The 142,007-nt window shown below is 47.7% G+C and overlaps 5 protein-coding genes across 8 annotated transcripts in view; 1 reads left to right on the top strand and 4 right to left on the bottom strand.

Moving 5' to 3' along the window:
- LOC102284103 (pregnancy-associated glycoprotein 2) overlaps positions 1-2,711 on the bottom strand; it is an 8,293-nt gene extending 5,582 nt beyond the window's left edge. Inside the window, exons 1-4 of the mRNA XM_005908374.2 lie at positions 2,659-2,711; positions 1,429-1,582; positions 758-875; positions 536-654 (exon numbers count right to left, since the gene is read on the bottom strand). Of these exons, the coding sequence (XP_005908436.1) occupies positions 536-654; positions 758-875; positions 1,429-1,582; positions 2,659-2,711 (444 nt within the window). The remainder of the gene's footprint in view (positions 1-535; positions 655-757; positions 876-1,428; positions 1,583-2,658) is intronic.
- A 40,300-nt stretch (positions 2,712-43,011) lies between these two features.
- Positions 43,012-51,597, bottom strand: LOC102280764 (pregnancy-associated glycoprotein 1-like). Its single transcript, XM_070365136.1, is given in 11 exon segments — positions 43,012-43,164; positions 44,609-44,707; positions 44,792-44,936; positions 46,450-46,566; positions 47,345-47,483; positions 47,486-47,543; positions 49,158-49,276; positions 49,368-49,442; positions 49,445-49,484; positions 50,317-50,470; positions 51,545-51,597. Coding segments are annotated over 11 exon segments (1,152 nt in total).
- Positions 51,598-74,675: 23,078 nt separating this feature from the next.
- On the top strand, positions 74,676-106,780 carry VPS37C (VPS37C subunit of ESCRT-I). Of its 4 annotated transcripts, none has more exons than XM_070365058.1 (5): positions 74,676-74,780; positions 99,076-99,173; positions 102,505-102,676; positions 103,388-103,470; positions 104,429-106,780. In XM_070365058.1, exons 2-5 carry the CDS (start codon positions 99,081-99,083, stop codon positions 105,131-105,133), a joined length of 1,053 nt encoding a protein of 350 aa, XP_070221159.1. In that variant the 5' UTR covers positions 74,676-74,780; positions 99,076-99,080; the 3' UTR covers positions 105,134-106,780. The 4 variants fall into 4 exon arrangements, with proteins under 4 accessions (XP_070221159.1, XP_070221161.1, XP_070221160.1 ...); XM_070365060.1 differs by lacking the exon at positions 74,676-74,780 and adding an exon at positions 76,198-76,336; XM_070365059.1 differs by lacking the exon at positions 74,676-74,780 and adding an exon at positions 90,188-90,371.
- Positions 80,122-81,938, bottom strand: LOC102285325 (DEP domain-containing protein 7). The gene is made up of 2 exons (XM_070365137.1): positions 81,699-81,938; positions 80,122-81,635 (listed from the first exon to the last, which is right to left on the bottom strand). The coding sequence occupies exons 1-2, from the start codon at positions 81,769-81,771 to the stop codon at positions 80,173-80,175; spliced, it is 1,536 nt and encodes a 511-aa protein (XP_070221238.1). The 5' UTR covers positions 81,772-81,938; the 3' UTR covers positions 80,122-80,172.
- Positions 106,781-112,882: 6,102 nt separating the features above from the next.
- On the bottom strand, positions 112,883-134,744 carry CD5 (CD5 molecule). The gene is made up of 11 exons (XM_070365099.1): positions 134,519-134,744; positions 123,232-123,270; positions 121,450-121,758; positions 120,942-121,004; positions 120,364-120,696; positions 117,819-118,118; positions 117,038-117,163; positions 116,280-116,333; positions 115,107-115,226; positions 114,483-114,574; positions 112,883-113,621 (listed from the first exon to the last, which is right to left on the bottom strand). The coding sequence occupies exons 1-10, from the start codon at positions 134,568-134,570 to the stop codon at positions 114,486-114,488; spliced, it is 1,485 nt and encodes a 494-aa protein (XP_070221200.1). The 5' UTR covers positions 134,571-134,744; the 3' UTR covers positions 112,883-113,621; positions 114,483-114,485.
- Positions 134,745-142,007: the final 7,263 nt, after the last annotated feature.

Raw genomic sequence — 142,007 nt, 5'->3', positions numbered from 1 at the left:
CTTTCCCTGTCTGGATACCTGAAGCTCTGTGCTGACCCAGGGACCCTGGATCAGTTTTATCCTCTTCCCGAATTCCCACACCTGCTTGAGTCCTGATTGGCCAGCCACCACTTAATAGGTGTGTGACCCTGGCAAGGCCCTTGCTCTCTGCACCTCAGTTCCTTCACCTGTGTCATGAAGCTAATCATAGTACCTGCTGCGTGTGATTGCTGCAGGGTCACATGAGTTATTACCTTGAAAGTGCCAGCATAGTCTGAGAATATAAATGTGGTGTTTTCTCCCCCACTCCCTGCTCCCAGTGAAATGAATCTTGAGCTGCTTACGGGCAAAGGAGCTGTAAGTCCACACCCCAAGCCACTGTCTGGATTAGCTATTCTGGGAGTTTGTGTGTCAGCTGAGGCGCTATCTATCCAGGGACAGGGTCCTGAGGGGCAGACATCCAGTCACTAGGGTACTGCCAGCTGGTCCGGCATCTGTTTTGTAAGCAGTGGTTGCTCCCTGGGCAGCCCCAGCTTAGCTTCTGTTTCCACATTACCCGAACAGTGTCATAGACAAGATATCCCTTTATCGATGTAGCGGTGTAGTTGGTATCGAAGATCTTGTTCGTGGCCTTGAAGGTGGAGGAGTTACAAGGGACGAAGCTATTGTGTTTATCTGCAGACACAAGAGATGAGTGTCCCCCAGGTGCCAAGGATGGAGAAGGGAGTTGGAGGGGAAACACAAGATGGGCGAGGTGGGGAGGGGAGCAGGTACTCACAGCAGCTGGAACTCTGGCAGTATATGGAGGGCACCCACAAGCTAGATGAGCCGGTGTCAAAGAGGACCTGGAACTCCTGAGGGGGTGTTCCAATGTTGATGTTGCCGATGTAGGAAAACTACAGAGGCCAAGGTGGGGTGATTAGGGAACACTTGGCTGCACTGGCCACCCTTGATTCGCAGACTGCTGCCACCCTTGAGGTGTCCCATGTCTCCTGAAATCACTCTCCAATCACGCCACACAGCCTTTGCTCAGATCACCACCTGATGTGATTCCTTTTCTTTCTGTTAGGGCTGCATGGCATACTGAATCTTACTGTCTTGACTAAGGATGGAACCCGCCACTCCTTCAATGGAAGCACAGATTCTTAACCACTGGACCAAGAGGGAAATTGTGGCGCCTTCATTTGAGAAGCTCTCCAGTCTCCTCTTCCAAACTGAGCCCCTTCTCTTACAGATGGCCCTCCTCAATCACACCAGGCCACTTCTTTTAAACTCAGACCATGACCTCTCAACAACAGGCAGGTGGCCACTTTATTTATTCCCTGCCGTGTTTCTGCCTCCTGCAGGAGCCCCAACCCCAACAACCCCACTGGCATCTCCACTTGAACCCCAGTGCAAAGCCAGAGCACCAGGGGGCGCTGTGGAGCACCATCCTCCCAACACACTCACATCCTTATAGCTCCTCAAGGGATGATGATAAATTATGTTTTGATCATTAGCAGCTTTCTGGGACAGGTTGTAAGGGTGTTCCTCAGAGAAATTTGTCAGCAAATTTCTTTCCCTTAGGGTTTCTCGCATGGTCTTCATTTGCCTAAGAGGGATTCTTTCACCGGCCATGAGGAAAAGAAAACAAAGAAGGGGCAGCAGTCAGCTGTCTGTGTTATAAAGACTGTCATACCTGATGTTGGAACAGCACTGTGTATCTTCCAAGCATTTTTATGAGTGTCACCTTATTATCAGGATGCCATGCAATGACCATGGCAAAGACCTAGGTCTGAACATAGGCTCTTTGCGTAATCTTGGGTAAGGCATATGACCACTGAAGTCTCAATTTCCCCGTTGGTAAAAAGGTGGAAGAAAAAAAAGCCCCACCAACACCATCCCCTACACAGAATGGCTTGGATATTAAGAGAGATGATGGATATAATGCACCTGAGATGCAGGAAGCCTCAGCAATGGCAGCCAGTATCATTGCTGTGGTCATCCCACTGTATCCTTCTCAAGGAAGCTCGGGGGAGGGAGGTAGAAGGGCTTCATCATCCTCTTTAAACAGGGGAGGAATTTGAAATGCAGGGAGTTGGAGACTTGGCTGAGGTCACACTGCTTGTTAGAGCTAAAAGAGCACAGAAATAGTACTACTGATCTTTCTTCTGGGCTCAAGCAGAAGAGAGGAGGCCAGGAGATGGGGAGTACATTAAGGAGGTTAAGAGAAGCCAAGAAGAATGTTTTTTAAAAGGAGAAAATCTAAGAGAGTTCTGCATGCACAGAGACATCCAAAGAGACAGATAAAATAGGGAGATAGAGTTGAAGACAGACACATTCACACAGAAATGAAGAGAGACCAGAGAGGAGACCTAGAACCACATACAGGAGAAACGTTGTTTCTTCACACCACACCTACAGTTGCACAGGATGTGCACTGAACAACTTCAAGGAATGCAGTTTTACATAGGACATGACGTGGCTGGACCCCAGGAGTTGTGTGATCCTACAGGTTTGCCTGGAGAGCCTAGGGCCTCACAGAGTCTGTGGCAAAGTACTTAGCAACAAGTGAGAGTTGACTTTAGACTGTCAGGGAGTGATTACGTTCCCTTCTAACCCTGACAGGTGGAAGAATAAGAGGACGCGAATAAACAAAAATAAAAAAGGGACGATGTCACTTATAGTCCCCTCACTTACATGACCATGCACTCTGAGAAGGCTACCAGCCCGAGGAGTCCAAGCCACTTCATGCTTCTGTCCTCCACTGAAGTGCTCAGGACAGATTGAGTTCTGAGCATGCACTGACGGTGAAGATTACCTAGCTATATATGTGCTAACCTGCTCCAATGTTCTCCTTTAAGCCACCATGAGTCTGATGAGAAATATGAACCTCTAGATAAAATCTTTGCCTCCATTGGTGACTGTGAGGAGTGGACTTGGAAAACTCTCATAATACAGAAAATTCCACTGTAATCTCTTCCTTCGTTCTTGGGTGAAAAACCAAACTGAACTGCACAATCTAAGAGTGGGGAGACTTGTCCCAACTTGCAGGTAAAACACTGCTAATAAAGTGATAAAGGTAAATGTTAAGGGCCATGTTAGACATTTGTGATCTCATGGGGTCTTCCTAGCCACCTCATGAGATGTGCATTGCTGTCCTCAGTTGGAGAGGAGAGGTCAAACGGCAGAGTCGGACAGGACTGAAACGACTTGCACAACACAACCCGGTGCGGTGACATATGAGTGGCTTTAGATAGTGTGACAGATGACACAGACCAGAGACACCATTGACACCAAACTGCATCGAAGTTCTATCAGTTCAGTTCAGTCGCTCAGTCATGTCCGACTCTTTGTGACCCTATGAATTGCAGCACACCGGGCCTCCCTGTCCATCACCAACTCCCAACTCCCAGAGTTCACTCACACCCATGTCCATCAAGTCACTGATGCCATCCAGCCATCTCATCCTCTATCGTCCCCTTCTCCTCCTGTCCCCTATCCCTCCCAGGATCAGGGTCTTTTCCAATGAATCAACTCTTCACATGAGTTGCCCAAAGTATTGGAGTTTCAGCTTTAGCATCAGTCCTTCCAATAAACACCCAGGACTGATCTCCTTTAGGATGGACTGGTTGGATCTCCTTACAGTCCAAGGAGTCTCAAGAGTCTTCTCCAGCACCACAGTTCAAAAGCATCAATTCTTCAGCGCTCAGCTTTCTTCACAGTCCAACTCTCACATTCATACATTACCACTGGAAAAACCATAGCCTTGACTGGATGGACCTTTGTTGGCAAAGTAATATCTTTGCTTTTCAATATGCTATCTAGGTTGGACGTAACTTTCCTTCCAAGGAGTAAGAGTCTTTTAATTTCATGGCTGCAATCACCATCTGCAGTGATTTTGGAGCCCAGAAAAATAAAGTCTGACACTGTTTCCACTGTTTCCCCATCTATCTGCCATGAAGTGATGGGACCAGATGCCGTGATGTTAGTTTTCTGAATGTTGAGCTTTAAGCCAACTGTTTCACTCTCCTCTTTCACTTTCATCAAGAGGCTCTTTAGTTCCTCTTCACTTTCTGCCATAAGGGTGATGTCATCTGCATATCTAAGGTTACTGACATTTCTCTCAGCAATCTTGATTCCAGCTTGTGCTTCTTTCAGCCCAGTGTTTCTCATGATGTACTCTGCGTGTAAGTTAAATAAGCAGGGTGACAATATACAGCCTTGACATACTCCTTTTCCTATTTGGAACCAGTCTATTGTTCCATGTCCAGTTCTAACTGTTGCTCCCTGACCTGCATACAGGTTTCTCAAGAGGCAGGTCAGGTGGTCTGGTATTCCCATCTCTTCCAGAATTTTCAACAGTTTACTGTGGTCCACACAGTCAAAGGCTTTGGCATAGTCAATAAAGCAGAAATAGATGTTTTTCTGGAACTCTCTTGCTTTTTCAATGATCCAGCGGATGTTGGAAGTTCTATAGCAGTATTACAAAAGAGCAGTTTCAATATTGGAAGAAATGTGATGCTCTTTGTGTCTGACTCTTTGCAATCCCATGGACTGTAGCCTGCCAGACTCCTCCGTCCATGGGATTCTCCAGGCAAGAACACTGGAGTGGGTTGCCATTATCTACTCCAGAGGACCTTCCCAACCCAGGAATCAAACCCATGGCTCCTGCATTGGCAGGAGTTCTTTACCACTAGCGCCACTTGGGAAGCTGTGATGCTGTTAGGGAAATGAAAATTGAGACAGTCTTCTTCAGGCTTCAGAACTAGGAGAGCAGGCCTCTGATCAAGTCCTGACCTTCCCTGGACTTGGCCTGGACTACATGCCTGCTGCAAGCACACCAACTGTTATCAGTGATGTCAACTAGCACCTTAGATAAGAAGAAGGAGTGAGTCTTGGAATTTCCTGAGGCCTGGCTAGCCCCCACGGTCTGGAAAATCTTGTAATTCACAAGGTGAAAGAAAAAGCATTGTAAAAAATTAAAGCCAAACTAGAGCTGCACTTTTATAGGGAAATTGATGGTGATATCAGTTTGCAGCCTTGGATTATAAGCAGAGGGCCCCAAAACTGCAATCTGTAGTCCCACCCGTGATGTCCAAGGACAACCTAGGACTCTTTCCTAATTGGGATTCCAGATTGCCTTCTTCTGGAACTTTCCAGGGCTCTTCAATTCTGGACAAGTTGTCAGCCCAAGTTGGTGAAGTACAAGCTGTTACTTCTCTCTATTGTTTCTATTTCTTTTCTTTAAGGACTGTTTGTTGAAATTGTCAAATAATTATCTTTAGAAATTGAAATTCTTTGTAAGGAGTTGTTTATTGTGTTATCAGATTCTCTGAACCTAAAATGAAATAAAACTTCCAGCAAAACATCATTTGCCCCTATGAGCCAATTCATGAAAAATGCCACTTTTTAATCAAGCTTTTATCTGGATGGGAAGATTTGCCTTACTTCTTATTTGCTACTGAATGGGGCATATCCACTGGATTGTGTGAGAATTGGGACTCTAAATTAAAGCTGGCCAAAACTTTAGAAGTTACTGAGCTTTTGTAGGTCATTCCAATTGAGACAGGGCAAGAATAAGCGGTGCTGGTCCCATAAGGTTCATGAAGCCAAATTAAGATTCATTGAAGAGAGATCAAAATTGGAGAAAGAGTCAAGCAATTGGCAAGAATTATTGTCCGTGTTACAATGTCAAAATTATATTTTAGCTGGCCAAGTCTCCACTTTTCAATTCATACCTGAAATAGCCTGGCCAAGTCTCCACTTTCCAATTTGTAGCTGAAATACCCATAGTAAAGTTTGCACAAGCTAAATATGTAAAGTGACTCTGTAAGGTAAAGTTCACCTGTCAATAGCTAAAGCAGAGATACACTGCGACCATAATAATCCCTCCAAAATTCAGAGACCTGCCTAGGGTTTAAATTTGGGGACTATAATGGGCCAAAGGACATAGAGAGATTTAACCTAAGGCTACACAGAAGATAATGGAACTTAAAACTCCCCAACGAAAAGGGAGGATCAAAAATTTATAGGGCTATTTGGTTTCTGGTGACAGCATAATTCACATTTGAACCAAATATTGAGTTCCAATCTACAAAGTAACTAGGAAACAAACTATAAAGTTCAATGGGCTGATGAGCGGTAACAGGATTCTGATGCCACTAAATGTACAATACGGCATGCTTTAGACTCATGGCCAGTACCACCCAATGACACTGAATTGCATTTGTCTATAAGTGAGCTGTATACTAATTGGAGCTAACAGCAAAAACAGAAAGGCAAAAGAATGGCTGTGGGCTTCAAGAGTAGATTTCTAGAGACCAGGAGAAATTGCACTATATTTAAAAAACAGTTATTGACTTGTCCCTGGGGCTTTGATTGATATGGAAACAAATGACTGTAGATATTACTGTAATATTGAGGCTCCAAGTGCCAATCATGCAGTAGGTACAAAGTTCACTGAAAACCCACAGGATTAAATATGTTGAGGAGTCCAGCCTAAGAAAATGAAAATGATATATTAAGGACTGTTCCAAACCTGGGAAACACGGGGTTGCAGAATTAGGTGAAAAAAATTGAAATTCCCATTAAAGGCCTCCAGCAAGAGGATAATTGGTCCTTAGATAACTGAGTCACCTGTAATTTGGGAACTCTCTTTGCCTCTTGGTTGTTGTTCAGTCGCTAAGGGATGGCCAACTCTTTTTTGACCCCACAGTGTGCAGAACTCCAGGCTTTCCTGTCCTTCACTGTCTCCCTTTGTTTGCTCAAACTCACGTCCCGTGAGTCAGTGATGCCATCCAACCATCTGATCCTCTGTTGCCCCCTTCTCCTCCTGCCTTCAATCTTTCCCAGCATGAGGATCTTTTCCAATGAGTTGGCTCTTTGCATCAGGTGGCCAAAGTATTGGAGCTTCAGCTTCAGCATCAGTCCTTCCAATGAATATTCAGCTTTGATTTCCTTCAGGATTCACTGACTTGATCTCCTTGGCAGTCCAAGGGACTCCCAAGAGCTTTCTCTAGCACCACCAAAAGTAAACATCAATTCTTGGCGCTCAGCCTTCTTTATGGTCCAACTCTCACATCTGTACACACTACTAGAAAAATCATAGCTTTGACTATACAGACCTTTGTTGGCAAAATGATGTCTCTGTTTTTTAATACATCGCCTATGTTTATCATAGCTTTTCTTCCAAGAAGCAAGCACCTTTCAATTTTGTGGCTGCACTCATTGTCCACAGTCATTTTGGAGCCCAAGAAAATAAAATCTGTCACTGCTTCCACTTCATGGGTCACAGCATTGTCATGGGGACAGGGCTTGCATAACTCAAAGACACTATGAGTCATGCTGGCCAAGGTCACCCATATGGGTCACAGTGAAGAGTTCAGACAAATTATGGTCCACTGAAGGAAGAAATTGCAAAAACCATTCCAGTATTCTTTCTGCAAGAATCCAATGAACAGTATGAAAAGGCAAAATGACATGACACCATAAGATGAGCCCTCCAAGTCAGAAAGTATCCAGTATGCTCCTGGGGAAGAGTGGAGAGCTCTGATTGGTCCACCTCAGATCAGAGGAGCCTGGCAGGCTACAGTCCATGGAGATACCAAGAGTTGGACACAACTGAGCTACTAACACTTTTATTTTCAAGGAGTTAACAAAATTTCATTGATAAATGTAATCATATCTTGATAGAACATTCTACTATTACTGCCAATAAGTTAATGGACATATTTGATGTACAGAATCATAATTCTCATCCATGATGGGACTTTTTCTTTACTTAATCCTACAGTGTCAGACTTTATTTTTCTGGGCTCCAAAATCACTACAGATGGTGACTGCAGCCATGAAATTAAAAGACGCTTACTCCTTGGAAGGAAAGTTATGACCAACCTAGATAGCATATTCAAAAGCAGAGACATTACTTTGCCAACAAAGGTTCGTCTAGTCAAGGCTATGGTTTTTCCTGTGGTCATGTATGGATGTGAGAGTTGGACTGTGAAGAAGTCTGAGTGCCGAAGAATTGATGCTTTTGAACTGTGGTGTTGGAGAAGACTCTTGAGAGTCCCTTGGACTGCAAGGAGATCCAACCAATCCATTCTGAAGGAGATCAGCCCTGGGATTTCTTTGGAAGGAATGATGCTAAAGCTGAAACTCCAGTACTTTGGCCACCTCATGCGAAGAGTTGACTCATTGGAAAAGACTCTAATGCTGGGAGGGATTGGGGACAGGAGGAGAAGGGGATGACAGAGGATGAGATGGCTGGATGGCATCACTGACTAGATGGATGTGAGTCTGAGTGAACTCCGGGAGTTGGTGATGGATAGGGAGGCCTGGCGTGCTGCGATTCATTGGGTTGCAAAGAGTCAGACACGACTGAGCAACTGATCTGATCTGTACTGCTCAAAAATTATTTTTTCCATTGCTTACCCGTTACTTGTTTCTTTGATCACTTTATTTCTATTGACTATGGAATTGTTATTTGACTTATAGAATTCATAAGGTTGCTTGTGTTCTTGGTCCTTATTCTTATGCTCTTCAACTTAAAGTCAATTGTTAGGGAAAATAAAATGGAGGTGGTCTTGCTCGGATTTCAGAAGCATGGGAGCAGGCCTGTGACCACCTTCTGACCTTGCTTAGACCTTGCCTGGAGAACATACCTGCCAAGGTTTGTATGTAGCCAACTTGCTGTACAGGTATTCAGCGTATGTACGTGGAATGAATGTACATGTAAAAAGAGTGAGGAACTCTCTTCTCTTTCTCTCTCCATGCATGTATCAGGGCCATTCTGAATAGGAATGATGTTGGGTATAATTGAGGACTGTATTTCTGGGAACATAGGTGCAAGTGATATTCAAAAGAGTAGAACTGGAGCCAGGGGAAGCTAAAGAGTCAGTAGTGGAAAATATTAAGAAAAAAAGTCTTATTGGTTTATGTTAAAGACTTAGCACTTAAAATGGACATTTAGCACTTACATGGTGGGCTGCCATCTATGGGGTCACACAGAGTCTAACAGTGACTTAGCAGCAGCAGCACTTACACTTCTTGTTTGGAGTGATTTATCTGGGACTGATAAATGCAGACCCTTTGGCTAAGGATGGCCAGATAGGAGAAGTGAGCAGGTGCTGAACCATGAAAATCAAACAAATAACCCAGGTCGGGTATGTCTAGCAATGAAGACACATAAGTACTGCTATTTTATCTGCTCCCTCTTAAGCAGAATTGCAGGTAGTAAAAGACCAAAAATCAGCATTATGCTACTACTTTATTCTTTTCTGTCCAGTAAACATTGAATTGCAATTTAATTTCATTGTAAATAGAGAATGCACTTTGAATGACTTGAATTGTTCAAATTTACTGTTCCATAAAACATTTCCAGGTGTTATGTTTTGATAATTGACCTGTTTGTCATAAAGTGGGGCTCCCCTGGTGCCTCAGTCAGGAAAGAATCCACCTGCAATGCGGGAGACCTGAATGCAATCCCTGGGTTGGGAAGATCCCCTGGAGAGGGAATGGCTACCCATTCCCGTATTCTTGCCTGGAGAATCCCCAAGGACAGAGGAACCATAGAGTTGCAAAGAGTTGGACACGACTGAGCGACTAAGCACAGCACATCATAAAATGACCTTTTTAATCCCTAGTAAGATACTTTGCTCTGAAATCCATTCTGTCTCATATTTGTATAGCCAATCCAACTTTAAAAAATTAGTGCTAATGAATTGATATACAGAATACTTGAAGAACTCCTATAACTCAACAGTGAAAAGATAACCCAATTAAAATGGGCAAAGGACTTGAGCAGACATCTCTTTAAAGAAGATACACCAATCACCAATAAGCACATGAGGACATTCCACATCAGTAGTCATTAGGGAAATGTGAATCAAAATTAAATGAGATAGCACTTCCTATCCACTAGAATAACTATTGTTAAAAAAAAAAATGTGAATCATTGGCAAAGATGTGGAGGAATTTGAGCCTTTATTTATATTACTGGTGGAAATGTAAAGTGTACAGTTGCTATGGAAAACAGTATGACTATTCCTCAAAAAATTAAGGATAGAATCACCATTTTCCAAGTGTGTGTATGTGTCAGTGCATGTGTGTGCTCAGTCATGTCCAACTCTTTGTGACCCCAAGTCCTCTAGCCCACCAGGCTCCTTTGTCCATAGACTTTTCCAGGAAAAAATACTGAAGTGGGTTGCCATTTCCTACTCCAGAAGATCTTCCTGACCCAGGGAATGGACACTTTGTGTCCCTTGACTCTCCTACATTGGCAGATGGATTCTTTACCGCCACTCTACAGTCACAACTATTTTGAAATAAAAGTTTATTTATCAGTTTGCTTATTCCCATCATTACTAAAACAGATTTCAAATTATTTTTAAGCATTTCTCATAATTAAAATTCACTTTCAAAAAACAAATATGAAACACTTTTGAAGATACTGAAAAGTTTGTGGTATTGTCTTTCAATATCCAAAACAATATTTTGAATCATGATAGTCACATTTGTGTGATGAGCTAAAAAGACTGCTATCAAAAAGTCTACATTCAAGAAATGCTGAAGCTGGATTAAGAAAAAAAAGGACCGTCATTTGCTACTGGTGATATGTAACTGGTAACAGCCATTATAAGGACCATATGGAAGTGACTTTTAAAGTTGAAAATAGAGCTGCCACATGATCTGGCAGTCCTCAGATCAGTTCATTTCAGTTGTTCAGTTGTGTCTGACTCTTTGAGACCCCATGGACTGCAGCAGACCGGGCCACCCTTTCTATCACCAACACCCGGAGTTTACTCAAGTTCATGTCAATCGAGTCAGTGATGCTATCCAACCAGCTCATCCTCTGTTGGCTCCTTCTCCTCCCTCAATCTTTCCAGCATCAGGGTCTTTTCAAATGAGTCAGTTCTTCACATCAGGTGGCCAGAATATTGGAGTTTCAGCTTCAGCATCAGTCCTTCCAATGAATATTCAGGACTGGTTTCCTTTAGGATGGACTGGTTGGATCTCCTTGCAGTCCAAGGGACTCTCAAGAGTCTCCTCCAACACCACAGTTCAAAAGCATCAAGTCTTCGCCGCTCAGCTTTCTTTAGAGTCCAACTCTCACGTCCATACATGATTACTGGAAAAACCATAGCTTTGGCTAGATGGACCTTTGTTGGTAAAGTAATGTCTCTGTTTTTTAATATGCTGTCTAGGTTGCTCATAACTTTTCTTCCAAGGAGCAAGCGTCTTTTAATTTCATGGCTGCAGTCATCATCTGCCATGATTTTGGAGCACCCCCAAATAAAGTCTGTCACTGTTTCCATTTTTTCCCCATCTATTTGTCATGAAGTGATGGGACTGGATGCCATGATCTTCGTTTTCTGAATGTTGAGTTTTAAGCCAACTTCTTCACTCTCCTCTTTCACTTTCATCAAGAGGATCTTTAGTTCTTCTTCGCTTTCTGCCATAAAGGTGGTGTCATCTGCATATCTGAGGTTATTGATATTTCTCCCGGCAATCTTGATTCCAGCTTGTGCTCCATCCATTCTGATATTTCACATAATATACTCTGCATGTAAGTTAAATAAGCAGAGTGACAATATACACTATATATACATATATTGTATATAGTGTATATAGTGACAATATACTCCTTTCATGATTTGGAACCAGTCTGCCATTCCATGTCCAGTTCTAACTGTTTCTTCTTGACCTGCATGCAGATTTCTCAGGAGGCAGGTCAGGTGGTCTGGTATTCCCATCTCTTTAAGCCTGGCAGTCTTATCCCTAAGAATATATGCAGAGACATCAAAATTTGAATAACTTGTGCTCCCAAAAGTGCACTGAACATCACGTTTCTTTTTTTCATTTGTTTTTTAAGTTTTATTTTGTATTAGAGTATAGTAGCTCAGCTGGTAAAGAATCCACCTGCAATGCAGGAGACCCTGATTCTATTCCTGGGTCAGGAAGTTCCCCTAGAGAAGGGATAGACTACCCACTCCAGTATTCTTGGGCTTCCCTGATGTCTTAGATGGTAAAGAATCTGCCTGCAATATGGGAAACCTGGGTTCAATCCCTGGGTTGGGAAGATCCCCTGGAGGAGGGTATGGCAACCCACTCCAGTGTTCTTACCTGGTCAGAGGAGCCTGGCAGACTACAGTCCATGGGCTCGCAAAGAGTCAGACTGGACTGAGCAACTAAGCACATAAGTGTAGCCAATTAACCATGTGTGATAGCTTCAGGCGGACAGCTAAGGGACTCTCATACGTATACATGTATCCATTCTCCTCTAAATTCCCCTCCCAGTTTTCAGCAGGGTGTAAGAGCTCTGACTGACTATGTTCTCTGGAGATTACTGGGAATGTGGAAGAGAGCCCAAGAGGGTGAGTCAGTTAAAACCAGGTGGGCAGCTGCTGGAGAGCCTAGCTCCTGGTGGACATTCTGCACTGTAAGGGAAAGAGTCCAGAGTTCACTGCAGCACTAATACAGCTCTGCCAACTCTCACCTGTGTGGTGATGGCTTCTGTAGATTCCTGCCTGAGTCATGAGTACATTTGAAGAGGCTCTGCCCTGGTTTCTCTTTAACTGTGGCCACATTGTTGCACAGGACCCTGTACCTGCAAGACCCAGAGGTTTGTAAGGTCAGATGTAGCTGGCAGAGGGTTATTACAGGGCCCAGCAAGAAGATGGGTGGCTAATGTCTGAAACTCTCCCAGCTCCCTGAAATCTATCAGTAAACCCCTTTTCTGGGAAAAGTGAGGAGGGGCATGGTTAGTTGTTGCAAAATCTTGGTGTTAGATCCTTTGTTCTTGAGGTTAGGTCATGGTTAGGTAATGATGTTCCCATTGTTCCTGTAAATCCCCACCAAGCAAATGTTATTCTCTATTCTAACAAGAAAGGGCAAGGTCTCAAAGGACAATGATCCCGCTCAGAGATCAAGATCATGGCTGAAGAGGCAAATCTCATTTGGTGGCCCCCTTTAGGTCAGCATCCCAGACCCACTTGGCCCTCAGGCTCTTCAGGCAGCCCAAATGACAGGGACCAGGTCCCACAGACTGCTCTCTGTGCAGACTGCCACTGCCATTAATTCCCAGAGGCAGTGATGGGGAACAGGTTCTCCACTGCCTCAAGGCCTGGGCCAAGCCCTGTGGGTGTCCTTGGTGAGGGCTCTGGAGCCCTGCAGGACACAGCTCCCAGCCTGTTCTCTGGCCACCCAGATTACCTGCTGGCCTGAGGGCAGGTGGCCTGGAGGTCCCCAGAGTGCAGGCCAGGATCTCCCTACTACCTCACTGTCTGACTGCAGACCACCACTCCCTGGACCTTTTACTGAATGGGCTCACTGACAGTGGGATGCTTGTGGAAAGGGCCCAGTGTGGCTCTGACCAATGGCTGAACAGGACCACTAATAGTCCCCTGGTAACCATTGCCTGGTTATGTGGTGAAGGGGATGGTGGCGGTGGCAGGTAATTGTTCGCAGCTATGGCCAACATGCTAAGGACTGTACTTTGGCTGTGCTCTGTTTAAAAATTATATCAGCTCAGCACACATATCCTCATTAAGCAGCAGGTTTTGAAAAGGTTTCTAAGGCAACTGCAGGTGTTTTCGAAATGAGGGGCAGAATGGGGCCAGTTCCATATAACAAGCAGAGATTGAACTGTGCAAGTTGTCATGGTAACAGCTTCTTGTGCTACCCTAGGAAGATATGGAAAACTGAGAAGAAACCAAAGGCCTTTAAAACTCTCTTCATAGTGTGTTTTCAGGCTCGAAGGAGCTGGCAAGGAAAGGTTTGCTGGTAAAGCTGAGGAGGGGAGTAATTGGAGCCAGGAAAACAGAAGCATTGGCTCAGTCAGAGTTCTGTGTTATGGTTCAGAAAGAGCAGTCATTTTCCTCACTCAATATTGAGTGCTGGGGAAGTCAGGATTCACCTCTAATCATCAGATTGCCACCAGGAAACAGAATAATTAAGATTTATTCAGGTTCAGAAGCTTGCAAATACCTCTCATGGCTGCTTGCTCATCCCAGTCACACACATGATCCCCAAGGTAGGATTATCATCATGGTACCCATTTTCCAGATGAGGAAACTGAGGTTAAGGGACATGATCAAGGTCACACAGCTAAACATCCACAGTGCAAACCCAGGACCTCAGTCCCCAAATTTCTGTGTTTCTGCTCTGCTCCCAGCGGGGAGAGCTGGCACTAATTGTTTATGCAGAAGCAAGGCAGGAGAGGCGCCACCAGCCAACTCTAGGGCTGCACACCTTACTCTGATCTGAGCATCCTCCTGCTTAGAACATGCTGCCTTTTGCTTTCAGTCTTTACTTTTGCTTTTCCCCCAGGGTTCACTTTTTACAGGATCTGATACCAGCGCAAAGTATTTGTTTTTCGGCAGAACAGTCCCAGGATAGATCCTCATTGAGCAAGAGCTGTCAATAGCTTGCTTTTTCCACCATGGAGGTCAGATCTGGAGGGCTGCCCTGAGCTGAACCCTCGGCAGCATCTCCTCCCCACTGGAACATTCTGCAGCCTCACCTTTGGGAGTGGTGACCAAGGGCACTGGTCTGGCCTCCACCCACTGCGGGTAGTAGAGTTGCCTGTGGGCCTCATTATCTTCCACTGAATCCCAAGTGAGGAAAGAGTGATACATTTTCTCCTCCGGGAGGAGGGAACACACATTAGCAACTATCCCTTTCCTACTTTCCATGTAGTCTGAGCTCCTTAGAGTGGGAGGTATCACCAACCCCCCTGAAAAAAGACTTATTGTCTCTCTACCTGTGTGTGGATGCTGTGTCACTGTCTCCCCCCATCCTAGCCCTGCCCTGTCTCGGGCCTCGGGCATCTGCAGTGGCTCCCATGGTGGCCTTGCTGTCACCTGCCCCCAACTTTCTGACTCCTGTCCTTTGATTGAACCCAGGCAGAACTGCTCCAGTGTGTACATGCCTGGCGAAGACACTGCACTGTCTTCCATGTGCTCTGCATGCCTGGGATCATGCTGTTTTGTATTCTATTCTTTTCTCTCCATGTCCTACTGGAAGGATTTCTGATAACATTAAATGCATTTTTAAGGCAGTTGGCTGCATGTTGGCCTGTCAATGGACACTTAAAATTGAATGGGCCTTGGGATGTCCCAGATTTTCCCCTTTGTAAGAGACTCTGAGGACTACGTCCTTGCTTATTCATGTTTGTAGATTCTTCTGACAGCTTGTGTCTCTTGACACGGATGCAGCAGTGTATTCTAGTGGAATCATCTCCTCATTCATATATTCATTTATTCACCATGTATTTCATGAGGGCCTACTATGTGTCTGTCACCAGTGCTGGAGCCAGAAGATCGGAAGAGACTTCTTTCACATCTACAGAGGGGCTCCTGCCTTGCCAGGGATCATGGGTAGGCAGTGAGATAGCCTATGTGATTAACCAAAGCTATTGTTACTCTTATCGGTGGTTTCTCACCAACAGGAACATTACTTATGGTTCCATGAAGTCGACTTGGAAAATGAGTTTGATAAACTGTTCACTTGAGTCTCCATTTAGGTCACTTCATATTTACTGTTTTAAAAAAAAAGATTCTGTTCTCACCTTTCCTCACCTTATCAGCTCCACAGCCAGTACTCGTTCACTCCCTTAAAGCTGATTATAATCAAGTGCCATCTCAAGTGCCAAGCATATGTAACCATGGACATATGGCCAATCTGCACACACGTGATCACTGTGGGATTTAGGGATGTGTTTCAGGTGGGGTGGTGCTGGGAGATGGCGCGCCCGAAACAGGCTAATTCGAAGGTAGGTACCTCAGAAAAAGTGTTGAGAAAGTGTTGAATTTACGGGATGGATAGGCCCCCACCCAGGTTGCAGCGGACCCCCTGTAGGACAGACAGGGCGAGTAGTGGTGGGAAGTGTTAAAAGGGTTTGAGAGAAAACCCGGTTTTTATTGAAAGTGTCAAAGGGGTTTGAGAGAAAACCCAGTTTCTAGAGTTAAAATGTTGAAAGAAACCTGATCTTTGAAAACTAAAACTATATCTTCTACTATATTTAATTTTCTGACATGGGTAACACTGAATCAAATGAAAGACAGCTCTTTATAGGAGTAATTTTGCAGTTATTAAGTAAGAGAGGAATCAAAGTTTAAAAAAATCTACCATTCAATCATTTTTTTCATTTGTACAAGAACAGTGTCCTTGGTTTCCAGAAGAGGGTACTGTTAATTTAGATACTTGTGTGAAGGTAAAAAAAAAAAAAAAACTAAAAACTTATCCTATAAATGTGATTAAAAATGTTCTGGACCCCCGTCATGAGGCTGTTGGATAGCCTATGGGAGAGGCTATAGCGGTGGATGGTGGAAGGTGGGTCTCCACCTTCTGCACAGATCATATTTTCTGCCATTGTCGAAAAAAGGAGGGAGACTGTGCTCTACCTCCGGAGGAAGGAGAGGGCTTACAGGACGCTGCGGCTGGGCTCCCTGACAAGCCCCCTCTTCCTCTACACAAATCTTTAAAAATTTATCCAACAATTTCTGATTTAAGGAGACTACCCCACCTCTGCTTGCACCTCCCAGGGCCTAAGAATTCCCCAGTTTACATCCAAAGTCTCCCAGAGCATTGCCTAAGGCTGAAAAAGAAAAAAAAAATTTCTTTTAAACAAAAGAACTTTTAAAGAATACACAATATACAGAGCCCGCTCCTTGCAGAAAACCCCCTGAGGGGGGCCTCACTCAAGTGGAAAAAAAAAAAGAAGAAGAAGAAGAAAAAGAAAAAAGAAAAGAAAATGAAAAAGAAAAAAGGAAAGAAAATAGAGAAAGATCTAAAGATAGAGAAAGAGCTAAAGAGTGATAAAGAGAGAGGAACAGAGAAGGAAGGTATCAGGGAACGCATCAAGATTGAGAAAGGAAGAAAGGAAGTTAGAAAAAGAGATACAGAGAGAAAGAGAGGGAGGAGGGAAGAAAAAGAGAGAAAGAGGGTAAAGGGAAAGAAACGAGGGAAAGAGAAGGGTAGCGAAAAAGGAAGGGGGAGAGAAAAGTGAGAAAGGCAGGAAGAGAGAGAGAGAGAGAGAGAGACTGTAAGAGACGCTGCGACCAGGCACCCTGGAGAGCTCCCTCCCCCTCTGCGCAAACCTTAAAAAAAAAAAAAAAAAAACTTATCCACCACTTTCTGATTTAAGGCCATCGCTGCCGCCTCCGTTTGTGCCTTCCAGGGCCCAAGAGTTTCCCACTTTGCCCCCAAAGCCTCTCAAAGTGTTGCCTAAGCCTGAGGAAGATAAAAAGTTTTTTCAACTGTGGAGCTTTTAAAACAGACTGCATGCACAATATTCAGAGCATGCTCCTGGGAGAAAACCCCCACAGGGGGGTCTCACGAAGGCTAAGAGAAAACTAGAACGGTAAGGGGATTTAGCAACAATATTAACCCCTGACGTGCTGGTTGCTCCGATTCCAACGGGAGTGGCTGGCCCCCTGCCTTGTAAGATTTGTGCTGAGACAAAGTTTGCTTTCTTTTCAAAAAATTTCGGTGGTGCATGGTGTAGTAGATTCTGATTATATTGGAGAAATTAAAGTTTTGATCTTGCCACCTACCAAAACTGTGCAAATTAATAAAGGTCAAAGAATAACACAGTTTTTGCTTTTACCTTATCAGACAGGAAAAAACCTTGACTTCTCAAGCTAAGAGCCACAGAGCATTTAGATCTAGTGATCTAGCCTTTTGGGTGCAGGAAATTACAGCTCCAAGGCCTTTAAAAGATCTTTTAATTCAAGAAAATAAAATGTCAGGGCTATTAGACACAGGAACAGACGTCTCAACATTGCTGGGAAAGACTGACCCAGCTCCTGGCCAACATATACTACTGAAAATGAGTTGGTGGGATTAGAGAAAGTGGTATGCGGGGTGGAAATGCTGTAGAGAAAAAGGTGAGGGAGAGTTTAAAACCTTGAAGAGTAGTGAGTTCCCCAAGTATTCAAGCAAAGATTAGATAGTTGCTTGTCATCTAAAAAGCTATAGACCAGATTTAGTTACAAAATGATAACTGGAGAAGCCTATAAAGATGTGCAACACCTCTTTACTTGCTTCTCATATTTAGGTCTGCCAAAACTTTTGAAAACTGATAATGCCCCTTTGAAGCTGTGGAGAGATTGTTTACTAACTTTAAATGATTTCCAAAAATTATTAGGGAACATTAATTGGATACGCCCACATTTAAAACTGACTACTGCAAATTTAAAGCCTTTGTTTGATTGCTTAAAAAGCGATCCTAATTTCAGTTCTAAGAGAAAGTTGACTAATGAGACAGAGTCAGCTCTTGTTACAGTAGATGAGACTTTAAATGATCAGTTAATTAGGATTAATATTACCAAAAGATGAGATTAAATTATTCTTGCCACAAAACATACACCTACAGGGTGCTTATGACAAAAAGACCCATTGGTTCCATCTACCAGTGACCCCAAGAAAAATAGTTTTATCTTATCCCAGCTTGGTGGCACAATTAATTATAAAAGGAGGAAAAAAGAAGTGTGGAACTTTTTAGAAAAGAAGTAGCAAATATAATAATTCCATTCAATAAGGATCAACTACAAGTCTTTTATAAAATAGTGATGATTGGCAAGTTGCCCTGATAGATTTCAGGGGTCAAATTTTGTTTCATTTGCCCTCAAGCCCCCACAGTAGTTAAAAGTTCAAAATGTTAGATTGGCAGTTTGAGGATACCTGTGGAACTTTCCAACCCTATGTAGTTCCTATGCTCCCCTTTACCCTATGGGGGAGGGACGTGCTGTCTCAAATAGGAGATACTCAGAGAAGGGTTTTCTTAATTTCTTAGTTATCAACAGGTGGTACAATTAACAATACTTTATATATTGTTATAAATACATAATATAAATATATTTGCCTAATTACAGTTTGCCTAATTAGGTATGGATAAATAAAATATAAAAAAAGGTATAACTAATTCTATTTATAGATCTATACTTAATTTTTGTATATAAATTAATATGTATACTATATATGCATATTATATATATACTGTATAATTAAATATATATTGCAGTAATATAATGTGTGTGGCTGATATTAATTGGTATGGATTGATGTGCTGTGATGATATATGTTCTATATACTGTATAATTATATTATATATGTGTGACATGTATTATTACAGTACATTGGTTTGTGTTGGTTGGTATTAGCTGTGTACATGTTGTATTGCTGTAATATATGTTAATTAATATATTAATTATAAAGATTAATTCAAGTATATTGATTTATATATATTATATGTCAATAAGTTTATACTTGTTGCTATATATAAATACATATATAAATACATTTTGCATTTAGGTATATCTGTATACCAAACTGAGATAAGGAGGTTATACATTTATTATTTAAATTTATACAGAGACCTAAACTAAACATTAGACCTAAATTAACATATCTCTAAATTTATGTTGTTAAAATGTAAATTTTAAAAATTAAAAAAAAATTAAATTGACAACTGCTTGACAATTCCTTTGCCATAAAACCCCCATAGATGTAATTGGGGTAGCCAGACAAAAAATTGGTTTTACGGCAAAACGGCCCCCTAGAGTGGGTCCATCTTCCTGCTCAAAGTAAAAAAGTAGCAGCTTCTTATCTAGGATTGATAGCTACTTTGATATTAAAGTAAAAAAGCAGAGCATTGAATTATTTGGTAAAGAGCCATCAGAAATTGTAATTCCATATAATAAGGAACAACTTGATGTTCTTCTAATGTTTGAAAATTGGCAGATTGCTATTGGAAACTATTTTGGTCAAATTTTTGCATCATTTGCCTTCACATGTTTTGCTGAATTTTATATCCAGACATCCAGTTATTTTTCCTGTCGGATGTAAACAATCTCCTATTCCAAATGCTCAAATAGTTTTTACTGATCGGTCAGCAAACGGTAAAGTCTCCATAGTTACTAAAAATCACCAAAAGGTTTTAGAAACACAGGAAACTTCAGCTCAAAGAGCTGAAATAACAGCAGTCATAGAGGCTTTTGCTATGTTTGCAGATGAGGAATTTAACCTTTATTCTGATTCTCAGTATATTGTCAGGTTGTTTCCACACATTGAAACTGTGGTTTTGCCTGAAAATAAAACTACCATATTTCATTTGTTAACTAAATTACAGCAACAAATTTGGAAAAGAAATACAATATTTTTCACTGGACACATTCGGGCTCATTCCGGATTGCCCAGCCCTTTAAATGCCTTTACTGATTTGGCTGACTTGTTAACCAGAAATGAAATGGCTACTGTGATTGAGGAGGCCAGAGCCTCTCACTCACTTCATCATCAATATGCTACTGCTTTAAGATATCAATTCCAAATTCCCAGAGAGACTGCTTGAGAGATTGTGCGTTCTTGCTTACACTGCCCCACTGTTTATAATAGTCTACCTATGGGAGTTAATCCTCGCGGTCTCAAACCTAATGTACTCTGGCAAATGGATGTAACTCATGTTTATTCATTTGGAAAACTGTCCTTTGTTCATGTAACTGTAGACACCTTTTCTCACGTTATTATTGCAACTGCTCGTACAGGGGAAGCAATTAAAGATGTAATACAACATCTCTTTACTTGTTTTTCATATTTGGGCCTGCCAAAAGCTCTGAAAACTGACAATGCTCCTGCTTACACTTCTAAGTCTTTTCAGGAATTTTGTATAAAGTTTCAAATTAAACATAATGCAAGCATCCCTTATAATCCTCAGGGACAGGCCATTGTTGAAAGAGCGCATCAAACATTAAAAATCCAAATTCAAAAACTAAAAGAATGGGAGTTTAAGTATAGTTCTCCCCATCAAATCTTGCAATGTGCTCTTTTCGTAATAAATATTTTAAATACTGATTCAGCCGGAACTACTGCAATGCTTCACCATTGGTGCCCAGAGGAATTGAATGCAAAACCATTAGTCAAATGGAAGGACCTCCTCTCAGGACAATGGAAGGGTCCTGACCCATTATTAACTAGTGGTCGAGGATGTGCTTGTATTTTCCCACAGGATGCAGATTCTCCAATTTAGATCCCAGACAGACTGATTCGCCATGTTGCAGTCCCTCAGACATCCGGTTTCCCCAATGCTTTGATCACAAAAGAGGAGCCCACCAGAAGGGGAAGCAAGATAAACATCGAGATCCCGGCGAGACCAACAGGGCTGCTGCAGTGTGAACTCCAACCAGAAAATAATTCTCCTTATTCTGTTTTAGCTTGTCTACCCTCTCCTTATGTTTTTTTCTTTACCAACGATTCTGGAAAACTTAATGTACATGTGACTTTTCACTGGTGGACCCAATGTAGTGACTGGTGAACAATGCATGCTCTCATCTTGTTTAAACCCTCAATATAATCTTTTGTGATTAAACATCCACCTTATCTTATATGTAACCACTTATTGATATGTTAATTATGGTCTCGCTGTGTTACAACTACAAGATTTAATGTGATCACGCGACGGTTTGTGGGCCTACTTATTTTAGGAATATCAGCTTTAATAGAAGCAATTACTTCTGTTACTGTGCAGCAATATCATTGACTCAACAAGTGCATACTGCCCAATATGTTAATACCATGTCTAAAAATGTTTCTTTAACTCTAGCAACACAGGAAGTTATAGATAGAAAGTTGGAGATGAGTGTACATGCCTTGGAGGAGGCAATAATGCATATTGGGACTGAGTTACAGGCTTTAAAGGTGAAAATGGCTCTGTCATGCCACGCTGATTACCGGTGGATCTGCGTGACATTTTTAAAGGTAAACGAGACAGATTATGAATGGGAAAAAATCAAAAATCATATCTCAGGTGTTTGGAACAGCTCTGACATTGGCCTGGACTTAGGGAAACTTCATAATCAAATACAGACTTTGGAACACTCTCGACTGGATTTTACTGCCGCTGGAGCAGCTAATGACTTTTTTCACACCTTCTCTAACTTTATTTCTGGAAAAAACATTCTGTCTAGTATCTTTAGTTCTAATTTTGCTTCTCATAATCATTCTTCCTTGTACTGTCAGGATTCTTCAGCAGAACATTCAGAAGCTCCCGACTGAGCTGCATCTGGCTGTTTTAAGAAATAAAAAAGGAGGAGATGCCGGGAGCCATCTCCCAGAATATTGCATATTGAGTGCAGCACTTTCACAGCATCATCTTTCAGGATCTGGAATAGCTCAACTGGAATTCTATCACTGACAGGAGCCAGCTTGAGGAACTCCGCCCGTGCAAAGGTCATGAAGAAGGAGGCTCGGCATAAGCAAAGGCAGGATTGAGCCTCAGGAGTCCCCCTGGAAATTCTTGAGCATCTACCCCCAAAACCAGAGTCTGCCTACTTTCTGCTTTGTGCTCTCACCTACACCTCTGACTTTATGGGGGCTGTCCCCCCCTACCTCTCGCTGAAAAAAGAGTTAACTTACAGCTCCAGTTAATAAAGTTCCTGGGTGTGATAGTGTTTCAACCTACAAACTCCTTTGGAAGTCCTCTAGCCTGCCTGAATAGGTTTTTCCGGCCAATGTGATTGCTCAGAGCCTCCCAACTGTGAGAGGCATGAGATGTTCTAAACTGTCTAAATACAGATTCCTTTGAGCAGTTAAAAGATTGATTCGAAATTGTATTGGTGAAGGGTTTGTCACTTGTTGGGCCAATGTTTGCTGCTAAGTCTCCATATCCCTTACCTGCTGTGTCCCTGGCAGTGTATTGATTAATATAATTGGTGTAAGTAGTAGCTTTAATGTTTGTAACCTGGGACCCTTGAGTTAATTCTTTTTCTTGTTATAGCCCACCACACCTTTGCCCTATAGGAATGCAACTTTATCTAATGCTTTTGGAGGGTGGCGCCTGACTAATCACCTTTAGAGAAAAATAAGTTTTCTGAAGAAAGGGTCTTAAAATGTTAACAGGCCTCCGGGGCAGAAGATGATGCAAATCACCTAAACTTTTGCATATGATAAGTTTGCAGGAAGAAAGCCTGGCTTACTGCACGACTCTACCCCTTCCCCCATTATCCTCTATGCATAACTTAAGGTATAAAAAACTACTTTGGAAAATAAAGTGCGGGCCTTGTTCACCAAAACTTGGTCTCCCCATGTCGTTCTTTCTCTCACCTTCTGGCTGAATTATTCAGCCTCTTTTCTCCACTGAATTTCCTCACTGAGCTATCCTTATTTAACCACTCTTTGTATCTTTAATTACATGTAAATAAGCTGAAGTTTCCTGATCGCCATCGCCGTCCCCGCCTCGAATTCCCTGGATCCACCGGGGCTGGACCCCGGCACGGTAGCAAGACTTCCCACTATTCACCAGCCTTTCTCTGGCTCCCTGAAGAGGAAGCCCTTCACTCCTCTGGCCTGCCACTCACACCTCTTCTGTTTTCTCTCTCTGGCCCTATCCTTTGTGGGTTGTTTCTTCATCTGCCTTCATGACTTGGTGGTGGGTTCCTAAACCAGCCCTCTATTCCTGGGGTCCATCATAGTGTTAGGTAGGTAGAATAGGGAAAAGGAGTCCAAAATGGCGGTGGCTAAAGGACAAGGAAGGCCCGAGGACCAGAGTGAAAACTTCAGGCAGAACAAACAGAACAAACAGCACTCCTGGCTAAGCCCAATTTGCATAGGGCAGGCCCAGGTGGAGGACAAAAACATATAAAAGGAGGAGCCAAAGCGCTTTCTCGGGGACTCTGTCTCCCGTGTGTGTGCGCTCTTTTCTTTCTCTCTCTCTCTCTCTCACTTTCCTGCTATCTTCTAAATAGAGCTGTAACACTGATTTGCCTAAGAGCTGTAACATGGTTTGTCCAAGACCCAAGAGCTGTAACGCGCCGAGGGCTTTAATGTCCGTCACTCCAAATCTTTGTTGTGAAGAGACAAAGAACTGAGGAACATACACTCGCGTGACAATAGCACCTGGCACAAAGTAGTTGCTCAAGTTGAGCAAGAAATGAAGGGAGACATGGCGTTCCCTGACGATCGTCTTGCCTGAGCAAAGGCCCATAGTACGCATTGTGTTGGGGTGTGTTTTCCACCTTATTTATTCTTTCCTGTATTGGCTCTTGTCTGGGTCTCCCTCTGACTCTGACCCCTGATATCTCATCCTAGGCTTCTGCATAGGGTCTCCAGTTGGGAAGAAGTGATGCTTCCACTCCCAAAGTGCCAAACCATGGCAGCTGGAACCAACTGGTTTGTAGCTCTGCCCTAGGAGGAAGCTCAGAAAGGCTGAAGGCTCTTTGCACCCTGGATCCCCTGTTACATGCAGCATTGGAGGCCAAGGGAAGGTCTGTAATGGGGCCTGTCGGAGGGGGAGAATCAGGGATCTGCAGGGGTCCAACAGTTAGGAAGTGGGACTGGAAACTATACTGCAGATGCTAGTGGCAGAGTGTTGGTGACTGAGATGTAGGGACAAAAGAGAACCAATACAGCTTCAATGGCCTTACCCAGAAGCACCTGTAGAGAAGGCCACTGCCAAAGGTCCTCTAAGATGGGGAATATAGAATATATATATTTTAAATTAATTTATTTATTTTAATTAATTGGAGGCTAATCACTTTATAATATTGTGGTGGTATTTGCCATACATTGACATGAATCAGCCATGGGTGTACATGTGTCCTGCATCCCAAACCCCGCTCTCACCTCCCTCCCCATCCCATCCTATCCCTCTGGGTTGTCCCAGTATATCGGCTTTGAGTGTCCTGCTTCATGCACCGAACTTGGACTGGTCATCTATTTCGCATATGGAAATATACATATTTCAATACTGTTCTCTCAAATCTTTCCACTCTTGTCTTCTCCCACAGAGTCCAAAAGTCTCTTCTTCATATCTGTCTCTTTTGCTGTCTCACACATAGGGTCATCGTTACCATATTTCTAAATTCCATATATATGCATTAATATACTGTATTTGGTGTTTTTCTTTCTGACTTACTCCACTCTCTATAATAGGCTCCAGTTTAATCCACTTTATTAGAACGGATTCAAATGTGTTCTTTTTAATAGCTGAGTAATATTCCATTGTGTGTATATACCACAACTTTCTTATCCATCTGTCTGCCAGTGGACATCTAGGTTGCTTCCATGTCCTAGCTATTGCAAACTGTGCTGCATTAATGAGGAGGTGGTGGAGTGGGCAGGCAGTCATAAACTTTTCATGGTCTAGAGCATCCTCCTGACACTTCCTTGGTGCTGCCTCTCCTTAGTTCCTGTTATGTGGTTCTGGAAGAAATTGTCAATCACGTTTGCTGTGGGGCCAGGGCCACATGACCAGTAAAAATCATAGGAGCCCATGCCCCTGCCAGGATGATTGGTCCAGGGCTGGAAAGATGATCTGAGTGGGACCAATCAGAGCCCTCCCTGGTAAACTGATGTTTTCTTAGGTTTTTTCCTTCCTAGTTAGATGCCTTAGAGATATAAAACCCTGAGGCAGGCAGCTTCAGAATCCTTCAGTAGGGAAGAGAGAAGAAAGCCGTGAGACTAAGAGAATCAAAGAGTATTGAAGGAAAAGGGGAAGGGAGAGAAATAATGAGCTGATAGCTTCTGATTTCTTGGGTCCAATCACTGAGATCTTTGGATCTGCTCTTGTTTCTGTGTACCAGAGCCCCACTGTCCTTCCAATAAGTCTCCCCTTTCCTTGAAACCAGTTGGAGTTGGGCTTCTCTGAGTGTGGTTCAGATTGACTGATTCTAGATCCTTCCCAATTTTGCTGCATCTCCCAGACCCAAAGAGAGAAACTCATTTGTGCTAGTACCTTTGAGAGTGAAATTGTTTATTCTTTATCTAGAATAGGGCTCTGCAGAGAACCAAACAGTTCACCAGTATCCCTGGGTGGGCGTTCCCTTGGTGTGAGTGAGTGTGTATTTGTAGTGGGCCTGATTGATTCCTGAGGCAGATCCAGCATTTACACTGCAGGAGCCAGGCCAATCCTGTCATTTTCTTGATCAAAAACTGAGAAATTCAGCCTCAGGAAGACATTACCCAGGACCCAGGTCTCCAGCTCATCCATGAGATCTGTGTTCACTTGAAATCTGCTATAGCAACAGTCCTGCCAACTCTGGGGAAAACAGAATACACTCCAGTCAGCCTGAACCTTACCTGCCTCTCCCTCCTTATTCAGAGTTAACAGGTTCTCACTTTATTTTTTTTTTTTCAGGTTTTTTTTTTTTTTTTTTAATTTCCCTTCTTTGGTAAAAATCAGGTGCATCTCAGGACGGATGGGGAAGTGGGGGCTCGTGCAAGAACAGGAAAGGCCAAGATGTGTGGTTCTTATGATGGATGGAGTTGGGGAAGAGAAGGATTGGGTATTTGGGATTATCAGATACAAACTAATATAGAGAGGATATATAAAGCCCTACTATATATACAGGAAATTATATTTAATATCCCATGATAAACTGTAATGGAAAACAATATGAAACACATGCACACACACATGTGTGCATGCATGTGTGTGTGTGTGTGTGTAACTGAGTCACTTTGTTGAACAGCAGAATTTAACACAACATTGTTTCCCTGATAGCTCAATTGGTAAAAGAATCCACCTGCAATGCAGGAGACCCAGGTTCAATTCCTGGATTGGGAAGATCTGCTGGAGAAGGGATAGGCTACCCACTCCAGTATTCTTGGGCTTCCCTTGTGGCTCAGGTGGTAAGAATCCACTTGCAATGCAGGAGACCTGGGTTTGATCCCTGGGTTGGGGAGATCCCCTGGAGAAGGGAACAGCTACCCACTCCAGTATTCTGGTCTGGAGAATTCCATGGACCGTATAGTCTGTGGGTCGCAAAGAGGCAGACACAACTGAGCGAATGTCACTTTTCACTTTGTAAATCAACTATACTTCAATATATTTTTAAAAAGAAATGAACAAAAAATAAATAAATAAATAAAATAAAAAGAAATGAACAATAACGGTCTATAGTTCCCCTCACGCTCTGTTGTATCTTGCCTTCTGATCTCAGCTCTTTCTTTTCTCTGCAGAGAACACTTTCACTTCTTCCTGTTCCTTCTACACTTTTCTTTAAGACTTCCAGCCAAGCCCTCTAAAAATACTTCCTGACTTACCCTCACACGCTCTGGCCACTACAGGCTAGGTTGCCTGACTTATCCCGGTGCCTGTCCCCACCCTCAGCCTAAAGCCCTCACCTCATCACCCCTAATCTACCCCGGGCACTTCTCTGCACAGCCCACGGGGATGCAATTGCATGGAATCCAGTGTAGATTTGCCTGGACCCAAGCAGGCCTCCTCATGGCGCCATGAGTCTGTGGGGTTAGAATTACTGCAATTTCCTCTCTTCCTCAAAGCCTTCTTTGGCCCATCAGCCTGCTCTGAGCTCCCACAGGGGGCTGACATGAAGCCTCCACCCTGTGCCGGGGCCATGCAATCACTGTGTGCCCTTTATTCATCTTAGCAACCAGCCTCCCCACAGAGGGGTCGGTACCCCAACTCACAGAGGGGGATCTGGGGCTTAGCAAAGGGAAGTTGCAGCCCTGGACTAAGGCAACCATTTAATTTATCATCACAACCTGGACATTTTTGAGATGGGATGGGAGACTACTCATCGTTATGGTGGCACAGCACACTGGGACTGTCCCCAGCCATCCTGCTTGTCACTTGGTGTATTTCAGGGATTGCTAGAGCTGACTTTCCATGTTCATGCATCTGAGGGCTCTGGATGAATGGAAGCTTTTTGGGGGCTGAGGCCCTTAGAGTTCCCATCTTTTTGTGCCCCTCACCAGGCCAATATTGGGCTGGTGTCTCTATATTTATTTCAAGATGATGGGTATCCAGACTGTCCTTTACAATCAAGTGGTTGGTTTTGTGGGAGGCAGTGACCCAGACACATGGGCTGAGCAGCATCTGCAACATGGTGACCTGGCCTGTCGGGGGACCCCTCCACCCAGCAGTAGCCCAAGGGTTCCTGCAAGTCCTAGATTTGAGAACCAGCCTTCTGGGTTGGCCCCTCACCTTCTGGATGTAGGCTTGAGTGGGTACAGGGTAGTCGATGCCATTGATGGTGAAAGTGAGAGTAAGCAGGGTCATGATGGCTTTACATGGAACCAAGGATGTTAGAGAAAAAGGGGAAAAGGTTGGCGCGGGTGATCCTTGTTGGGAGAGCCCCGGAATGACCCTACACCTTGTCATCCTGGAAGAGACTGGCTCCGATGAGACTATGGATGTTGGTGACCATACTTCTCGAACCACACAGAGACAAGGTCCCGGTGTCCACAAGGGCCTGACAGCCATGTTTACAAGCAGTAACTATCACATTCATGGAGATGCTGAGAGAAAATGGACAGAACAGGCAGCAGGGTCACCCTGAAGTCTTCCCATGACTGTCCCCTCCCTGACTGTCTGTTGAACAGCCCTTCAGCTCTTGCCCTGACTCTGTTTTCCTTGGCTCTGTTCAAGTCACCTTCGTTGACTTCTTTTCAGTTCTTGAATGCACCAGGCTCTTTCGTGCCTCAGGGCCTGGGCACATGCTGGATGCCCTTCAAAGAAGACTCCCACTCTCTTTGTCTAGCTAATTCTCCTCAACTTTCAGGTCTCAATTTAATTATTACATTTTCAGGGAAGTCATCCCCCCCCCAGACTAGATCAGGCTCCTGTCTTGCTTGCTCACTATAGAATCTTTCTCATGTCTAGCATGTACTAATGTGGCAATTCACTGGGTGTGTGAGTTGTCTCATGTATGTCCACCTTACTAGATGTGAGGGCAAGTTGCATCCTCACTATCTTCCTGAAGTATCCAGCACACAGCAGATGCACAATGTATGTTTGTGAATGAATGAATCCATCAATGAAAACATGAATGGAGAACATCTAGATACCTGTATCTGGTGTCTGACCAATAATGGGTCAGCACACACAGTGAAGATGGAGGTTCCCTGGGGCAGTAGATGCTCAGAGTGGTGGTTGGGGAGACACAAGCTGTCCCGGGAGAGGGTGTCTTCCAGCACCGCCCCCTCACGCGGCTCGGATACTGAGGCCCTGGCCAGGGGATGCCCAAGCTAGCCCAGGGGACTCCTAAGGAGAGGTCAGCTTTTTTTTTCTGAGGGTATCACACAGAATCCCATCCAATATTGCCCCTGTTCTCAAGCCACTCCTGGATTCCAGCTTCTTGCTTCTCTCTGTCACAGCTCCTGATCCACTGTGTCCCGCTGTAGGTAGGTGGCTGTGGGTAGGGCAAATATCTCTTTGCATAAGCTGTCTTCAGGTCTCAAGACTGCAGCTACCCTCTCTCCATTGCTGGGTAGCTTCTCCTTAAGGAAACCAAGAGACCAGTTTTACTGGTTTGTTCAGGACTTTCTCTGTGTTTGAACTGGCTCTTCTGTGTACCAAGAACCCCCTTCTCCCCCCGGTAGCCCCGGACAGTTGGTCATCTTATCATAACTCTGTTCAGGCTGGTGAAATTCTCCCTGATCCTCTGTTCACCACACTGTAGGGTCCTCTAACCTCACATTAGAGGTTAGTGTGTGTGCTCCCACCTCACACTCAGGGGGGCAGCCCTCCCCCAGCTGCACAGACCTCTCAGGACCCTGGTCAGAGACCTCCTCAGGAAGCCTGGGGCAATTACGAACCCATGGGTGGTGTGTGCATCTGTGTGTTTATGGGTCTGACTGCTTGTGTTTGTATGTGTCTTTTTATGTGTGTCTGAGTGTCTGCCAGTTTCTATCTGTGTCTGTGTGTTTGTTTGTGTGGGTATTTGTGTGAGTGTGTTTATGTCTCTTTACTTGTGTCTTGTGGGTGGAGCATGTGTCTGTGAGTGTGGCTGGGTATCTAGGCATGCATTTGTGTGTATCTGAATGTGTCCACGTGCCCTGGTGGGAGCATCACTTGGGGTGGCCCTCAGAGGGAGCCACTTACTGGACCACGGCAATCTGCCAGTGGTGGGTTCAAAACACTGGTGCCCAGTTAGGGTCCCCATTGTGGTAGGTGTGGTTCACCCTGCCAAACATCACCAGGCTGCCATTCTCCCCACAGCTGACAAGAGAAGGAAGAGGGGAGTTTGTTGGAGGAGAATAACACCAGGCAATGTCTGAGACCTGTGCTTATTCACCCATCAAAGGCACTACTACTCTCCCCATTTTACAGATGTGGAAATTGAGGAACTGGAGGATTCAGTACATGACCCAGGTCACTCACCAGCTAATTAGTGGCAGAGAAGAGGTTTGAAACTGGGCAGCCTGGCCAGACACTGACCACCCAGCTGTGTGAGAGGATCTGGCTCTTTCCAGTGACCTGAGTACTTAGAGATACCATCAGAGGTCACCGAGCTGGAGAGGTCTGGCTTCCCCTTTGTCTAGAATATCATTTTTCCAAAAAGCCCTGGCCCAAGGGCATTATGGGCATGGATTCAAGCTCACCCAGGTTTGGCTTCACAGGCCTGTGCCTATGCTATCCATGGGGCCCATACTCAACAGGGCCCCATGCCTCTACCATTCCTGTCTTGAAATTTTCAATGCTTGTTAAACAAAATGTCCCACAGTTTCATTTTGCACTAGCTCCTGCAAATTTTTTAGCTGGTTCTGGTCTCCTGGTGAAATGTCAGAGAGGAAGGAAATATTCCCAACATCTCTGTCCTTTCTTCCATATCAAATCCATTAGCAAATCCTGTTGCTTTTTCCTCCAACCTTTTACCTGACACCTTCCATTGCTTTCCATCTTCTTTCCTCCTTCCTGACCAAGCCGATCCCTTGGAGCCCATGAGCATGGTTCCAATAAAACTTTACTTATAAAAAAACCAGTGGCAGTGTTGAGTGGGGCCCTGGTGCCGTAGTTACCCTGGGCTAGAATAAAGGAAACTTCTGTGTCGGGTGGTTTATAATTTTTCATGGAACTGAAAGCACCATACAGCTGATTTATAGCAAGGACTTGTCCAGCTCAGACTTTCCTGAGCAGAAAGCAAAGACAGGCTGGGAAAGGACTCCTTGTTTCTTCAGGTTGTCAAAGATGGGAGTGGTCCCTCCAACAGAGAGGTTTGGGTAGCCCAAGCCCAGGATGCCATCAAAGGGTGCATCTTTGAACCTGTACTCTTCATAGCTTAGGCTGAGTGGCTGGGTCACACCAACAAGGTACTCGATCTGTGGGAGAGTAGAGTGTTCCCCCATAAAGGTTTAGGAAGTGAGGCTGGGACTGGGCTGGGGCGCAGCTGTCATTACCACTGCAGAGAAACTGAGGCCTAGCCATGCCCTGCACTGACCTCAGATAGTTAGACCAAGCTGGGATAGGAATTTGGGCTCCATTTGTGTGGGACTATGGATTTTAACAACACCTGCTCCCTGACAAACACCATCTGAGTGAGTCAGAATGGCCTCATGCCTTCTGTATGGGTGCAGCAACCGAGAATCAGGACAGGACCAAACGGTTCCCACATGAGGACAAAATGTATAGTGAGCAGGGTAGTCTTCTCTTTGGCATCACTATGATCTATTGACAGAAATGGACTGAAATCAAGGCAATGCATTGTGAATTCTGCATCTGCCCAGGAAGACAGAATCCTACAATGTCGCTTGCAAGGTTCTTAAGAAAATTCTGTCTGGGAAACATGCTTTTGGGTGTGTGTGTGTGTGTTTGAGAAAGAGAGAGAAAAAGAGAGAGTGAGGGGGACAGAAAATACTAAGGCACTTTGGGGTGGCAGGCCAAGGTTTGTATTCGATTCTTAAAAGTCCCCTAGTGATAACACATTTGTCAGGCCCCTCGCACATCTGTACCCCCTGCTTTCCCTGCCTGGATACCTGAAGCCTTAGGCTGCCCCTCAAGAACCTCAAATCAGTTTTATCCTCTCCCCAGATAACCTGCACATACTTGGAGCCCTGACTGGCCAGCCTAGGTCCACCACTTGCCAGATATGTGACCTTGGCAAGGCCCCTTGTTCTCTGCACCTCAGTTTCATTGTCTGTGGAGCTATGATTAGCTATCATGGAGCTAATCATTGTACATGCTGCATGGATTTGTTGCAGAATTAAACAAGTTATTGTCATGAAAGAGCCTGGAGCTTTCTGAGAATATAAAAGTGGGTGCCCTTTCCCCCATCCCTGTCCCAGCAAAATGAACCTTGACCTGCTCACAGGCAAAGGATCAGCAAGTCCACACTCCCAGCCACTCTCTGGATTAGCTGTTCTGGGGGTTTGTGTGTCAGCAGGGGCTCTGTCTCCCCAGGGGGCCCTGACAGGCAGATGGCCAGTCACTAGGGAATTTTGAGAAGGATGGGTTCTGCCAGCTGGTCCAGCATCTGTTTAGTAAGCAGTGGTCACTCCATGACCAGCCCTGACTCAGCTTCTCGTTTCTACATTACCTGAGCAATGTCATAACCAAGAAATCTCTTGATCAACCAAGTACTGTAGTTGACACTGAAAGGCTGACCCACGCATATAAAGGTAGTGGACAAGTGAAGGTCGAAGCTACTGAGTTCATCTGCAGACACAAAAGAACACTGTCGGCCAGGTGCCAAGGATGGAAAAGGGTATGGGAGGGGAAATAAAAGATGGGCAAGGGGGCTGGCACTCTCAGCACTCAAGACTTAGGCAGTAGATGCAGGGTACCCACAAGTCAGATGAGCCCGTGTTGAATATGACCCAGAACTCCTGAGAGGGTGTTCCAGTGTTGATGTTGCTGATGTAGGCCAACTACAGGGGCATGGGAGGGAGGATAGGACAGATCTGACTGCCATGTCCACCCCTGATTCCCAGAGTATTGCCTCCCTCTGTGTGTCCCATGTCCCCTGAAATCACTTTCCAACTGTCCCACCTCACAGTCCCTGCTCAGACTGGTGCCTGATTTAATTTTTTATTTTTTTCTGGGCTGCCTGGCATATGGGATTTTACTTTCCTGACTAAGAATGGAACCCTGCCTTCCTTTATTGGAAGTGTAGAATCTTCACCCCTGGACCACCAGGGAAGTCCTGGTGCCTTCATTTGAGAAGCTTTTCCCAGGTGGCACTCCAAGCTTACCCCAGGCTACATTCCCTAAACTCAAGACTCCTATCAAAACCACACAGGTGGCCCTTCCACTTGACAAGTATTTACTCTTTGACTATTGCTCTGGCTGACCTGTGCATTCTTGAGTAAGAGTCAAGATCTTCTTTCAAATCAATGAACAATAACCATAGTGTTAGACTTTTATGGCATCACATGCAATAGGGGCTTGGTAATTTTTACTGGTATCGTTCTTGGATCTGTAGAGTCTGAACTTCATCTGCCTGGTTTTCAGACTCGATTTGTAGTTGACTTTATTTGAAGGCATTCCTCACCCTTCATCTATAACTGAGGGGTTCACTTAGTTCAGAAATTACAGTCTCTCTCAAACTAGTGATATATCTTTGGTACAGATATGGATGCTTACCTGCCACCTGATCATTGCTGGGCCCAGTCACCACAGACCAAGAGTTGAGATTGAGAGTGTCTTCTCCTCTGGGAATGGAATCCTTGTTCCCCAGTGTTTCTGCCTCCTGCAGGAGCCCCAGCTCCAATAACCCACCCTAAAAGTCCAGAAGAATCGCAGTGCTAGGGAAGAACATCATCCTCTCAACACTCTCACATCCATGTAGTTCCTCAGGGGCTGAGAAGAGGATTTCTGGTCATCAGCAGTATTCTGGGACAGGCTGTAAGTGTGTTTGTTCCTTGGAGAAATTTTTCAGCAACTTTTCCCTGAGGGTTTCTCACATGGTCTTCATCTTTGTTAGAGGGATTCTTTCACCAAGCATTGGGAAAAGGAAACAAGGAAGGGGCAACAATCAGCTGTTCATGTTATGATATGACTGTAATACCTGGCATTGGAATGGCACTGTATTTTTTAAAGCATTTTTGTAAGTGTCATCTTATCATGAGGCCATGTAAAGACCATGGCAAAGACCTAGGTTTAAATATAGATTCTGTTGAGGTAATCTTGGATAAGCCATTTGGAATCTCAGTTTCTCCCGTAGAAAAAAGATGGAATGTAATAGTCCCCACCCCCCATATAAAATATTTTGAATATTTAGTGAACTGATGAATACAACATACTTGATATAAAAGAGGTCTCAAATATGGTAATGGTAATGGCTGTGGGCATCCCACGATATCTTTCTTAAAGAAACTCAGGCAGGGAGGTAGAAGCAGGATCATTATTCTCTTTTTACGAGGGAGGAATTTCAAATGCAGGGAGTTTGTGACTTGGCTGTGGTCGAGATGCTTGTTAGATGTAAAACAGCCCAGAAGCAGTACTCCTGATCTTTATCCCAGGATCAAGCCGAAGAGAGTGCTCAGAGAGGAAGCCAGGAGATGTGGAATGAAAAAAGGAAGTTGAGACACTAGAGAAGCAAGGAAGAACTTTTTAAAAAGGAAAAAACCTCTGAGCATTCTGCATGCACAGAGACATCCAAAATGTGGAGGGATGAAAGAGAGATACAGAAGTGAAGACACAGATACATACACACAGCTGTGAAGAGAGAGCGGAGAGAAGACCTAGAACCAAAAACAAAAGAAATGCTTTTTCACTGGACACAACATACAGTTGCACACGTTGTGCACTGAACAATTCCAAGAAGTTCCATTTTCATAGAAGTCATGATGTAACTGGAACCCCAAGAGATATGCAAACATGCAGCTCTACCCCAAGACCCTTGGGCCCCACAGTGCCCATGGGAAAGGACTTATCAATAAGGGAGAGTTGAACTTTAAGACTGTCAGGAAATGATTACATGTCCTTCTAACCCTGCTGGGTGAAAGAATAAAAGGACAACAAGAAAAGTCCCAGAAGGAGAGATGATGCCAATTAACAGCCCCTTACTTACATGACTATGCAGTCTGAGAGGGCCACCGCCACTTCATGGTTCTTTCCTGGGTCCAAGCACTCAGGGAAGATCAAGTTCTGAGCTTGTAGTGGTGCTGAAGATTACCTAGTTATATATGCTCTAATCTGCTCTAATATTCTCTTTTAAGCCACTATGGCCTGATGAGAAATACGTCCTCTGGATAAAATCTTTGCCTCCATCAGCATCTGTGGGGAGTAGACTTGAAAAATTCTCATAATACAGAGAATTCTACTATAGTCATTTCTTCGGGGATTGGCTGAAAGCCAAACTGAACTGTACAACCTGTCTAAGCATGGGGAGACTCTTTCCAACTTGGAGAGAAAACACAGCTAATAATATGATGAAAGTAGATGGTGGGGGCCATGCTAGACATTCCTTATCTCATGTGGTCTCCCTAGACATGCCACAAGATGTGCATTGCTGTCCTCCATTGGAGAGGAGATGGCTAGGAGGAAAAGACCTCAAAAACTAAAGTGAAGACTTCAAGAGCAGTCTACTGACATTTGAGTGGCTTTAGGTAGTGGGACAGATGGAACAGATCAGGGGCCTCTATAATGTCAACCTGCATCAAAGATCTAGGCTACAGCACTATTATAATTGCACATTTTCAATACTGGAAGAAATGTGATGCTGTTAGGGAAGTTAAATTGAGGAGGTAGTCTTGTTTAGGTTTCAGAAGTAGAGGAGCTGCCTCTGACAGATCTAACTTTGCCTGAATTGGGTCTGGATTACATGCCTACTTGCAGGTACACAAATTGCTACCAGTATGTCAAGTAGCACCTTATATAAGAGAAGAAATTTCCTGGAATTTTCTGGGCCCCTGGAGGCCTGGCCAGCCTCCCAGGGCCTGGAAAACCTTGACTCACAAGGTGAAACAGCATTGTAAAAGTTGAAGGAAAACCAGAGTTGCATTATCCAATACCACCTGATGATAGTATCAGTTTGCGGGCTGAAATTATAAGCTGGAACCCAAAAAACTGCAATTTGAAATCTCACTCATGGGGTGGACACACTGCTCAGACCCTTTACCCATTGGGACCCCAGATTGCTGTCATTTGAGCCTTCTAAGTGCTATTCAGGTCTGGATCAGGTTTTTGGCCCAGTTTGGTGATGTGCATGCTATTACTTCTCTCTATTGTTTCTATTTCTTTTCTTTTGAAGATTGTATACCAAAACAAGTCAAATAATTTTCTATAACAAGTTAAAACTGTTTATTTGTGTGTAACAACTGATTTCTTTTGTTACTAGATTCTATCAACCTAAAATGGAAGAAAACTTTTGGGAAATCAGCAATTGGTGCTGTGATCAGGATTTATGAAACCAAATGCCACTCTTTAAACAGAAAGAGGCTAAGACTAATTAAGTTGTTATTCCCAGATGGGAAGTCTTGCTTTAATGCTTGTTAACTACTGAATGGGGTAGATCCACTGAATTGTCTGAAAATTGGGACCTCAAATTAATGCAGGCTGAACCTTTAGAATTTATTGAATATTTGTTAGATCCTGCCAACTGAGATGAAGAAGGCAATGGCACCCCACTCCAGTACTCTTGCCTGGAAAATCTCATGGATGAAGGAGCCTGGTAGGCTGCAGTCCATGGGGTCGCTAAGAGTCGGATACGACTGAGCGACTTCACTTTATTTTTTCACTTTCACGCATTGGAGAAGGAAATGGCAACCCACTCCAGTGTTCTTGCCTGGAGAATCCCAGGGACGGGGGAGCCTGGTGGGCTGCCTTCTATGGGGTCGCACAGAGTCGGACACGACTGAAGCGACTTAGCAGCAGCAGCAGCAGCCAACTGAGAAAGAACAAGAGTGTACCTCATTGGTTTGCAGAGGCTGGATTCTCCACTCTGCCTCCCAGAAGATGCATGAATCCAAATTACAATCGCTTGAAGAGAAGTCAAAACTGGAAAAAGAATTAACCAAGTTGCAAAGATGATTTTTCATGTTACAATAGTGAAATTATATTTTAGCTAACCAAGTCTCCACTTTCCAGCTGATACCTGAAAAAGCCACTGCAAAGTTTGCACAAGCTAAATATCACAAATGCCTCAGTAAGGTAAACAAAAAGAAAGTCCATCTGTCAGTAGCCAAAGTGGAAGTTGAGGGGAGATACTGGGATGTTTGTGATGGGAGATTAATCCCTCCAAAAATCAGGGACCTGTCCAAATGGTAAAGTATTTGGGAATACAATGGGCTAAAGGACATAGAAAGATTCTACCTAAGGTTAAACAAAAGATAATGGAATTTTAAAATCCCAGAAAGAAAAAGGAGGCTCAAAATTTTTTAGGGCTATTTGGTTTCTGGCAAGAGCATATTACACACTTGAGCCAAATATTGGGTCCACTGTGCAAAGTAATCAGAAAAAAAAAAAAAGTATGAATTTATTGCGCTGACAATCAAGAATAGGCTTTCAATGTTGCTAATAGTGCAATACAGCCTGATTTAGATTTGTGGCCAGTACCACCTGGTGCCACTGAATTACATTTGTCTATAAGTGAATTGTATGCTAATAGGAGCTTATGGCAATAACTGCAAGGGAAAGAGTGCCTTTGGGCTTCCTTTCCAGAGGTCAGGAGAATTTACTATTATGGTGACTCAGTGGCACACATCCTAAAAGATGATGCTCTTAAAGTGCTGCACTCAATATGCCAGCAACTTTGGAAAACTCAGCAGTGGCCACAGGACTGGAAAAGGTCAGTTTTCTTTCATCACTTTAAGTATGTCTTGCCATTCCCTCCTGGCCTGAAGAGTTTCCATTGAAAGATCAGCTGTTATCCTTATGGGAATCCCCTTGTGTGTTATTTGTTGTTTTTCCCTTGCTGCTTTTAATATTTGTTCTTTGTGTTTAATCTTTGTTAATTTGATTAATATGTGTCTTAGGGTGTTTCCCCTTGGGTTTATCCTGTTTGGGACTCTCTGGGTTTCTTGGACTTGGGTGATTATTTCCTTCCCCATTTTAGGGAAGTTTTCAACTATTATCTCCTCAAGTCTTTTCTCATGGTCTTTCTTTTTGTCTTCTTCTTCTGGGACCCCTATGATTCGAATGTTGTGGCGTTTAATATTGTCCTGGAGGTCTCTGAGATTGTCCTCATTTCTTTTAATTCATTTTTCTTTTTTCCTCTCTGATTCATTAAATTCTACCATTCTATCTTCTGCTTCATTAATCCTATCTTCTGCCTCCGTTATTCTACTATTTGTTGCCTCCAGAGTGTTTTTGATCTCATTTATTGCATTATTCATTATATATTGACTCTTTTTTATTTCTTCTAGGTCCTTGTTAAACCTTTCTTGCATCTTCTCAATCCTTGCCTCCAGGCTATTCATCTGTGATTCCATTTTGATTTCAAGGTTTTGGATCATTTTCACTATCATTATTTGGAATTCTTTATCAGGTAGATTCCAATCCCAAAGAAGGGCAATGCCAAAGAATGTTCAATCAACCACACAATTGTACTCTTCACAGGCTTAGCAAAGTAATGCTCAAAATCCTTCAAGCTAGCCTTCAAAACTACGTGAACCGAGAACTTCCAGATGTACAAGCTGGATTTAGAAAGCCAAAGGAACCAGAGATCAAATTGCCAACATCCACTAAATCGTTGAGAAAGCAAGGGAATTCCAGAAAAACATCTACTTCTGCTTCATTGACTATGCTAAAGCCTTTGCCTGTGTGGAACACAACTGTGGAAAATTCTTAAAGTGATGGGAATATCAGACCACCTTACCTGCCTCCTGAGAAATCTGTATGCAAGTCAAGAAAAAACAGTTAGAACTGGACATGGAAAAGCAGACTGGTTCCAAATTGAAAAAGGAGTACATTAAGACTGTATATTGTCACCCTGCTTATTTCATTTATATGCAGAATACATCATGTGAAATGCTGGGTGGCTGAAATTCAAGCTGGAATCAAGATTGCTGGAAGAAATATCAATAACCTCAGATATGCAGATGACACCCTTATGGCAGAAAGTGAAGAGGAACTAAAAAGCCTCTTGATGAGGGAGAAGGAGGAGAGAGAAAAAGCTGGCTTAAACTCAACTTTCAAAAAACTAAAATGATAGCATCCAGTCCCATCATTTCACGGTAAATAGGTGGGGGGTGGGGGGCGGATGGAAGCAGTGAAAGACTTTATTTTCTTGGGCTCCAAAATCACTGCAGATGGTGATTGTAGCCATGAAATTAAAAGACGTTTCCTCCTTGGAAAAAAAGCTATGATGGACCTAGACAACATATTAAAAAACAGAGACATCACTTAGCTGACAAAGGTCCATATAGTCAAAGCTACAGTTTTTCTGGGAGTCATGTATGGATGTGAGAGTCATGTATGGATGTGAGAGTTTAACCATACAGAAGGCTGAGCACTGAACAATTAATACTCTTGAACTGTGGTGTTGGAGAAGGCTCTTGAGAATCCTCAGACAGCAAGGAGATCAAACCAGTCAATCCTAAAGGAAATCAACCCTGAATATTCATTGGAAGGACTGATGCTGAGGCTAAAGCTCCAATACAATGTCCCCCTGATGCAAAGAGCTGACTCATTGGAAAGACCCTGATTCTGGGAAAGATTGAAGGCAGGAGGAGAAGGGGATAACAGAGGATGAGATGGTTGGGTGGCATCAACTACGCGATAGACATGAGTTTAAGCAAACTCTGGGAGATGGTGAAGGACAGGGAAGCCTGGTGTGCTGCAGTCTATAGGGTCGCCAAGAGTTGGACATAACTGAGTGACTGAACTACAGCAAGCAATAAAAAAGTCTGCCTTCAACATAGAAGATATATGAGACGTGAGTTCGATTCCTGGGTCAGGAAGATTCCCTCAAGGAGAAAATGGCAACCCACTCCCATATTCTTGCCTGAAAAAATCCCATGCACAGAGGAGCCTAGAAGGCTACGATCCAAAGGGTGGCAAGGAGTTGGCCACAGCTGATCACAAGCACACAGAGGAGAATTCACGCTGCCTTTGGGAAACAGTTATTGGCTTGTTACTGGGCTTTGACTGATACGAAACAATTGACTATAGATCACATTGTAATACTGAGACAGGTGACAATTGTGAGATGCATACAAAGTTTCCCCCTAAAGCCACAGGACTGGACAAGCCTAGGAGTCCAGCATAATAAAATGGAAATCATATGATATATTCAGGATCTAGCCAAACCTGGGACACATGGGTTTGCTACCTTACATGAAGAAAACTTGAAATTCCTACAAAAGGCCTTGAGAAAGAGGATAATTGCCCTGAGATAACTGAGTCACCTGTAATTGGGGAAAGCCCTTTGTCTCTTTAACAGCACAAGAAAAACAGCATGCATGGTGATACTGATGGATCACCTAAATATATAGAATTCATTTGCTGTTGAAAAGCAGTGGCATATAATATGGTCACTATTAAATTGATGAAAAATACTGGGGAAGTTTAAAGTAGCCAATTTGCTGAGTTATATGCTGTTTTATCAGGTCATAAAACAAGAAAATTTAATGAAATGCCATATGCACAGTTGGTGGGTAGCCAATGGATCGGCCACTTGACTTTCCCTATGGGTAAAGAATAACTATGACTTTGTCCCAGTCATCCTCAGACACGTGGACCAGAAATTCATCCCGCACAAGACACAATGACAGATGGCAGGCAGAGCAGGCCTATGGAAGGGGGAGGTTACACACCAAAAAACGTGTAGAGCTGAGGGCAGTGGAGGCAACATTAGGGCTTTAAAGGGGTAAGTCATCTCACTTTCACCTGCACTTGCTCCAGTGGCCCCTGCCTGAGACACGTCAGCCTGAAAGGCAGCATGGGCTCTGTGATGCCCCCTCCTCCCTCCCTGGCCTTCCCAGCAGCTGAACCATCTCCTGGGCCCCTGTCCCATCCAGGTCGTCCAGGTAGGAAGCGGCTACCACGGCCCCCTCAGCAGAGAGGCACACACTGACTGCTTGGCTGATGCCACCACACGCACCTGAGGCTGGAGAGAACATGAGGGAAAGGGGAAGGAGGAGTGGGCAGGGGTCAGAAGTCAGCCAGAGCTGAGATGCCAAGATGGGCAGCGATGGTGTGATTACTCACCTAGAGCCAGACATCCTGGAGTATAAAGTCAAATGGGCCTTAGGAAGCATCAAAACAAACAAAGCTAGTGAAGATGATGGAATTCCAGCTGAGCTAGTTCAAATCCTAAAAGATGTTGCTGTGAAAGTGTTGCACTCAATACACCAGCAACTTTGGAAAACTCAGCAGTGGCCACAAGACTGGAAAAGGTCAGTTTTCACTCCAATCCCAAAGAAAGGCAATGCCAAAGAATGTTCAGACTACCACACAACCGCACTCATCTCACACGCTAGCAAAGTAATGCTCAAAATTCTCCAAGCTAAGCTTCAATAATACATGAAACAAGAACTTCCAGATGTTCAAGCTGGATTTAGAAAAGGCAGAGGAACCAGAGATCAAACTGCCAACATCCACTAGATCATTGAAAAAGCAACAGAATTCCAGAAAATCTTATGCTTCATTAACTACACTAAAGCCTTTGACTGTGTGGACCACAACAAACTGGGAAATTCTTAAAGAGATAGGAATACCAGACCACCTTACCTGCCTCCTAAAAAACCTGTATGCAGGTCAAGAAGCAAGAGTTAGAACTGAACATGGAATAATGGACTGGTTCAAAATTGAGAAAGGAGTACATCAAGGCTGTATATTGTCACCCTGCTTATTTAACTTATATGCAGAGTACATCATGAGAAACGCTGGGCTGGAAGAAACACAAGCTGAAATCAAGATTACTGGAAGAAATATGAATAACCTCAGATATGCAGATGACACCACCTTATGGCAGAAAGTGAAGAGGAACAAAAGCCTCTTAATGAAAATGAAAGAGGAAAGTGAAAAATCTGGCTTAAAACTCAACATTCAGAAAGCAAAGATCATGGCATCTGGTCCCATCACTTCATGGCAAATAGATGGGGAAACAATGGAGGCAGTGACAGATTTTATTTTCCTGGGCTCCAAAATCACTGCAGATGGTGACTGCAGCCATGAAATTAAAAGACACTTGCTCTTAGGAAGGATAGCTATGACAAACCTAGACAGTGTATTAAAAAGCAGAGACATCACTTTACTGAGAAAGGTCTGTATAGTCAAAGGTATGGTTTTTCCAGTAGTCATGTATGCATGTGAGAGCTGGCCCATAAAGAAGGCTGAGTGCCTAACAACTGACACTTTTAAACTGTGGTGTTGGAGAAGACTCTTGAGAGTCCCTTGGACTGTAAGGAGTTCCAACCAGTCCATCCTAAGGGAAATCAGTCCTGAATATTCATTGCAAGGACTGATGCTGAAGCTGACCACCTAATGTGCAGAGCTAACTCAATAGAAAAGACCCTGATGCTGGGAAAGACTAAAGGCAGGAGGAGAAAGGGATGACAGAGAATGAGATGGTTGGATGGCATCACTGACTTGATGGACATAAGTTTGAGCAAACTCCGGGAGTGGGTGGTGGACAGGGAAGCCTGGAGTGCTGCAGTTCATAGGATCGCACAGAGTGAGACATGACTTCGTGACTGAACAACAGTAGTCACAGATCTTTGGATCTGCTCTGGTTCCTGCATCCTGGATCCCCAGTGTCCTTCCAATACATCTCCCCTTTCTTGAAATCCAGCTGGAGTCGGGCTCCTCTCACTTGTGGTTCAGACTTGATTTTAGGCCCTGTCTGGGTATGATGCACTGCCACCCCCTGACCCAAAGAGAGGTCCCCATTCATATCAGCACCTTGAGATGAAATCTTTATTCTTTCTTTTTAAAATAATTTTCTTTATTTACTTAGTTTATTTTTGACTGTGGTGGGTATTTGCTGTCAGGCTTCTGTTTTCTCTAATTGTGGCTAGCAAGAGCTACTCTCTAGCTGCAGTGTGTGGACTTCTCACTGTGGTGGCTTCTCTTGTTGCAGGGCAGGCATTAGAGCACCTTCGGGCCTCAGTAGCTGTGGCATGTGGGCGCAGTGATTGTGGCTCCCAGACTCAGGCTCCCAGAACAGACTCAATGGTTGTGGCACAGGGGCACAGTTGCTCCACAGCATGTGGGAAATTCTCACATCAGGGATTAAACCCCTGTCTTCTACATTGGCAAGTGGATTCCTTACCACTGAGTCATCAAGGAAATCCCAAAATCCTTCATTCTTTCCCGAGACGAGGGCTTTGCAGAGCACCAAGCACAGTTCACCAGCATCCCTGGGCCAGAGTGCCCTACGTGTGAGTGAGTGTGTGTTTGGTGTGAGCCTGACTGATTCCTGTAGCAGCCTGGATTTACACTGCAGGAGCCAGGCCAATCCTGTACTTTTCCCGATCATAAACTGAGAAGTACAGCCTCAGGAAGCTGTTACCCAGGACCCAGGTCTCTGCCTCATTCTTTTGCTGTTTGCCATTCTGAAAGGTGCTGTAGCAGAGGCCCTGAGAACTCTGGGGTAGAGGGAAATACACACCAGTCAGTCTGAGCCCCTACTTGCCTCCCCCAATCAAGATCGAGAGCTGGAAGCTTCTCAGATTCATATCCCTCCTTTGATAAGAATCAAGTGGGTTTCTCAGCAGCTGCAGGAGTCGGGGTTCACCCGAGAACAAGAAAGGCCAAGACCTATGGGATGAGGGAGGGGAGAATTGGGCATCTGGGATTATCAAATGCAAACTAATATAGGGAGGGTGGATAATTGGGTCCTGCTGTATAGCACAGGGAACTATATTCAATATCCCATGATAAACTACAATGGAAAAAATATGAAAAATACATATACGTATATGTGTAACCGACACTTTGCTGTACAGCAGAATTTAACACATTGTAAATGAACAATGCTTCAATGAATTTTAAAAAAAGAACAATAATGGCCCAAAGTTCCCTCACATTCTGCTGTTCCTTTCCTTCTGACCTCTGCTCACTCTTTTCTCTGCAGAGAATGCCTTTTATTCTCCCTGATCCTCCCAACCCTTGTCTTTAAGACTTCACTCAGGCCCTCTAAGAAGTCTTCTTGGACACACCCTCACCCTCCCTGGCCACTCCAGGCTGGGTTGGGTGACTTACCATGATGCTCCCCGAGTCTGTAGCCCTCATCACCCCTAATCTGTCCCCGGTGCCCCTTTGCACAGGCCCCAGGGGTGCCATTTGCATGGAATCCGGTATAGATTTGCCTTAACCCAAGCAGGCTTCCTCGTTCCTCCATGAGGCTGAGGGTTTAGAATTACTGAAGCTTTCTTCCTCAAAGCCTTCTTTGAGCCCATCAGCCTGCTCTGAACTCCCACAGGGAGATGACATGAAGCCTCCACTCTGTGCTGGGGCTGAGCAGTCACTATGTAGCCTTTACTCACCTTAATAATCCACCTCCCCACAGAGGGGTCAGTACCCCAACTCACCAAAGGGGTGCTGGGGCTTAGCAAGGGGACCTGAGGACTAGGATTACCATGTAATATATCATTCCAACCTGGACACTTTCAAGATGGGAAGGGAAACTCTTAACCCCTATGGTCTCACAGCACACTGGGACTGTCCCCAGCCATCCTTCTTGTCACTTGGTATATTTCAGGGATTGCTAGAGCTGACTTTCCATGTTCATGCATCTGAGGTCTCTGGTTGAACTGAAACTGAGGACCTTAGTGTTCGCTTCTCCTTGTGACTCCCACCAGGCCAGCACGGAGTGGTGTCTCCACATTTATTTCAGGAGGATGGATGTCCCAGACTGCCCTTCACTCTCAAGTGGTTGGTTTCGTGGGAGGCACTGGCCCAGCCACAGGGGCACAGCAGCATCTGCCATGGTTTGACTTGGCCTGCAGAGGGCGCCCTCTTCCCACCAGCAGCCCAAGGGTTCCTGCAAGTCCCAGATTTGAGAACTAGCCCTCAGGATTGGCCCCTCACCTTATGAATGTAGGCTTGAGCGGGCACTGGGTAGTCGATGCCCTTGATGGTGAAGATGAGAGGAGGCAGGGTGCTGGTGATATTACATGGAACTGTGTACTGTTAGAGAAAGAGGGAGAGAGGTCAGCTCAGCTGATCCTTGTTTGGGGAGCCTGGGAGCGACCCTGTAGCATGACCCTTCACCTGCAGACTTCCAAAGGGCCTGATGCGGATAAGCCTCTGGATTTTGGCTATGTGTCTACTTGGGCCAAGCAGGAATGTAGTCCCAGTATCCATAATAGCCTGGCAGCCACGTTTACAAGCAATTAGCTTCCCGTTCATGGAGATGCTGAGAGAAAGTGGGACAAAGCGGACACCACGGTCACTCTGAAGTCTCCCCCACGACTGCCCCTCCCTGACCATCTCCTGAACAGCCCTTCAGCTCTTGCCCTTCACTGTTTTCCTTTGCTCTGGTCATGTCCCCTACTTTGACTTCCTTTCAGTTCTTGAATGCACCAGTCTCTTTCAGGCCTCAGGGCCTTGGCACCTGTTGGTTGCCCTTCCTAGAAGACTCTCAACCCTTTTGTCTAGCGAATTTCTCCGCATCTTCCAGGTTCCTGATTAATTGTCACTTTGTCAGGAAAGTCTTCACCCTAGACTAGATCAGGCTCCTGTCTTGCTCAGTCTCTGTAGACTCTTCCTCATGTCTATCATGTACCAAAGTGGCAATTCAATATGTGTGTGACTCATTTCATGTGCGTCTGCCTCATAGATGTGAGGGCAAGTTGTATCCTCAGTGCCTCCCCCAAGTGCCCAGCACACAAGGGACGCAAGTGTACGTTTGTTGAGTGAATGAATGAAGAACACTCAGAGACTTATATCTGGTGTCTGACCAGTCAACAATGGGTCAAGCCACACGGTGAAGATGGAGGTTCCCTGGGGCCCCAGATTCTTAGAGTGGTGGTGGGGGAGACACAAGCTGCTTTGGGAGAGGTTGTCTCCCAGCACCAGCACCTCATCCGGCTCAGACACTGAGGGTCCCAGCCAGGGGATGCTCAAGCTAACCCAGAGGGCTCCAAAGGACAGGAAAGCTTTTGTCTGAGGGTATCACACAGAATCCCATCAATTACTGCCCCTTGTTCTCAGGCCACTCCTGGATCCCAGCTCCCTGATTCTCTCTGAAACAAGCCCTGCCCCACTGTGTGCCCCAGAAAGTAGGTAGGTAGCTACAGATAGAGGGAGTGTCTCTTTGTAAGAGATGCTCTTAGGTCTCAAGACTGCAGCCAACCTCTCTCTCCACTGCTAGGTAGCTTCTCTCTATGGAAACAAGTTTTCCTTGTTTGTCCAGGACTTTCCCTATTTTTAAACTAGCAGTTCTGTGCTCTAAGAACCTTCTCAATCCCGGGCAGCCCGGGACAGTTGGTCATCTGAAGACAACCCTGTTCAGGCTGGTGAAATTCACCCTGATCCTATTTTCACCACACAGTCAGGTCCTCTAACCATGCTGCCCGCCTCACAGCACGGTGGGTACAGCCTTTCCCAAGCTGCACAGGCCTCTCTGGACCCTTTCAGGACCCTGGCCAGAGGGCCGGTCAGGAGGCCTAGGGTGATTATGGTCCGTTGGGTGGTGTAAGTCTTTTTGTGTGTGTGCCTGTGTGTCTCTGTGCTCGTGTCTGGCCACGTGTGTGTATATCTGTGTGCCTGTGCCTGTTTATATGTGTGCCTGTGAGGGTGTTTCTATGTGTGTCTTTGTGGCTGGACATGTCTGTGTGTGAAACTGTGTTAAATCTGTGTGTGTCTACGCGTGTCAGTGCACACGCGTGGGAGCGCTGCTGGACTGGCCCTCGGTGGGTGAGGCTTACCGGCCTATGGTTATCTGCCAGTAGTGGGTTCGGGATACTGGTACCCAGTTGAGCTTTCCTGTATGGTAGGAGTGGTCCACCCCACCAAACATCAGCACACTGCCATTTTCCCTCCAGCTGCTGAGAGAAGTGAGAGAGGGGCTCTTTGGAGGAGAGTAACGCCAGCACTGTCTGAGGGCTGTGCTTCTCCACCATCAGAGACACTACCGTGGTCCCCATTTTACAGATGTGGAGATTGAGGAACTGAGGGGTTGAGTACCTGACCCAGGTCTGTCACCATCTAATTAGTGCCACAGAAGTTTGAAGCCTGGCCTGGATCTGACCACCCAACCTTCTGAAGAGGGCCTGGTCCCCTCCCACAACCTGAGTGCTCAGAGATCCCCTCAAAAGACCCCGTGCTAGAGGAGTCTGGCATCCCCCTTGCCTTGCCTTTCATTTTTCAAAACTTCCAGGCCCAAAGGCACGAAGGGCATGGGTTCAGGGTCACCCAGGGTTGGCATCACTGGCCTATGACCTGCACCGACCATGAGGCCCCACACTCAGCAAGCCCCAAGCTCTATTATCCTCTCTTGAAATTCCTAACACTTGTTGAGCAAGGGGTCATGTATTTCCATTTTCAATTGGCTCCAGCAAACTGTGTAGCTGGTCCCGGGCTCCTGGTGCAATGTTAGTGAGAAAGGAAATATTCCCACCATTCCTCTCCTTCTTTCCATATCAAATCCACAGCAAATCCAGATGCCCGTCCTCCAACCTGTACCCTGACACCTTCCATTGCTCTCCCCCTTCCCCCTACCCCCTAAACCAAGCCACTGCCCTCAAGTGGTCTATAATTTTTCATGCAAGTAAAAGCATGTTTCAGCTGATTTGGAGAGGGTGTTTGTCATCTCAGACTTACCTGCTCAAGTAGAAGGCAAAGAGAGGGTAAGGAATAAGTCCAAGTTTCTTCAGGTTGTCAAAGTGTGGGGTGGTTCCTTGGATGGCGAGGCTGGGGAAGCCCAGACCCAGGATGCCATCAAAAGGTGCATTTTGAAAAAATTTTTGGATTGCTTCTGGCTCATGGCAAAGGTCTGGTTGAAGTGGAGAAGGTTCGCAATCTGTGGGAGCAGAGAGTAACTTTGATGCTTAGTCATGTCTGACTCTTTGTGACCCCAAGGACTATATGGTCCATGGAATTCTCCAGGCCAGAATCCTGGAGTGGGTAGCCTTTCCCTTCTCTAGGGGATCTCCCCAACCCAGGGATGAAACCCAGGTCTCCCACATTGCAGGCAGATTCTTTACCAGCTGAGTCACAAGGGAAGCCTGGGAGAGGAGAGTTCCCACATAAAGGACCTGAGGCCTGGCTGTGCCCTGTGTTGGCCTCAAACAGTTAGACCAAGCTGGGAGAGGGATTCGGGTTTCATTTGTGTGGGCTGTGGATTTTAACAACACCTACTTCTCCCGCAAACACCATCTGAGTGAATCAGATTGGCCTTATGCCTTCTGTACAGGTGGGGCAACCGAGACTCAGGACAGGACTGAATGGTTCCCCCTTGTGGACAAAATGAGTAGAAAGCAGGGTAGTTTTCTCTTCAATATTACTATGATCTGAGGACAGAAACAGACTGAATTCATTGCAGTGCATTGTGGATTCTGCATCTGCCCGGAAGACAGAAGCCCATTATACAATGTCACTGGCAGGGTTCTTCTGAAAATTCTGCCTGGAAAACTAACTTTTGGGGATATACGTGCACACGTGTGTGGCGGGATTGGAGAGTGTGGAATACTCAGACATTTTGGGGAAGGCACACCATAGTTTTTATTAGACTCTCAAAGAGCCTCGAGAGTGAGAACCCATTTATCAGGCCCCTCCCACATCTGTGACCTCCTGCTTTCCCTGTCTGGATACCTGAAGCCCTGGGCTGCCCCCAGGGTCCCAAGCAGTTTTATCTTGGGATAAATACCCAAGATACCCCAAATACCCCACACCTGCCTGAGTCCTGACTAGCCAGCCCAGCTCACCTGCTTAGCACATGTGTGACTTTGACAAGGCCTTTGTTCTCTGCACTTGAGTTCCTTCATCTATATCATGAGTTAATCATAGTACCTGCTGTGTAGGGTTGTTTTAGGATTAAACAAGTTTCTTATTGTTCAGTGGCTAAGTCGTGTCTGACTCTTTGCGACCCCAGGAACTGCAGCACACAAGGCTTCCATGTCCTTCACTACTGCCCAGAGTTTACTCAAACTGATGTCCATTGACTCAGAGATGCCATCCAACCTCTTATTCTCTGTCACCCCCTTCTCTTGCCCTCAATCTTTCCCAGCATCAGGGTCTTTTCCAATAAGTTGGCTCTTTGCAGCAGGTGACCAGAGTATGGGACCTTCATTAACACTTTCACTTTAAACAAGATATTACCATGAAAATGCCTAGCACAGTCTGAGAATATAAAAGTAGGTGCTTTTCCCCCATCTCTCTCAGCTCACACCATAATGAACCTTCGGCTCTTCATAGGCAAAGAAGCTGCAAATCCACACCCCAAGCCCCTGCCTGCATTAGCCACGAAGAGTTTGTATGTCAGCAGGGGCATTGTCTCCCCAAGGACAGAGTCCTTCCAGGCAGATCTACAGCCATTAGGGGCCTTTCGGAAGGATAGACACCTCCAGCTTCTCCTGCATCTGTTTTGTAAGCAGCAGTTGCTCCCAGGGCCAGCAGCTTCTGGTTTCCACATTACCTGAATGATGTCTTGGCCAAGGACTCCTTTTATCCTCCCAGAGGCATAGATGAGGTCGATGATGTTGTTCAGGAGCTTGAAGGTGGTGGACGTGCGAGGGTTGAAGAGACTGTGTGTCACTGCAGACACAAGAGATGATCGTGCTTCAGGTGCCAAAGACGAAGAGCAGGGTGGGAGGGCAAGCACAGGATGTGGGGGATGGGAGGGGACACAGCAGCTCAGACTGGCAGTGGATGGAGGGCACCCACAGGTCAGAGGACCCGGTGTCAAATATGACCCTGAACCCTGAGGGGGCGTTCCAATGGCGATGTTGCCAACGTAGACTAACTACAGGGGCCGGGAAGGGATGGTTAGTGCAGACCTGGATGCCTGTCCACCCCTTTCCACCCCCATTTCCTCGAGTACTGCCTCCTGCTGGATTTCCCAGGTCTCCTGAAATCACTTTCCAAGCACCCAACCTCACAGCCTCTACTCAGACTGGTGTCTTCATTTGAGAAGCTCTCCAGTCTCCCCTCTATGTCCAGCGTGAGCCCCTCTTTCTCCTAGGTCACCCCAGTCCACTGACTCTAATCTCAGACCATGTCTGATCAACAGCACTCAGGTGGCCCTTTATTTAGACATGTATTTACCCTCTCCCCATCTCTCAGGATGGCCTGTGCATTCTTGAAGAAGAGACTAGATCTTTGGCAATAACCACACTATTAGATTTGGGAGGGGGGACGCCTCACATGCCATAGGGACTCAGTAACTTTTTACCAGTATCACTCTTGGATCTGCTGAGACTGAACTTGCTCTGCCTAGGGATTCATACTTGATTTGAAGCTGTCTTTATCTTTTGATTGGCATGGCTCACCCTTCATCTGTAACTGAGTGGCTCACTTAGTTCAGAAAGAACAATCTCCCTCAAACTAATGATACACCTTTGGCACAGAAATGGATGTTTATCTGCCCCCTGGTCATTGCTGGGCCCAGTCACCACAGACCAAGAGTTAAGGATGAGACTGCCTTCTCCTCTGGGAATGGGTCCCTGTCCCCCTGTGTTTCTGCCTCCTGCAGGAGCCCCAACCCCAACAACCCCACTGGCATCTCCACTTGAACCCCAGTGCAAAGCCAGGGCACCAGGGGGCGCTGTGGAGCACCATCCTCCCAACACACTCACATCCTTATAGCTCCTCAAGGGATGATGATAAATTATGTTTTGATCATTAGCAGCTTTCTGGGACAGGTTGTAAGGGTGTTCCTCAGAGAAATTTGTCAGCAAATTTCTTTCCCTTAGGGTTTCTCGCATGGTCTTCATTTGCGTAACAGGGATTCTTTCACCGGCCATGAGGAAAAGAAAACAAAGAAGGGGCAGCAGTCAGCTGTCTGTGTTATAAAGACTGTCATACCTGATGTTGGAACAGCACTGTGTATCTTCCAAGCATTTTTATGAGTGTCACCTTATTATCAGGATGCCATGCAATGACCATGGCAAAGACCTAGGTCTGAACATAGGCTCTTTGCGTAATCTTGGGTAAGGCATATGACCACTGAAGTCTCAATTTCCCCGTTGGTAAAAAGGTGGAAGAAAAAAAAGCCCCACCAACACCATCCCCTACACAGAATGGCTTGGATATTAAGAGAGATGATGGATATAATGCACCTGAGATGCAGGAAGCCTCAGCAATGGCAGCCAGTATCATTGCTGTGGTCATCCCACTGTATCCTTCTCAAGGAAGCTCGGGGAGGGAGGTAGAAGGGCTTCATCATCCTCTTTAAACAGGGGAGGAATTTGAAATGCAGGGAGTTGGAGACTTGGCTGAGGTCACACTGCTTGTTAGAGCTAAAAGAGCACAGAAATAGTACTACTGATCTTTCTTCTGGGCTCAAGCAGAAGAGAGGAGGCCAGGAGATGGGGAGTACATTAAGGAGGTTAAGAGAAGCCAAGAAGAATGTTTTTTAAAAGGAGAAAATCTAAGAGAGTTCTGCATGCACAGAGACATCCAAAGAGACAGATAAAATAGGGAGATAGAGTTGAAGACAGACACATTCACACAGAAATGAAGAGAGACCAGAGAGGAGACCTAGAACCACATACAGGAGAAACGTTGTTTCTTCACACCACACCTACAGTTGCACAGGATGTGCACTGAACAACTTCAAGGAATGCAGTTTTACATAGGACATGACGTGGCTGGACCCCAGGAGTTGTGTGATCCTACAGGTTTGCCTGGAGAGCCTAGGGCCTCACAGAGTCTGTGGCAAAGTACTTAGCAACAAGTGAGAGTTGACTTTAGACTGTCAGGGAGTGATTTCGTTCCTTCTAACCCTGACAGGTGGAAGAATAAGAGGACGCGAATAAACAAAAATAAAAAAGGGACGATGTCACTTATAGTCCCCTCACTTACATGACCATGCACTCTGAGAAGGCTACCAGCCCGAGGAGTCCAAGCCACTTCATGCTTCTGTCCTCCACTGAAGTGCTCAGGACAGATTGAGTTCTGAGCATGCACTGACGGTGAAGATTACCTAGCTATATATGTGCTAACCTGCTCCAATGTTCTCCTTTAAGCCACCATGAGTCTGATGAGAAATATGAACCTCTAGATAAAATCTTTGCCTCCATTGGTGACTGTGAGGAGTGGACTTGGAAAACTCTCATAATACAGAAAATTCCACTGTAATCTCTTCCTTCGTTCTTGGGTGAAAAACCAAACTGAACTGCACAATCTAAGAGTGGGGAGACTCGTCCCAACTTGTAGGTAAAACACTGCTAATAAAGAGATAAAGGTAAATGTTAAGGACCACGTTAGACATTTGTGATCTCGTGGGGTCTTCCTAGCCACCTCATGAGATGTGCATTGCTGTCCTCAGTTGGAGAGGAGACTGCTAGGAGGAAAAGAGGTCAAATGGCAGAGTCGGATAGGACTGAAACGACTTGCACAACACAACACAGTGCACTGACATGACTGGCTTTAGGTAGTGGGACAGATGGCACAGACCAGACACACCACTGACATCAAACTGCATTGAAGTTCTAGGCAGTTTTAATATTGGAAGAAATGTGATGCTCTTCGTGTCTGACTCTTTGCAATCCCATGGACCATAGCCTGCCAGACTCCTCCGTCCATGGGATTCTCCAGGCAAGAACACTGGAGTGGGTTGCCATTATCTACTCCAGAGGACCTTCCCAACCCAGGAATCAAACCATGGCTCCTGCATTGGCAGGAGTTCTTTACCACTACTGCGACTTGGGAAGCTGTGATGGTGTTAGGGAAATGAAAATTGAGACAGTCTTCTTCAGGCTTCAGAACTAGGAGAGCAGGCCTCTGATCAAGTCCTGACCTTCCCTGGACTCGGCCTGGACTACATGCCTGCTGCAAGCACACCAACTGTTATCAGTGATGGCAACTAGCACCTTAGATAAGAAGAGGGAGTGAGTCTTGGAATTTCCTGAGCCCCTTGAGGCCTGGCTATCCCCCAGGGTCTGGAAAATCTTGTAATTCACAAGGTGAAAGAAAATGCACTGTAAAAAATTAAAGCCAAACTAGAGCTGCACTTTTATAGGGAAATTGATGGTGATATCAGTTTGCAGCCTGGGATTATAAGCGGAGGGCCCCAAAACTGCAACCTGTAGTCCCACCTGTGATGTCCAAGGACCACCTAGGACCATTGTCTTCTTCTGGAACTTTCCAGGGCTCTTCAATTCTGGACAGGTTGTCAGCCCAAGTTGGTGACGTACAAGCTGTTACTTCTCTCTATTGTTTCTATTTATTTTCTTTAAGGACTGTTTATTGAAATTAAGTCAAATAATTATCTTTAGAAATTGAAATTCTTTGTAAGGAGTTGTTTATTGTGTTATCAGATTCTTTGAACCTAAAATGAAATAAAACTTTCAGCAAAACATCATTTGCCCCTATGAGCCAATCCATGAAAAATGCCACTCTTTAATCAACCTTTTATTTCTGAACAGGAAGATTTGCCTTACTTCTTAGTAGCTACTGAATGGGGCATATCCACTGGATTGTGTAAGAATTGGGACTCTAAATTAAAGCTGGCCAAAACTTTAGAAGTTACTGAGCTTTTGTAGGTCATTCCAATTGAGAAAGGGCAAGAATAAGCGGTGCTGATCCCATAAGGTTCATGAAGCCAAATTAAGAGTCACTGAAGAGAAATCAAAACTGGAGAAAGAATTAAGCAATTTGCAAGAACTATTGTCTGTGTTACAATGTCAAAATTATATTTTAGCTGGCCAAGTCTCCACTTTTGAATTTGTAGCTGAAATAGCTACAAATCTGCATCTGTTTTGTAAGCAGCAGTTGCTCCCAGGGCCAGCAGCTTCTGGTTTCCACATTACCTGAATGATGTCTTAGCCAAGGACTCCTTTTATCCTCCTGGAGGCATAGATGAGGTCAACGGGCTTGTCCAGGAGCTTGAAGGTGGTGGACTTGTGAGGGCTGAAGAGATGATTCACTGCAGACACAAGAGATGGTTGTGCTTCAGGTGCCAAAGACAGAGAGCAGGGTGGGAGGGCAAGCACAGGATGCGGGGGATGCAGCAGCTCAGACTGGCAGTGGATGGAGGGCACCCACAGGTCAGAGGACCCGGTGTCAAATATAACCCTGAACTCCTGAGGGGGTGTTCCAATGGCGATGGTGCTGATGTAGACTAACTACAGGGGCCAGGAAGGGATGGTTAGGGCAGACCTGGATGCCTGTCCACCTTCTTCCCACCCCCAATTCCTTGAGTACTGCCTCCTGCTGGATTTCCCAGGTCTCCTGAAATCACTTTCCAAGCACCCAACCTCACAGCCTCTACTCAGACTGGTGTCTTCATCTGAGAAGCTCTCCAGTCTCCCCTTTATGTCCAGCGTGAGCCCCTCCTTCTCCTAGGTCACCCCAGTCCACTGACTCTAATCTCAGACCATGTCTGATCAACAGCACTCAGGTGCCCCTTAATTTAGACATGTATTTACCCTCTCCCCATCTCTCAGGATGGCCTGTGTATTCTTGAAGAAGAGACTAGACCTTTGGCAATAACCACACTATTAGATTTGGGAGGGGGGCGCCTCACATGCCATAGGGACTCAGTAACTTTTTACCAGTATCACTCTTGGATCTTGAGACTGAACTTGCTCTGCCTGGGGATTCATACTTTATCTTTTGATGAGAGATGGCTCACCCTTCACCTGTAACTGAGTGGCTCACTTAGTTCAGAAAGAACAATCTCCCTCAAACTAATGACATCTTTGGCACAGAAAATGATGTTTATCTACCACCTGGTCATTGCTTGGCCCAGTCACCACAGACCAAGAGTTGAGGATGAGAGTCCTCAACAGGGAATGGGGTCCCTGTTCCCCAGCCGCAACATCTCTGGCACCTCCAAATGAACCCCAGTGCTAAGGCCAGAGCACCCGGGGGCGCTGTGGAGCACCATCCTCCCAACACACACATCTTTGTAGTTTCTCAGGGGATGAAAAGTTGCACTTGGGTCATGAGCAGAATTCTTGGACAGGCTGTAAGCTTCTTCCTCTGGGAAATTTTTCACCAAAGTTTTTTTTTACCCCCGAGGGTTTCTTGCATGGTCTTCATCTTCATTAGAGGGATTCTTTCCACAAGCATGGGGAAAAGGAAGCAATGACAGGGCATTAATCAGCCATATGTGTTATAGTAGGACTGCCATAGCTGGTGTTGTTATGGCACTGGGCATTTTTTAAGCATTTTAATGAGGGTCATCTTATTATTAGAATGCCATGCAAAGACCTAGGTCTGAATACTGGTTCTGTTGTGTAATCTTGGATAAGCCATAGGACCATTTGGAGTCTCCATCTTCCTGTCAGTAAAAAGGTGGAATGTAACAATCAGTGTCTCTCATATAGAATGTCTTGGGTATTGAGGGAGATGATGGATATAATGCACTTGGTATATAGGAAGTCTCAGCAATGACAGCCATTACCATTGCTGTGGTCATCCCACTGTATCTTTCTCAATGAAGCTCTGGGAGGGAGGTAGAAGGGGACTATCATCCTCTTTAAACAGGGAAGGAATTTGAAATGCAGGGAGTTGGAGACTTGGCTGAGGGCACACTGCTTGTTAGAGCTAAAAGAGCAGAGAAATAGTACTACTGATCTTTCTTCTGGGCTCAAGCAGAAAAGGGGGTGAGAGAGGATGCCAGGAGACAGGGAATAAACTGGGGAAATTAAGAGGCTAGAGAAGCAAGAGAGAGTCCAAATTGAAAAAGAAAAAAAGAAACTGGGACACTTTTGCATGCACCGAGATAGCCAAAGAGATGGAGAGGTAAAAGAGAGAGATACAGTGATGAAGACACAGACCCATACACACAGAAGTGGAAAGAGAGCTGAGAGAAGATCTAGAAGCAAACGCAGGAGAAATGCAACAGGACCACACCAACAGTTGCACAAGTTGCGCACTGAACAAGTCCAAGGAGTGCCATTTTCACTTAGGTCATGATGTGATTGGCACCCCTAGAGATGTGCAACCCTGCAAGCCTGTTCCAAAACTTTGGGCCCCAAGGTGCCCATGGCAAGGTACTTATCAATAAATGAAAGTTGAAGTTTAAGGCTGCCAGGAATGATTACCTTCTCTTCTAACCCTCACAGATGGAAGAAGAGAGGACAACAAGAAAAATCCAAGAAAGACAGATGATGCCCTTACAGTCCCTGTACTTACATGACTACGCACTCTGAGAGGGCCACCAGACGGAAGAGCCCAAGCCACGTCATGCTTTTTTCCTGGGTTCAAGTACTCACAGAACAGAAGGTTCTGAGCTTGCCGTGGTGACAAGAGCTCCCAGATATATATGCTCTTATCTGCCCCAATTGTCCCCTTGAGGCCACTGATCTGGTAAGATCTGATAAGAAATGCATACATCTTGATTAAATGTTTACCTCCATCAGTGTCTTTGGGGAGTGGATTTAGAAAATTGTCAGAATACAGAGAATTTTACAGAGATTGTAGTCTCTTCCTTGCTGCTGCTAAGTCGCTCCAGTCGTGTCCGACTCTGTGCGACCCCTCCAGTCGTGTCCGACTCTGTGCGACCCCATAGACAGCAGCCCACCAGGCTCCTCTGTCCCTGGGATTCTTCAGGCAACAACACTGGAGTGGGTTGCCATTTCCTTCTCCAATGCATGGAAGTGAAAAGTGAAAGTTAAGTCGCTCAGTCATATCCGACTCTTCACAACTCCATGGACTGCAGCCTACCAGGCTCCTCCATCCATGGGATTCTCCAGGCAAGAATACTGGAATGGGTTGCCATTGCCTTCTCCGATCTCTTCCTTGGGGCTTGGCCAAAAAAACAAACTGAAGTGCACAGACTCTCTAAGGGTGGGGAGACTCTTTCCAACTTGGAGAAAAAAACACTGCTATTAACATGATAAAAGTAAATTCTGGGGGCCATGCTAGACATTCATCACCTCATGAGGTCACGAGATGTGCCTGGCCTTCCAAGCAACTTCAAGAGATGTGCATGGCTCTCCTAGTTGGGGAGGAGATTGCTAGAAGAAACAGAGTTCAAATGGCAAAGTGAAGACTTTAGGGGCAGCCCAGTGACATATGTGTGACTTCAGGTTTTGGGACAGATGGCATAGACCAGGGGCACCTTTCATGCCAGTCTGTGTCAAAGGTCTAGACAGTTACAGTTTCAGTATTGGAAGAAATGTGATGCAGGCATACACAAGACACTTTCTATCAGCCAGTTCAGTTCAGTTCAGTTCAGTCGCTCAGTCGTGTCCGACTCTTCACGACCCCATGAATCGCAGCATGCCAGGCCTTCCTGTCCATCACCAACTCCCGGAGTTCACTCAGACTCACGTCCATCGAGTCAGTGATGCCATCCAGGCATCTCATCCTCTGTTTTCCCCTTCTCCTCCTGCCCCCAATCCCTCCCAGCATCACAGTCTTTTCCAATGAGTCAACTCTTCACATGAGGTAGCCAAAGTACTGGAGTTTCAGCTTTAGCATCATTCCTTCCAAAGAAATCCCAGGGCTGATCTCCTTCAGAATGGACTGATTGGATCTCCTTGCAGTCCAAGGGACTCTCAAGAGTCTTCTCCAACACCACAGTTCAAAAGCATCAATTCTTCAGCGCTGGGCCTTCTTCACAGTCCAACTCTCACATCCATACATGACCACAGGAAAAACCATAGCCTTGACTAGACGAACCTTTGTTGGCAAAGTAATGTCTCTGCTTTTGAACATGCTATCTAGGTTGGTCATAACTTTCCTTCCAAGGAGTAAGTGTCTTTTAATTTCATGGCTGCAGTCACCATATTCTGTGATTTTGGAGCCCCAAAAAATAAAGTCTGACACTGTTTCCACTATTTCCCCATCTATTTCCCATGAAGTGATGGGACCAGATGCCATGATCTTCGTTTTCTGAATGTTGAGCTTTAAGCCAACTTTTTCACTCTCCACTTTCACTTTCATCAAGAGGCTTTTGAGTTCCTCTTCACTTTCTGCCATAAGGGTGGTGTCATCTGCATATCTGAGGTTATTCATATTTCTCCCAACGATCTTGATTCCAGCTTGTGTTTCTTCCAGTCCAGCGTTTCTCATGATGTACTCTGCATATAAGTTAAATAAACGGGGTGACAATATACAGCCTTGACGATCTCCTTTTCCTATTTGGAACCAGTCTGTTGTTCCATGTCCAGTTCTAACTGTTGCTTCCTAACCTGCATATAGGTTTCTCAAGAGGCAGGTCAGGTGGTCTGGTATTCCCATCTCTTTCAGAATTCTCCACCGTTTATTGTGATCCACACAGTCAAAGGCTTTGGCATAGTCAATGAAGCAGAAATAGATGTTTTTCTGGAACTCTCTTGCTTTTTCCATGATCCAGCGAATGTTGGCAATTTGATCGCTGGTTCCTCTGCCTTTTCTAAAACCAGCTTGAACATCAGGAAGTTCACGGTTCACATATTGCTGAAGCCCGGCTTGGAGAATTTTAAGCATTATGTTACTAGCATGTAAGATGAGTGCAATTGTGTGGTAGTTTGAGCATTCTTTGGCATTGTCTTTCTTTGGGATTGGAATGAAAACTGACCTTTTCCAGTCCTGTGGCCACTGCTGAGTTTTCCAGATTTGCTGGCATATTGAGTGCAGCACTTTCACAGCATCATCTTTCAGGATTTGGAATAGCTCAACTGGAATTCCATCACCTCCACTAGCTTTGTTCGTAGTGATGCTTTCTAAGGCCCACTTGACTTCACATTCCAGGATGTCTGGCTCTAGATGAGTGATCATACCATCGTGATTATCTGGGTCGTGAAGATCTTTTTTGTACAGTTCTTCTGTGTATTCTTGCCACCTCTTCCTAATGTCTTCTGCTTCTGTTAGGTCCATACCATTTCTGTCCTTTATTGAGCCCATCTTTGCATGAAATGTCCCCTTGGTATCTCTAATTTTCTTGAAGAGATCTCTAGTCTTGCCCATTCTATTGTTTTTCCCCTATTTCTTTGCATTGATCGCTGAGGAAGGCTTTCTTGTCTCTTCTTGCTATTCTTTGGAACACTGCATTCAAATGGGAATATCTTTCTTTTTTTCCTTTGCTTTTCCCTTCCCTTTTTTTCACAGCTATTTGTAAGGCCTCCTCAGACAGCCATTTTGCTTTTTTGCATTTCTTTTTCTTGGGGATGGTCTTGATTCTTGTCACCTGTACAATGTTATGAACCTCCATCCATAGTTCATCAGGCACTCTGTCTATCAGATCTAGTCCTTAAATCTATTTCTCACTTCCACTGTATAATCATAAGGGATTTGATTTAGGTCATACCTGAATGGTCCAGTGGTTTTCTCCACTTTCTTCAATTTAAGTCTGACTTTGGCAATAAGGAGTTCATGATCTGAGCCACTTGTTTTTGCTGACTGTATAGAGCTTCTCCAACTTTGGCTGCAAAGAATACAATCAATCTGATTTTGGTGTTGACCATCTGGTGATGTCCATGTGTAGAATCTTCTCTTGTGTTGTTGGAAGAGAGTGTTTGCTATGACCAGTGTGTTCTCTTTGCAGACCTCTATTAGCCTTTGCCCTGCTTCATTCTGTATACCAAAGCCAAATTTGCCTGTTATTCCAGGTGTTTCTTGACTTCCTACTTTTGCATTTCAGTCCCCTAAAAGGACATCTTTTTTGTGTGTTAGTTCTAGAAGGTCTTGTAGGTCTTCATAGAACTGTTCAACTTCAGCTTCTTCAGTGTTACTGGTCAGTGCATAGACTTGGATTATTGTGATATTGAATGGTTTGCCTTGGAACCGAACAGAGATCATTCTGTCGTTTTTGAGATTGCATCCAAGTACTGCATTTTGGACTCTTTTGTTGACTATGATGGCTACTCCATTTCTTATAAGGGATTCCTGCTCACAATAGTAGATATAATGGTCATCTGAATTAAAATTCACCCATTCCAGTCCATCTTAGTTCACTGATTCCTAGAATGTCAACGTTCACTCTTGCCATCTCCTGTTTGACCACTTCCAATTTGCCTTGATTCATGGACCTGACATTCCAGGTTGCTATGCAATATTGCTCTTTACAGCATCGGACCTTGCTTCTATCACCAGTCACATCCACAGCTGGATATTGTTTTTGCTTTGGCTCCATCTCTTCATTCTTTCTGGATCCCTTCATTCTTTCTGGAGTTATTTCTCCACTGATCTCCAGTAGCATATTGGGCACCTACTGACCTGGGGAGTTCCTCTTTCAGTATCCTATTATTTGGCCTTTTCATACTGTTCATGGGGTTCTCAAGGCAAGAATACTTAAGTGGTTTGCCATTCCCTTCTCCAGTGGACCACATTCTGTCAGACCTCTCCAATGACCCATCTGTCTTGAGTGGCCCCACATGGCATGGCTTAGTTTCATTGAGTTAGACAAGGCTGTGATCCACGTGATCAGATTGGCTAGTTGTCTGTGATTGTAGTTTCAGTCTGTCTGCCCTCTGATCCCCTCTCTCAGTGCCTACCATCTTACTTAGGTTTCACTTACCTTGGACGTGGGGTTTCTCTTCACAACTGCTCCAGCAGAGCACAGCCGCCACCCCTTACCTTGGACGTGGGGTAGCTCCACTCGGCCACCGCCCCTGAAGTCAAGTAAGATACAGGTGGTCCTTATCTTCAGGGAGTTAGCAGTGGAGGGCAGTTGTCACAAACTCCTGGCCCAGGAGGCAAGAGAAATGAATGGAAGGGCTGGGCAGATATCCTGGGCCCTGGGCAGCACATGCCCTACCACCGGGGGCAGCCTCTCAGCTCCAAGCAAAGGCTGCCATGCTGGAAAGTGGGCTGATTGCCCCAGTTTTCAGGAGAAATCAGAATCTCAATGTTTATGTAAAATCTGTGATTTTAAATGTTAGCAGCTAATTTTCTTTTTTCAAAAAACATAGTGAAAGCTAAACCTTCATCAACTGTGTGCTTGATCCAGCCTGCAGAATGTGTGGGTTTTTATGTCTAGCCTAGAGTGGGAGTCATTTCCCTGGTGGTTCAGTGGTGAAGAATCCAGCTGCCAATGCAGGAGATGCAGGAGACATGGGTTCAACCCCTGAGTCAGGAAGATCCCCTGGAGGAAGAAACAGCAACCCACTCCAGTAATCTTGCCTGGGAATTCCCATGGAGAGAGGAGCCTGGCAGCTACAGTCCATGGGGTCTCAAAGAGTCAGTCATGACTTAGAACTAAACAACAATAACAACAAAGAGGTGGGTGTAGAGACGAGACAGAGAGGGGATTCAATTCATGCTGATTGACTGAATAAGAGGCTCAATGCCTATTAACCATGTTAATTTTTCTTCCATTTGTAAAAAAAAAAAATGTACAAGGGTCATATAAATAACAAGTTTATTAATGTCCATTTGCTGAGCAGCTGATGTAATTCCCCAATAGTGGGTTCATGCCTTGAAACACTTTGTCTGCCAAACCAAATATACAATGAACTAATTTTGAAGCATCTTATCTATCAAAGAAGACAAAAAAGACCAATCAGAACTCCAGCTCAGGCTGAGATGAACAGGGCTACCTGTTAAACTGTTATTCCAGCCAAAATAAAGACCTGGAGTTTTATGGCTCCTTCCAGGACTCCCTGGTCCTGGGTGTTCCTGCCCGGTATCTATCACGGCCTGTCCCTTTCATAAAACAACAGGAGGGTGTTAGTCACCAGGTCAGTGATAGTTGGGGTGATTTGTCTTAACCCTCATTTTTTACAAATTGTTAAAATTCAGTTTTCATGATTCAATCACTACGGAAGGAATTTGACAGCATCTAGCAAATGACACACCCAAATACCATTTACCTCAGCAATTCTGCTACTAGGAAATTATCCCAAAGATTCACTGGCAAGAATACAAAACTCCAGATGCACAAGCCACTCACTGCAACATTGTTTGTAAAAGCAAAAGATCAGAAACATATCTGAAGTGACCATCCACCAGGGAGTGTGGATTAAGGCACAGGGCATCCCAACACCTGGTTATAATGTGGATGGAGAGAGGTGTGGAATGCGTGAGATCTTCAGGGTACACTGCTTAGTTTTTATTTTTTTTTTTTTTTTTCTTTTTTTTCAGGCCTCGGCCCGGGCGGCGCCACCAAGACGCACCGCCGGTGGCTCCGAGCCCCGGAGAGAGTCAAAATGCGGAGTGAGTCCCTGGGTACGGCGGAAAGTACTGAGGTACCCGGGCCCAGAGGCCAGAACGACCCGAGGAGCGGAAACGGGGCCGGCAAAGAACAGGCGGAAAAGGCCTGAGACGGCCGGAAGCCACTGCTTAGTTTTTAAAACAGAGGGACCAGAAAAGTACCTATAGTTTGTCGCTTTTACATACACATGCATATCTATTTTCAATAAGAAAGAGTAGAAAACTAAACCAAAACCAATACAAGTCATAATTTATGGAGGCAGGACAGAGACAGAAGTGAGATTTTTTTCTTGTTTTACAGTTTGACTTTACAACCATATAGTATCAAAAATAGATAAATATATCTGTTAAAATTGAGAATAAACTAAGACAAATGAACCTAATTGTATCAAACTGGTGACACAGTTTCACAGAACAAAACATTATTTAAGTGGATTTTAAATGCAGGATTTTGCCTCTGTGTTCAGAGTAGAGTATGTTCTAAGGGCAAAGAGAAAAACAAAGAAAAGCGCCCTCCCTCCAAAACAAATCCAAAAATCCAAAGAAATGTGAGACTGTATCCAATACCTTATGGCTGGTGATAGTTCTACTGTTATTTTGAAAGTATCATGTTTAAAGCAAATAAGTAATTTGGTTAATCTACAGGTTAAAGCAAATAAGTAATTAATGTTAATGTTGTTCTGAAGCAAGACTTTCAGTGGACAGAGAGAAGATGTTTAAGTATAAAACAAAAAAGTGTAAGTGAAAAGCCCACAGTCTTTAAACTTGGAAAAATAAGTTTGTACCCATTAATTCTTTTCCTTTTTTTTTTCTTTACAGAATATCTGTACTTCTTCGGGCTGACCACTAAAAAGCCTTGAAGCAATGGCAATGTGCTAACAGTGACTATCCTGAGGCATAGCTTGTGGCCTCTAATTACTGTTTCTCACTAGAACATGCAGAAATTTTTGAAGAAATGGTTGACTTCAGGGCTGGACCAAGAAATGCACAAGATAAGCCTGGGAATCTTGAAGGACCAGAAAGTTGAGGACCTTCAAAGACCAGAAGAGGCCAGACAAAGTTTACGAATCCATATGAAAAGATCAAAGGTGGGACAATTTTAGCATTACATCAAATATATAGAAATCCAGTAGTTCCAAATGGTAATAGACAACATCTAATTTGTCACTGTGACAGATCACAGTGGTACCAACTCATTATTTTGAACATTGATAAAGGGAAATAATCATCAATATTTATGCTATTTTTGTTGCTGTGAAGCATACTTCATGTAACTACACATAGTCGAAGGAATACCCTTTTTAATTGAAGAATTCTAGGAATTAAATTCAGGAGTGGTAGAAACAGCAAATCATTGTTTTGCAACATCCTCATGAAACAACAGATCTAGGCAAAGGTCATCAATGGACAACAAACCATAGGATGAAAAGTCAAAGGGGAAGTTTATAAATGGATGTATGAGTTTGACAACATCAGGACCCACAGCATCTCGGTTCAGTTCAGTTGCTCAGTCGTGTCCGACTCTCTGCAACCCCATGAATTGCAGCACGCCTCCCTGTCCATCACCAACTCCCAGAGTTCACCCAAACTCATGTCCATCGAGTCCGTGATGCCATCCAGCCATCTCATCCTCTGTCGTCCCCTTCTCCTCCTGCCCACAATCCCTTCCAGCATCAGAGTCTTTTCCAATGAGTCAACTCATCGCATGAGGTGGCCAAAGTATTGGAGTTTCAGCTTTAGCATCAGTCCTTCCAAAGAACACCCAGGGTTGATCTCCTTTAGCATGGACTGGTTGGATCTCCTTGCAGTCCAAGGGACCCTCAAGAGTCTTCTCCAACACCACAGTTCAAAAGCATCAACTCTTCGGCGCTCAGCTTTCTTCACAGTCCAACTATCACATCCATACATGACCACTGGAAAAACCATAGCCTTTACTAGACAGACTTTTGTTGGCAAAGTAATGACTCTGCTTTTGAATATGCTATCTAGGTTGGTCATAACTTTCCTTCCAAGGAGTAAGTGTCTTTTAATTTCATGGCTGCAATCACCATCTGCAGTGATTTTGGAGCCCCAAAAAATAAAGTCTGACACTGTTTCCACTATTTCCCCATCTATTTCCCATAAGCATCTATCGAAGTGGATCAACTAGAAATTATGAGCCTCTTGAAGTGGTGCCACAAGAAATATACAGAGCTGTATGAAATATTCCAATGAAAAATTTTCAACTCATGACTAGATCTAAACACCAGTTTAGGGGGAAATACACAGATACAGGAACAGAGAGGCAATCCTCTAAACCAGCAGTCCCTAACCTTTTTGGCAACAGGGTCTGGTTTCCTGGAAGACAATTTTTCCAAGGACTGGTTGGGGCTGGGGCAGGGGGACACAGGGTGGCAGCAGGAGGAGGAGGAGATGTGGGGATGGTTTCAGGATGATTCAAGGGCATTACATTTATTGTGCACTTTATTTCTATTATTATTACATTGTGATATATAATGAAATAATTATACAACTCACCATAATGCAAAATCAGTGGGAGCCCTAAGCTTGTTTGCCTGGAACAAGACTGTCCTGTCTAGGGGTGATGAGAGAGCGATGGGGAGCAGCTGTAAATACAGATGAAGCCTCACTCACTGGCTTGTTGCTCACCTCCTGCTGTGCGGCCTGGTTCCTAACAGACCAAGGGCTGAAGGACTGGTACTGGTCTACAGCCAGGGGTTTGGGGGCCCCTGCTCTAAACCCAATACTTGGGACATTCTATAAGGCAAATAACCTCACCTCCTCAAATATTTTAAACAAATAAATGACATAAAAGGAGGGGAGACTCTTACTTAAAGTCTTTAAAGACAACAACCAAATGCAATACATGTACATTCTCTAGATTCTGATTTGAATCAACAAACTGTGAAAAGGCATTTTTTTTTTTTTAGAGTATTGGACATGCACAGGATACTAGATGTTACTGTTGCTTGGAACAAAATAGCATTGTGGTTGTTTATACTTTGTGAAATGGTAATCTCTTCCTCAAAATACTTCAGCAAAAATATGTGCATGTGTACTGAGTAGCTCAGGTATGTCTGACTCTTTGCCAACCCATGGACTGTAGCCTGCCAGGCTCCTCTGTCCATGGGATTTTTCAGGCAAGAATACAGAAGTGGGTTGACATTTCCTCCTCCTGGGGATCTTCAGACTCAGGGATCAAACACACATCTCCTGTGTCTCCTGCATTTCGGGCAGATTCTCTATGCACCAAGCCATCAGGAAAAGTCGCTGGAGACCAAGGGAATTTAGTGACAAACTAGGGACTGGAACTCGGGCGGTTGGAGCCATGAGTCAGCCTCTGGAGAGCTGTGTGAGTGCTGTGCAGAGCTGTCCACCTGTGGAATGAATGGGCTACATTGTGGGCCTCCAGGCCTGAGCAAGGCGAGTAGAGGCTGTCTGACCTCCAGCTGCTCTAGGGGCTGCCTTGGGATTGCTGTCTGGAAGAGAGCTGTTTTTTCCTGCTTACATCCATCTGGCCTGAGTGGCTGGGGAATTTTGTTTGTCCTTCTGGAGCCTTATCACAGCCAATGCCAAGGGAAATATGGAAGGCTGCACTGTGACACCAAAGGGTACCCAAGCTGGACACCGAGCCTCAAATGTCTTGGCTGAGCACTTTATTAATAATTACACCAGTTCATGCATCATGCTGTTAAAAAACGTTTAAGTGTGTGTGTGTGTGTGTGTGCGAGCTTTAGGGGGACTTAAATGCTAGGGTGAAATGCTTTCCACTGGGGTGAAGTGCACCCTCACTCCAGCTGGTAGTTCATCCTGGTTCATCAGGAATGATTTCTTCAAAATAGAAATAGTCTTCAAAAACAAATTTATGGCAACCAAAGAGGAAAGGTGGAAGGGGTGAGGGATAAATTGAGAGTTTGGGACTAATATATATAAAAAGTAATATATATAATATTTATATAGTTATATAATATATTTTAATATGTTTATATATTATTATATGTATTATATATTTATATATAATATATATGTATAAAGTAATATATATATAAATCACTAATATATATAAAGTATGAAATCTAAAAAGAGCTACTCTATAGCACAGGAAAGTCTAGTCTACTCAGTATTCTGTAGTAACTTATATGGGAAAAGAATCTTAAAAAGAAGGGATATATATAAATAACCAAAATCACTTTGCTATGTACCTGAAACTAACATAATATTGTAACTCACATATACCCCAATATAAAATAAAAATTAAATTTAAAAAAGATAAGGTTTCTTCTAAGGACTAGAAGGGGCTCTTTTCCCTCATGGGATTCCTGATGTGATGCTGGAGCCAGCAGAGCAAATGTAGAACAACTCATCATTATCTGAAGTTGCCTTTTCCCCGGCTTTGGTGTTCTTTGGCTTCTAGTGGGCACCTTTGACTTTGGAGAATCTCATACAAGAGCCCATAGACACTGGGTGGTCATTAGTTGAAGGCTGAAAGATAGGAGCTGGTGGGAGTGTGAAAGCCCAGTTCCCAAGCCTTGGATTAGGTATGTTAGAGACACAACTTATGTTCCAGAGCTGCCTGTGACAGCAGGCTACAGATCCCCTCTCTAAGCCTTCCATGATATCACACAAGACTTGGTTTCATCCATTTGCCTGTCCTGCTTCCCCTGTGCCCTTACTGGTTTCTCAGGAAGAATTCTGAGATAAATCACTTGTACAGGAAACCTGGAATCATGGACTACTCTGGGGCAAATGACCTAAGATGATCCCCTTCTTTAGGCAACCCCCCTGAAAGCCCAAGTGATATAGGTTCCCCTTCCAAGTCTTCCTACAGCATCTTGAAGCTGTCTGGGCTATGTAGCTTTGTCCTTGCTTGAGTTTCTGAAGCCCATGCTAGATCACAGATTCCAGAATGCAGGGATCTTACCTTACTCACTTGGAAGTCCATGTGAGAAGATCTTGTCTCTATCCATCAGACTCTAATTGTCAAAGCAAAGTTAACACAGAGATTTGTTAATAGATTATGAGTGTTAGGTTACAGGCTCAACTGCTGTAATCAAAGCCTAAATAACATTGCCTTCAATAGAATACACTTTCATTTATCTTCCATGCAATAATAGTCCAGCTCACTCCACAGTGATGGGGACCCAATTTTTTCTTACTGCTTTGTCATCTTCCACATGTGATACTCACCTCTGATCTAACATGGCTTCTCCAGCTCCTGTTATTACATCTGCATTCCAGCTCAAGCTGGAATCAAGATTGCCGGGAGAAATATCAATAACCTCAGATATGCAGACGACACCACCCTTATGGCAGAAAGTGAAGAGGAACTAAAAAGCCTCTTGAGGAGAGTGAAAAAGTTGGCTTAAAGCTCAACATTCAGAAAACAAAGATCATGGCATCTGGTCCCATCACTTCATGGCAAATAGATGGGGAAACAGTGGAAACAGTGTCAGACTTTATTTTGGGGGGCTCCAAAATCATTGCAGATAGTGACTGCAGCCATGAAATTAAAAGACGCTTACTCCTTGGAAGGAAAGTTATGACCAACCTAGATAGCATATTCAAAAGCAGAGATATTACTTTGCCAACAAAGGTCCACCTAGTCAAGGCTATGGTTTTTCCAGTAGTCATGTATGGATGTGAGAGTTGGACTGTGAAGAAAGCTGAGCACCAAAGAATTGATGCTTTTGAACTGTGGTGTTGGAGAAGACTCTTGAGGGTCCCTTGGACTGCAAGGAGATCCAACCAGTCCATCATTCCTTCCAAGGATCCTGGGAAGTTCCTGGGTGTTCCTTGGAAGGAATGATGCTAAAGCTGAAACTCCAGTACTTTGGCCACCTCATGCGAAGAGTTGACTCACTGGAAAAGACTCTGGTGCTGGGAGGGATTGGGGGCAGGAGGAGAAGGGGACGACAGAGGATGAGATGGCTGGATGGCATCACCGACTCGATGGACATGAGTTTGAGTGAACTCCAGGAGATGGTGATGGACAAGGAGGCCTGGCGTGCTGTGATTCATGGGGTCACAAGGAGTCAGACACGACTGAGTGACTGAATTGAACTGAACTGATTCCAGCTAGAAGGACAGAAGGGGAAGCAGGATATCCCCCTTTCATTAAAGGCCACAACCAAAAGTTATAAACTCACTTTCACGGATTTGTCATTGGCTACGATGAAGTCACAGAGGCTAGGAAATGAACTTTTTAGCTGGGTGGCCCTAGACTAGGGGTTTAGTTACCAAATGAAGAAGGAGACAATTAGGAGTTCCTGTTATACCCTCTTGTTTAAGTGAAGAGAAACTGAGTTACACTATGAAGACATAAAACCCCCAAACCTCAAAGTCTCGATATAACTAAGGTTTATTCCTCACTCACATCTGACTTTGTGAACAGGGAGCCTTGCTCATCACACTCTCTTAGGGAGGAAAGTGGGTGGAGGCTCCCTCTGGACGCAGGGGAAGGGAGTGTGTGGCAAATTGGGCTCTGTTTCTTAAAGGGCTCCAGTTGGAAGTGACTTATCACTTCTATTCAAACTCCACTGGCTGAAGTAACTTCCATGGTCATGGCAAACCTGGGGGTGGTGAGCACGCAGAAGGGCAGGGGAATGTGATCCTACTGCAGAACATTCATGATGAACAACAAGGGCCACCACCCTTCATTCACGGCCCTGTGCTTTGTTTTTCTTTGGTTCTCCCCACCCTGCTCTCAGCCTGTTTTGACCTGTAGATTAGGATTTAGATGAGAGGGATTTATATGGGAGGGCATATACTAGGTTGTTAATAAATGGGGAAACCAAGCCAAAAAAAGAAAGAAAGAAGTCCAAAATCTATTAGAAAGCATACTTGTAATTGCAACTCTGCATTTATATAAGATTAGGTATATATACAGTTTATAAATAAATTTAACAAAAAGCATAAAGGAAAAAAATTAAATATAAATTCATTGACCAAATTAGGAAAGGAATACATCAAGGTTGTACATTGTCAGCCTGCTTATTTAACTTACATGCAGAGTACATCATGAGAAATGCCAGATTGGATGAAGCACAAACTGGAATCAAGATTGTCAGGAGTTATATCAATAAGCTCAGATACACAGATGACACTACCCTTATGGCAGAAAGAGAAGAAGAACTAAAGAGCCTCTTGATAAAAGTGCAAGAAGGAAGTGAAAAAGTTGGCTTAAAATTCAACATTCAAAAAACTAAGATCATGGCATCCAGTCCCATCTCTTCATGGCAAAAATGGGGAAACAATGGAAACAGTGAGGGACTTTGTTTCTTTGGGCTCCAAAATCACCGCAGATGGTGACTGCAGTCATGAAATTAAAAGATGCTTGCTTCTTAGAAAAGCTATGACAAACCTACACAGCATATTAAAAAGCAGAGACATAACTTTGCCAACAAAGCTCTAGTCAAAGCTATGGTTTTTCTAGTAGTCATGTATGGATGTGAGAGTTTGACTATAAAGAAAGCTGAGCACCAAAGAGTTGATGCTTTTGAACTGTGGTGTTGGAGAAGACTCTTGAGAGTCCCTTGGACTGCAAGGAGATCAAATTAGTCAATCCTAAAGGAAACCAGTCCTGAATAGTCATTGGAAGGGCTGATGCTGAAGCTGAAGCTCCAATACTTTGGCCACCTGATGAGAAGAACTGATTCATTGGAAAAGCCCCTGATGCTGGGAAAGATTGAAGGCAGGAGGATAAGGGTACGACAGAGAATGAGATGGCTGGATGGCCTCACCAACTCGATGGACATGAGTTTGAGCAAGCTCCGGGAGTTGGTGATGGATAGGGAAGCCTGGTGTGCTGCAGTCCATGGGGTTGCAAAGAGTCAGACAAGACTGAGCAACTGAACTGAACTTACTGATCAAATCCAACTAATAAATAATAATAAAGCCTTACAATATTAAGCACATAGTAGTGTCAGGTTTAAGTTTGGATGCACATTACAAAAAACCTAAAACATCAATATCTTTAAGAAGATAAAATTTGATTTTTTTTCTCCCATAAAAAGAAATCTGGATGTGGGACATGAGAGCTTGCCTAGTTTACATCTCCAAGGTCACATGATGGGTCAGTACAACTGCAGGAGTTCCAGCCATCATATCTGAAGTCCAGACAACGGTTAAGAAGAAGGTGGGGAAGGAAAGAGACTCATCTCCCAGCTGAATCAGCTCTTTGAAGGCAGTCTTCCAAGAAATCCTTCTTACAGGTCTGCTTATATCACAAAGTCACCAGTCATGACTAAGAGCAAAGGAAGGTGGGAAATGCAATCTTGTAGCTACTGCACATATGGCTATATAACAGAAGGCATTCTGTTTTTAAAGATAACCTGAGAATGGCAACTGCATAGGTAGCTACCACCCCCTGCCTCAAGAGACACAAAAGATCCACCCAAAAAGATGGATCAGGCCGAAATGCAAGGCACAGAGTGGGAGTCACTAGGGTGGAGCAAGAATGAGGAACAGCTACATGGATCTGACCTGAGATCTCATGGGACAAAAAGAAAAGACAAAGTCTTCACTGGAGATCTCCTTAGCACTGAACTGGGGATTAAACCTACCACACGGTCAAACTTCTTTTGGAAAAGTGCTTTTCCAACTCAGGTTCCAAGTCTTTCTCAATATCTCAGTTTAAGTATCTTGTCTTTGTTACCTCACATTCTGACCTGCCTGTCTCACCTCCCTTACTTCTGTTCACATCATATCTTCATCCAGTCCACCAGCATTTGTTGTTGTTCAGTCACTCAGTCATGCCCAGCTCTTTGCAACCCCATGGACTACAGCACGCCAGGCTTCCCTGTCCTTCACCGTCTCCTGGAGCGGCTCAAACTCATGTCCATCGAGATGCCATCCAACCATCTTGTCCTCTATCATCCCCTTCTCCTCCTGCCTTCAGTCTTTCCCAGTATCAGGGTCCACCAGCAGAACAAGATTCAGTATTAAGGAGATTCAGTATTGAGAAGCAGATAGAAACAGGATGACTACTTTAATATGTATTCTGTTCCTGATCAAGGTCATCTGAAGGACTGAGATGGCTAGAATAGGGATATCTCTTGTTTCCTGTAAAATCTCAACCCAAGAAGGTGACTTCCTTGAAACTGGGGATAGTGTGTTCACTTTGCATCCACTGGTCTAACAGTACAGGTATTCAGTGTATGTATGTGGAGTGAATGAACAAGAGAAGATAGTAAAAAACTGTCTTTGCTTTCTCTTTCTCACTTTTTTGCCTGTGTCAGGGTTGGTCTGAATAGGGAAATTAGAAATATTCAAGGACTGGTGTATGGGGACATGGGTGCAAGTGATAGAGGACCAGGGTCATAGCGGGTAGGGAGGTTAAAAAGAGCCAGAAATGGGAAATAAGAGGAAACAAGCTAGGAAGAGCAGGCTTTTCTAATGCCATCTGCTTCAGATGACCTGAATTTTGTGCCAAGTTTGCCCCCTCCTTCTTTTGCCCTAATTCTCTATCTTTACTTATTCAGCACAGCCAGCATTACTCTCCCCACCCCATCCTAAGATGACTTGGCAGTGACCCAGTTGATTCAGAGAGCAGCCCTTGTCATTTCCTCTCAACACCCTCAGTGGAATCTCTGTGTCTGTCACATTCACAGGATAGTGCTGTCAGTCTTTCAGGAGTTTCTAGGATCCGTGTGAAAAGATATATAGAATAGTGTCTTCCTACCTTAGAGAAGTTTCCATCTAGAGAGAGTGAATGTTCAATTACAGAAAAATGCAGCAAATACTAAAAAAAAATGGGGGGGGGGGCGGAAATGTGAGGAGATTGAAGAACATACAAGGGGGGCACTTACCGAGTCTTGGGGGTACCAAAGGGGCTTTCCAAAAGTGGAGTATATGAATGACATTCTAAAGAATGTCAGCGATAGGAAAACCCAAAACAACGGTGGCTTACAAAGGTGGTTTACTTCCTTTTGTATAAAAATCCAGATGTGGGCATCCAGCAGTGTCATGGGGCATGGAGCTCCATGGTGTCAGGGCTCAGGCTCCCTCTCTTTTGTTGTGTGGTCAGGCATGACCTCTAGTCTCACGGTTACCTCATGGTTCAAGATGACTACCTAGCTCAGGCTACTGTGTCCATATTCATGTTCTACCATTGTACCAGTAAGTTAAAGGATTGCAGAATATACACTCAAGCCATCAGTAGTATTTTCTAAAACAAATACCAAATGAAAAATTATACCATAAAAAATGTTTATAACAAAAGGTTAAGATTCACTGTCTTGACCCTCCCTGCCCCCAGAAACAGTTTCAACTCAGCTTTCTGACAGCTGCTGTCAATGGGAGCCATGCCGACATTATGTTCAAAGTTAAACGTTTTCAAAACCAGCCACAGCATCCCTCAAAAGTGCTACCTGTGTCCCAGAAGGGGCAGTAGCTTAGATGGCCTTCCTCACTGATTCCATCCCTGGCAGCCTATGAGGGACTCTTCATGAAAGTGAAAGTGTAGTCGCTCAGTCATGTCCTACTCTTTGTGATCCTATCAATTGTATGTAGCTGCCAGGCTCCTCTGTCCATGGGATTTCCCAGGCAAGCATACTGGAGTGGGTTACCATTTCCTTCTCTAAGGGATCTTCTGGACCCAGAGATGGAACTCACGCCTCCCACACTGCAGGCAGGCTCTTTACCATCTGAGCCATGAGGGAATCTATGAGGGACTCTTCAAAGAAAGAGTAAACTCAGCTCAATAGTCAACAGTGATTATCTTAGCCAATCAGATCCACTCTCTCAAGAATTTGAAAAAGAAATCTGAGAGTATCCATTGAAAGGAAAGGTGTAACAAGAAAAAAGAATCAAATGAGGATAATGAGGCCAAAAGTATTGCTGCTCCTGGCACTGTAGTGCCAGGTCTTAATTCAACATCGAATAAAATTTTCAATTTGGTCGGAAGATTTCCTTGGTCTAAGAAGCTCTCATCCTAGGGCACCGCTTTTACAAAGCTGCAATTTTGGACGCTGCTAAGAAGCAGACAGGGAACCGCTTCACCTCCAGGTCAGCTTGTCTGAGTACAAGCTGCCTAGACAAGACAGCACTAGTAGCAGGGCCTTGCTTCATGGGGCACCAGCCCAGTGATTCTGGGTGAGTTAGGCTGCCTGTTATTTTTTAAGCACTACCCACACAGAATGGACTATACATAACCTAGGACCTTGGCAGAGGAACCAGAGAGCAAATTGCCAACTTCTGTTGGATCATCGAAAAAGCAAGAGACTTCCAGAAAAACAACTACTTCTGCTTCATTGACTATGCTAAAGCCTTTGATAGTGTAGATCACAGCAAACTGTGGATAATTCTTAAAGAGATGGGAATACCAGACCACCTTACCTGCCTCCTGAGAAATCTGTACACATGTCAAGAAGCAACAGTTAGAACCAGACTAGGAATAAGACTTGTTCCAAATTGAGAAAGGAGTACGTCAAGGCTGTATATTGTCACCCTGCTTATTTAACTTATATGCAGAGCACATCATGCAAAATGCTGGACTGAATGAAGCACAAGCTGGAATCAAGACTGCCAGGAGAAGCATCAATAACCTCAGATATGCAGATGACACCACCCTTATGGCAGAAAGTGAAGAGGAACTAAAGAGCCTCTTGATGAAAGCGAAAGAGGAGAGTGAAAAAGCTGGCTCAAAACTCAACATTCAAAAAACCAAGATCATGGCATCCGGTCCATTTTCCATCACTTCATGGCAAATAGACAGGGGAACAATGAAAACAGTTAAAGACTTAATTTTCTTGGGCTCCAGAATCACTGCATATGGTGACTGCAGCTATGAAATTAAAAGATGCTTTCTCCTTAGAAGAAAAGCTTTGACAAACCTACACAGCATATTAAAAAGAAGAGACGTTACTTTGCTGACAAAGGTCCGTCTAGTCAAAGCTATGATTTTTTTCCAGGAGTCATGTAAGGATGTGAGAATTGGACTATAAAGAAAGCTGAGCACCAAAGAATTGATGCTTTTGGACTGTGGTGTTGGAGAAGCCTCTTGAGATCAAATCAGTCAATCCCAAAGGAAATCAACCCTGACTATTCATTGGAAGGACTGATGCTGAAGCTGAAGCTCCAATACTTTGGCCACCTGATGAAAAGAACTGACTCCTTAGAAAAGCCCTTAGATGCTGGGCAAGACTGAACGCAGGACGAGAAGGGGACGACAGAAGATGAGATAGTTGAATGGCATCACCGACTCGATCGACATGAGTCTGAGTGAGCTCCGGGATTTGATGATGGACAGGGAGGCCTGGCGTGCTTCAGTCCATGGGGTCGCAAAGAGTGGGACACGACCGAGAGACTGAAATAAACAAATGAGGGCCTTGGGAAACAGATTACTTTTCAGAAGCTACTCAGTTGTTTTGAGGAGCCAGCCAGTCAGTTCCAGTTTGACAGCCACTGCTGTTTGGGGACACTTAGGACACTGATCACTTCAGTCCTGGCGTGGGGATTCCTAAGTCTGAGCTCAGACCGTCGAGGGAGTCCCCTTGGTGCTGGAATTCCATTCGTTTCCCTTCGGGTCTCCTTTGGGCCACTTTAAGTCTTACCCTGAAGGTCAGGTACTGTTTGGAAGAAAAAAAAAGGAGACCATCTCTCCTCTGTCACAGAATCCGCGGAAACCTGCGCATGCGCACTCGCCCAGGGCCTTCCAATGGGCGGTGTCCCTTCTGGGGGCGGGGCAATGGCTTGTGGGGGCGGGGCCAGCCTCCCCTCTCACGGGAGGGATCTCGTGGGCCCTCCCGTGGGTGTGGTCCCCCGGGTGGCGGCGAGTGTTCCCGGGGGTTCTGGGGGCGCGGGGGGGGCGGGGGTACGCTATCGTGGTGACTCAGAGGCCTGCAGCGCGCCCAACATGCTGCGGGAAGAGTGACGTAGGACTCGGCTCCCAGCGCCCGGACGTTGAAGGGGTCACTTCCGGCGGGAGGGGGCGGGCCTCGTCGGTTCCGGAAATGTGGGCTTAGGCTGCGATTTAACCCCCCGACGGCTGTGGCAGCTGCGGAGGCGGCTTGGGGTACGTGAGTCGGATCTGGGGAGGGGCGAGGATGGGAATGGGGCGGCGCTGGCCGTCGCTCCCGGCGCGTCCCCGGGCGTGCCCACTTCACCTGGCAAAGGCTGGTGATTGGGCGCGAGGGACGCGTGACTCCCGCCGGGACCGGCGTTCCTGCCCGGTGCAGTGGAACCGCGGGAGGGAGGCAGTACTCGAGCTCCCCGCCCAGGTCCGGTGTCCAGCCTCGCTTCACCCATCACTGTTCGCTTTTTTCCCTCCACCCCGTACTTGAGCGTCTTGCCAGTCACACTTCTGGTGACATTAGAATCAGGTTGCCCATCGTACAGGTGGGGAAAGAGGTATGAGTGCGGTGACTTGCCAGCGGCAGTCTGGCTGCAGAGTGGAGTCCAAATGACGCTCTGGTCTGTAACCCTTTGGGTTGTGCCCTTTCTCCAGGGCAGTGAGGATCGACCTTTGCAGCTTGGATCTGTTCTTATCCTGTATTCTTGTCCCAGCATCACTGACCAATCCCTAGTTCTGGGCCGGCAGGGTACAAAGGTTATTGGTGCTTGTGTATCTCCAAGGTGTGCCTGGTTCCTCCTGGGTTCCAAGAGGGTGGGTGAGTGGGTGTGTGTTTGACTCTGCACCTCAGGGTTTCAGCAAGTCAGTGCTTTCTCAGCTGTCCAGTATCTGGGTCACTCACCCTGAGAATGCCCCACCTTAACTCTGGAAACTTTACAGACTTCGGCAGTGTCCTAGTGATACTACTGTTTGTGACTGAGGCCTTTCCCACCCTCTTCATTGGCTGCCTGCCTCTTACTCAGGAGTCCCATCTCCTACTGGTGCAACCAAGATGCTTCCACTTGACTGTCAGGTCTCTGACTGTTGTTGGTCCTAGAGCTGCAGGTGGTGGTGACAGAGGGACTTGGGAAGGAAAGACTTTCTATGGTTGTTGTCCAAAGCTGTGACCCTGCGCAGGCCTGAACTCTGGTTCTGGATGGGAGAGAGGACTTGCAGTGAAGTTCTGGACCCTGGAGTGAGAAAGTTAGCATTCTTGGCAGTCATAGTGCCTAGAAAAGCTTTTCCCCCTAGATCATGCCAGAAATCTGGCTTGATGCCTTTGTAGTTTCCATTAGATTGAAATTTTTCTTAGTAGATTTCATTTGGACAGCTTCTATGGCTTTTTTGTTTTATTTCAAGGTAGCAATAGCTCTGATTTTTTACCTTGCTGCCCTGTGCTTTTGGCAGTGTTCTAGGGGCTTTGTGAACATATAAGGATTCTGGAGAAGGCAATGGCACCCCATTCCAGTACTCTTGCCTGGAAAATCCCATGGACGGAGGAGCCTGGTAGGCTGCAGTCCATGGGGTCGCTAAGAGTCGGACAGGACTGAGCGACTTCACTTTCACTTTTCACTTTCATGCATTGGAGAAGGAAATGGCAACCCACTCCAGTGTTCTTGCCTTGAGAATCCCAGGGACGGGGGAGCCTGGTGGGCTGCCGTCTATGGGTCACACAGGGTCGGACACGACTGAAGTAACTTAGCAGTAGCAGTTAGCAAGAATTCTGGAAACAGTTCAAGGTAGGTGGTGAGCCCATTTTGCGGATGAAGTGAGGGAGACCTAGAGATGTTAGATGGAGTGCTGCAGCCAGTAAGTGGCCACATTGGGAGTTTTAACCTGTGTGTGAGCCTTATTTCCAAGCTAATGTATTTGCTGGCTGTTAAGCATCTGTAATGCTTGTCAAAGATATGGAGCCCCACCTCCAGATATTCTTGCTTAGGTTCTCTAGGGCATGTTCTGTTCTGTGCTTAGTCGCTCAGTCATGTCCATCTTTTTGCAATCCCATGGACTGTAGCCCACTAGGCTCCTCTGTCTATGGAGATTCTCCAGGCAACAATAATGGAGTGGATTGCCATGCCCTCTTCCAGGGGATTTTTCCAACCCAGGGATCAAACCCAGGTCTCCCGTATTGAAGGTGGATTCTTTACCGATTGAGCCACCAGGGAAGCCCAGAAGGACGTAGGAATTTGTATTTTTAACGCTTAAACTCGGTGATTCTTACTGTAAGGCAAGTTTGGAAGCACTGCTTTACAAAAAAGGAGTTTGTAGATTTGTTGAGCTTGGAAGTGAAATTTTTCCTAAGGGGTCTTATTGTCTTTTTGCTTATTGCTATGTAATTTGCTAATCTGCTGTGAAAAGGGCATCAGAGTAACCAGCTGTATGAATCATCTCTTGGACACTGTTGTCCAGTCCTGGTAGGGTTTTTCCAGACTGACCTAATCAGGTCAGCAAAGACCTTGTTTTAATCTGATTGGATTTCTGTCTGGAAATTGTTCAGTTTCTCCTTAGAGTTTGGGGTTTTCAGAAGGCTCCAGTTTATTTCTGCATAGTTGTCCCATGACAGAGAGATCTCTGTAAAGGCAACAGTGTCTCTGAGGTTTGGGGACTATAAAGGAGGTTTATTAAGTAGGTGTTTGCTCCATTACATTTCTCTTCCTTTTCATTGGTTTATGTGAAAGGCTTGAGCAAACACCAAACAGCTTGATTGTTGTAATTTAGCTGTGGCTTACAAGTGCAGTCCTTGGAGTTTAGGGTGGGGAGAAGAGGGAAGACTGAACCAAGAAAATGAAACAAATGACCCAGGTCAGGTATGCCTAGCATTGAAGACATGTAAGTCTTGCTAATTTATCTGCTCCTTCCTGGGTGGAATTACAAGTAGTAAAAGAGGAAAGTCAGCATTATGCTATTATTTTGTTCTTCTTCCGCCTAGTGAACATTGATTTCTAAGTTAACTTTGTTGTAAATGGAGGATGTAGTTTGTATGATTTGAATTGTTATAATTCACTTAAAACATTTAGGAGTGTTAGGTTCTTTTGATGAATTGACCTCCTTTATCATGAAATGACCCTTTTAATCCCTGGTAATATTCTTTGTTCTGAAATCTACTTTGTGTTGTATTAATATAGCCAATCCAAATTAAAAACAATTAGTGCTAATGGATTGATATCAGAATATTTGAAGAACTTCTACAGCTCAACAGTGAAAAAACAAGGTTAAATTTGACAAAGGTCTTGAATAGACATTTCTCCAAGGATGATATACCGATGGCCAATAAGCACATGAAGATACTCAATATCACTAGTCATTAGGGAAATGTGAATCAAATGACAAGGAGCTACCACTTCTCACTCATTAGAATAACAATTGTTAAAGAAAAAAGAAAACCATTTGAAGTATTGGCAAGTGTTAGTGGCTCAGTCGTGTCTGACTCTGCGACTCCATGGACTGTAGCCTGCCAGGCTCCTCCGTCCATGTAATTTTCCAGGCAAGAATATTGGAGTGGGTTGCCATTTCCTTCTCCGGGGGATCTTCTGACCCAGGGATTGAACCTGGGTCTCCTGCGTTGCAGGCAGACTCTTTACCATCTGAGCCACCAAGGAAGCCCAGTGGCTCAGATGGATCCCTTTCTTGTATTGCTGGTGGAAATGTGTAAAGTGTACAGCTGCTGTGGAAAACAGTATGGCAGTTCCTCAAAAAATTTAAGATAGAATTACCATGTGATCTAGCAATTCCAATTCTGAGTATATACCCTAAAGAAATGTAAACAGACTCAGGTATCTGTACACCAGTGTTTCTGGCAGCATCATTCACGATAACCAAAAGGTAGAAGCAACGCAAGGGTCCACTGACAGATGAATTGGTAAACTGAATGTGATACCTGCACACAGCAGAACATCATTCAGCTTTAAGAATGAAGGAAAGTTTTGACAACATGGATGAAAGTTGAAGCAATAATGCTAAGTGAAATAAGTCAGTCACTAAAGGGTAAATGATCCTCCTAACAATGCAGAAGATTCCAGTTCAGCCTGGATCAGGAAGATCCCCTGGAAAAGGAAATGTCAACCCACTCCAGTATTCTTGCCTGGAAGATCCCATAGACAAGAGTCTGGTGGACTACAGTCTATGGGGTTGCAAAGAGATGGTAGTGACTGAACAACAACCTCATATATAAGGTACCTGGAGTAGTAAATTCATAGAATCAGAAAGAAGAATGATGGTTGTCAAGGGCACAGGAAAGGGAGGAATGGGAGTTAATGTTTAAGAAGTACAAGTTTCAGTCTGAGATAATAGAAAAGTTCTGGAGGTAGATGGTGGTGAAATACAACAGTGTGATGTATTTAATGTTACAAAACTGTACACATTAAATATTTTAAATGGAAAATGTTATGTATATTTTATCACAATTAAATAAATGGATAGGTATTTTAAAAATTAGTGTTTGTGTGGTGTATCTCTTTACATCCTTTTGCTTTTGAATTGTTTGTGTCTTTACATTTAAAGTGAATTTCTTGTAGGCAGCATATAGATGAGCTTTGCATTTTGTAAATTTAGCCTTTAATTTCTGCCTTTTAATTGGGATATTTAGGCCATTTACTTTTAATGTGATTATTACTGTAGTTAAGTTTAACTCTGAAAGTCTTTGTACTGTACTTGCTTCAGATCATGCGTTTTAATTTAACCTGAGCATGTCAACTGGGATGTTTTCCATACAATTCCCTCTGACAGGTGTGCTCTGAGTCCAGGATGAAGTGTGAGTCTACCCATCTGGAGAACATTGTGTCAGAGTCTCCTCAGTGGGGTGCAGTCAGTCACCTGAGGGACAGGCCTTAAGTGTGAGGCACATGGGATGCTGGGTGCTGGGGCCTGGCGGATTCTCTTGTCACTGTGTAGTGCTGTGCATGGGGATCTGCTGGCATCTGGGGCCCAGGGTACAACTCTCTGCCAGGTTTACCTCTGATGGGTTAACTCTGGTTGGATCATCTTGCTGTTTGTTTTCAATCTGTCCTGTTTTTTCTTCTTATATCCTCCCTTTTTTTTTCTGAGTAATTTGGGATCAAGTAGTTTTTTTTTAATTCCATTTTATTGCCTTTGTCAGTTTATTAGTTTTTTTTTTTTTTACGTAGTTGCTTTAAGATTCATGATATGTGTCATAACTTGTCATAGTCTACAAGCAAGTGATCTTGTATTATTTTACATGTAGTATAAAAACCTTACATAGTATATTCTCATTTCCTCCCTCGTGGCCTTTATACTCTTGTTGTCATACATGTCACTAAGTCGATTATATTTTTCTCAGCATTTTAAGATGTGGTTCTGGTGTCTTTTGGCTTGCATTGTTTCATATGAGTAATCTGCTGTCATTTTTATTTTATGAAGTTCACCTGTTCATTCTTTTTTACTTCTGGCTACTTTCATGACTAATTTTATTTTATTTATTTATTTTTTTTTTATAAAAAAATGTTTTATTAAGTACAGTTTCATACTTAGAGGAACATCTAATATTACAATATGATTGAATCTTTAGGATACATAATTTATTCTTAAAATGCACAAGTTATATACAGATACTGGAAACTCAGTCCCCAAAATACTCAATAAACACGTCTGGGTGACACTTATAGAATTGACCTAACAATTTTTTCTTCTCTTTGGTGGAAAGTTTTGAATCCTCTTCAATATTTTTTAGTAAATTCAATAGCTCATCCTTGGTTGTCTTCCTTGTATGGTCAGAATAATCACTTTGATCAATTCTCTGGCAATAAATATATCCTGCGTCTCTGTTTGGATCTCTTCCTTTCTGAATGTCCATGAGCTTAATACTGACAATTTTATGTAGAGTTCCAGGAATCTTAAAAACATCTTTTTGATGATCCATTAAAAAGAGCACCAGAAGATCAGTTTTGCCTTTGGATAAATTTTTATTGTGAACAATAGCTTTTGAGAATATCCTTTTCACAACCATTCGGTTGTCACTTTCTTGCTGTAATTTAAATTCAGAAGGATGTGCTGCAACAGCCATGAAATACAGCAGTCTTCTAAATTCTTCTCTATTTTGGGAATCCAAAAGCTTTAGAAAGAGCTGAGTAGCTTCTAATGCTATTTCAGTCTTCCCATTCACTAGGAGTTCTGCAATTCCATTATGAACATCAGATAAGTGATTTAACAGAGGTTCCCTACTACTGTAATATTTGCTAATGGCATCAAACAGAAGTTCTTTCACTAAGTCTATTCTATCTGGTTGCTCAGGAAAGTTTCTGCTTATGTCTACCACCATCTGGTCTGGAAGGTATTCCAAGCAATCAATTGCTGAAGAGAGCCACTCATCTTCCTGAGAATCACTGTAAGCCTTGAGAATCCCTCGATCCAGATAGTTCCTGTTGTTGACCAAGTCAAGCTGCCTCTTAGGCTGACTAACTTTAGGTATCATCTCTTGCCGTTTGAGGAGGGAGTCAAGGAGAGGAAGGTCTATAAGCTGGAGCAGTCGCCCTATTGTTTCTTCTTGCCACACTTCATTAATAACTTGTGGAGACAAGGTTGCAGAGATATTTACACGAGGAGAGTCGGCAGGCTTTAAACTCAGGTTTTCCCACAGAGCCTCTAAACTTGTGGATCTGATGTCAGAGGACTTAAATAATGTATCTGCATATCTGGAAGGTGAACATACTTTGTTTTCTTTCCCTAACTGACTGTCTTGGTTAGGTGTCGTTGTGAATCTATAAAGGCTGCAGCTACTATCTTCAAATGTGGGTTTTTTGTCTTTTCCGAAGACTTTGGTTGGAACTGCTTCAAATACTTTGTAGTCCATAAGTGCCTGACAAACTCTTACCACTTTGGCCCGAGGAATATCTACATCACCAAAATATTTATTCTGCATTAGGTGAGAAAAAATGACATCCACAGCTTCTGAACCAACAAAGCAGTCATTGTGTCTTTTTAAATGGTGCCTTCGTTTTTTCACCTCCACCTGTGTTTGAAGAGTGTTTATAATGCTGCTCCAAACATATGTGGCTCCAAATGGCTTCTGGGCTACACTGAAACGCTTATCCTATAAGCATCCTGCATAGCAGCTACAGAGAGGGGCGGGGGCGGAGTGTAACTTTTCGGGAGGCCTCTGCACCGGACTCTGGAAAGCCGACAGGTTCAGCGCCGCCGCCTTCTCCCGCACCGTCGCCATGGCCGCAGCCGCCGGGACACGACCGCCTCAGACGACCGCACCGCGAAGTCTCATGACTAATTTTAAATGATTGAATTATTATGTGCCTTGGTTAGTTTTGGGCATTCCTTGTGGCTCAGCTGGTAAAGAATCCACCTGCAATGTGGGAGACCTGGGTTTGAACCCTGGGTTCAGAAGATCCCCTGGAGAAGGGAAAGGCTACCCACTCCAGTATTCCGGCCTGAAGAATTTCATGGACTGTTTAGTCCATGAGGTCACAAAGAATCGGACATGACTGAGTGACTTTCACTTTCACTTTTTGGGTAGTTTTCATATTTCTTGTGCTTGAGTTAATTGAGTTTTTGTATCTGTGAATTTAAAGCTTTCATCACATTTGGAAATTTTTCAACTAGTCATTCTTTAGGGATTTTCTCTATTCTCTCTCCCCTTTTTGGAAAATGCCGTCACATGTATTTTAGTATTCTTAAAGTTGTTCCACAGCTGTCTGATGCTGAATTTACCTTTTCCCCGGTTTGTGTGTGTATGTGTGTGGTTGCTTTTGCATAGTTTCTGTTTCTTCAAGTTCATCGATCTTTCCTTCTGTAGTGTCTAATCTGCTCTTATTTCCGTATGGCATGGTTTATATCAGACATTTGTAGTTTCCATTTCTAGAAGTTTGATTTGGGTCTTTTATTTTTTTGTCACTGCTTAACATGCTTAATCTTCTTTTGCATTTTGAGTATATGGAAGATAATTATAGGAACCATTTTAATGTCCTTGTGTGCTAGTTATATTATCTATATTTTTGAATCTGTTTCTACTGATTGGTTTTCCCCTCATTATAGATTGTATTTTCTTCTTGGTATATTTGAAAATTTTTGTTTAGATGTTGAATGTTGGGAATTTTGCCCTGTTGGGTTCTGGTTACTTTTGTATTTTTATAAATAGTCTTGGAATTGTTTGAGGACAGTTAAGTTACTTGAAAATGGTGTGATCTTTTGAAGGCTTACTGTTCAGCAGTGATAGCTGAGACCAGCCTTTATACCACCATTAATTTTCACACTACCAAGCAACGCCATGTTCAGTGCCCTACTGATGTTCTATGAGTTACGAGGTAATTCCACTCTGGTGGGTTGGGGCACAAATTAGTCTTGGCTCAATGTGAGGCTCAAGGATTGTTCGCTCTAATCCTGACCAGTACTGTCAACACTCAGCAGAAACATGGAGGGGGATCTCCTGCAGATTTCCACAGATCTCTCTGTGTGTATCTGTCTCCTGTGAACTCTGGCTACCTAGAGTCCCAGCTCTCTCTTCCCAACTTGGGGAGACTGTTGGACTTTTCCTGGATACCCCCTCCCTGTGCCATGGCCTGGAAACTGTCTAGAGTTGGGACGAGAAGAACTAACCTCGTTTGCTCTGACCCTCTGAGGAATCCATCCTCTGTTGCCTCACATCCAGTGTCTGGAAACTGTTGTTACATTTATTTTGTCTGGTTTGGAGTTGTTTGAAGCAGCAGAGTAAGTCTGGACCCTGGTCCTCTAAGTCTGCCAAAAACAGAAGGTCCCCCTGCTGTCAGCACTCACTGGAGACCTCGTGCATGCATAGGCCTTGACCTTGGTGCAGGCAGGCAGGCGTGAATGAGACATATGCTGGGCCCTTGGGAATCTCCCAGTCTTGCTGGAGAATCATGCTGATTCCTACATAGACATTGCTGCATGGTGTGTTGGGCTTCTCTGGTAGCTCAGTAAAAAATCCACCTGCAGTGTGGGAGATCTGGGTTCAATCCCTGGGTTGAGAAGATCCCCTGGCAAAGGGAATGGCTATCCAGTCCAGTATTCTTGCCTGGAGAATTCCATGGATAGAGGAGCCTGGAAGATCCATGGGCTTGCAAAGAGTTGGACACCTGAGTGACTAATACTTTCACTTCACTTCATGTAAAGAGCACCATGGGAGGGCAGGATGATGTCTTTGGGAAAAGTGCAAGGAATACTTCCGAGATAGCTGACAATAAGGGATCACCAGGCATTTTCAAGCTGGAGAAGGCATAGGGAAGAAATTCCAGGCTAGGCGGACAGAATAGTAAGAGCAAAGACAGAGCGGCAAACCTTGGGGTTCCTAGAGGACAGGGTCCCCATCTTATTGATCTTTTTAGATGCGGAATATTTGCCAGGTGATCGGAAGCTTTTAGTTTGTTCTGGGAATAGGTAGAACAGAGAGTCAAGTGGAGTCCACAGCCCATGGAGGCGTGGAGGGAGATATAGCTGGAAGAGGAGGCTCAGGCTCTGCTGGTGCAGGGCCTTGAATGCCAAGCTGAAGAGCACAAGGTTTTGAGTGTGATACCAAACACTGGGTGTTTTAAAAACCAGTCTTCAGCAGCCCTGATTGACTGTGTTCTCTGGATTTTCCTGGAGGATGTGGAAGAGTGCTGGAGAAGGCTGAGTCTGCTAAAACCAGGCAGGAAGCTGCCAGAGACCCTGGCTCCTATGGCTCCTGTGCACCAGGAGGGAGAGGAGTCTAGAGCTCACCGTGGTGCTGATACAGCTCAGCCCTGTCTCACCTGTGTGGTGATGGCCTCTGTAGATTGCTGCCTGAGTCATGAGTAGAGTTGAGGAGGCTCAGGCCTGGTTTCTCTTTTTCCGTGACTGCACTATTGCCACCCCCCCCCCAACCCCCGACAACGCACCTACCTGCCTCTGCTGGACCCAGAAATTTGTAGGGTCAGACATGGCTGGCAGAGGTAGTGTCTGGAGCTGGCCTCACTCTATACCAGCCTAGGATGGCCCCAGGTCAGCTTGGAGAACGAGGCCCCTCATCTTGGAGGTAAAACAGACCCAGTAGCATGACCCTGTACAGATTCCTATTATTTGCCCTGAGTGTGTCTTTGGCTTAACCTTCATCTTGATCCTTGGGATGGTTGAACCTGTTTGCTCAGCCTGGTCTGCAGATGAGAAAGTGTGGGGTGGGGTGGAAGCTGCCAGCTGCAGAGCGAGATCCTTTCTGAGTCATCTCAGCAGTTGGGATGGAATAAAAAGAAATGAAAGTTCGATGTGAAATAGCTTAGCATGTTTTTATTTTCACATCAGAGCCGCAGGGCAGACAAGCAGGAGGCTTCTCTTAAGTGGTTGGGCTGTGTTTTACTGTCGGGAAGTTTCCAGAATGGGCTACTTGTTAGATGGCCTATTTTTTTGGCCATCGTATTGACTGAAGCTGAATGCTATTGATCTGAGTTCCATCCAGCCATCTGAGTTCTGTCATCCTATTGACTGATGTGATCTCTGGAGAAATCTGAGGTTTTCTCTCCTTAGTGTCCATGTAAGAAGGGCTTGAGTTAAAACATCAGAATGGGCTGAATGTGGGAACTCAGCCATGGTAATAAGAATCACGACCCTTTATTGAACCTGGCCTGAGAACAGGGTGTTAGTTTTCCCTGGGACCAACTCATTTGTCCTTGTAAAACTCCTGTGTTACAGGTGAGACCGAGGTCTAGGGGGATGAAGTAAGCCACCTCTGCCCCTCCTTACTGCTTCTCCCAAAGACCACTCCAGCTTTCCCATGTGCTCTGTGAGAACCAAGTACTGTTTACTGTGCAGAGCCTGCCCTCGCTCACTCCCTCTGTGCCCTGCTGGAGGATGGGGGATAAGGCAGGTGGTGGAGGGGATGATGGGGATCAACAGGAGTGAGGGGTCAGGGCTGGGGTTTTCCAACTGCCTTCCTGGAAGGTGCCTTGGGGACCCCCATAATGTCAATGGGAAGACTGAGCTGGGAGAGTGCGGCTCTTCCCTTACCCCTTCGCCCAGAGCATGGCCTCTGTGACGTGTCCTGAGCGCTGGGGGGTTGATAAAGTTTTGGAAAACATCAGGAATGGGCTCAGGAGGCACATGGGGAAAGAGGATGGAGGTGCAGGTCCTGACAGCATGTCAGGCTATGCTTAGACTCTTCCCAGCCAAGGTGGTGGAGAGATAAACAGAAGAGGGAAGGGGAAAGCAAATAGATGGTGAGCTTCAGGGAAGGTTGGATGGAGTTAGAAGCAGTGTTTAAAAAAACATTAATCCCTAGGTGCCTGGCAATTTGGAGGTAGGAAGTCCCATTTTGGAGTCTGTGAAAGGATAGCGATGGATGCACCTAAAAGACATTTAAACAATGACTAGATCAAACCTGGTGGTGGACCTCACAGGTGAAGGAACGAGCCTGGAGGGGAGAAGTGAGGATGGAAGGCTGCTGGAAGTGGAGGTCGGGAGGGGAATCTAGTTTGGGGAGAAAAAAGGTGATATGGGTGCCTTCCTGCCCTTGGCACAGTAAATGGCTCCTCACCCCTGGGTCTTCTCACTTGGAACCTGTCTCTGGGGAAAGAGGCATCAGATGGAGTTATTCAGGGGCCTGAGGAGCATCCAGTCATGTAAATATTAATGTCCTGATGATAATGCGCTCCAAAAGCCTTGTCCTGAGAGACCATACATCCCCCATAGATGTATGGGTCCCCTAATATGTGTGGACCTTTGTTCAGATTGGTCTGGAGTCTGTTTCAGAAAGCCATATCCTTTGCTGCCTTCTGGAACCTGCTCTTTCAGAGTTCTCCCACATGGGCCTAGCTGGGAGCCTTGAAGGGTTGTCGGGCAGCACTTTACAACAATTCAGTTCAGTCGTTGAGTCATGTCCAACTCTGCGACCCCATGAATTGCAGCACGCCAGGCCTCCCTGTCCATCACCAACTCCCGGAGTTCACTCAAACTCAAATCCATCGAGTCGGTGATGCCATCCAGCCATCTCATCCTCTGTCGTCCCCTTCTCCTCCTGCCCCCAATCCCTCCCAGCATCAGAGTCTTTTCCAATGAGTCAACTCTTCGCATGAGGTGGCCAAAGTACTGGAGTTTCAGCTTTAGCATCATTCCTTCCAAAGAACACCCAGGACTGATCTCCTTTGGAATGGACTGGTTGGATCTCCTTGCAGTCCAAGGGACTCTCAAGAGTCTTCTCCAACACCACAGTTCAAAAGCATCAATTCTTCGGCACTCAGCTTTCTTCACAGCCCAACTCTCACATCCATACATGACCACAGGAAAAACCATAGCCTTGACTAGACGGACCTTTGTTGGCAAAGTCGTGTCTCTGCTTTTGAATATGCTATCTAGGTTGGTCATAACCTTCCTTCCAAGGAGTAAGTGTCTTTTAATTTCATGGCTGCAATCACCATCTGCAGTGATTTTGGAGCCCCCAAAAATAAAATCTGACACTGTTTCCCCATCTTTTGAAAAAGTGTGAGAGTGCATGAGTTAATGCTACCTAGCGCTGGCTTGGTGGTTTTCCTAGCACCTCCAGAAGTTTTCGTGTTTATTTCTTGCTAAACTCTTATAACCATCCCATGAAGTTGGTAGAGTTACTCCCGTGTTACCAGTAAGAAACAGAATTAGGAGGCTGAATAATTTGCCCAAGGTCACATAACTAGTAAAAGGTCAAGTTGTTGAGTTAGTTGCTCAGTTATGTCTGAGTCTTTGCAACTCCATGCACTGTGTCCTGCCAGGCTCCTCTACCAGTCCATGGAATTCTCCAGACAAGAATACTGGAGTAGGTAGCCACTCCAGTCTTCTCCAGAGTATCTTCCCAACCCAGGGATCAAACCTGGGTCTCCTGCATTGCAGGCAGATTCTTTACTGTCTAAAGCCCAGTAAAAGGTCAACCTGGGATTTAAATCCAGAATATTGGACTCTCAAGCCTTGAACTCTTTCTACTGCCTTTCACACTGTTTTAACTATTTAGCACTGGGAAGTATGGAGGGATCTCCGACCCCAATCCCAACTCCAGAAATTGCTTAGAAATAAAGGAAACAAAAGAAGTCTTCCTTCTGGAAGACTTCTGGTACATACCACCTTTTCAGATTGTCAAGGCAGGTCAGTTCGACGGTGTTTGGGGGCAAGTGAGAAGTGCATGATGGGTGATTTGCTTTTGTCAAGTCCTGTGGGAAGTTAGGTGACCGAATGTCTGCTTTCTTGATTTAACAGTCGAAATCATCCTGGGAAAAGAAAACTTAATCGGGTCAGAACATATTTCCTCATTAAGCAGTAGGCTTAGAAAGGTTTCTAAGGCAGCCACAGGTGTTTTTGTCACAAGGGGAGAAATGGGGCCATTTCCAAATAACACGCGGAGATTGAACTATGCAGGTTGCCTTGGTAACAGCTTCTTGTGCTGCCCTAGGGAGATGTGAAAAAGGGACAAGAAAAGCCAAGGCTTTTACAACTCTCCTTGCAGTGTGATTTCAGGCTTGAAATAGTTGGCAAGGAAAGGTTGGCTGGTAAGGGTGAGGAGGGGAGTAATCAGAGCCAGTGCTTTAGCTCCTGGTGGAGCCAGGAAAACAGAAGCACTGGCTCAGTCAGAGTTATGGGTTATGGTTCAGAAATAGCAGTTATTTCCTTAACTTAGTATTGAACCCTGGAGACTCAGGAGTCACCTCAAATCATCGGATTGTCCCCAGGAGGCAGAATGATTAATATTTATTCTGGACTCAGGAGATGACAAAGCCCTCCCAGGGCTGCTTGCTCATGCCAGGCACACATGCAGCCCCCAAGGTGGGATTATCATCATGCTGCCCATTTTACAGATGAGGAAACTGAGGTTAAGGGACGTGTTTGAGGTCACACAGCTAAGGAGCTGAGGAGCCAAAGCACAAACCTAGGAGCTCAGTCCTCAGATTCTGTTTCTGTTCTGCACCCAGCAGGCGTATGCAGAAGCAAGGGGTGAGGGGCACCACCAGCCGTCTCTAGGACTGCACACCTTACTCTGATCTGAGCGCCCTCCTGTTTAGAAAATGCTGAGTTATGCTTTCAGATTTAACTCCCCATCCCCCGCCCTCTCCTCCGCCCGGCGAGTTTATCCTTGCACAGGGGCTAATATCAGTTGGGAGTATTTGTTGTTGAGCTGAACAGTCCCAGGATAGGTCCTCACTGAACGGGAGCCATCAATACCTTGCTGTTTTCCCGCTTGAGGTCAGATCTGGAGGGCTGCCGAGCTGAGGCCTGGCAGGAGTCCCATCAGGACATTCTGCAGCCACCGTCTCAGGAAGTAGTGACCAAGGGCAGCGCTTTGGCCTCCATCCACCGGGGGTTGTGTAGTCACTTCGGGGCCTCATTATCTTCCACTCGATCGTGTTTCCTGTGTTCAAGGTACATGAGCTCGATTTCATTAAGATAGAGAGTAGTGGAAAGAAGATGAGGGCAAGACGGCAAGCAGCAGAACCAGTGGCCGGAGAGTTCATGACCCCTCCCCATGCTGTGAGGTTTGGCAAGGCCAGGGTCACACCTGGAGACTGCCGCCTTGTCTCTGGCTGGCGCTGCTCCAGCTTGGTCAGCCCCTACACCAAGGCAGAAGCTGGGCTCCAGGACACCTGAGAAATGTCTGTCTTCTCACCCCTCTCACATGTGCCTTCCTTCTGCGGAGTCTGTCCTCCCCGCATGTGTCTCTCGTGGAGGATGTGATGTTGATGTCAGGTGGCAAACCACAGCGCACCCCGCGGTTGTTACAACTTTGAACTGGTTACTGAAATTTAAAAATGGGGAGACGTCACAGCTTGTGGGTTTCTAGCCTCCCTTGGAGACCAGGCAGGTCTGGTCACGCTGGGCCTGCCCTCCAGGAGGTGCCCGAGCTGGGATGGAGCTTTCAGGGGAGACAGTCTCTGACACACCTACTTGTGTAGGCATCTGGGTTTGTGAGCTATGTTGGGGGTGAAAGCTCAGAGGAGAAAAAAGAAAGACAGGAAGGAAGGAAAGGAAAAGAAAAGAGGAAGTTTCTCTCTCAGTGAGCAATCGGTAATACATTGTCTCTTCTCAGTGAAGGGAACACAGATCAGCTCCTGTTCCTTTCCGGGCTAGGTCCCAGTCTGATCTCTGCCTCAGTCCCAATCTGATCTCCTTAGGGTGGGAGGTAGCACCCCCCACAGAGCTGTTGTCTCTGTGCCTGTGGACGCTCTGTGAGTGGCTCCCATGGCAGCCTTGCTGTCACCTGCCCCTGACCCTCTGACTCCTGTTCTAACACCAGTCTCCTCTACAGGGAGGCCTCCTGGGCTCCCAGCACCCCAGTCCCTCAGAGCTGACCCCCTACCAACTCCTCACTCCACTCTCACCTGTGTTCACTATGCTTCCTGTTGAGTTGTTTCTTTTTAAAAAACAGAACTGAGTTCCTAGAGAGCATCAGTTTTAACATAAGTCTGTGTCTGGTTCATAATCAGAAGTCAGTAAACATTTATTCCCCTCCCTCTGCTCCCACTTACCCTTCCTGCTTTCATCTGGAGCCATGCTCTGTCCTTGCCTTATATTAACTATTCCTTAAATGTTCATTCAGTGAAGCAGGAATAAATGAATGAAGGCTGAAGATAGAAGAAGCCCCGCCCTCATCACCCCGTGTCCCGTGTGACTTGCCCACCAGCCAACTCCCTGCCGCCGGCTGTTTTTCTTAGCATTCCCTGCGCTGTGTGTCAGCCTCTGCCGGGCCCTGGGGATACAGCGGCCGACAAGAACTCTCCTTGCCATCAAGGGGCTTGCCTCTCCTCGCCTCGCCTCTTCTCTCTTGGCCCCTCCCATGGGCAGTCTGCAGGCACTGCCCAAGAAGTGCCCAGGCTCCTTCTGGGCACTGTGGTAAGTGGGAGGGGGTCCAGTCCAGGGCCACAGTGCCGAGGGCTGAGGTCACTGGAGTTGTTAGGCCTCCAGAGGCAAAAGCATATGGCCTATGTATCCCCAAGAGCTTCTCCGTAACCCTTCCCCGACCCCGTCCTCCACTTGATGGCTTCCCTGGGTTGTGGCCAGTTTGAGAACCAGTAGTCTGGATTCCTCTGCCACTTTGGATGATCTGGAGGCAGAACACTGATGGCAGCAGATGGGTAACCCCAGACTTTGGGGGTACCTGCTTTGTGGGCCTGGGCAGAATACTGTCTGTTCTCCACCCCATCCCCAACCCCTTCTACAAATTATGAGAAACGCTTGCTGCTCTCAGCCTCCATGGGTGTCTTGGGATCAGGCAGTGTCTGTGGACTTCTGAAGCAAAGGCATCAGAAATTAACTTGCAGGGGTGGGCGATGCCTCAGTAAATCTTGTAAGGTGGAACTTGCCCACTCCTCAGGTCAGCGGGCATCTTTGTGAGCCACCTCTACCCGGGAGGCAGGGACTGGGGAGGGCCAAGGTGTTCAGCGACTTGCCTGGGCTTGTAATCTCTGCAGCTCAGATAATGTTATAACTAAACACTACCCTCATCTCTCCTCTGTGTCACTTGTGAAGTCAGAATACCAGGATAGGATGGGACTCTGGCCTGTGGTAACAATGTGTAGGAACTTGGGCAATACAGCCATTTACGGGACCTTGCGCAGTACCCTGTTTGTCTCTGGCTTTCATCTCTGAAATAGGGGTAATCATGCCCTGAGTTCACTTTACTTACTAGACAGTTTATATAAATTAATGGGAGAGTTTGCAAAGGGCTTTGATTTCAGAAGAAGGGAGCCATGGAACCATTAGCGTCCCTTTGACAAGGGAGGAAAATTGAGTGGGACACATTTGATCGTGGGATCCTGAGCAGACCTCATCCAGAGGAGATGGGGACCTGGGGCTCTTAACACGGGCCAGCAGCGCCTTGTGGGGCAGTATGAGCAGAGGCAACTGGGTGAGCAGAGCCTGGTGCAAGGAGCAGCCAGCCAGGTCAGGGCTTCTACGTCTGGCGTCCCCTCTCTTGTCTCTAAAGGGCTTCCCTGGTGGCTCAAACTGTAAAGAATCCACCTGCAATACAGGAGACCCAGGTTCGATCCCTGGATCGGGAAGATCCCCTGGAGGAGGAAATGGTTACCCACTCCAGTATTCTTGCTTGGAGAATTCCATGGACAGAGAAGCCTGATGGGCTACAGTGCATCAGGTCGCAAGGTTACATGCCATTCTACCTCAGTTTCACCATCTGTGAAATGGGCATGATAGAATTGAGAGGGATGTTGAGGGATTCCCTGGTGGCTCAGAGGTTAAAGCTTCTGCCTGCAATGCGGCAGACTTGGGTTTGATCCCTGGGTCGGGAAGATCCCCTGGAGAAGGAAATGGCAACCCACTCCAGTATTCTTGCCTGGAGAATCCCATGGACGGAGGAGCTTGGTGGGCTACAGTCCAACGGGGTCACAAAGAGTCGGACACGACTGAGTGACTTCACTTTCACTTTCACTTTGAGTTAGAAACCAGAGAAGGTGGATTAAGAAGAAAAGCACTGTAGCCCACATCCCACTGTGGCCAAGTACATTTCACCTGAAAACTTGCTACATGAAAGAGATCTACTTCTGGTAGTGTGGAGAACATCAATTGCAGGCTGACCTCGAGGGTTTATTCTCATGACCTGCATGAAATGGAGCTGTTTCATACCTGAAGTTCTTGAGGCATTTCAAAAATGCATGCTTTGAAGTCTACAATGAAAGAGAATTGACACAAGAGAGGCTTTGTATGACCGTGGGACTGAGATGGTCTTTCTCTTGTCTTTGAGAGTAGCCATTTCCCTATCCTGAATATTCTTTGGAAGGACTGTTGCTGAAACTCCACCTGATGTGAAGAACTGACTCATAGGAAAAGACCCTGATATGCTGGGAAGGATTGAAAGCAAAAGGAGAAGGGGATGGCAGAGGCTGAGATGGTTGAATAGCATCACCGACTCAGTGGACTTGAATTTGAGCAAACTCCGGGAGGTAGTGGAAGACAGAGGAGCCTGGCATGCTGCGGTCCATGGGGTCGAAAAGAGTCGGACACGACTTAGCAACTGAACAGTAGCAACAACAACAAATCTTTCCCAATCAGGGAATGGCAGAGAGTCATCACAAGAGGGTGGATGAATGCCAGGTTGAGCACATACCAGCATGTTCCCCACACAGAATGGAATCCTTTTCCCCAGCCAGGGGGCCTGATCCAGGGAGAGACGGTTTAATTAGGAGAGCTGTATGTTTCAATTCCTTGCCCACTTTGGGGGTGAGTTCTCACTGCCTAAAAGACATGTGATTGTCCAGGTCACCGGGTAGATAGATGTGTCAGGGGTTTTTGCCACAGGAGTTTAAAGCCATTAAACAGAGCCAGGTGTGGGACTTCAGATGGCAGAGGAAGGTCCTCGTTTGGACGGCGGTTGGAGGGGGAGGCAGTTCTGGGGGGCCGTGTGTAGTGGCAAAGACGGACACACCCTGGAATCCCCTGGGGTACTCATTTGCTTTTTTTTCTAAATCAGCCACCATTCTTTTTTTTTTTTTTTTTTTAGTTTTTATGCTTTTTATTTTTTTAAAAAAAAATTTAATTGGAGGATAATTGCTTTACAATATTGTGTTGGTTTCTGCCATATATCAACATGAATCAGCCATAGATACTCATACATCAAGATGAATAACCCCTCCCTCTTGAACCTCCCTCCCATTTCCCACCTGACCCCATCCCATCCCTCTAGGTCATCACCGGCCACCTGATTTGAGCTCCCTGTATCATCCAGCAAATTTCCCCTGGCTATGTGTTTTACATACAGTAATTTATACGTTTTCATGCTACTCTCTGAGTTCATCCCACCCTCTCCTTCCCTCCACTGTATCCACAAATCTGTTCTCTATGTCTGCATCTCCATTGCTACCCTGCTAGTAGGTTCCATCTTTCTAGATTCCATATATTTCCATTAATATATGATACTGGTTTTTCTGACTTACTTCACTCCATGTAACATGCTCTAGGTTCATCCACCTCATTAGGACTGACTCAAATGTGTTCTTTTATATGACTGAGTAATATTCAGTAATATATATGTACCATAATGTCTTTATCCATCCGTCAGTGGATATCTAGGTTGCTTGCATGTCCTAGCTATTGTAAATAGTGCTGCGACAAAACGTTGGGGTACATATGGCTCTTTCAGTTATGGTTTTCTCAGGGTATATGCCCAGTAGAGGAGTTGTTGGGTCATATGGGCTTCCAGGTGGCGCTAGTGGTAAAGAACCTGCCTGCCAGTGCAGGAGACAGAAGAGACGTGAGTTTGATTCCTGGGTTGGGAAGATCCCCTGGAGGAGGAAATGGCAACCCACCGCCGTATTCTTGCCTAGAGAATCCCATGGACAGAGGAGCCTGGCAGACTACAGTCCATAGGGTCACAAAGAGTCCAGTATCACTGAAGTGACTTAGCACAGCACATCATGGTAATTCTATTCCTAGGATTTTTTTTTTTTCTTTATTTAACACAAGAAAGTCTCCTTTCTTGCTCAATATCTGCAGTGACTTATTACCAAACTTTGATGACAAGTTACATCCTTGCTGCTGTCCCTCTTCCTAGTGGAAGCAGCAGTCTCATACAGGTTTTAGCAACATCAGGCCCCCTTTATGTGACCTTGAACTTTCAAGCGCTGGGGGAAGACTTGGCCGCTTTGCTGTCACAGACTCACCCGCGATCACCCGCATACACTACAAATTCACAAAGGATGTGATGTGCACACCTGATGCACAGAGGCGGCTGCACTACCCTTTGGGCAGCCCCAGTAGAAAAGGAGATGAGAATGTTGTAAAATAACTTGAAAGTTTTAGAAAGATTTTGTTTTAGTGACTTTCTTCTAATCAAAACATTTCCATTTTGGGGAGAAGGGTAGCGGAGGGAAAGTGGCTGGTGAAACCCATCAAGGAAGCCAGGCCTCTCGGGGGGCTACAGGGGGTCTAGCGTCAGCGCCTCTTGCTCGTGATGAGCCCCCAGGACCCCCTCAGCCCCCCACCCCCCAACACCCAGCCTGCATGCAGGGTGAGTCTCCTGGCTTGCTTGAAGCCTGGCGGCGTGGCGGGTGTGCCCGTCGTATGGATCAGCCTGCGGAGGCCACGGCACTGGGGCTGTCCTCTCCAGACCGCACACCCACGTTCTGCTGGTTGGTCTGGACGCTGCAGTGGCCTCACTCGGCGATGCTCAGTGTCACGGGGCTGCACACCCAGAGTTAAATCCCGGAGGGAAAGAACCCTGTTCTCACATGCCAGCCCCCCTTCCATGCCTGCATGAGCCAGGCCGTCAGCACCTGGAGGGCAGTGCATGTGGAGGCTTGGTAGACACTCGGCAGAAACAGCACAGGAAGATTGAGCCCCCTGAAAACGTCATTAAATTAGTCGTTTATGCTAAGTGAGGGAAGTCAAGGCAGGGGAAAGGCAGATGCTCTATGATTTCACTAAATAACAAATGAACAAGCATAGCCTAACAAAAACAGAGTCATAGATACAGAGAACAAACAGGCAGGGGTGCAGTGGGGTGAGGGAGAACCAAGAGGTACACACTTGCAGCTGCAAAATAAAGGAGTCACGCGGGTCAGGTGTACAGTGTGGAGAGTACAGTCAATAACTGCTATCTTTGTAGGGTGACTGAGCGTAACCAGACTTGTCCTGGTGGTCATTTTGAAATGTATGGAAGCAAATCACTGTGTTATATACCAGGAATTAACAAGGTTGTAGGTCAATCACACTTCAAAAGAACAAATATACAAATAAACTTAGAAAAAGAGATCAGGTTACTGGTTACTAGAGACGGGGGTGGGGAGTGGGGGAGAGGAATTGGAGGAGGACCATCAAAAGGTACAAACTTCCGTTATAGGGTAGATAATCGATAGGGATGATAAAGATATCATGATAAATATAATTGATAACAGTTTATAAGTTTTACTTATAAAAATGCAATTTATAGAGACAACATAAGTGTAATTAACACCATATGTTACATTTGAAAGTCGTTAAGAAGGAAAGTCCCGAGAGTTCTCATCACACACACACACACGTTTTTTCCTTTCTTTAATTTTGTCACCTGTAGTTAATGATGGATGTTCCCTAAAATTATGGTCATTGTCTCATGATGTGAGTCAAATCATTATATTCTACACCTTTAACTTACACAGTGCTATATGTGACTTATATCTCAGTAAAACTGGGAAGAAGGGAAGGAAGGGAGAGAAAGGAAGGAAGGGGGGAAGAAAGAAAGAATGAATAAATCGTGGAGATGCTGAAGCTCTGGGTCTAGGGAACTTGGGACTCTGGCTTTCAGCAGGGACCCCCGGCGATGCTGCTGCAGATGGTGAGAAGAGTCTTGGACTGATTCAGGTACTGCCCCCTCCAGGCCTGGTGACCCTGGACACCTCTCTGAGCCTCATCTCTGAGGTTGGATAATAGCGAGACTCACTGTGTAATGAGGTTATGGGCATCCTGGTGACAACAAAGACTTACGTAGTGCTACAGTGTGCCAGGCACTGCTGTTTTACAGCTGGAAAAACGGGCACAGTGAGATTAAATAACACACCTAGTAAGTGGCAGAAATGAGCTTCAAACCTAGGCAGTCTGGCTTCTGAGTCTATGCACCTAACATCTAAGGCCAGTGGTTCTCAAAGTGTGTTCCAGGGGATCTCTGAGAACCCTGTCGGGCTGTCCATGAGGTCAGAGTGGTTTTTGTAACCTAGGGCATTATTTTCCTTTTTCCTTTCTTTCTTGAATGAATACACAGGGAAGTTTTCAGAGGGTTCACGACACAACATCCTTCTGACGGCAAGTGTGTGTATGCTTTCGTGTTCTTGTGTTTTAAGAATCCCTTACTTTTAATTTTGATATTTATCAATAGCTAAGATCCACATAAACGAGAACTCTTTGAGGTCTCCATAGTGTTATGAGTGACAGGTGTCCTGAGACCGAAAAGTGTGCCATCAGCTCTTGAAGCTGTGCCGCCTTGAATGTGGTCTCACTGTGCGTGACTGGGGCACCTCCCATGGTAAGTGGTCAGGGGAGAGTGGGGGCCCATCCCGGGGAGCGGGTGCGTGGTGAGCGAGTCTGGACCTGCTGGGGCCCTCTCAGGTGGCACAGCAGAAACTGCACGGTTTGTCTGCAGCCAGCCAGCTGCCCACACTGGAGCGTCCATCCTCAGTCTGGGGGTGTCTCTGTGCCCAGCCCTAACTTTGGAAAGGAGAAGACATCCTCGTGTGGCAGGTCCCTCCCCTCGTGGTGGAGCCAGGCCAGCTGCCACTGAGGCCTGCAAGTCTGGGCTGTGTTGGAGGCTTTAGTAACCGATAAGTAACTTCCACAGCACTGGAGCCTTCCGTCAGCGTTTGTTGTAGGCCAGGTCTCACACCGAGCCAGCGCTTTTCCTGTGTTGACCATTGCACTGACCCATTTTACAGAGGAAGAACCTGAGGCCAAGGGTGAGTTCACTGAGCCATTTCCCACAGTGGCAAGTGGCAGAGCCTGGGACTCAGACGAGATCAGTCTGCCGGAGCCCAGGCCCCTGACATTCCAGGTCTGCAGAATGTTGCTCCATTCCCCTCGCTCGTCTCGCTCGTGGCATACTCACTAGGTTTGTAGAATAATAAATGCAGGGGGGAAGCCTCCCCAGTGGTCTTCCCCGGTGGCTCAGTGGTAAGGAATCCACCTGCCAATGCAGGAGACATGGGAGATGTGGGTTCGATCCCTGGGTCAGGAAGATCCCCTAGAGAAAGAAACGGCAACCCACTCCAGTATTCTTCCCTGGGAAATCCCATGGACAGAAGAACCTGGCAGACTGCAGCGCGTGGGGTCACGAAAGAATCGGACTTAGTGACTAAACAGCCACAACGGGGGGCCTCCCCAGTTCTGCTCCTTCCCCAGACCCTCACTGTCAACCTTTAGACCAAGCTTGTCGGGAGTCTCAGTGAGGTGTAGACAGAGTGCAGATTTCTGACCCTGCCCCTGGTAACCTTTCTGATCCCCACCCACCAGTGGGACAGTTGCCCCCACCTCTCAGGAGCAGGAGAGGCGGTGCGTTGTGAAACTCGCACCACGGCGCGCAGTCCCTAGTGGCCTCTGTTGCACATGACCAGCAGCGAGCCGTCGTCTTTCTCAGAATCTGGCCTTGGACCAGCTGCGTCCACATCTCCAGGAGATTTCCGGGCCCCACTCTGGCCTACGACGCAGGGCTCTGAGGGTACAGCTGTGGTTCCTGCATTCTCAGCGAGCATCCCCCAACCCTGGGGGGTTCAGGTGCTCAGCAAAGCTTGGCATCCTTGTCGTGGAGGTTGGGGGCAACATTCAGCCCTCAGTAGGTAACAGAAAGTGGGGGTGGCCCTACAGAGGTCTGTCGGTCAGGTGACCATTTAATCGGTTATCTAAACCAGGACACTTCGGAGCATGAAAAGGGGCACCTTTAATAGCCACACTGGCGCATGAAGGCTGAACCTGGGCCTTCCTGGCAGAGGTGTCACGTGGTTTCCGTTGATGGGTTTCTCCTTCGTCTTTCTGCTGCCCTGGAGATGCCTTCCCCTCCTAGTCCAGATGAGGAAGCAAGACTGGAGGTCACCTCTGGCCACACAGCTGTAACCCTGGGCCTGGACTCTGCAGCGCCCCCTCAGCCCAGTCATCATTCCTGCCGAGCCATAGCACAGAGGGGCGATGGGGACTCCAGGTTTCTGTAGCATCGGGATCCTAGGATAACTGGCAGAGCCTTTGTAGTGAAAAATCTGGGCTATAAAACACGTGTCTGAAAATGATGAGAACAGATGAGAACAGAGAATGCTGTCAGCAGAAGGGAAGTGAGCCCTGAGTGTGTTAGTGCTTCCTCTTCTCCCTGGAGCTCTGTCCTCTTGGGGCCTGGCTGTGACCTCGTGTCACACAGTCATCGATCCACACCCTCCTGGGCAGAGTAATGGGGAGAGGGCCGCGGAAACCAGCTTTTCCATCGAAGCAGGCATCCTGTTCGGGTCAGTCGATTTCCTTTCCTTCTGGTACCTGCAGGGGCCAGTTTGGTGGCAATTTCTGGTTCTTCTCTGATGAGGACGTGCATGTGACAGTTCGTTTTTGTGGCACATGAGGGTTCGTTTTGTGGCACGTGGAGCTGCAGAGAATGCTTGTGGCAAACCCAAGGTGGTTCTTGTGCTAAACATGACAGGCAGGGAGGCGCCCAAAGCTGGCAAGACATTTCTATTCAGACAGAAATAGACACCTCCTAGAGCGTGTGCTGGCATCAGGGCTCGCAGGCGGCCTTGGGCCAAGTTTAGTCTCTGTCCCTGCCTGTCCGCCTCCCGCCTTTCCTGTCTGCTTCTTGGAGAGCTTCATCTAGCACCTCCAGGAATCGTGGTTTTGCCTCTGGCCACCCGGTTCCTCTGCATATCCTGCGGTTCATGGTTTGGGTGAAGGAGCAGCTTCTTGGTTTCCCTGGGAACAGGGGATGAGCAGGGTAGCTGGACTGTGCCCTCCCTGGGCCTCCCTGTGGACTGGCAGCATCGCTGGGAAACTCCAGTTAGTCTTTAACAGATGATGAACATGGGCTCGGGGGTCCCTTCCACCCGAGCTGCCCCTCTCTCACTTCAGTGTCCTTCTGTGATCCCAGGAAAGATGGAAACGCTGAAAGACAAGACCCTGGAGGAGCTGGAGGAGATGCAGAACGACCCGGAGGCCATCGACCGACTGGCCCAGGACTCCCCGGAGGTAGGGGAGGCTGTCATGGGGCCAGAGATGGCGGATGGGACTGGGTCCCTCCTCAGGGATGCTGGCTTGTTGGGAGTTTGGGCCAGGTCTCTTTCCCTTTTCTGTGGCCTTCTCCCTGATTTGGGCCCATCCAGAGGAGCCCCTGGGGTCTCAGTCCGGTTCCTGGGCCCTCTGGGAGTTCTGGGGAAGGGGGAAGGGCAGGGCCAGGGAGCCCAGGGCCCCCAGCCAACTCTGGCTCCCAGTGTCTTCAGGGACCCGCGTGCCCACTGAGCCCCTACCCTGTTGCTCCATCCTGGCTTTGGAGGCATTTCTAAAAGCACTGGGTCTGTCATGTAGCCACCTTTTGCCTACAACCTTGTTTGGCCCTGCATCTCTAGGAGAGCCGTTCTGGGACTGGGATTAGTTCATCTCCTATTTAATCTGTTTCAGTCATAACACACACCTAATCACCTACAGCTCCTAGTCACCACCCTCACGGGAATAAGCCACCTTCTGAAAGTACAGAGCTTTACATTTTATAAAGGGCGCCTTCCCTTCGCCTTGACTCTGTGACTCCCCTGCAAGGTCAAAGAGGTCAGTTAACCAGATGTGGCTGCAGAGCGGGCCGTGCCCGTGGCCATGCCTTGAGTGGCCGCAGTCCGCACGCCGTCGCCTCCTGCCCCTGATGGTTGGGAGACACGGACATTTGGCGAGATCATTGATCGACCTTTGGCATGTGCTTCTGTCTTTGCTGATGAACCATGCCATTTGTCTCTTCTGTATATTCACAGTGTCTGACCCCAGAAAAGGGAAGCCTAGCCATCCAACTTCTCCTGCCTCTGTCTCTGCAGACCTCTTCCCTCTGTGAGGGGCTGTGCAGCCAGACCTGCTCCTGGCTCCTTCCTTGCCGGTGCTCCGGCTGCCCCACCACCCCTCTGCCTGCAAGAGCAGCCTTCGCCAGGGCTGGAGGGCACGGGGTGCAGGGCAGGGTGTGAGGAGAGGCCCGGGGCCCAGATGTGGTACGTCCAGCCACCCAGAGCGAGGCTGGTCTTGGTTAAACTCCAAGGCTGCCTCCTAGAGAGAGAGAGGCTGTGAGCTCAGCCAGGGCCCAGCTCTAAGCTAACTCGATGCTGGCCTTCATCCCCTGTCTTCACGTGTTAAACACCAAGTGCTTTTCCAGTCTGCCACGAGCACAGTGTGACAGGAACGCCAAGGCCTGTTCTCAAGGGCACAGAACTTCGTAGAAACAGGCCAAATTACATAATGGGAGGTGTGGCGAAGCACAGAATCACAGAAAATGTCAGCAGAAACAGCCTCGTGGGCAAAAGGCAAGTTGAGTTTGTGACATGCAGCTGTGCCTGACTAATTGATTTGAATTCTCGGAAGGGAAGAACACTCACGGGATCGCGGGGAAGTGAAGAATGAGATCTGTAGACTCATGAGACCCTGTGGACAGGGTTCCTCCCATGGGCTGTGAGACATGAACATCGCTGTGGGATTCGAGGAGGGATAGGAGCTCACTGAGTTTGGGCTGTGGACGTTGCTTGGAGAAAAGAGCAGGGGACCGCCGTCCCTGTGGAACTGTGTGTGTTCTGGGGTCTTCTGGGTGGGGTGCTTGAACTGTCTTATTGACCTCTTATAATGAGGGTCAAGGGCTTCATTGTGAACTCCTGATGGAAAAAGATTTGGGGGAGGCTCTGGGGAGAGGGGCCAGAAACAGGTAGGACCAGGTTTAGGGGAAAGTGTCCAGCATAGATTTACTGGCTAAAACCCAGGGAAAAGGCAGTGGTGATATAAAGAGGACACATCCACTGGAGATCTGGGGCCCCTTAAGGGGCAGCTGAGCCGGGCACTTCAGGCACCCCTCTGGGTCTGCCACATAAGAGAAGGAAAGCTTTCACGGCTGATGAAAATGAGATTGGAACCCCACAGTGCGGGCGTCCTGAGTCAGAGCCCTTGCTGAGCCACTCCAGAGGGTATTTGTGACAGCCAGGTGAGGGGGCAGACCCGGGAGGCCATGGCCAGGCCCCACAATTTCTGGTAGCCATGGCAGTCCTCTTTCCAGTCTGGAGCTCAAAGGGCAAGCTCCCAGCCCACCCCAGAGCACAGGGCTCCAGGCCCCCCGAAACCCCCTCCTCTAGGACGGCCACGGCTTCCTGCGTCTGCTCGGGGTCGAGCCAGTCGGGCGGGGCTCGCCATGTGCACACCATGGTGGAGAAGCTGCTCAGTGGTTCCTGATGGAAGCCAGTCTTGCCGAGCTGCGCCCTGAACCCAGCTGGGGCTCAGAGGGGCGTGTAGTCATCCTGGTGACATGCCGGTGTGTAGTCCCTGCTCCTGCAGGGCTGTGGGTCTGTTTCTCCACCCTCCTCTCCCTGATAAATGGATGGGGCTTCAGGTCAGAGCAGGTCTGGGAAGGGTTTCTGAGGCTGCCACCTCACGGGCTGGTGACCACAAAGGACCTCGCTGAGGGGAAGAGCGCCACTCAGCCTGGGGACGTGGTTTCAGCCAGGCTTGTGCAGGGGCTCACCTGAGGACTCCCCTCCAGTTCTCCAGGGGGCCCCCTGTTAGCTCATCTGCGTAGCTTCTCTGCAGGACACACACGTGGAGGAGTCAGGGCAGGTCTGTCTGGAATCGGTGTCTCAGGCTGGCCCTGGCTTTCCCACTCCTCAGACTAACTTTATTTGGGGGCCTCCTTGTGTGTCCAGCCTGTGTTCTGGCCTTTCGTTAGTGCGTCTCAGAGGAGGTCTCTTGCCTCTGAATCCTGGGCGTGAGTCGTTGGCTCTTTTGGTCCCTTCCTTCCTAGGAAGCCTCTGACTCTCCCTGCCCCCTCCCTGGAGCTCCACACAGCCCACGGCAGGCTCCTCAGCTCGTCACATGTCCCTCAGTGCCAGCTCCCCACATGCCTCTGCCACAGAGGCTGTTGGGTTAAGGTTTTGTGGGGCATCTGGGTCAGAACGTTTTGCTCAGAGTTTGAACCCAGGTCCATCTGACTCTGGGCTTCCCAGGGGGCACTAGTGTAAAGAATCGGCCTGCCAATACAGGAGACTTAAGAGACATAGGTTTGATCCTTGGGTTGGGAAGATCCCCTAGAGAAGGGCATGGCAACCCACTCCCTTGGAGTGGCCTGGAGAATCCCATGAACAGAGGAGCCTGGCCAGCTACAGTCCACAGTGTCACACAGAGTGGGACGTGACTGAAGTGACTTAGTATGCACTTAACATGCCATCTGACTCTAACTAGGGGCTGAGTGTTGCCTGGCTTCCCCTCGGTAAGCAACAGGTCCCAGGAGCCCCTGGCCCAGCCCACCGGGAGCTGAGTGGCAGGTCTCATGGTGAGGTGTCTTGTCCTGTAGGTCCAGGATCTGCAGCTGGAGCGGGAGATGGCGCTGGCCACCAACCGCAGCCTGGCCGAACGGAACCTGGAGTTCCAGGGTCCACTGGAGATCAGCCGCTCAAACCTCTCAGACAAGTACCAGGAGCTCCGGAAGCTAGTGGAGCGGTGCCAGGAGCAGAAGGCGAAGCTGGGTAGGCGGCCAGCCCCGGGAATGTGCACCAGGGGTGCCTCTCTTCACTCAGGGTCCCTCTCTTCACTCAGGGTCCCTGTTCCCCGTGGAGCTAGGGGAGCTGCTGGAATCTCCTAGAAAAACAGATTCCCTCTCCCTCCCCAGGACAGGAAGGGGCCAGCAGTTACTGCAGGTTACCACATCCCCAGCCTGGCTAAGTGCTTTAGCAGCCATCTAAGGGTAGGTCCTGTCATTGTTCTCGTGCCGTAGATGAGAGGAGTGAGACTCAGAGAGATGCCGGAGCTTGGCCAGGGCTCCATGGCTACATAGAGGTGGAGCTGGGATTTGAATCTGGAGAGCCTGGTCTGGGCTTTCTGTGTCCCAGCCTGCTGTCTGAGGAGGTGAGGGGCATCTGGTCCTCAAGGTGGAGGACTTGATGCTCAAAGTAACCCCCTGGGCAGATTAGGCTGGGTGGGCAGAGCCTGAGGCCTCTTGCTTTTCCAGCCAGCATGGGGACCTGGGGATCCAGGGAGCCAGGGTCTGTTCACTGAGCTCCTGTCAGCTCAGGAAGCTGACCAGAGGGAACCGACAGAAGGGAGTTCTGCTGAGACCCCAGGGCAGAGGCAGGGTCCCTGGCACATCAGACTCTCCAGGACCCTTGCCGAAACCTCGGCCTCTCTCACAGCATCAAGAGGCACTTTTGAAATGTTAACCTTTCTGCCCTCCCTTCCAGAGAAGTTCTCCTCAGCACTGCAGCTAGGGACCTTGTTGGACCTTCTGCAGATTGAAAGCATGAAGATTGAAGAAGAGTCCGAGGTGAGGCAGCTGTTGACACCCGGTCTTCCTTGCAGAGTTGGCCCCTGCAGCAGATGAATGCTGACTGGGTGGACACTGGCTCCGTGGCCACTAGCACAGCCTAGCCAGGGGCTGTGGGGCCTGGCAGCGCCTTCCACCCAGAGCCGGTCTGCACACAGAGAGTGAAGAGAGGCCAGAGAGCAGCAGAAGAGACCAGGCAGCCCCAGGAGAGGGGAGAAGCCGGGGGTCCCGCCCCTCAGGAACAGGAGCTCTTGTCCTGAGTACCCGCGTCTGCAGGGCGCAGGACTGGGCTCTAGTAGATGGCAGAGGTAAAAGGTCCCTCCACCTGTAGTCCCCGTGGAGGCCCTTTTGGATGCAGGGAACGGGAACCCAGTCTCACTAGTTGAAGTGGAAACGGATGGATGGCACAGCTGTGGGGCAGCTGCAGGCCTGGAGGGGGAAGGCAGTGAGCAGGTACCCTCGAGGGCTGAAGCCAGGCCACCAACCCCTCCCCTCTCCTGGCAGCTCTCTCTTGCTTCCTTCTGGGCCCATCTTCACTCTCTATGGGCAGACTGGCTCTCTCCACATCTCTTTGCCCTCTGCCAAGCCCCTCAGCCCTGCCTGGGCTGGGTTGTGCTAGTGACCAGGGAGCCAGTGTTCACCTGGTCATTCAACACCCAATTTAGCATCTGGCATGAGCCTGGCATGATGGTGGGGTGGGGAACATCAGTGGCTGTGACAGGTGGTCCCCACCCTCCGGGAGCTGACATCTTGGTGGGGGAGACAGGATAAATTAAACACGTGCTTGTGTAATAATATATCACCAGTGAGAAGAGCCGTAGAGAGAAATTCCCAAAGCAAGGGACAAAGAAGGCCTGGCTGGGGTGGGGATGGGGGCTGCAGCTGACCTCTGACCCAGCGGTATTCAGGTGGCCTCCATCCCGGCAGACCCGATGCCACTGGAGCTTGTGTCTTCCAGGCCATGGCTGAGAAGTTCCTGGAGGGCGAGGTGCCCCTGGACACGTTCCTGGAGAATTTCTCCTCCATGAGAACACTGTCCCATCTGCGCCGGGTTCGCGTGGAGAAGCTCCAGGATGTGATGAAAAAGCCCAGGGCCTCCCTGGAGCCGGCCGGGGACACCCCTCCTCCGCGCCCTCCCCCGCCACTGCACCCTGGCCCCCAGACGACGCCCCCGCCAGCTGAAGACGCTCAGCCACAGCCTCCACAGCCCTCAGTGGTCCCTCCCTACCCTTTGCCCTACAGCCCCTCTCCAGGCATGCCCGTGGGCCCCACCGCCCATGGAGCGCTCCCGCCAGCTCCGTTCCCCGTGGTGTCCCAGCCTTCGTTTTCCTACAGTGGGCCTTTGGGGCCCCCGTATGCCGCAGCCCAGCCGGGAACCAGGGCCCCTTCAGGCTACTCCTGGTCCCCGCAGAGGAGCATGCCGCCCCGGCCGGGCTATCCTGTGGCCCCCACTGGTGCCTCTGGGCCCGGGTACCCTGTGGTGGGGGGCCGGGCCCCCAGTCCTGGTTATCCTCAGCAGCCCCCCTACCTCTCAACAGGAGGAAAACCTCCATACCCCACACAGCCCCAGCCCTCAGGCCCCCTCCAGCCCCCCTACCCCCCCGGGCCTGCTCCTCCCTATGGGTTCCCCCCGCCTCAGGGTCCCACCTGGCCTGGCTATTAGGCACAGTCCTGGCCCTCAGCCCTTCCCTACTCCCACCTGTACCACAGCCTTCAGCCCACCCCTTGCTGAGATTCGAGGCTAAATTGGAAGTGGAGTTGGCTCCACGTGGACTCGTGTTGCGCCCGGGAGCCTGAGGGGACCCAACTGGGAGCGCACCGGCTGACCAGGTACTGTGACTGGCTTGGCCACACCAGGCGGTCCCAGGGCCTGCGGGCCTCCCAGGGGAAAGGAGGACCTGGCTTCCATGGCTGGCTGTAGCTCTCCTGGTGCTCGCCAGGCAGGAAGTTCAGTCCTCCCCGTGTGCCCGCACCTGTGGACATCTCCTGGTGACTGCACAGACTCACGGATGCCTGAACCCAGTGCGGAGTTATCTCAGCGAGGGGCTGGCCGGCCCCTGCTCACCCCCTCCCTCTTCTCTGGGATTTAGCAAGTGCAACCACGGTGCCCACTCTAAAAGAGGCAGTTCTCTGTGTCTCTTGGTGCATTCAAGGATGGCCCACCGCACGTTCCATGTCAGAGTTGGATCAGGGGGAGAGAACAGAGTTAGGCAAAACAATGAGTGATTTTCACGTCACATAAAGCCATAACAGGACTCTGACAGACTGATGTCAGGTCAGCTTGTACTTTGTGCTGCCGTTTGAACAGCAGCAGCAGTGCCCATGCAGGGAGCAGGCCGAGGATTGTGGAGGCGGATCCCAGACCTTGCTGGCCCTGGTTGGAGAATCCAGGGGCTGCCTTGGACCCTCTGGCTGCAGGAGAGGGGGCAGTTCTGGTCCAGGAGACTGTGATCACATCAGGGGCTCATTTAGGAGCAGAAGGCCAGGTTGCCTCCCTGGCCACCTCTCTTGTCTGGGATCTCCCTGCTTCTGGTTGACTTCTGTGGCTCAGCCCCCTCCTGTCCACTCCTTTAGTGCCTTGAATCTCATCCACGGCAGCCCCCTCCCTTCCTTTGACTCTCTCCTGTAACTCTTCACGACCCCCTAAAGCCCTCCTAAGACGGACATCAAAAGATGCCCTAATAGTTACTTCCCCTGTGGTGCTTTGTAAAACACCATCACTATGTCGGAGTCATTTCTTTGCATCTCTCTTATCTTCAGAATGTAAAGGGCAGGGACTATGACTCTGAGCCACACACAGCCCCCACCACACTGGGGCTTTCAGCACCCAGTTCGGTAATAAAAAATGACAATAGACCAAAGGGGGTTGTGATGAATGAAGCATTACCTTGGTCGTTACCAGATGTGAACCAGGTCTCAAGGGCAGACTCTGGAGCTGCTATCTGTTAGGAAGTCATGTGTGCCTTGAATTGTCCATTACCCGAGTACCCAGCACCTGGTGGGCCTGGGGTGCTGGGGGCCAAAGAGGAAACTCGACCTTCTGGTGCCTGCCCCTCCCGCCCCACCCCGCCCCGCCCCGCCCGGCCTGCGTGCCATCATAGGGTGCGTGCGATGAGATGCTCAGTCAGCCCTGTCAGTCCCTGACCAGTTGTGCTTGCTTCTCATAAGTTATTTATACAGAGAAATCACTAATGGACTCTACTGGTTCGAGTACTTCTGTACTGGATGAGCGATCGCTGGTATGTTTGTATAATTAATTGCCATAATAAACTTTGATGAGTTACGAGTAGTGCTGTGTTAGTGTTAGTCGCTCAGTCGTGTCTGACTGTTTGCAACCCTATGGACTGTAGCCCGCCAGACTCTTCTCTCCATGAAGCTGCAGTGAATTTGAGAAGTGGCTGCCTGTGGGGGACATCGATTTTGTCAACTGAAAGGAAAATGTAAGACTTGTGGATTTCAGTATGCTTGGAGATCTTACGGCAGATTATAGCCTGAGAAACAAACCCCTAGTACCTCTGAAAAGCTGCTCCAAAGAGGTAGGGGGAGAAGCCAGTATATATATTTTGACTAGGGAATAGGTGCTAGCAAGCACCTCTAGGTGTCACCCTACAGTTGTTCTAGCTCTTCTGCATGTCTCCGTTTCTCCCTTTAGCAGTCTAAAACCACTGTGGGCGTGCAGACCCCTGGATGGCCAGTCTTCATGTGAAGGTCCCTGGACTAGCTAGTTTTTAAAAGTAACAAGTGGATTTCCCTGTGGGGCTGCTGGATATCATGAGGATTCGCCTTCACCAGTTCTTTTCATTTCTCAGTTGCCTGAGAAGGTCATGAATAGCTGGTGAGAGCTCTGTCCCTTATCTTTGGAGCTTAAAGGCCTTGTATGGTATCTTCACTTTTGTCCGGACAAACCCCATTAAACTGCCAATTTGGTGAAAGATGTCAGGCCAACTGCCTACCTAATCACCCCGTCCAAACCTCAGTGTCTCTCAACTGGACGATTTCCTCAGTGTCTTTCAGCTGAGCCCTTTCTTTGTATCTTTCAAGTGAGAAATCAGGTACCTTTTTATCTTCTACCAAATTGAAATCAGGATTGTCAGCCAAGATGAGAGCTCTGAGGCTCAGGAGAGAGTCACCCAGTATTCTGGACTAGTGAGAAGGCAGCAGGTTCAAGGGGCCCTTGTTGGTACCAGGGCTCCAGATCCTTGGAGAATATCAGGTGAAGGAGACAAGTCTGCTGTGGGTCCCTTTGTGGTCATCCAAACTGTCAACTGACAGAAAAATGCACAGTGTAAGAGCTGTGGGTTTGTTTTATTGAGGCTCCTTACTATAGAGTGACTATTACTCAGGAAACAGCCTCTCAGTAGCTCAGAGAAGCCAGCATAGATATGGTTTTGGCTTGGGAATGTATGCAGTCAGGCACATATCTTGGTTAAAAAGAAAAAATGTGACTGTTAGTTGTGATGATCAGATAGCTCAGTTAATGATTTTAGTGTTTTTCTATGCACAAAAAGTGAAAGTGAAAGTCGCTCAGTCATGTCCAACTCTTTGCAACCTCATGGACTGTACCATCCATGGAATTCTCCAGGCCAGAATAATGGGGTGGGTGTAGCCTTTCCCTTCTCCAGGGGATCTTGCCAACTCAGGGATCAAACCCAGGTCTCCTGCATTGCAGGGGGATTCTTTTTTTGTTTGTTTTTAATTTATTTATTTTAATTGGAGGCTAGTTACTTTACAATATTGTAGTGGTTTTGTCATACATTGACATGAATCAGCCATGGGTGTACATGTTCCCCATTCTGAACCCCCCTCCCACCTCCCTCCCCATCCCATCCCTCTGGGTCATCCCAGCACACCAGCCCTGAGCACCCTGTCTCATGCATCGAACCTGGACTGGCGATCTGTTTCACATATGATAATGTACATGTTTCAGTGCTATTCTCTCAAATCATCCCACCCTCACCTTCTCCCACAGAGTCCAAAAGATTTGTATACATCTGTGTCTCTTTTGCTGTCTCGCATATAGGGTTATCGTTACCATCTTTCTAAATTCCATATATATGCATTAGTATACTGTATTGGTGTTTTTCTTTCTGGCTTCACTCTGTATAATAGGCTCCAGTTTCATCCACCTCATTAGAACTGATTCAAAGGTATTCTTTTTCATGGCTGAGTAATATTTCATTGTGTGTATGTACCACAGCTTTCTTATCCATTCGTCTGCTGATGGACATCTTGCAGGGGGATTCTTTACCAGCTGAGCCACCAGGGAAGCCCAAGAATACTGGAGTGGGTAGCCTTTCCCTTCTCCAGCAGATCTTCCTGACCCAGGAATCAAACTGGGGTCTCCTGTGTTGCAGGCAGATTCTTTACCAACTGAGCTAAGGTGCAAGAATCTGGGTCCATTAAAATTTTTTTCTGGGATTTCCCTGGTGGTCCAGTGGTTAACAGTCTGCTTGCCAATGCTGGGGACACAGGTTAGATCCCGGGTCCAGGAATTAAGATCCCACATGCCTCAGGGCGACTAAGCCCGCTTACCACAATTACCAAGCCCTCACACCCTAGAGTCCAAGCTGCACAAGAGAGGCCACTGCATTGAGAAGCAACTAAAGAAGAGCCCCCACTCGCCAAAACTAGAGACAGCCCTCACCAGCAATGAAGAGCCCTTGTGCCACAACGAAGACCCAGTACGGCCAAAAATGAACGGACAAACAAAGCTATGATTTGAAAAGAAAAGAACCGTAGCCTGTTTTCCAAAGTATGGAGTACCTTATCCTGTATGCCTTTCAGGGCACACTGGCTAATGACTTAATCCGTGTAGAACTGGGCAGTGTTCTTTGTTTTGCGATTTCTTCCACAGCCTTCAGGGTCATGCTCTGCTGAAAGGCCTGTTGATTCACGTTCACAGAGCCCCATCTTTCTGCATATCGTCGCCTCTATTCCTTCACCCCCGGGGGGCTTGGCTCTTAGAGTATTTCCCTCTCTGGCTTTTGCTCTCTGGCTTTCTTTCCATCTGAGGCATTTTCAGATGGAGCCTGCACGCTTGCGGTGTCCTGGGTGCAGAGCTTGGGCAGTGCAAGGCCACAGATGCCCACTAGGTGGTGAGTGAGCCTCATCGGTGCACAGGAGGGGCCCGTTACTGCCACCTGCTGAGCTGACCAGGACAGTCAGCCTGTCCGCCTGTCCAGGATCTCCAGCCGGGGTCCGAGTCTTCGCATCCCATTTCTAAACGGGGATGGAGGGGCAGCAGGCTGCTAAACTGGCTGTGGAGCCAAGATGTCTTCTGCCACCACCCAGCCTGCCTCCCTCTCCAGCTCCACCTGAGCTCAGCTTGATCATCGTGAGCCCTGGAAACACATCTTCTGCCTTTCAGCTGCAAGAGCAGCTTTGGTAGAGTCAGGAGACCAGGCTTCTGATGGACCCTTGAATCATCCCTTCTGCTTTTCCTTCCTTGCAAGGTGTCCTCATTAGGACAGGCTGCCTGTGGGTGATGCCCAGAGATGCTGAGAATCACCAGTCTTGAGTACTCAATAGGGCCTCACCTTGTATTAACCTTGGCTGTGCATTATCTCATGGGCACCTCTCAGCAGCCTTTTGGCTCCCAAGTTTAAACAAAGGGAGGAGACTGCGGGGTGGGTGGTTCAGTGACCAAGTCACTCACCTGGGGGCATCAGGATGAGACATGCACCCAGCTCTGATCTGGCTGCTGAGATACCTTTGTGATTCCAGAAGTCATCAGGCCTCCTCGAGACACCACAGTCCTGAGAAAAGCCTGGGGAACCTAAGCTGCAAATCCACATACACTCTGGTCAGAGGGTTACGGTCCCTTCGCCCCTCCCAAACTCTGACCTTGCCTTGCAAGTGTGTTGGGGGCTGGGGATGTCAGAGCACCAGGGAGAGCTAGGAGACCCCTGAGCTGTGTAGGAAGCTGAGAATCTCACAGGGTGGTGGGAGGCACAATCAAGTCAGAGCTTTGGGTTGCTCCCAAAGTGGCGGCCAGGGGAACCCAGGGACTGGAGAGAGGAAGCACCACTTTCTAAGTGGCTTGATGGAAAGTGAGGCTGGTCACTTGGGGCGGGCTGCCCCTGCTGCTCTTCACTCTGGCTCTCAGGCCCTCCCCCCGCGCCCACCCCCGCCCTGCATCCGCCACATGAAATCACTGGGCGTCCTCTGCCAGACCGCAGTGGGCCTCTCACTGTGTGTGGTCTGCTCGGGGCCAGAACCTAAGTGTCAAGTTCAGAGCCTCACAGAGATTCCTTGCTCGGTGAAAAGGATGCTTAGCTTTGTAAGCTGCCATGAGGCCATCTGCAATGTCCTTTTAGGGTAGTCCCATTCAGCACTCCCAGACCCTAGATGCATGACAGGTTTGGAGCTAGACCCGGTTCTTGGTTGTCAGAGTGAGCTTTTTTTTAGGGTCCCCAGTGTCCTAGACATAACATGAGGAGAATGTGCTAGGAGAATGAGGAGAATCTTGTTGCCCATGAGAGTCAGGTGGATGACATGCTTCAGGGGAGTGGGCTGGGGTAGGGGGGTTACATAGGTGGATGCCACCCTCTCTGGCTGACGTAGAGGGGTGAAGGATAGGGGGTGGGGCTGCAGTGTGGACCCAGGGTGGGCCCAGGTCACAGCGGAGCATCCTCCAAGTCTGAGGGAGACCTCGTGAGCTTCTCATCACAGGAGCAGCACTGACCAGCAGCCTGTGGGCTGTGTCTGCCCACCACGGCTGGAAGCAGACAGAGGCACCTCCAAGGCTCGGATAGCTCCCACTCAGTTGCTTAACCAAATGTTCCTTCTGGACATGTATCACCCAACCCCCTTTCTGCTCAAAGGCAGTTTTTTGGGGGGAAAGTGTGCTTTTAAAGTAGGCCGAGATAGCTATGAGGCCACCAAATGGTGACCAAGCTAGAGATGCAAGAGCTTTTGCCCAGAAAAGGGGCTAGTAAGAGACATGTGGTGCCCCGGGGCCCTTTGCACCCCAGTTCCCTTTGGAGGATCCTCCCTTCTGAGGAGGGTCTCCAGGACAGGAGTCTCTGCCGGGTGACTCCTAGCCCCCAGGTGACTGGGTGTCCCTGTTTCTGGATTCCCGGCATGGTCAGGGGTAGGGCCATTCCCTGGGCTCTCCCATGATGGAGTCCTCAGTAGGGGTCGGGTGGGAGGTCTGGTTGGAGGGTATTGGTGGGGACAGGGGGCTGGCCTGGCTCTCTGGCATGCTTGTGCCCCTCCAGCTCCCTCTCTGCGAGCACACCCCTCACCCCCGCCATGTCCTTCTAGAAACTTCCTTTTGCTCTTCCAGAGTTGGCTTTTGTGAATTGGGCCATTGATATCTGTTGCTCCCAGTGGACACGGGGCCAAATCATGTGGAGAAATGCCCAGCCCCGAAATGTCTTCTCAGGTCACTGTCTGATTACCAGGGGGCAACGAGACCTGAGCCAGCCTCTGCCTTCACTAGACCCTTAAGTTCCAGGTCAGCTATTCTCCTCTGGTGCATCGTTAAGAAAACCTGGGCACTGCAGGGTTAAGTATGTCTAGGCTCTCTGGGCCCACATAGTCAAAGCTATGGTTTTTCCAATAGTCATGTTCAGATGTGAGAGCTGGATCATTAAGAAGGCTGAGCACCGAAGAATTGATGCTTTCAAATTATGGTGCTGGAGAAGACTTTTGAGAGTCCCTTGGACTGCAAGGAGATCAAACCAATCATATCCTAAAGGAAATCAACCCTGAATATTCATTGGAAGGACTGATGCTGAAGCTGAAGCTCCAGTACTTTGGCCACCCGACGCAAAGAGCTGACTCATTGGAAAAGACCCTGATGCTGGGAAAGATTGAAGGCAGGAGGAGAAGGGACTACAGGGGATGAGATGGTTGGAAGGCATCATCGACTCAATGGACATGAGTTTCAGCAAGCTCCGGGAGATAGTGAAGGAAGGGAAGCCTGGTGTGCTGCAGTCCGTGGGGTCACAAAGAGTTGGACACGACTGAGCAACTGAACAACAAAGGCTCTCTGCAGGATGCTGCTGCTGCTGCTGCTAAGTCACTTCAGTCGTGTCCGACTCTGTGCGACCCCATAGACGGCAGCCCATCAGGCTCCACCGTCCCTGGGATTCTCCAGGCAAGAACACTGGAGTGGGTTGCCATTTCCTTCTCAATGCATGAAAGTGAAAAGTGAAAGTGAAGTCGCTCAGTCCTGTCCGACTCTTAGCGACCCCATGGACTGCAGCCCACCAGGCTCCTCTGTCCATGGGATTTTCCAGGCAAGAGTACTAGGGGACCATTTCAGTTAAGGCAATTATTTAGCCCAAGGAAATGTTCAGTTCTGGTCTCTGACTCTCAGGTTAGGCGGTTACCTAATTGGCAGAAACTATTTTGCACTTTTAATAGCTGTGTGAACCCAAACCCCACATTGGCTAGAATTTACTAGGTGCCCGCTCTATGCAGGGCGCTGAGGTGGCACTGGTGCCCTTCAGGCTTGACAGCCAGTGTCCCTGCTCTCTGTCAAGCGAGGGCCCAGATGGAGGGTTGGTGATGAGGCTATGGGTGCTGGCTGGCAGCTGCTGTGCCATGCTAGGTGGTCCTGTGTCAGGAATGAAGCCCTCCAACCATGAAGCTGCAGAATCCCCTGCCCCCGGTAGGTGCCCATTCCCACTGGCACCCCCAGAGGGATCCACGGAGGTAGGATGAGCAGGCTGAGCAGGCTTTTCCAGGAAGCAGAAAAAAGCATTATTTACAAAAAAAATATTAAAAATACATGAGAGAAATCAGCCCTCCCTTCCACCGCCCTGCTCCAGGTGCAGGCTTCCTGTGGGCCTTCGTGGGGTCAGAGTCTGAAGAGAGAGCCGATGTCCACAGACAAGGGAGGGGGCTGCCTGGGTCTGGACCCTGTGTCTCTGCTTGGGAAGGCTGCTTGCTTCCGGGCTCTGCCCTTTCACAGCTTCCACCCATGGAGGGGCCAGCTGAGCCATGCTGGGGTCTTCCCTGGGCTGGTGAGGATGTGAGGAGATGTCGGAGTGGACCTGCCTCTGCAGGGCAATGGGATGTGTTGGGAAGTCCCATCCGTGGTCCTGCCGGGCAGGAAGTGGGACGTGGCATCCAAGTGGTGACTGCAGAGGATTCTCGGGATAAAAAGTCTGGCTCTTAATATTTGTTCCCGGGTCACAGATCTGTGGGGTGAGAAGGAAGTGCGTTGGTGGAGGGCACCTCATGCTCTGGGGATGGTTCAAGGAGTTGGGGGACAGGCCCAGAACCCCCAACCCAACATCAGGGACAGTGGTTTTGCCCTCCTTCTGAGGTAAGTCAATCAGGACATTTTCAGAGGTGCTTTTTTAAAACCTCAGGTATATATTGATTTACAATATTATATTTGCTTCAGGTGTACAACATCGTGATTCAGCAAGTTTATAGATTTTAAGGAAATCAACCCTGAAAAGTCATTGGAAGGACTGGATGCTGAAGCTGAAGCTCCAATACTTTGGCCACCAGATGCAAAAAGCCAACTCATTGGAAAAGATCCTCATGCTGGGAAAGATTGAAGGCAGGAGGAGAAGTGGGCAACAAAGGATGAGATGGTTGGATGGCATCACCAACTCGAAGGACATGAGTTTGAGCAAGGTCCGTGAGTTGGTGATGGACAGGGAAGCCCATGGGGTCACAAAGAGTCGGACACAACTTAGCGACTAAACAGCAACATGATTATTATAAAATATTGGCTCTCTTCCCTGTGCTGTACAATACATCCTTGTAGCTTATTTCTTTTACGGATAGTAGTTTGTACTTCTTAACATTCCTCTACCTTCAGGGGCTCTTATACGTGGTCTTCCCAGATGGAGTTTAAGGTTCATGACCCTGCTGGCTCAGATGGTCAAATCAGCTCCCACCACCTAAATTGCTGACGCTTATTCATTTCCTTTACAATAGCCCCGGTGTTCAACGCCTGACCCCTGACCCCGTTCCTGGATAAGCAAGGTGAGCAGACCCGGGGGACTTGCGCTTATCCCCAGGGCTCTGCCAGGGGCCAGGCTCACCTCTTACAGCCTCTGAGCCCCGTGTAGCTCATAGTCACTGTCGGAGGAGTTATCAGGCTGGGTGGAGATGCGGTGCAGGGCCCCTTCCAGAGCTGTGGAAAGAAAGGAGGCCACGTGAGCAGGCTTATCCCTTCAGGACACACAAAGACAGCCCCTCAGAGCCGAGTGCCTTTCAGCTCTTGGAAGATCACAGAGGCTTCCTGAGCTGGTGGCTCAACAGCCCTGCAAGCGTTGTGATCAAATCGGCCAGTGTCCACTAATGATGCTGAGCGCCAGGCTCCCTGCGGCTTAATTGTCAGTGCCAGTCGGGGAGCACTTGATACAGGGCTCTGCAGGCCGCTGGTGGATGGCTCTGTTCTGCCTCGAAGAATCCGAGGGGCCTCATTTATTGAGAAACGTGTCCTTTGGGTCACAGCGGAGCTGGTGTTTAATGACATCCCGGCACGTTCTTCTCTCCAGCTGAGGGGCCAGTTAAGGCTGTATCCCTTCCGTTACCTGCCGTGACCAGCTGTCAAAGGGGCAGTTTGATCCTCCGCCCTGCTCAGCCTCCTTCTCCCTCTGGGCAACCGCGTGGCCCTCTGCTCGGCCCTGGCGTCATTCCTAGGAGCACCAGCCAGTGCTTACCTGGATAAGCTGAGATCTGGGAGTTCCTGGGAGGCTGACTGTATTCGTTCTCCACATGGGAGGCCGTGGCGTTCTCAACCTGGGACCGGACAGTCACCGTGTGGTTGCGATGGAAAGACACTGAGTAGATGCAGGAGACGGTGTCGTTAGATGTGCTGTTCTGTTCTCCTCCTCCCCAGCTGGGGCCCAGAACGCCAGTTTCCTGTTCCCATTGTGTAATGTGGGGATGGCAAAGGGGACAAGGACCCCCAGAAATCCTTCAGCACATACTTTTTTTCCCTTTCTTCCTGGGGATGCTCATTCTAGCAGGGCTCAGACTTACATTTTTATTATTTTTTTACAAAATTTTTGGCCACACCCCATGGCATCTGGAACCTTAGTTCCCCAACCAGGGATGGAACACACGTCAGAAAGCGGAGTCTTAACCACTGGACCAACGGGGGTGTCCCAGGGCTCAGACTTTCAGAGCAGCTTTGGGTTGGCTGGCAAGCTGATTGGTGGGCAGGCCTTCAGTCGGTCAGTCCTCAATCATTGATCAAGCAGGGAATTGGGACATGAGTGATAGGGCAAATATGGTCCCTGCCCTCCTGGAGCTGAGGGTCTTTATCTTGTAAGAAAGACTTGACAACACAGTTGAAGGATTTGGCCCTCTACGTGTGAAAGGGGAGGATGTGCGGTGGAGACGGGAGGAAGGCTGTGGTTCTACCCACAGAAGTGCTCTGACTGTGGCCAGAAAGAAAGACGATGGGGGCCGGGGTGGGGGTTGGGCTGGCTGCATCCTAACATCTTAAAACTGGCCTTGTAAAGTCTGTCCATGATAAAGACACTCCATGAAAAATCTAGCTTGGGCCACCCTTCTTTACATATGCCCGTTCTGGAAAGATGAACCACCCAAAAATGCCCGTGAAGGTTCTCTGACATGTCCTGAAGTAAAGAACTGTGTCTAACTTTGCTTAATTCACTGATTCCCAAGTCTCTTTGATCACGGCTTCCTCTTTTCTGAGTGCCACCTGCTAGCGCCCGTGGCCACAGGCACGCCTTAGACGACAACAGTGGAGTTGGAGGCCACAGGCAGCTGCTGGTTCCCTCCTCGGTCAGCAGTGACCCATGACCCTGCTCCGCCAGCCTCCTTCCTGAGGCCCAGGGAGGAGCCTGCCTCCGGGGCATACTTACTGTTCTGGTTCATTCCCGTTGGGCCAATCCACTGGCGCTGCTTCTTCTGGCGGACTGGGTGACAGACAGATGGCAAAAGGCACATCAGGATGGGGGTGGGGGGAATTGAGGGGGGAGTAGGGGAGGGGGAGAGGGAAGGAGGGAGGAGGCAGCAGGTGCGTGCTGAGAGGCTGATTTTCCAGGAGAAACAGCGCAAGGTGTGTAGAACTAGAATTCAGGTCTGGGAGGGCTGCCGGAATCCAGCCAACACTGCCCACCTCTGGGCTTTCTCCCACCTGCCTCTCTAATCTCACAGCCTCGTCTTTGAACGATTTTTTCCTGAGCTCTGCAAGGCCAAGATGACACCTACTGCATTTACCAGGTCTGCCCTTGACCATTTGTTGGATGGGGAAACATACAGAGCTCAGACAGGAAGTGGCTCCATCCTCTGCAAAGTGGTGGAGCCAACTTGGGACACCTGTCTTCTGAGGTCAGACCCTCTGGACCCATCACAGTCTAAAGAATACCCACATCCTCCCTTGGGCCTGGAGTGGGGTCCCCTTTGGGCCCCAGATGTGGGTGAATCAGTGATTTTCCTGCTTGTTGCTTGGAGTAGAGAAGGGCCAGTGGGCAGGAGAGGGAGGGGCAGGGCTGGGAGGTGAAGCAGAGGTGAGCCCAGCCAGCTCTCCGAAGGCGGGGACCCTCCCCTGCAGGGGCTGACGTGCAGCCCTCCCCGGCAGGGGCTTCCGAGGGAGGTGGCTCAGGGCACCGTCACCTACATTTCTTCACCACCTTCTTGTAGGCCAGGGGGCCACACACGACCAGCAGCACCGCCAGAAGCACGAGGGCCAAAATAATGCTCATCACGGCGCCCGCACCCAGGCCCGCTCGGCTGGAGTTCTGGCCTGCAGGAGGCAGAGGGAGGTCAGTCCTGGCCCGGAGTGGGGGAGGGGCATCAAAACGGTCCATTTGAGGGAAGCTCCTGGCTGGCTGGCTGGCGTCCCCTAGGAATTGGCCAGCATGTGTGGGAAGCAGTTTTCTGTCTGTCTGTCCATCCATCTCTGAAATCCTCTGCTCCCTGTTCATTTAGCCACCATTTACTATCTCACAATTGATCATCCGGCTCTCATTTACCACTTCTGCTATCAACTTTCCACCATTTTCCAGTTACTTATGAGTGATTGCCTTGCCTTCATCTACCAATAGCCGTCCACCCATCCATTTCTCTCTTTCACGTATTAGTCCATTACCATTAATATAGGAAAGATGTACCCCATCCCTTGCTTTCCTAACTTCCATCTGAAAGAGCAGAAGACAGAATAAGAATCCTATTATTCACTAGCCTCCTGACAATTATGGCCAGTCTCCTCCTGATGGTTCCTGCTCATTGCTGTCTGAGCACACTGTCCCCTCTCCCCCTATTTGTCATCTCTCCATCCTGTCCTAGGGCTCTCTCTCTTTAGTCCTTGGACTGTTCTTCGGAAATAATACTCATTGACTGAGTCTTAGAACAAAAATCCAGAATCACCCTCTAACCACCACGGACCATGGCCAACTCACATGTGACAAACACCCTCTTGCAGTGCGACTTTTTCTCCTCAAGCTTGTGGCACCGGGACAGTATCCCCGGGGGACAGTAGAAGCCCCCCAAGGTCTTCTCGCTGGGGTCCAGCCCCCGGTAGGAGCTGACGTTGCCGCACTGCTGCTCCCGGCACACCTCCTCCCACCGTGCCGTGCCCTTGGCCCAGGAATCATCACATAGCATGTCCCACTTCTGGCCCTTCCCACTGCGCACTTCCACGGAGCCTTCGCACACGTCGCTGCCCCCAACCAGGCGGCTCTGCACCTTGGGCTGGAAATCTGGGGGGAAAGCAATGGGAGGTGAGTTGGTGGGCTCGGCCGGAGCTCCCTGGGCCCCGAGCCTATGTGCCGGGCCACTGGGACCCTGTGACACTGGCCAAGTGTGGGCCCTAGCAGGGCCCAGGTCTCCGGGGGGCTTGGGTACCACATGGGAGTGCCTTCCTTCCTGCCTTTCCCTTCTTCTGGCATCCTCTCTGGCATTTTCTCCATCAAGTTCTGTCCCTGGCACCTCTGGGCAGCTGAAACAGCTTGGGCACTTTCAATGAAAAGGCCGGCACAGGGGCAGTGCCCATCGGCAGCCCGCAGCTGCCGTCGTCCCCCACCCAGGGGGCAGCAAGAGAAGTGAGAAGTGAGAAATACGCTCCACCTAAGTCTGCTTCCCTTTTTGAAACATCCTCTCATTCTCTTGCTGCTCCCTGGGAGGCTGGAGGGCTTTTCAGAGAGGGGAAACTGAGGCCTGGGGATGAGAAATACCATCTGCTTTGAGTCCTGGAGATTCACTGCTGGGAACCATACCCAGGAATCCTGCTGCCCAGGCCTTGAGCCTGGAGGGACTGGCTCTCATAAAAGGGCCTGATGCAACAGAGAATCATCGATTTCTGCTTGTCCGCTTGGCCTGGGGGCCCATGTGTGTTCAGGTCAGAGCACTTTGTGATCTTACCAGCTGTGGCCAGTTGCTATAGCAACAGTCATCTTCAAAGCTCTAGCAAATCTTCTACTCAGAAAAAAAAAAAAAATCAAAGGCAAGCCTTCTGGGTATGGCTTTGCAGGTTGTAGCCTGCAAGAGGGCTCAGAGTGGTGGGTGAGCCTGGGAGCCTGCCAGGTTTTTTTCCCTCCTCAGGCTGAGAGATCCTTGGGGACTACTTCTTCCTGGAGGGGGCAGCATTTTACTAATTCACACCATGAATCCAGTGTTTTGGGGATATTCCTGCTTGCAGGATGGGCCCAGTGTTCCAGAGCAATGCTTCCCAGGTTAATGCACATGAACCCCTGAGACTTTGCTGAAATGCAAATCTTGATTAGTAGATGGAAGGTGGGGCCTGGGAGTTTGCATTTCTAACCAGTCAGATGAAGCTGCTAGTCCAGGATCACATTTGGAGTGTATGCGTGCGTATGTGCACACATACGTGCTCAGTCGCTCAGTTGTATCCAACTATTTGAGACCCTATAGACAGTATTCTGCCAGGCTTCTCTGTCCATGGGATTTCCTAGGCAAGAATACTGGAGTGGGTTGCCCTTTCCTCCTTCGGGGGATCTTTCCAAACCAGGGATCGAACTCACATATCCTACGTTGGCAGGCAGATTCTTTCCCACTGAGCTACCTGGGAAGCCCTCCACACTTGGAGTAGCTGAGGCTTATACTACAGACTCTGGAGTGATGCTACTTGAATAGAAACCGCAGCTAGTGTTCTGTGATACTGAGTAAGAAATTTAACCTCTCAGAGCCTCAACTTTCCCATCTGTAAAGTAGGGATAACAATAGCACCCACCTCCTAAGCCTGTTGTGAAAAGGATGGAATGCCCCGAATGGTCCCCAGTATGATACAAGTGCTCAGTAAGTGTGACTTCTTAAAGTCTGGACTTTACTAGAACATTTGTGATAGGAGCTACTACCTGCTGAGGTCTGCTGTGCTTACCCTTAATTTGACCTTTGGTCTTTTATACTGTTTCTCTACTGATCCTGGTTTTGGGATCCCCAAGCCCGGCCTCTGGGCTCCTCCCTTAGCCACACTGGCATCGTTAGTTTCTTCAGGGTGGTAGTGTATGACTCAGCAGCCTCTGCAGGAAGCCCCTGGGGGCTCCGCTCTGCCCTCTCCCTACCTCCTATGAGTTACCATTGCTCCAGCCTCATCTGTCCCTGAGGCGCATAAACTCCCCTCCTGCAAGGCTGGTCTCCTCCAAGTGCTCCATCCTTCTTGGGCCCTTGACACAAGCCACGATCCATCAAAACCACCAGAAGACCCTGCCTCTTCCCGAAAGTCCTGCTCTTCTCCAAGTGGCAGCCAAGCCAGCAGCACATTTGGGCCTGTTCTGCGTTACTTTGTGGAGATTCCCAGGGCGTTGCGTGTGCTACCTCTCCACCCCACGACCGCCCTACCTCTCAGAGGCCAACGATCAGCTCTCCGTTTCCCTTGTGTTCTCCATAGCTCTAGTGCCCTGCGCTGCATGCTGGGGTTTCAGGAACGTGCGGTAAGTGACATGACCACGTGGGGACGCCCGTGGGTCTCAGTCTGCTCCCACTCACCAGAACAGATGAGGCCAAGAGCTTGGCCACCCACCCAGGGCTGCACTTTTCGGAAGCACTGCTCCAGGGAGGTGCATTTTGGGTTCTGGATCTCCCAGCGGATTGGCAAGGGCCTTTGGCCTTCTGGCTTTTGTGTCTGGGCTTCCTCGGTCTCTGGCAGGGGCTTCAGGAAGGAGCCACACTGGAGGGCTGCACAGATGAGTTGCCCCAGGTCCTTGATATCATTCTGGGGCTCGATGCCGATGGTGCCGCCCAGGCCACCACTGTAGAACTCCACCACGCCAGCACACCGCAGGCCCCCGGGCTCTGCCACCAGCTGAAACCTGGGAGGTGCTAGGGGAGAGAAGGGAGGGGACAGGGACCTGAGCACTGATGACCAGCACGCAGACCTTCCTTGTTCTTTGGTTCTGACACACAGAGGACCAAGTGACTGGGCAATGACCCTAGAAGGTGTCAAATATTGCATGGAACATGCGCTACAATTTTTCTTGCTTACTTGAGATTCAAACGTAAACATCCTGTGTTTTTATTTGCTAAAATCCAGCACCCTACCCCCAGAGCCCTCAGAATCCTTTTACCTGTGGGCTCCGGAGTGGTTGTGGGCGGTGAGGTCGTGGGAGGAGCTGTTGTCCTCGGTGGCTCTGCAAAAAGATGCTCTGATTAGGGAGAGGCCAGGGCCCCTGGAAGAGGAGGGGGTGTGGGGAAAGCTGGGGGCAACTGGCAGTATTAAGAAAGAACTGGAAGTCGTGATGTAAGTACCACAGGCCCCATTAAACCCACTTGACCCATATGTTGTATCTAAGCCTCCTGCAAGTGCCAGCCCATTTTACAGTTGGGAAAATAGAGGTTAAGAATAGACAATGAAGTTAGCCATTGGCAGAGCCAGTTCCTCTACCTTTTCCATCCCCAGACAGGGGCCAGCACCCACTCTGCTCTCCCCTTCCAGTTCCCCACCAGTGCATGTTTCTGAGAGGGTGGTTGTAAGTCGGTGACCCCTTCCACCTGCTTGCTCAGGCTCCAGGTCACAGGCATGGGCAGGGAGGCTGCCCAGGCCTAGGGAACCTACTCGGCTGGCTAGTCACCCACCTAAGCAGAACAGGGCCAGAGAGTCCATCTGGGGTCCCCTCTTGAGGCTGCAGTTGGAGAAGGATCCCAGCTGTCCGTGGCAGGTTATCAATTTCCGGAATTGCCCCTCTTTGAAGTGACGCGAGGGAAAGAGAAACAAAGGGTCCCGGCACTGCAGCTCCTGGCACAGCTTCGAGAACTTCCAGAGAGGCTGGTTGAGTAAAACCTGGCCCCAGCTCTGGCTGTGTACTGCGTACCACTCTGTCCCGTTGCTGACCTCCAGACGGCCCTGACACCGTGAGCCGGAGCCGCTCAGTCTCATGGCGAGCCCTAGGAGTCAAAGAGATGGCAAGTGGGAGGTCAGGCTGGACAGGGTCCTTCACGGGAGCCCTCCCTGTACCCTCCCCACCCAGGACCCCAAGTCAGCCAGGCTCCCTCTACCCACGGGGTCCTCCCACCAGCTTTGCTCCTCCTGCGAGTTTCATCCTCAGGGTCCCTTCAGGGACTTTCCAGAAACTCATGCTGGTGCTGCTCTGGTTCCAGGTGGTCCCTTAAAAACCAGGTCCAGGAGGATGGGGCTCGAGACCCCAGGGGAACTTGGAGCAGTGAGCAAGGAGTTCTCAGCACCCACTGCCCAGCAGACTCGCTCCCTGCCCCCTGCCTTGAAATTCTCTTTCGATAGACCCCAGATAGGGCCCGGTGCCTGATTTTTTTCTGTCTATCCAACTTTTAAAATCAATTTTATTGAGGCATGATCTATCTACAGGGACATGCACGCATTTTAAGGGCACTTGTTCAATGAAATTTGACAAATGTATACACACCTGCAGCCCCACTGTGCTCTAGTCAAAGAACTTTCCCATCACCCAGAAGTTCCCTTGTGCCCTTTCACAGCTGATTTCCCTGAATCCAGCCTCAGGCCTCCAGTGACCTGCTTTCTGTCACTAGAGTTCTGCCTGCTCTCAAATGTGATATAAGTAGAATCATGTGGCAGGTCCCATCTGGCTAGCATTTGAAGTTAGCATGTCATTGCAGGCTTCCAGGTCCCAGTCCAGGGCCTGCCAAGGACCCCGCAGCCCCTTCTGACTGCCTGGTAGCTTCAAGAGACCCTCTTGCTACATTTATCTCCAAATACATTCAGCCTGATATTATCTCAGGACATGTGAAAAAGAGAGGTCTGTGGAGAAGGGAGCCTGGGGACTGCTGGATTTGAAACTGCTTAACAGAGTTCCTCATTGCAGGACTTCTCAGACCCTTTACCAGGCCATTGTCCCCTGTCAGGCTCTAAGGTGGGATGTAGTGTGGCCTATGCTTTGTCCATCGAGTTCCATGGAACCCTGTTTGGGAAACACTCACCTCTAGGATTAAAGTCCAAGACATTTAACACACATCACTATCTGGGGCAGCCTCTCTGCAGCCTCTGCTGCAATGTCTCTGGCCAGGGAGCATCTGGCAGGACTGGGTAGGAAATAGGACTTTGCAAGATGCATTTATGGGCCAGTATACTTTCTGTACCCGATGAGTGGACTGTAATAATAGTTAGCATGAGAACTAGCATTTGCATGGTACTTTATGGCTGTCTAGGGCAGCTCTCTGCAAATGGGCCTCTTTAGGGTGCGTGAGTGTGTGTGTGCGTGCCCACACACGTCTGCATGCGTGTGTGTGTTGGGGGAGGGGGGAGGTACTCTCTCTCTCTCCCTGTAAGGTGAGATTCACTCTAATGGAAAGATGGTAGGTCCCCCTACAGCCTGGTGGAGTCGCAGCCCTGCTCCATGCCCCCCTCTCCGCGTGGCTCTTCCTTACCTCGCGCCTCCACCTTGAGCCCTCCGAGGCAGGAAGTGACTGCGGAAAGGAGAGAGGAGGGTCAGGAAGTGAGGTCTCTCCCCTGCTCCCGTCTCCCCACCTCACCTCTGCCCGCAGCCTGATCAATGGCCTATTCTGCCCCATGCCGCAGTCATGGGGTTCAGGGACTGGGGTTTTCACACTGCAGGTTGTAACCCTTAGGTGGGTCATGAAATCAGTGTTGTGTGTTGCAAGCATCAGTTTTCTTTCTTACTTTAAAACGACTTTTTCAATGAACATGTGAAATTGATTTTCTTTTAGTGCACAGTTCTAGGACTATAAACACATACATAGATCTGCATGATCACTGTCACCGTCACGGTATACAGTTCTGCACACCCCTCAAGGATTTCCTCATGCTGTTCCTCTGTAGTAATATGCAGCATGGCAACCATCAACTTTTTAAAAATTGTGTAGCAATGCAACCGTCAACTTAAAATATATTTGTCAAACTTCTGACAGCACCCCATCTTAGTTCCCTAACCAGGGATCGAACCCATGCTTCCTGCATTGGAAGGTGGACTCTTAACCACTGGACCCACCAGAGAAGTCCCTACAACCCTCAGTTTTTTAAAAAATGAAATGGACGAGAATAGAGAATGTCAGAATGCATCATGTTTTGTGAAGATAAGGCTCAGTTTTTGTGCACTGGGTGTCAATATAAAAATATCCTGAGTGTCACTTTCAATCAAAAAAAAAAAACAAATCAAACATCTTAGTTCTAGAGAGCTGAGAAACTAGCCAACATAGGAACCTAGAACATTTTGCTACTTTCTAGAATTCCCAAGGCAGGATAGAAATGAAACAATTTCTCTTCAACAGCTCCCAGTTTAGGAGGAGGAAATCTGAGCTCAAAGAGGCAGTGGGACTTGCCCAAGATCAAGCAGTCAGTTGGTAAAGGAACCCAGCGGACACGTGTTTGGGAAGAACTGGTCTACCCCTTGGCAGGCTCCTGCCTGGGCCCCTTTAATAGGAATATGGGCCCCTAGGAAGTCCCACTTCCTCCCAGCCTCGTCTGGAAGGAGCAAGTGGTCAAAGCAGGTAATCATCACCCTCTTGGCAGAGCAGCTCATGGCTGACTAAAGTGTAGCTGGGAGAGGTTTGATATGGGTGGGTATGAGTGGGGTGGCACGCTTGTGCAGCCTCCAAGCCCACACTCCACATTTACTGCTGGGCTTCATCAGCCGTGGAACAATCGGTTTGGTTTCTGTCCGCCCCCAGGGCTCGCTTCTCAGCTGGGAACTGGGGACACTATTGGGCCAGGGTGAGTACTTTATACAGTAAAGGGCTGTGTGTTAAGTTGCTTTTGAGAGATTGTTGCTGGCTGTAAAAAAGCCTAGTTTTGCCTGAGTGTTCTGAAGCTGATGGTAGAATTTTAAAGGAAGTCACGCCCCACCAGCCTGCCCCCTCTCCCAACCAAGATTCCTTGTAATGACTTGGCAGCCTGTTGTAAGTTTCATCCATCCTGGCAAGAGCCCACCATAGTTGTCCTGAGAGTCCTGGGCCTCAGAAGGGGAAGGTATTTCACATGCAGAAACTGTGTCAGGCCCAGAGCTCTGCTTTCGTCTGGGAGAGGCTTGACGATCATCCAATCTGCTGCAATAGGCAGGATGGCCTCAGGAGGACATGATGAAGACGCTTGGCTCACTTGGTGACGAGGAGGCAGGAGGCCCTTTGTTCTGCCCTCACCTTTCACCCCTGACCTCTTACCTCTCTCGGTGCCAATTCCCAGTGGGAATGGGGCTGTCTACTTTTAGGGAGTCATTTCTTTGGCTAAACCCTGAGGGTTGAGGCAGCTTGAAGTGTCGCTAATGAGAAGAGGGGAACCTAAAGATCCACCCTTTGCTGCTCAATGCTGCAGGAAAGTTTCTCAGGCATTGAGGCCCTTCGCTGGGTCTGAGTAAGAGCTCTGCCACATCCTTGGCCCCTCTGAGCCTCAGTTTCCTTGTCTGTGGCATGGGAAGAAGAAAGGGACCAGTTTTATAGCAATGTTATGAGGATGAGCTGAAGCAATCTATGTAAAAGCCTTGGCCCAGGGCCTTCCTGGCCAGCATTCTCCATCCGGCATTGTGTGCTCAGAGCTGGTGTTGCCGGTTATGGAGCTGGCTGGGCCTGTGGCACAGGTGGGTGGACTGCAGGCCTGCTTGGGAGTTTTCCCAGGGGGAGGGGTCTGGGTCTGGATGCTTGGAGAGCTGGATCACAGGGTTTGCTGACCCCCTTTCCCACCTGAGAACTTCATATTCCCAAAGTCACCACAGCCAACCTTTGTTAACAGCAGCTACCAATTATCGAACACCTACTGTATACTCAGCCCTCGGGAGGGTAGTTCCTTACAGATATGGTTGTTTATCTTCCAGATGGCCCCACAATGTGAGCTGAATACATGTTTGATACAGACATCTGTTCAGGGCGACACCGCTAGGGCCTGGATTCGAACCACAAGTCTGCCTTCCAAACCCATCTCTCTGCTTTCTGCCACCCATCTGGGCCTCCAAAGGGCCAAGTCCTCAGAACGGACAAACAAGCAGAAATGAACATGACTTAGACCCTGACCCTGGTGCTGGAGCCTCCAGAGCCCGAAGCCCCTGAGGGCAGGGACTGGGCCTGACCATCCTTGCCAATCTCACATGGAACAGCCAGAGAACATTCTCAGGAAAGACTGCACAACCTGAGAACCAAGGACAGTTCTAAAAAAGAAAACACCCGGTGGAGACAAGGCATCTATGTGATCCAGGGCCTCGCCTTCCTTCTGTGAGCCTGACTGGCCTCAGGTGAGCAGCATTTCTTGTCACCGTCACTGTGACCATCATTGTCACCACCATCACCATCGCCATCACCACCTCCACCCTCACAACGCAGTCACCGTCGCCATTGCCGTCACCATCACCATCACCATAATCACCACCCCTGTCGCCGTCACCACCACCTCGACCATTACCATAAATACTTCTATAGTTCATACTTTCTCCCAGACACTTTTATACGTGAACTCTCTCAAACCTCACCGCAGCTCTGCAAAGCTGGCACTATTATTTTGACCTTCTCATTTTATAGATGAGATTAAATAACCTGTTAAGCAACTGATGAGCACTGGGGCCAGGCCTCCAAGCCAGGCCACCTGGCACAGTGTCTGTGCTTTTGACCGCTGGGCTGAGCTGCCTCCCTTCCCTTCAGTGGAAGCCTGTGCTGGCCTGCTCTGTGTTTCACTGATTCCTGCATATTCCTGGCATGCAAACCTGATGAAAAGGAGCGAATTTGAAATCCCCTTCAGCCAGCAAAACATACTATGGGAAGACTTTCCCTGAACTTGATGTGTGATCTTGGCAAATCACTCAACTTCTCTGGGCTTGGTCTCTTCGTTTGTAAAGACCTTAGATTCCACCCTCCCTCACCTTCCTTTCAGTTCAAACTTCCAGGATCTATAATCTCTGGTTCCTGATGTATCTCAGCCACAGGCAGGCAGGCGTGGGCAGGTGAGATGCACGACTGACTGGGAGGCTTCCTGGGTGCTGCTTCTTCCTGTCTGTCCAGGGATCTGCCAGCTTTTTGATTTGTCCACAACTTATTTTTATTCTTTTAGCTGCTTCTCACAGGGGCTGGACCACCATCCTCCTTCCCTGAACCCTGCAGACTGGGCTCAGGGTCCCTCAGACCCCCTTCCTGGCTACACCTTAGCCTGGAGGTCCAGGCTAAGCATGCAACCAGAGGTCCAAGGCTTTGCTGCTGCAGAACCTGCCAACAGAAGCCTGGGGACCCTACAGACCATGAGGGACTCTAGTCATGAAACTATCGCGCCATTCCCCAATCCATTATCTACCACCACAATCTGAGCAGTCAGGACCAGGGTCCTTCCTTCCCAGGCCAACCTCTCCTCAGAGCCCCCACTATTTCAGGCTTAGATTGGCCGAGCCAGGGAAAGCTCGGGGCTGAAAAAGCCAGAGAGGCAATAGGAAGTCTTTTTCATGCTCCCCAAACTCCTCTCCTCATCTCTACCTTTGCAGAGATTGAGCTGTTTAGACCCTGCTGCCCTAAGGAGGTCTCAGGTGGGGAGTAAATGAACTTCTGAAAGCAACTCTGAGACATTTACGCACTCATCCCCTCCCTTGCCTCTCCTCTTCCACCCTGGCCCCCCCACCGCCCCCCCCGACCCCGCCATTCTGGATGGTTCTCTCTTCGGCTCCCTCTACTGCAACACTTTGAGCTGCATCAGGCCACAGATGAGTTTTATTTGCTCAGCAGAGTGTTAAAAAATTGGGGAGGGGAGCCCGTTATTTTTAAAAGTTTCTTTTTGTTTTCTTTTTCCTCTTCTTATTTATTTTTCGGCCTCATACATAGCATGCAGGATCTTAGTTCCCTGACCAGGAATCAAACTTGTGTCCCCTGCACTGGAAGCACAGTCTTAACCCCTGGACCACCAGGGAAGTCCCTTGCTTTTCTTTTTTATAAAAAATCCCAAGATCGAGATATTTTTGAAAAATAAATTTTCTGTGGCTCAGGAGATAAAGAATCTGCCTGTAATGCAGGAAACCCGGGTTCAATCCCTGTATCGGGAATATCCCCTGGAGAAGGGAATGGCTACTCCATTATTCTTGCCTGTATTCACTCCAGTATTCTTGCCTGGAGAAGTCCATGGACAGAGGGGCTTGATAGGCTACATACAGTCCACGGGGTCGCAGAGTCAGACACTACTGATTGACTAACTCTGGTCATGAGGGGCTGAACTGCCGTGAGCCCTAGGGCAGTCAGTTCAGTTCTATCCAGGTTTGCCAGCGTCCTTGGGGCACCCTACTGTCCCCCTGCATCTGGAAAGCCTCAGCAGCAAACATATGATGGTTTCTGCAGCGAAACATGAATTTTCACACCAAGTAGGATGCGTGAAGATTATAAATAGTCTCCTATTCGTTCAAGTCAGGATTTGCAGTGTATGCGTTTGCTGGAAATTTACAAATACTTTTTGGAATCACAAATGCAAGCTGGTGGGCCTGTATTATTGCTCCCACTTTACAGCAGAGCCTGAACTTGGCTCAGGCGGCTGGCTTCAGAGACTGTACCCTTTATGCTGGCCTCAGACCCACTCGTGGGCCCTCCTGGACCTGCAAGCTCCTCTGCTCACAGTCCCTACGTACTGAGAAATGGAGGCAAGAGCAAGGCCCGCCTTGGGGAGCCCTGCCTTGCGAGGGTCCAGTGGGCACGGGGATCCCAGGGAGGCGCTGGGACTTCACTGATAATAAAAACAGGATAGCCACCTCTTACCCCGTGTAAACCCGCAGATAATGGTTTTACATGGGAGACCCCATTTCTTCCCTACATCTTCAATCATGGGGTCTGTCATCACTCTATTTTCCAGATAAGGAAATTGACAGACCAATTTAGTGCAGTTAGGAAGTCAGATGTTCCCTTTTTTCCATTAACAGTGATTCCCTTAATGGTCCCTAACATTCTCATCAATTTACAGCAAACAGTATGTCCACTGCCTTTGGGGCGCTTTCTGTATTTTCCTTCCCTCGGCCTCTGATGAGAGGCTAGGTCAGGAGGCCAGGAATCCTGATTTTCTGAGACGACACTTGTCAGTGGAGCCCTGCTAACCTGAATCTGTATCAGGGCTTCAGGGAAACAAAGATCACAAAGGGCCAAAATTCTGTTTCTCTGGTGCAGCACCAGATGAAGGTTTGGTTTTTGATTAGGAGCCTTTTTGTGTGCGAAATGCTCAGAGAGTCACACGGGGTTCATGCCATGAGAAGCTGGGGGGCTGGAGCCCACAGAAGGAACAGCAGATTCGGGTCTCTAATCTCACCCACCCAGAGCCTGTGCCAACAAGCGACAGCGAGCAGCTCCTGGGCAAAATGGCCTTCGTATCTGAACTGCGATTCCATGCTCTCCATGATGGCCTTGTTTGTCTGATTGAATTTGCATGAGTTTCACACTTGCCGTATGTGGTTCCACTGTCACACGGACCAGCCCTCCTTTCTTTTCAGAGCCTCACTCACTCCAAAACCTGCACAAGGGCTCGTCCTTTTCATCCACAGCCCTGTGAAGAAGGGACGGACGCCATCTCTACTTTCAGATCAAGAACCTGATGTTCAGAGAGGCTGAGTGACTAGCCCAAGGCCACACAGCCCACTGGTGGTAGGGTCAGGACAGAAATCCCATCACCATCACTTGATAGGGCCCTATGGGCTCTACCACTGGGAGACCCCAGAGCCTGCTGGCCCCGAGGTACCAATGGGGAAACTGAGGCCAGAGAGAAAGGAGGGCTTCACCCCACAGGGGCGTCTATGGGACCCTTGTTGCCTCTGCCGACCATCACCAATTTCCTTTTCTGTTCCGACCACACATCTACCGGTTGTGCCCCCAGGGAGAAGGGAGTACCAGGGTTCCTGTGGGAACGTGAGGGTCAAGCTCCCCAGGGGTGCACAGCAATGACAGGGCAGGGGTGGTGACACGGTAGTTAGAGGAAATAACACTGAGCCACAGCCCCCACCCTATCTGCAATTCAAAGCCAAAACGCAGTCCTTTCTGACACATTTGGTGGGAAGGTATTTATGTTTTTAGTGCACAAATGAAGTTGCACTGAAGAAATGGGAAAGTGTTTGATTACAGCATGTTGCCCAGACCTCCTTGGTGTGTTGTGAGCACACAGCACATACACAACAGTACCTTCCACCGCCTGGAAAATTCTGAGTTCCCAAACGCATCCAGCCAGAGGTTCAAGATAACGGCTTGTGGACCTGGAGAGGTCCTGTTTCTCTCCAGGGTGCTCAGCACTCTTTTTCCTCGGCTTGGCCCCAGGTGCCTCGAGTTTGTTGGAGAAAATGCCCTGTCCTCACGGAGGCCTTCATGGCTGCCCTGCCTCGAGCCTACATGTGACTGCCACCTTCCTTCCTGGGCACGCATGGTGCGGTGGAATCACTCACTTCCTACGTATATTTGCTCAAATGTGATCTTCTTATGAGACCTGGGTACAGCACAGCCCCCCCAGCCCCTAACCCCAACCCCAAATCACTCCTGACCTCCTAACACCCATATAATCCTTGACTTGCTTGTCTCTTGTCTGTCTCCCCATCACACCTCTGTCTACTATGTCAGCTCCAGCTGGACAGGAATTTTGAGTGTTCACTGCTGTGTCCCTGGCACTTAGAATAACAGGTGCTCGATAAATACTTGCTGTCTGACTGAATGAATGAACCAGATTTAAGGATAACAATTATCCTTTGAGATGGGCGCAGTGGTTATCCCCATTTTATAGATGAGAAGGCTGAGTCTCAGAGGCATGTTTCTGTCATTTGTGAGTGATCTCAAAGACATCAAACCCAGTTCTGCATTGCTTCAAAGCCCCACAGGCCTTTGCACGTGTACACGCACAACACAGGCACACATATGGCAGGCATGCACACACACACACACACACACACACACATGCTCACAAGGTACCCACATGCATGCACATAGAATAGGCATTCAGTCGGTTTTGTAGGAAGGCAAAGTCCCTCCATGGTCCCCTGATTGCTGCAGGGAAACCCCTCTGAGCTGTTGGCACGGGACAGGGTGACCGGAGGGGTCAGTGGGGGCCCTGAGCTCCCAGGTCTTCTGCTCCCCGCTGGCGGTGGGGAACTCGGGGCTTCTGGGGGCCTGATTCTTTGCACTCAGAGCCAGCAATGGCCTCAGCTCTGCACCCTGAGACTTCAGACCGGGTGGTAGGCTCACAGTGGGCATCCCCTCTCCCTACCTCCACTGTGGACATCCAGCCCCTCTAGGCCTGTCCTGCTCGTTGCCTTCACCCTCCACATTCCCTCTGCCTGGGTCACTCCTCCCGCTTTTCCCTGCCTGACTGGATCCTTCCATCATTCGGTTCTCAGATGAGGTCATCTCCTCAGAGAGCAGCCCCTCAGGCTGGGGGCCCCATCAAACGTGAACTTGGTCCCAGAGGCTCAGTGGTTACTGTTTCCTTCGTCACGCTAATGACAAAATTTAGAAATTTGTAAAATTTCGGGTGCTCCCTCCATGAGGGGGGTTCTTGTCTGGTTCACTGCTGTATCCCCAGAGCGTTACACAGAACTGGGCACATAGTAGATGCTCAATAAATATATGGAAATGAAGAAATGAATGAATTATTAGCCAGAACAGGAGGACTGGAGGACAGAAAGCCTGATCGCTAGGCTCAAGTCTTCCCCACTGGGTCCTGCCTCACCTGGTTTCTTGTTGACTCTGATAATAAACAATAAGTTATGTTTATGATAAATTATATAATAAATTTATATATTTATTATGTATAATAGGCTTCCCTGGTGGCTCAGACGGTAAAGAATCTGCCTGCAATGCAGGAGACCTGAGTTCAATCCCTGAGCTGGGAAGATTCCCCTGGAGAAGGAAATAGCAACCCGCTTCAGTATTCTTGCCTGGAGAATTTATTATGTATAAATAATAAATAAGTTATGTAATTATGTTACTATATAAAGTTATTAATTATTAGTATTAATGCTTACTCAGCACTTACTATACACGCTAATGTTCCTACTGAAATCTACATTTATTGATTCATTTAATCCTTAGAAATTGCTATAAGACAGGTGCTATTATTATTCGAGTTTTGCATAGGAGGACACTGAAGCTTACAGAATGGGTCCATAGTCACCTAACTGGCAAGGGAGGAGACCAGAATTCAGACTGCTGAGTCCGTGACTTTACCACACCTTAGTGTCAATTTCTGTAACCCTGGGGGCTAGACCTGAGTGGCTGGGCAGTGATCAGAGCTGCCTGCATGCCCCACCTTCAGCAGGTGAGTCCCCGGCAGGTTGGAGCTAAGAGCAGCTGTGGAGGAAAGCAGGCCGTTGGTATTTCCATGTACCAAAGGTCCCCAAGCCATGGGCACAACTTTTGTGGCCAGACAGGAGGCCGAAGTGTCCCCAGGGCTCTGGCGATGGGTCGTCTCTGTTTAGAACAGCTTGAAGGGTGCCTGTGTGCTTGCCCAACCCTGGGCCTAGGTGTCCCCAACCCTTGGTGGCTGTCTGTCTGCTGGTGGCGGTTGTGTCCCACGGCCATTTTCCTAGTCACGGGAGTGGCTTTGGTGTGTCTTTGCTCTTGGCCAGGGCCACGGAGGGGCTCCATGGGAGCAGGAGCGCTGGGCTGGGGTGGGCTCTGCAGCTCATCAGCTGCTCCTCCTGGACCTCAGTTTTCCACACTGTAAAATGGGGGCAACGGGCCCTGCTTACTAGGCTGCTTACTAGGCTACCTGCTTACTAGGCCGTCGTGAAGCTTTCAGAAGAAAATGCCTTTCAAAGTATTTCTTAAGCTGTGACCCACTGAACAGTGGAAATGTTTATTATCCATCAGTTACACCCACACACATACACACTGGGAACCCTGTGCTCCTGGACTTCCGGATGGTTCCTATACTCTGGTTAGGGCCCTGCCTCTGGACTCTGGGCTCTGCTGGGCCTGATCCTGCCAGGAGCCTTGCCCCTGATGGGATTCAGGGGGAGGGCCACAGAGAAGGATCCCACCCCCACCCTCAGCTGGGAATTTGGCCAGACCCTTGACCCAGTGGGGTCAGAGGCCACAGGTAAGGAATGGGGTTGGGGGGAGGGTTGTATTCTTAGTCGCTCAGTTGTGTCTGACTCTTTGCCACCCCATGGACTGTAGCCTGCCAGGCTCCTCTGTCCATGGGGATTCTCCAGGCAAGAATACTGGAGTGGGTTGCCATGCCCTCCTCTAGGGGATCTCCCCAACTCAGGGATCGAACCCAGGTCTCCTGCATTGCAGGTGGATTCTTTACCACCTTTACCTCCCCCTCCCCTGAGCCACCAGGGAAGGGGAGGCTTAGGACCTTGGTTTTTGGAATCTCCAGGGCAAAGGAGGCCACAGCAGTTGCTCAGGAAGGTACTGGAAAGTAACCAGGACCCATCCCTCAGCCTCCACCCTGGGGACAGAAGGCACTTTGTGTCTCCTGCAGATCCATGGAAGAACAGTCATTAGAATATGTGTGCACATGAGCCATCCCCACATGTCTGGGGGGAAGGCAAGCTACATGCAGAAGCCATGTTTCACCTATGAAAACACATACGTGTACACACACACCTCTCACACACATATTCACACATACACACCCTTTTCTAGAAGGGACTGAGGTGCCCCGCTAAGCAGGCTGTCCCCTGAGTCCTTTCCTCCTAAACTGGGAAGCCTCAAGCTGCCATCTTCTCACCTGTTCCTGTCCTGAGTCAGTCACCTCTCTCAACTGACACACCTTCCAAACCCTTGAGAAGTGGTCAGATCTCACCCAGTTCACCCCGCTGCATTTTATAAATAAGGAGGTTGAGGCCTGGAGAGGCTCGAGTCCTATTTGAGGTCATACAGGGCCAAACTTAGACCCCAGCGTTCACACCACAAAGGACACTGCTCTCACCTATCTCCCGCTTGCTCATCCTCCCCACTGGCCAGTGTCGCTGATGCCCCAGCAGCAGGGCTCCAGTCCCGAGCTAGTGTCCCAAGACCTCAGGGATGGAGGGCTCCCTCTTCCACCATCTCCCCTCCAGCAGACAGGAGACTCCAGGCTCACCCACCCCAAACCTTATCCCCAGCCAGCTTCTCCAGAGGCCCCAGGCCATTTCCACAGTCGCCCTTGGGTAAGGGTTAGGAAGTCCCTATCCAGGTCTGGAGTGACAGCAGACCCAGTGTGAGCTCACATCTGCCTGGGAGGTCTGGCTGAGGCCCCTGGGTAGAAAACAGAGTGACTAGGAACTAAGACTTATGTTTTTGGCATCTGCTCAACTGCGATCCGGTCCCCACCCTACCTTGGCCCACTCTGTCCAGAGCATCACCAGAATTGCCCAGGAGATGGTGAGTTTCCTGTCCCTGGAGGCACCCAAGTAAAGGCTGGACACTTATAAGGCAGGGGTGAGGGTGGGTAGCTGCAGAGGGAAGCCAGCACCGAATTAGAGCTGGACAACTTAAGTTCTAGGCTCAGAGCCTGATCTGAGGATGGATTCCACCTGGAAGGGGACAGTAAGGTCCCCAACCCTCCAACAGTGCAAGAGAGAAGGAGAGGTGGGGCCCTTGTGGTGGGAGAAGCAGAGCCCAGTGCCAAGCCGGGGCTGGGGGACAAGACAGTGATCCTGGTGGCCCCAACCCTCCGCGATACTCCAGAGAGGTGACATGCAGGCCTGAGTCAGACTGAGGGATCTGATGCTGGCATCTTCTCTCTTGTACCCCGAGCCCAGGTACCCCCAGCAGACGGCCCAGAAGGGGTACTCACCCAGCAGCTCCAAAAGGTACAGGGCGGCCAGTGGCAGATGCTGAGACCCCATGGGCGCGGCCTCCTCCCGCCTCAGCCTCCGCAAGCTCGGCGCCCAAGTTGAGGGTGTCTGGCCTTGTGTCTCCCTCTCTGGGAGGAGGGGGTGGGGCAGACAGGGCTCAGGCAGGGGTGGGACAGGGGAGCAGGCAGTGCGGGGCCTGCGTCACCCGTGTTTGAAGTTGAAACTGTCAACTTCCTCCTCGGTAAAACACCATCTGTCCCAGTTCGATTGGCGGTCCTGGTCTCTGCCAGCTTCCTACCCAGGGTGCCTAGGCCTGGGGCAGTGCCTATGGTCTGGGGGCGGGGTGGGGGTGGGGGCAGTCCTAAACCAGGATGAAGGGAGGAGGCTTGGGGGGATTGAGGGGGAAAGGGACACATATCACCAAGTGAGCCCTTAGCTGTCACGAGTGGAAGGTGGTGGGCACCGCCCCAGTCCTTGCAGCAGACTCAGTGATGAAGAACCCCACCCAACCCTCCATCTCTGTTGTGGGGATGAGGTGGGAATTGGAGGTGAATCCCCACAGGTAGCATTTTATGAGAAAGCACAGGAGAGGGGTCCTCCATGGATGCCAGACTTGCATCAGGCTGTGTGTGGATGGTGTAATCTCTGTCAGTGTTGCTGAAATAACCCTCTGGCTGTTGAGGAAAAGGCAGGCTGGCTGGCATTCTGCAAAGCAGATGCGGAGAAGGGCTCAGCCTCTCCGGGGCCTGGGCTCAGGTCCCTCAGTCCAGGATGGGTAGATGGAGCCCAGACCCCGGCTCCTTGGGGCTTTTCATAATCTGGGCCATGCCAGGCAGGGGCAAAGCGGTTCAGGGACGTGACAGTAGCCTAGTGTGAAGAGTTGGAAGGTAAGAGTTGGAGCCGGGCCTCGCAGCACCCGCCCCCTCCGGCCCCCACCCAGCACCCTATGTGGGGCTGCCGGGGAGGCCCTCTCCCTCCCTGGGTTCTGAGGTTTTCTCAGCTCCTGGCATCCAACACTGCCCCGTCTCTGCTAACATGGGACCGGGAGGCTGCTGGGAAGCTTGAATCCATCCCCCACAGGGAAGGATCGAGGTCTGGGATCGAGACCTGTTATAAGTGCGATTGAGGGGCACACTCACCACCTCACGTAGGATTTGGAGGTGCCTCCACACCTCCCCAGAGGTGACACGGAGGCCTCAGCCAGCCCTTTTGCAGCACTGCAACCCTTTTCTCCCTATCGCCCCCCCTCCTCCTCAGCCTCACTATCCATCCTTCCTGTCCTGTAACTGGAAATTCCAGACTTTTCATCCTTCCTTCAGTTGGGTTTGTTTATGCAACAAATCATTGCCCTAGGCTAAGCACTGGAAGGGCTTCCTCGGTGGCTCAGACGGTAAAGAATCTGCCTGCAATACAGAAGACCTGGGTTTGATCCCTGGGTTGGGAAGACCCGCTGGAGAAGGGAATGGCTATCCACTCCAGTATTCTTTCCTGGAGAAGCACCAGAGACGCAGACCCCACTCTGCTTATATTCCAAGGACCCACCCTCTGGATAATTTTTCTCTTAAAACGATGTTGTGAATTTCCTGGCAGTCCATTGGTTAGTACTCCACGCTCTCCCTTACAAAGACTCCAGTTGATCCCTGGTGGGGGAAGTAAGATTCCCAATGCCACTGTGGCCTAAAATAAATAAATAAATAACACTCCATGTTTAGGAAGCTTTTGTAGGTCACACTAGTGGTGTGTATTAAGTGGCCCTTCATGGCCCCTATTACCACACTCAGTTGACACAACTGCAGCCCAAAAGGGAGAAAGAGATTTTTTTGTGCACCTCCCCATGTCAGGGGCGTGACCTCTTTCAATCTTCCCAACCACTGTGGGGAGTGGGTGGAGCTTTCCATTTCACAGAGGAGGTAACTGAGGCTCAGAAACTAAGCTACTTGGCCTCAGGAGGTTAAAACTAAGATTTGAACCCTCGTATATCTCACTCCACAACCTTTGCCACCACCCTCCCCCCGCATATACCCAAAGAAAACAAACAAAAAATTTGGCTTTTTACTTGATCTCAGAGTCTTCATTACAGACAAGGGTGTGGTTTTTACTCTTTTCTGTTAAGTCTTTGGAAAATTGAAAGCAACGCAGCACCTCGGGTAGCTGCCTGACCTCGTCCCGGTGGAAGGGATCCTCACACCCCTAAAGCGTCCATCCTCTCCCCAGCCACCGCCGTCCATAGACGCCCCCGTCCGTCTCCTCCAGCCCCTCCCTCCGGCCGCCCACCCCCTCGCTCAGCCCCCCTTCCACCCCTCCCAGGCCTCCAGACCCGCTGTCCCTGCTCAGACCCCAGGTCCCTGGCGGGAGTTTCCTGTCCCCAGCGCCCGTACTTTCCATGACACAAAAGGAAGTCGGCTGAGCAGGGGCTGGGTTTTCCAGGCCGCCCGGCCCTGGGTGGAGGCCGAAGGTGGGGGTGAGGAGGGGGTTATCACCCCCCAACCCCCACCCCAGGGCCGTGTCAGTACCTCGTCGGCCTCCGCGGGAGAAGCGCCTGCCTGCGCTGCCCGGGCCCACACCAGGTAACCACGGGGGCTGCGGGTGTCTGTCCCTCAGTCACCCAGCGCTGCCTCAAGCCCCTCCGAGTTCCCGAGCTCCCCAGCGCCCCCCAGGATTTGCCCCTCTTGGCCAGGGCAAAGGGGACGAGGGGACTTGGAGGAGAAGGGGGAGGAGCGGAAGGCTGGGAGGGGGAGGGGCAGCGGGAGGAGACGAAGGATGAAGTGAAATGTGACTGGTGCATAGTAGGACTTCAGCGCTTGTTGAATGAATGGATGAATCTATGGAGTGGTACCCGAGGACCCGGGGATGGCCCGGTGGCCAGAGGAGGAGCCTCTGCTCTGCGCGGTGGGCGGGAAGAACCCCCGCACGTATTTGTTTGTTGAATGACTCAGTGACCTAAATCCTTGAAAACCTGTTCTTGGCAGCCTGGAGGGGAGTTGGGGCCCGGGAGTGGAGGCGGGAGGGTGGGAGTGGAGACAGTCTTAACAGCAGCTCTCCTTCCCCACCACCTCAGGAAGTGCACTGCCCCTCCGCCCCCCTCCCCTCTCGCCCCCCCCCAACCCCCACCGCTTTGTTCCAGTTCAATCAGATCTTTATTAGGGGACGAGGAGTGGGGAGAAGGAGGGGCAAAAGGTCTGATTCTGAATCTGGGTGGGTAACTGAGGTGGTGGAGGGGTCCCACCTCTGCTTCACAGGATCACTCAGTGCCTCTGTTGGTTTATCTGCAAACCAGGGATTTGAATGATGCCAAGGCCCCAGTCTCCCGTTCTAGGACCCCTGCCCCAGGCTGCACCGACGTGGGAGCTGGAGATGGGAGATTTGTCTGATCTGGAACCTGGACTGTTTGACTCTTTCTCTCTAGTGGGAAGGTGTCGTCGGGTGCCAGGGCTTTGTGGGAGGAGCAGAGTGCAGAGAACCCAAGTTTGCCATGGATAGGCGTGTGCTGGCTCTGTAAAGTGGCTCAGTGTGTGTACTTTCCTGGAGTCCTGGGTGGCCATGCAACCTGCAGGGACAGGTCGGGGCACCCTCCCTCCCACCTTTCCCAGCCACATCTGGGACCTGGGTTTTGCCATCTGATGACACTGGTCTCATATCCCTGTGGTGAAACCTTGAGTCAAGGATTCAAGTCAGTTACCTAAACTCTTCATCTGTAAAATGGGACGGTTTGAAGATAAAGCGTGTAATGTATATAAAGAGCATAGCACAGTCCTGGCTCCTGGTAAGGGCTCCAGAAACCAGAGTTGATATCATGGTCATTTCTGGGTGGAGAGTCTAGGGTTTAGGGGGCCCTGATGCCAACTTTCCATTTTGACTTGATGTGTGACCTTGGGCAAGTCATTTCCCCTTTCTGAGACTGGGAGTAGGGATAAGCCCTGCATTACAGGGCTTCTGGAAGTTTCCATCATTTAATGACATGTGCATGCGTACATGCTAAGTCACTTCATTCGTGTCTGACTCTTTGTGACCCCATGGACGGTAGCTCACTGGGTTCTTCTGTCCACGGGATTCTCCAGGCAAAAATAGTTGAAGAGCTTATAAATCCTAGTGCACTTGCTCCTCTGGGTGAGTGTGAGGCTGGTCAACTCAGGCCCCATCCACCCCAGCCTCTCAGGACTTATTCATGTTTCCTTATGAGGGCTATGTGCCTGGAGGCTCACCTGATGCCCTTGAATGAACTGACCTGCCTTTTTCACTGCCATCCCACCAGACCTGCTGCAGGCCTCCCCATGCTGGGTGTGCAAGAAATGTCCCACAGCCCATGGCTCGTGTGCAAATCACACATCTTGAGGACTCAGCATTCACAGTTTCTCTTTTGTTGCTCCTGTAAGATTAGACTTAATCAACTAGAAGGCTTAGGTTTGGATTGAGAAAATGAGGCCACCTAGTAGACAGAGTATGACAAGTGTTAACTGAGCCCGTTTTTCAGCTGAAGATCAGAGTGGTTAGGTGAATTTCCCTAGGCACACAGCTAACCAACAATGAGATCTGGACTGAGCCCCCAGGTCTCCTCGTCAGCACAGCGCTCTCTCTTTTCTCAGGCGGCTGCTTCCTCTGCCCTTTGAGGACTTTTGCTGTATTATAATAGATGGGGAGCCTAGGAGGTGGAGAGACCCTGCTCTGTGTCCTTGGCCGCAGCCTCCTCTCTTGCAGCCTTATATCCCATCTGGAAAATGGGCAGAGCAGAACCTCTCTGGATGGATGTTGTGAGGTTGGCTGAGTGCCCTGTGGGAAAGGTGCAAAGTGGGTCGTCAGCACAGTCGGCTTCACGGCACCAGGGTCTCCAGCTTGATAGGGAAACATTCAGCATTTCTAAAGTCCTGGTGCTTGTTGGAAATGTTTCTGTTTCTTTCTTTTGTTCTCCAACCCATCCTTTCTCTCCCAGCACTGGCACACAGCTCTTTATTGAATGAATGAATGAATGACAGGGAGGCTTTGAGCATGGGCACAGGAAAGAGACTGACCAGCACACCATTTCCTACCTCCAAGCACTGAGTTTCCAATCTAGTTGGGGAGACCATCCAACAGGCAGCCGGGACTATGCATGAGCCTAATCTCTGGGAAAGTCAAGGAAGGCTTCCTGGAGGGAATGACATCCAAGCTGACACCTGAAGAATGAGCAGGAGTTTGCTGCTTTGGTGGTGAGATTGGTTTTCCACGCTGAGGGGAAAGGCTTCCAGGTCCTTTTAGCACAATAACCATGTTACTACAGGTGAGAAGGGTCTAGAAGTTGGGGGAGTTGGGTGTCAGTCCTGACTCAGCCTTTTATAGGCTCTGTGTCTGGGGATGTCTCCCCCTACCCCAAGATGGTCCCTTAGATTCCTCAGTCTGGAGTGGGATGTTATTTAAAGAATACCATCGAAAACAACCTGAAAAATCAATATAGCCTTTATTTGAAGGATAAAATGGCAAAAGTCACATTTAAAAAAAAAAATGCTCTTACACAGTGTTATTTTTAGAGAGCTCTCATGTGTTCCTCAGTGTGCAAATCAATAAATGCAAGGGTATTAGGCCACGGAGGGATAATGAAAAATAGGACAAAAGGCAAATAGGTTTCACTCCAACTCTATTCTGGAATATGATACAGTGAAGAGAGAGGACACAGATCACAACATACCAACTTGGAGAGACAGTCGTTCTGCTTAGTGACATTTCAGAACAATTTGTGTATTGCCATCTTATTTTCATAGCATAAAAATATGAGTGAATTGAATAGCCAGATATGTTTCTACATTCACAGAAAAAGGTTTTGCTGAAATTCATTAAAATAATAATAACAGAGATGAATTATGGGGGACAAGACTTGGTAGAAACGGAAAAGTGAGGTTGAGTTGAGTTTTTGTTTTTATTATGCACCTCTGTATTGCTTAGTTTTATTTTTCAAAAAATGTGTATTGTGATTTTATGATAAATTTAATAACATAAAAGGGATCCGCAGAAAACCTTTTTTAAAAGTTCCATGTATTTGTTTGTATAATTATATATGACATATAACTTTTTTATTATATGATTTTCTTTAATAATAAAAAATAATGCATGTTTATTGAGAACAACCAAGTATAGTAGAGTATAAAAATAATAAAGTCACCCACAATCTTATCATATAGTATGACCACTGTTAACATATTAAGGAATACATTTTTATTTATAATTATAAATGAAATTATAAATAAAGTATTTATAATTATAATTTATAAATATTATAAATCAGTATCATGTATGATATATGTATTATATAAATAAAAGACGTGTATGTATTTATATGACATAGAAAGATATATACATCTATAGATAGATACATACATCAATGTATGTATATATGGACGTATTTATAAGCTGCTTTTTTCTCTTAACGTATATCTTGAGTGTCTACCTATGTCATAGACTTATATAACATGGTTTTTGAATGGCTGTTCAATAGCTAATATATAAAAGTCCTGATGTTTGTTTAATTCCTATTACTGGACATTTGTATTGTTTACTTTCTAATTTTTTTGTTATTAAAAATAAATGTGTGATAAGTATTTTTACACAAATACTTTTTTCATACCTTTATTTCCTTTAAGTAAAATTATTTGAATCAACAGTTATGGCCATTCTAAATACCAAAAGCATTTTTAGAAAATGGAATAACCCCTACCCCAATCTAGTTCCAATAAATCTGATTGTTGATTAGCTGAATTTACTTAAAGAGAAGGGCAACCCGAATGGCTTATTACCACTCTCAGGTTCAGAGTTGTTTTGTTGTTGACCGCACCGTTCGGCCTGCAGGATCTTAGTTCCCTGACCTGGGAAGAAAACCCGTACCACTGCGTGGGAGTGCCGAGCCTTAACCCCCCGGCCACCAGCAAAGTCCCAGGATCAGGGATTTTTTTTATTCTGGAATGGACACTCCAACTCATTGAGGCAGCGTGCCCTGGCAATCTCAGAGGACAATTTTGAGATAATACTGCGACACACTTTTCTTTATTTACTGAGTGTCCAGAGCTCTCCTAGGATGACTTTGTCTAGTGATCTGGACCCATTGGTGGGAGGTTCCGAAGAGCCATGGCCACTGGCCCTGTTTCAGTGATGAGGAGCCTGAAGCTGTGTGAAATGTGGGGATGGGCCCAGGGGTGCTTGGCCTTTGCCTGGCGAAAGGGGCGGGGTAGCAGAGGCATCTGGAGAGGAGTCAGCCCTGGCCTGGGGTGGAGGGTGGGTGTAGCCCGGAGCCCCCACCCAGTCCAGACCTGTGTGCAGCCCTCACCTAGGTGTGCATTCCAGCAGATCCCCAAGTTTCAGAATGGGTTCCACATCCTTAATTCTTTAAGCTCTGCTGAGGGCAGGGCATGTTGGTTTGACCCTCTGAGATGAACTGGAAGTAAGTATTTATTGGACCTGTGTGTGGTGATGATGGTGATGGTGATGGTGTTAGTGGTTTCTACTTACCGAGCGTCTGCACAGCAT

The sequence above is a fragment of the Bos mutus genome, chromosome 29 (genome assembly GCF_027580195.1).
Source record: "Bos mutus isolate GX-2022 chromosome 29, NWIPB_WYAK_1.1, whole genome shotgun sequence".
NCBI classification, from domain to species: domain Eukaryota; kingdom Metazoa; phylum Chordata; class Mammalia; order Artiodactyla; family Bovidae; genus Bos; species Bos mutus.
This window is presented reverse-complemented; position numbering and strand designations above follow the sequence as displayed.

Excerpts from the sequence above, each read along its gene's own strand:
- LOC102285325 (XM_070365137.1), bottom strand. The coding sequence starts at position 81,771 with ATGGCGACGGTGCGGGAGAAGGCGGCGGCGCTGAACCTGTCGGCTTTC. Across the intron at positions 81,636-81,698 it reads TCCGGTGCAGAGGCCTCCCG|GTTTCAGTGTAGCCCAGAAG; the intron begins AAAAGTTACACT and ends TATAGGATAAGC.
- VPS37C (XM_070365057.1), top strand. The coding sequence starts at position 98,392 with ATGGGGAGAGGGCCGCGGAAACCAGCTTTTCCATCGAAGCAGGCATCC. Across the intron at positions 99,174-102,504 it reads TGGCCCAGGACTCCCCGGAG|GTCCAGGATCTGCAGCTGGA; the intron begins GTAGGGGAGGCT and ends CTTGTCCTGTAG. Across the intron at positions 103,471-104,428 it reads AGATTGAAGAAGAGTCCGAG|GCCATGGCTGAGAAGTTCCT; the intron begins GTGAGGCAGCTG and ends TGTGTCTTCCAG.
- CD5 (XM_070365099.1), bottom strand. The coding sequence starts at position 134,570 with ATGGGGTCTCAGCATCTGCCACTGGCCGCCCTGTACCTTTTGGAGCTG. Across the intron at positions 120,697-120,941 it reads AACCACTCCGGAGCCCACAG|CACCTCCCAGGTTTCAGCTG; the intron begins GTAAAAGGATTC and ends TCTCTCCCCTAG. Across the intron at positions 114,575-115,106 it reads CCAGATCTCAGCTTATCCAG|CTCTGGAAGGGGCCCTGCAC; the intron begins GTAAGCACTGGC and ends TTCTTTCCACAG.